The 144,179-nt window shown below is 34.4% G+C and overlaps 3 protein-coding genes across 5 annotated transcripts; 2 read left to right on the top strand and 1 right to left on the bottom strand.

Annotated features, from left to right (window-relative positions):
* The first annotated feature begins 1,077 nt into the window (after window positions 1–1,077).
* Window positions 1,078–16,523, top strand: LOC149939545 (cytochrome P450 4c3-like). Its single transcript, XM_090179157.1, has 9 exons — window positions 1,078–1,120; window positions 2,484–2,708; window positions 3,290–3,359; window positions 4,160–4,286; window positions 4,911–5,099; window positions 9,097–9,270; window positions 11,749–11,815; window positions 13,798–13,977; window positions 16,346–16,523. Exons 1-9 carry the CDS (start codon window positions 1,078–1,080, stop codon window positions 16,516–16,518), a joined length of 1,248 nt encoding a protein of 415 aa, XP_090035283.1. The 3' UTR covers window positions 16,519–16,523.
* Window positions 16,524–47,390: 30,867 nt separating this feature from the next.
* Window positions 47,391–102,444, top strand: Hgsnat (Heparan-alpha-glucosaminide N-acetyltransferase). 2 transcript variants are annotated; one of them, XM_090180076.1, is made up of 17 exons: window positions 47,391–47,557; window positions 51,317–51,446; window positions 52,590–52,714; window positions 56,388–56,509; window positions 62,785–62,854; window positions 63,192–63,237; window positions 64,391–64,500; window positions 78,983–79,090; window positions 81,318–81,466; window positions 82,078–82,190; window positions 82,731–82,852; window positions 83,154–83,280; window positions 98,114–98,200; window positions 98,830–98,904; window positions 98,975–99,045; window positions 99,555–99,667; window positions 102,199–102,444. In XM_090180076.1, the coding sequence occupies exons 2-17, from the start codon at window positions 51,333–51,335 to the stop codon at window positions 102,372–102,374; spliced, it is 1,728 nt and encodes a 575-aa protein (XP_090036202.1). In that variant the 5' UTR covers window positions 47,391–47,557; window positions 51,317–51,332; the 3' UTR covers window positions 102,375–102,444. The 2 variants fall into 2 exon arrangements, with proteins under 2 accessions (XP_090036202.1, XP_090036201.1); XM_090180075.1 differs by lacking the exon at window positions 78,983–79,090 and adding an exon at window positions 79,143–79,250.
* Window positions 102,445–103,902: 1,458 nt separating this feature from the next.
* Window positions 103,903–112,615, bottom strand: LOC149939547 (uncharacterized). Of its 2 annotated transcripts, none has more exons than XM_090178819.1 (9): window positions 112,294–112,615; window positions 110,378–110,551; window positions 110,156–110,293; window positions 108,206–108,397; window positions 107,982–108,149; window positions 105,869–106,063; window positions 105,353–105,799; window positions 105,064–105,281; window positions 103,903–104,120 (listed from the first exon to the last, which is right to left on the bottom strand). In XM_090178819.1, exons 1-9 carry the CDS (start codon window positions 112,379–112,381, stop codon window positions 104,016–104,018), a joined length of 1,725 nt encoding a protein of 574 aa, XP_090034945.1. In that variant the 5' UTR covers window positions 112,382–112,615; the 3' UTR covers window positions 103,903–104,015. The 2 variants fall into 2 exon arrangements, with proteins under 2 accessions (XP_090034945.1, XP_090034944.1); XM_090178818.1 differs by having other exon boundaries at window positions 105,064–105,284; window positions 112,294–112,605.
* Window positions 112,616–144,179: the final 31,564 nt, after the last annotated feature.

The following is a 144,179-nucleotide window of genomic DNA, read 5'->3' on the forward strand; positions in this document are numbered from 1 at the left end:
AACTTACACCACACCTCAACGCCTCAGTAGTAACACCTTGGGCTGTGTATATATACGAGCTATCAGCGTACAGTTTTTGAATTTGGCGAACGACACTCGGGACAAAGCCGAAGCCACGCAACGTTTTCCAACACTTATCATGATTGACACTGTCGTACGCCTTGTGAAGGTCAAGAAACGCAGAATATATAGAGAGCCCCTGCTTCTGATAGAGTTTAACCAGCTGAGAAAGCACAAAAATATTGTCGGAAATCCTTCTACCTCTTCGAAAACCTTACTGAGCTTCATCGAGCAAGCCGTTTAATTCCATATACCCGCTAATGCGTTCTTTCCAAAGAATGGCATACACTTTGTAGAAGACCGACGTTACTGCTATAGGACGATAGGAACTGAGTTCTTCCTCAGCCTTTCTCTTTCCTTTGAAAACCATAGTAACACGTGACTCTTTCCAGCTATCCGGAATATCATCTTGATGCATAATTTCGTTAAACAGAAACAAAATACAATCCTTTGCCGGTACAGCCAACTTCGATTTCGCGCGTAATCGAAGTTGGCTGTACCCAGGTAGCGCCCCGGTTCTTTTTATTTTAGGACTACACCACTGTGTAAAATACCTGAGAGGGGTCGATAAGGGCGTGAAATTTTAGTACAGCTCAAGTTACACCCAAGGAACACGGAAACTCTGTATAATTTTTTTTTGTTGCCTCACAGCCATTGCTCAGCAGTAAATTTGATATTGAAAAATCCGGTGCGTACAAACCAGCAGAAAAGTATCTTGGAGGAGGGCTCGTTTTAGGGTAAGTCAAATGGTTATTTTATAGGTGTGCAAAATATTTGGTTACAGCAAATAATTAGATCGAATACCAAATCAAATGTCCGCAAATATTAGTTTATCCTGATTATACAGTCGAATATACGAAAAGGCAAGTAAAAAATATTTCCTTTTTCTAAACTGGTCGGGGGTTTTAGGATTTGCAGGCCCTTCTCAGATGTTTTCTTAAAAATATACTTTGGCATAACGATACGTGGTGTGACCCTGAAATCATCCTGATTGGAAAAAGTATTCATTTCCTTTTTATGAGGAGCATCAAAGTAGACCTGTTCGTGTACTCAGTCCGCTGTTAGTCTCTTTTTTGGCTACATTATTGAGCCTTGAATTGATGTTATTGAGCCTCAAGTTGAGATTATTGAGTTTTGGAATTTTCCGAGCAGCAAAGTAAAAATTAAACTTTAAAACCGGTATTTGATCAGTTAACAGGGCCTGTTTTTTTGTTTTGTTTTTTTTTTTCATTCAAAATATTCGACCAAACTATTAGGCTTAGACGTTTTATATATTCGATTTGGTGTTTCACGTGGGTAAAAACCAAAATATTTGATATTCGAATCTATCTCAAAATTATATTTTACGGTTTTTAGCCTCTTCCTCTAGTATAAAGGTGGTGGTGGTGAAGGTGAATAATACAGTGTAAGCTAGGATACAGAACAGGCTATAACTCCGTATAGGACCCCGCGAAACGACGAATGCTCTTCAACGGCACTCGCAATAAATTTAATTCAGGCGTCATTCGATTGGTATTAGTTCTCTCTATCTATCTATCTACCTATGCCAGTGCTGAGCCGCGGTTTTTAATCAAAGGGGGATATTTCGCCCCCCGATTACGGCGTATAGGTCCCCGGGAATCGACGAATTATCTGCAACGGCACTCTATATAAATTTATTTAAGGCATCATTCAATTGGTATTAGTTATCTCTATCTACCATCTACATATGCCAGTGCTGAGCCGCGTTCTTTAATTAAAGGGGTAAATTTAAGAGTGCTCTTAGGAAGAGGCTATTATTGTGGCTGCGCCATCTTGTTATTAATTGTATTTATAAATAACCTAGTGCTTCTAGATTCTAAGTACGGACAGGGCTAGAAATAAAAACCTGGTCGTGATTTTTCAATCGGCAGTTTTATACTACTAATAGTAAAAACTTTTCGGTAGTTATCAGTGAGCTTTGAGTTGTTATTATTGCAATCAGAAATAAACTTAAAAATTAAATACCTTTTTATTTTAAACGTTAGTGCAATAAACAACTTTCTTACGTTACATATTATTATATTTTTAAGCTTAACCATAAGTCTATAATATTGTTAGATACGTTTGTCACTTTGAGGAATATTTTACTGAGAGCTAAAAACGGAGTGACGTCATCACAAGAAGAAAATCTCCCCCCAGCGATGCGCTGTCAAAGGCTACGCTCCACGCGTTAGCAAGCGAATGCAAAATCGCGACGAAGCCCGTAATGCAGTCTGTCTTGTGAATAGCTCTCAGTAAAACTTTTGCATGTGAAGAATAGGAAGTTTCACATTTATGTAATAATATTATACACTTATGGCCTAACAAAACCACACGGATAAACAGACGGTAGCTTAGAAACTGTGACGTTTCGGACTTTCGGTGACTTCTACCACCACATCGAACACCTATAATTTTTTTAGTTTTAAAAGAGCCTATTCCTGCTTATTGCTTCAGTAAAGGAGAACGCTGGAGGAAAAACCGGAAGCTTTTAACACCAGCGTTTCATTTCAACATCTTGGAGGACTTCATGCCCGTCATCAGTGTTCATTCAACGATTCTCATAGAAAAGCTGCGCGCTTGTGTGAATGAAGAACACATCAATATTACTCCGTTCATAGTTCTTTGCGCATTCGATATAATTTTAGGTAAGTCTCTACAATTATAAGAATTAGGCTTACATCGGAAGTGAAAATTTACGTCACTTATAGCGGTTCTATCACACATGACGCAAAACCCAAAACTTTAACGCCATTAGCAAAGTTTTTCCGGCAGCCAGGGAAATTCTACGGGAATGGAATATACGTTTATTAATCCATGCTTCCTTTAAGTGTCAATTCTGGTTTTGCATAAAAGCCATTCGCGACTGAAACGAGTCTAGTTAGCTTCTACGAGTGCCTATGATCTAGCGTCTGATACAGACAAATTAAAAAGTCATAAGAACGTTTTTTCTTAAAATAACTTATCAAAATATAAGCAAACGATGCGAAAATTATATAAAGATGCCAGTATCTTTATTTATGAAATCAAATTTACGAATAACGATGAGGAAAAACTAAAAGCATCTGCTTTAGCCGCTATCTATCTAGTTTCCAATGGGGAACCAAAGGGGGGCGTAGTGATAGTTTTCGGTCGCGTATAAACTGCCAAACCTTGAATAGCCTATATGAATTGATTTATTATTAAGTTTCTTAATTTTATATTAACGTAATACTTCACTTCAATACAGAAACAGCTCTCGGCACAAGGCTCTATGTTCAAAATAATCCATCTCACCCAATTCTTGTCTCTTCAAAAAGGTTCGTATTAATTGGTCCCTTTTTTATGTCGAGGCTGTGGTGCGTCAAGTAGCAACAATCCTTATGATTCCTGTGAATTAAAGTAATATAAGACGAATTAAAGTAATATAAGACGAATTAAAGTAATATAAGTCGAATTAAAGTAATATAAGACGAATTAAAGTAATATAAGACGAATTGAAGTAATATAAGACGAATTAAAGTAATATAAGATGAATTAAAGTAATATAAGATGAATTAAAGTAATATAAGATGAACTAAAGTTAGAAGAATAAATTAAATTTAACATTAATATAAAAATAATAACTTAAATATAAAAATAATAACTTAAATATAAAATTAATAACATTGATATAATATTAAAAATTGAGTTAGTTACGAAACGATCTCAAGGATAAAAACTTTTTAATAAAACAAAAAGTCGCTGCTAACTTTCAACCGTCCCCGAGGTCTACGTCAGGCACACTAATAACAATAACGCAGAAAACGTCCCGACAATACTTATTTTTTATTTTTTACAACCGACACTATTAGTTTTCGTTAATACTCCCCACAGTTTCGCCTCCCCATTCCCATCTTCTAAGTTTAACTCCCCTTCCCCCGTACTATTGATAAAAACACCTCCTATAAATTTTCGCCTAAAATAGTCAGGCTCCAGATAAACTTGTTCTGGATTTTCCCAATCTATTTTGTGTTTAAAGTCCCTAATGTTGTTTCATAAATGTAGATGGCGATTTAAGCGCTGGACTATATTCTGCCTTATTTCGTCTTGTTGTAACTACATAACTTTTTATAACTAGGCTTCTGGAAATATGGGTCAACAGAGCCTTTAGCAAGTTCCCAATCGAGGATTTTTTCTTCGAGTATACAAGCTATGGCAAGGAATTCGTTCATCATATGCTGGCTGTTAAAAAGCTCACAACAGGAGTAATTATACGATTCATAAATTTATATACCATGTCGCCACGGTTCTAGCGCAACATTTCCGCTTAATGTTTTTAAAATTTCCAAAAATAAAACTTCGCAGCGTGGCCAGATCGTTAAAATCTAATCCGATTAGGATCAGATAATAAAGCTTAAATCGAGTAACACCTTTTTAGTATCAAAATTAGGTGTTTGAAGTCCCACTTTAACCATCGTTTTCGATTCTTTCAGCGTCTTCTAGATTATGTTTCATATTAATTATTACAGTTTAAACACTTTTGAACCGGTAACAACTGTTATTTTTTTAATCAGTTTTTTTGAGATATGAATAAATTAAATAACGGATGTTTGGAAGCGTGCAGATTATTATAATAATAATAATATAATAATATAATACCCAAGGCACCACCACAGGCTTAAGTCATTTAACGACTTTTAATGCCTTTATTCCAGCAGGCAGGGTTACAATGCGTAGGAAGGTGGTGGTGAGCCCTTAATGCCAAGCAGCCCACTGGTCAGAGACTTATTATTTGACCCTTACTATACTGAATACAGCCAGATACTGGTGGTGGAAACGTTAATAAACATTCACAGTTCCCTCTCAACTGAAATGAATTTTTGTAATAGATTATAAAAGAAAGAAGGGCTAACCTGAAGCCTGTGTCAAATAACAACGTAGAAGGAGACAGAAACGGCATTAACGGGACACGAAAACGGCAGGCGTTTCTCGACCTGTTACTAACCCACCAAATGAATGATAGCTCTTCCTACACGGACAATGAGATCATCGCCGAAACGAACACTTTTGCGGGCGCTGTAAGTATACTTCACCTTTGTAGAATCTTTCTATCAATTTATTTGTGCAATAAAACTGCTTCTTCTTCAGCTAAACGTCATGCTAAAATTCTCAAGTTTTCGTCAATGTAAGCTAAGGCTTTAAATCGAAGGGGTTAAAGCCTTTGTGAGTTTTCGTTTCTTCCTCAAGTGAAATCTAATTTCATGACGTCACAAGTGGGCTGAATTAAAGATCGGATTTTTAATTTCTTAAAGGTTTTCGTTTTTTCCTCACGTCAAACTTTATTTTCGTGAAGTCACAAGTGGACTGAATTGCAGATTGATGAGAGAAAATGTTAATGTAAATCGAGGAGCCCCGCGTAGACCTGCAAAAATATTGAGCCTGGTAAAAGATTGACAGGGGAACAGGGCCGTAGCCAGGTCTTTGAGGTAGAGCAGGCAAGCCGTTTCATAGGACGGGCGAGTAGTAGAAACCCTCACACTTTCTTTTGAAACAAATGTTTCTTAGCTGGTTTTATTACATTTGCACATTGGTGTATTCGTTTAAAATTAGAGGCCGGCTTGCTTGAGTCCAGGGAATGTAGGGGCAGCTTCTCCTTTTTCGATATTTTAGAGAAGGTTCACGGCGGAACCTTCTAAGGTACCGGTTCGCGATTAGTCAGGAAAAGATTTGTACAGATTTGCGAGCCGTCTTTGGTTTGTATTTCTGTGGTGGGTATTGAAATAACAGAAAATTATAACTTAAATTTGCCCCAATTGCACAAAGATTTTGGCCCATCACGCCCTTCTTAAAGGCTGTACTAAATCTATTTATCTGATTTCATGCTTGCTCTCCACCGCTGAGTTTCCCAGGGACTTGAAACGTGCTGGTTTGTTCAACAACCCTGATGAGTAGCGTTAAATAATATATAAAAATTCCAAAACCTTGAAAATGTCACGATTTGGCTGATATTTACAAATAACAACTACCTTCCCCGATAGTATTTAACCTGAAAATAACACATTTCTAGGTAGTTTTTGAGCAAAATGCCTGAGGTGATCAAATTTAAACGCCCTGTATAAGATTTAACATAATATCGTTAACAGTTACAAATTAATAAACTTCATCATTATTATACATTGACTTAAATTAGTTAAAGAAAAATTAGGAGACCAAAGCTTGGATTCCAAAAGCTCTTTAAGTACGGAAATCCCGAACTTTTACGCCGTAGACGAATCTATTCAAACCGTTCAAGACAAGCTCTGAAACCATGTGGCTTAACTCGCCAAGGTTGATCGTGTTCCTAAAACTACTTCCACCTGGAAGCGCCTCAATAATGCTTCAGCGCCACGTTTTAATTTTTGCTTACAGGGAATAAAACCTCTAGTTCCAATATTGACCACTGCCTCCTACGGCTTTTTATATTTTCGGCACTGCTTAGTGGTTGGTTGTTTAGGTAATGCCTAATAAATCGTTGCAAAATTTGTTCAGAATTTTTCAATTTCAAATTAAAGGTATTGTATCAAGATTGTGATTGGGGGTGTTACATTAAGATGGGGACTCGGGGGCTAAGTCATCTGGCGACTTGTGCCGATTAAACGAGTTACAGTAAAAGTAAAAATATAAGTGACTCGAGGACATGATAACCAAACCAAAGATAAAAAGGTAGTGAAAATAAGATTGCTTATAAAAATTTAATTTGAAAGACATAACGAATAAATATTTCAATTCTTCGAATTCATTCCTAACTTAAAATAAAATCTTTTACTTTTGATTTAAATGTATTAAATCTGTTCAAATCTTTCAGTGTGATAATCTATTAAGTTAAAAAGCTTAATCCCCTTATAGAATAGTAATTTTTTTAGAAAAAGAACATTAAATTTGTGTAAAGAACCGTGATATGACAAATGGCAAAACATATTTGTGAAAATGTTTTCACTCTATAAAATGGAAGGATTAAAATTGGTATAAGTGAAAATTCTTTGAAGGTATGTTTATTAGGAAAAGAGGTATTTTAAATTTATACAGAGGCTCTTCGGAAGTAACTAATTGTGGTCTATTTAACGTTTAACCTTTGGTTTTAAATTTATTATATATTATATTTTTATAATTGAAAGAATTCTTTATTGTATTCCATTGGGAATTTGTTTGCTTTTATTTCACATTCTTTTCTGACTCATTTGTCTCACGCGACATAATTTAAAATCTAGTGCTTTTAAATTTATAATAGTAGTCTTAAAATAATGGATTGATAAAATTATTTATGTTATGAGAGTTTCTCCAGTTAAATTTTTATATTTATAATATACCATGGTAATTAATAAGTGTTATATTTATTTTACAGAAGGTACTTTTTTGTTATTTTTTGGCTAGTTTTAGTAGAACGCCTATTTGTTTCAAAGATTGTACGCAATTTTTAGTTAAAAGGAACCACCTATGGACTACATTGTAAAGGAATAGAAAATTAGCGAATAAGTAGATTAGTCTATTATGAAAAGGGATAATAAAGCTTAACCCTAAACAAATTTGAAGAAATTTAAAAACTTACTAATAGCTCGTACCGATAGGTCTTCGAGCGAACAAAAAGACGCGAAACTCGGACCAAATAGATTTTCGAGTGAAAAACTAAATTAAATTAAATAAAATAGCCAGAAATTCCACCGGTAGACTGGTTTCGTCCTATTTGGGACTCGTCAGTACCGTGCGGGAAATCTGGCTTGCGACTATAACACCGAATAGAGAAATTTTTAATATTAAGGCCGAGGGGTTGGTCACTCCGCGAACTCGGTGTACACTGTCGTACCTCTGACTGTGCTAATAAGAGTTCGTGAACTCTTAAAAATCCGTACCTTTAACAGTACTAAGTACGCGAACTCGGTATACAAGTCATCCGAGAGTGTCTTACCCCTCGATTTAGGCTTAGTTTCTCTTTTCGGTGTTATAGACGCAAGCCAGATTTCCCGCACGGTACTAACGAGTCCCAAATAGGACGAAACCGGTCTACTGTTGGAATTTCAGGCTATTTAATTTAATTTAATTTAGTTTTTCACTCGAAGATCTATTTGGTCCGAGTTTCGCGTCTTTTTGTTCGCTCGAAAACCTATCGGTACGAGCTATTAGTAAGTTTTTAAATTTATTCAAATTTGTTTAGGGTTTAGCTTTATTGTCCCTTTTCATAATGGACTAATCTACTTATTCGCTAATTTTATAATCCTTCAAAGATTGTACAACATTACAAAATGTTTTTGATTTATTTATAGCCAACTGTTAAAGAATTATAATTGAAAAGTTGATTAACATTGACATATTTATTATTTTTAAAATAATAAGAGGATGGGTCTGACATTGAATGTTAAAGTTTGAGCGGATGGCTCTCTTTTGAAGAATTTGAAGATTCGAAAGATTATATTTTGAGGCTTTATTACGTAGAATGTATTTATTTATTCGCGACCGAAAACTATCGCTACGCCACCTTTTTGTTCACCATTGAAACCTAGATGGGTAGCGCCTAAAGAAGACGCTATTAGTTTTTCCTCGTCGTTATTCGTAAATTTAACTTTATAAATAATGATAATTGCATTTTAAAATAATTTTTGCATCGTTTGCTTATATTTTGATAAGTTTATTTAAGAAAAAACGTTCTTATGACTTTTTAATTTGTCTGTTGCAGACGCTAGATCATAGGCGCAACCTAGACTCGTTTCGGTCGTGAATACTGTCGGGAGATTAAGTTGAGACAGCTCGCCGACATCAGGGTCCAGTTTTCCCCGGTATGAGACGGGGAAAAAGAAAAAGTCACTAACGTGCACTTCAATCTCGTTGGAAGTCGTCAGTTTTGGGGAACCAATGAGATACCGTGTTTATTTGATTATTTTAGTGGTAAGAAACACTAAAAATCGTCTCAACATAGTCGTTCTCCCGAAGTAGAAATAAATGAATTCTTGTTAATACTTTAAGCGTATTTGCAACGCTACGAGCAAGCACCGAATATGCGTACCAACACTACAAATCCAACTTAAAAACCAATATTTTTCTTAGGGCCATGACACGACATCAGTTGGAATTATATTCACCTTGTACCTTTTGGGACATCACCCGGATGTTCAACAGAAACTATACGAAGAAGTGACCAACATTTTGGAAGATGATCTCAAAAGGCCAATGACAGTGGATGACCTGAGAGAAATGAAATATTTGGATTGCGTACTAAAGGTAAGATGACTCAATTTCAAGTAATTACGGACACGGTCCAAGAAGCTGACATATTGTTAAATTTAAATCGGTGTTGCTTACGATCAAACAATAAAAATAAAAGGGTTAAGAAATCTGAAAAAAATCAGCCATCTACGGCAGTTTTTCTAAAGCTGATACTTTTTAAAATTTTAAAAGAAATAGGAACAACATTGAAAATTTATCTGCTAACACGCGACAAGATAATTTTTAAGGTAACTAGCGTCAATCACGTCTATCTTCAGTAAACACTTGTGGTTGAAATGTTAAATGCGTTGATCCATCTTAGATATCATACTCTATCTAGGAAACTGGAGAAAAGTAGGTTGAAAAAACTTTTCAGGGTTAAAAAGACATTGAAAAAAAATCATAAATGCAATTGGAATTGTGTTTCTATCCATAACGTTTAATGAGTTAACACTTATTTATGTCTTCATTTGCTATTGTCAGACCAATTGCACAGCGTAATAAAACTCACTCCCACCTCGAATTAAGGGTATCTATGAGCGTTCTACATTCATGATTTCACGCAAACGACATTTGCATTTTTAGTTCACTTTTGTGATTTGACTGGCTCCTTTAAAAAAGACCATATCGTTTTACACTAGAACATAGACCACCTAGCTCACTTAGCAGCTGGTTTTTTGTCTGTTAGCAGACGCTTTGTGTTTTCAAATGGCAAATCGTCTATTATCAAACATAAACCCAGCATCTAATACACTTATCTCACGTGGCTCTTGTAAACTGACGAGGCTAACTCAGGAGCTGTAGTCATATTACTATTTATCTTTATAAAAAATATGACACTTGGGTATGTTTTAGTACAACCTGTCAACCTTTCTTCACAGAAAAAACCCCCAAAAAATATATCGCATGAATTACATTTCCGGGCAGTGGCGGCGCACTAATTATTTTAGTCAAATAAGCTAAATATGTGTGGCCCTCAAATTGAATTTTTTTTAATAATAAAATAATAATAATCAGCTAGGCTAATACCCAAGGCACCACCTTAGGCCTAAGTCATAAAGCGACTTTTGAAGCCTTTAATTCAGGTGGCCGGGTTACAATGCGTAGGAGGGTGGTGGCAAGCCCTGCATGCCACGCGTACGAGCCAACAGCTCCCTATACACTAACTATTACCGTTAACCTCAACAAGTTTTTATTTCCCAAAGCTAGAAAAATATATTGATTTACCCTCAAAATTTAAATTTCTACGCTTCTTGTAATGAATCTTAGTATAGAATGTTAAAGAAGGTAAAATTTAACGCCGAAACGACTTCGCTAATTTTATTACTTGGGTCCTCTTGTTAGGATTTGGGCGATACTCGTTAAAATTTGCACGCGACACGACCTTTCTAATAGGAGGTATGGCAGGCTTATTAATCCGCTTTTATACCCTCACATGGCGGCGTATTTTCTAGGGCATGATGAATTTTAAGGTCCACCAATTTCTACAGTCCCTTCTATCTTGCGAAGATTCGCGTACCCTACGGCATGGCTTCGTCTTCCCTTAAAGGGCCGCAGAATCATTGGAATTTTAAGGGCAGGGCGTGTTTTGGGAAGCGAGAACGTATGCTTGAGCCGGAAGAGGAGGAGCTTCCTGAAACTCACCCCGAAATTTTCAAACGATCCTGTGAACGTTTAAGCTTGGTAGACTGCGAGATCAGACTACGAAACAGACGACGTTATGACGTCAGGTAAGTGATTCTTCACAAGATAGATCGGAATCGCCTAAATCAAAACCGTCCGTTACGTTGGCAAATAATAAATTTTTTATTCGACATTTACTATCGATTGCTTTAATTTGAGTTTGGCAGAGTAATAAGGAAGATAAACCAACAAAGACTAACACTTTCAGATTACACAGACGCTTTTGGGTTCTATATTAATTAATTAATATAAAAATATAAAATAATATATTATAATATAATATAATATAATATAATATAATATAATATAGTATAATATAAATGTATTAAAAATTTTCTTCATATTTATGAACTTCTGGTGTTGGCCACTACGTTGCTCTGTGGAAACCGAAAGGGGTAATTTATCAGTGGCAAAGAAAGGTGGTAATAAGGAAAAACTTAACCGCGCAATAAGTGTCATAGTTATAGTTATGAGACGGGTTAGGTCACCACTTGGAAACGCGTAGGGGAACTTTTAGGAGTGAAGATTGTAAAGTTATGTCTACACCTAGATTTGATTTCGGTCGGCGGCGACGTTTGGCGAAAATCACTCGGCGGCGGTAGCGGGACGGGGTAAAAATTTTATCCCCCTTTTGAAAATTTGGGGGGAAAAATTCCAAAACGTTTTTGAACAAAAAAAAATAAAGTTAAGTAGAAAAGCTCAAACAATTTCCGACGGCGGTATCAAAATTTCAACTTTCCCCTTTAACGTTTTCGACGCGGTGGATTAATTTGTCAAATATATTAATTATGTGGAAATCTATATTTACAGGAATCGCACAGACTCTATCCGCCGATTCCTTTGATCTCTCGAAAACTCACTAATGGCTTTAATATTGGTAAGATAATTCTTCAAATTCACTTACAGTCTCATCTGAGACTGCGCAAACTGCGCATAGAGCTTCCGTCGATTCTCACATAGGAGTTTATGGTAATGTTATTTCAGATATAAAATTATCTGTATTTACGTTAAAAAAACCGCAGATCAGTTGATATGGGTGAAAATGCAAACCAGATTATTCATACTCAAAACTAATCAGAATTGATCTTTAACTGGAAAACAGATGGTGAGCGGATTGCAATAGCCTCGCGGATATATAATTTCATATATATATATATATATCGCTGTTTAGTGGATTAAGTTGTTTTCGGGGACTTGTAAATAGATGTTTTAAAAAATTAAATGAATGAAATGTAGTCAGAGCTTGGTTAGTATAGTCTTTACGCTAAACATAGCCCGTGCTCGTAGACTTGTAAACGAGAGGCCAGCCTAAAAAAAAATTCTTTGAAGACTTATAAATCTTTAGAAATGTAAAAATTCAAAAATAATCGAAAATAATCTTAGAAAATCCTAAAAATCAGAAATGACTTATGAAAATCAGGAAATGTAAAAAACACGTATTGTATACCTTAAAAATCAGATTATTATAAAAATCATAAGTGAAATTTCTAGAAATCTGAGAAATTTCGCGTAAATAAAAATCCTGGAAATCATGACAAAAATTCGAGAAATCTTTCATGCAAATCTTAAAAATTCAAGATTATTTTAGAAAAAAAAATCCTAAATTATTTTCGAAATCATAAGATCCAAGGTTATTTTCAAAATCACAAAATAACTTTGTTTCGAACAATATCTTTAAAAAGCTACGGAAATCGTTGGCCAACAGAAATCTAATGTACAATATTTACTTTAATGGCTGGCACTCGTTTGTAAAAGTAAGAGCTACGTTTAAGATGAAGTCTTTTTCTTTAATAGGCGCTTAAATAAAAAATCTTCCCAGAAATTACCAAGAAATAATATTTCCGACAGCCAGGACTCATAAGTTACTATTTATATAGTGCTTGTTGAAATATTAGAAAGCTGGATACTTTTCTCGAACATAATATCGGCTCTTTGCTGAGCCTTAACCAGCCAAAAAAATACCTGGTTAAAAGGAAACACTTGTTGCATACCGTACTCCAATTGGCTTAAATATGACTTTTTGGCTAGCCATTCTAGGGGCTGTTCACAAATTACGTAACGCAGAAAAACCACTTTTTGGACTCCTCCCCTCCCCCTCGTAACAAAAAGTAACAAATGGAAAGACCCCTCTTCTCAAATTACGTAACAAATATCGACCCCCCCCCCCCTTATATAATTTTAGTACGTAACAACTAATATGCTGGCAATAAAGTACAATAAGATCAGGTACTACATTTTATTTGTAATTTACATTTGAAATTACAACTGTTTTTTTATGCAACACTTTAATACCCACGGGTTTTATTGTGGTGTCTTATGTGGGAACGCTTTTCCGTAAGCAGATATGAGGGACATAAATTGTTCATTTTTAACAACGAAAAATCAATCTAAACTGAGGAAAAAATTAAAAACTTTAAAATTTACGTGGTAGATCCGGACTAATCGTTCTCGCACCTTTGTCCATCCCTCTAGCGGGGGAAATAGGCGAAACTGTAGATCAAGGTCATATGAAATTCTTTTAAACGTGAGTAAGCCAATGAAAATGCTTATGTTTTTAAAAATTGCGACTGTTTCTGAAAGTTATGAAAATTTTATTCTACGATGTTAAAAATAAGACGTAACATTTTAGTCGACCCTCCCTCCCCCCACGTAACAATTCATAACGCTTGAACCAACCCCCCCTCCCCCCTACCGCGTTACGTAATTTGTGAACAGCCCCCTAATCGTTTAACCGACCGACCGGAAATAGTTCCTTCCCAGATGAATTTGGAGAGGAGAGTAAAAACCGAGTATCTTTTATTGAAGCGTCCATTAAAAATATATATTTGTATAAATATAATGGGGAAATTTATATTTTAGGGGACGTGAGCATCCCAAAGAGGACAATCGCCGTGGTGCTGATTTCCGAGCTTCATCGTGACCCCGAAGTGTTCCCAGACCCAGACACGTTCAACCCTGACCGCTTTCTGCCGGAGAATGCTCGAGGGCGACACCCGTACGCTTACACCCCTTTTTCGGCTGGGCCCAGAAACTGCATTGGTAAGTCATTAAAAGTAGCCTGTGAACCATGCTCAATCCTTTTTATATCCAAAAACTCCCGGATATAATGTATCAGGATTATTCCAAAAAACCAAATCAATTATTGTAAAATAAAGCTGCTAGCTTTACCGTTTTTGAGTCGTCCAAAGTAACAAAGGTTCTAAATTTTCATTGCTCAAAAATCATCAACCAAAAGACATTAGTATCCTAGTTTCACTTAAGCCTAAACCTAACCTAAGCCTAAGCCTAACCCTAACCTAAGCCTAAGCCTAACCCTAACTTTAACCTAAGCCTATATCTAAACCTAAGCCTAACCCAATCTACAGTTACCTAAATGAATTAAAATGACAGGAAAAACTAGGTCTAGCCCTCATTTCGCATATTTCATAGACCCGGATAAGAAACAAGATGACGTAATTCACAGCCAATGAAATTGGGCACCGTTGCTACGTTTAGTCGCTTCTTATTAATTCACCATTTGTCTGTAAAATAAAGTTATTAGTACCTTAGGACTCGCAAAGAACGTAATTAACTCTTAACTAAACTAAAAAGAAGCTCTCATCAAAATATCACAAATTGTACACCCAAGTTCATTTGAAAAATATTGATTTTAATATCAAGAGTTGATATCTTCGTGAATATTTGAGACAGAAGAAGACGTTTAATTCTTCGTTCTCAAATCTTGATAACCTGTGAACCCTAAGTGCGTAATACGTTCATGGATACTTTCCATTAAAGAAATGCACACGTTTCTTAAAGGGCAAAGCAAGTGGCCATGCAGGGGGGGGGGTCGGGATTGATTTGGTACTGTTTTCTTCTACAAGTCGTAAGTTGCTTTACCAAGGAGGATTTGATACTGCACGAAATTATAATTATCCTTGGTGTAACCACGTGGTGTAATTTCGATTATCTAATCTTACCTCACCGCCAACGAACCCAGGATTTTAGGCTAAGCTTAATTTACTTATTTCGTAGAAAAGAACTGAGCTAGAGCGTTCTATAAATCCGGTGTGGTGTGCTTTCCCCCTTTTGAGTTTGGAGGAGGTGAAGGTTTGGCCGGTTTTTCGAGTGAGTGAAAAATATTTATCTGACAAACCCGTAAGAAATTGAGAGCAGTCGAGTTTTGGGAGCTGAAATTTTCAAACTAAAGACCATCAACCACGATGAGGTTGTCTAACAAATTCCAGTACTCTAACAAGAGTACTTTTAAAGGTATCAGTTGAACATCGTCTTTAACACGTTATCAACTTAACGGCCTTCTTGATTTTGGCCTCAACTTCCTATTTCGCAAATCAGATCGAGTCAAAGCTAGTTAACCATAAAATGTGACGGGGAACAACTTTCTAATTGTAACCAACTTCGTAGCTCTTACGGTTCTCAAGTTAATTTTCGAATGACCTTGAAGACATGGTTCAAGGTCATTGACATTTTCATAGTTGGTTGACCCCCTGAGCGCTCTATAACAACCTACAATTTCAAAATCGTAGCTAAAACACATTTTGAGATATTCGCCCTGGTCCATTTTTTAGTTAACACCCTGTATTATAATATAATATTATAAATATATTATATTATATTATAATATTATAATTATAATATTTTCAATTATGAAACATTAAGCCTTTCACGCGGTGTTTCTCTGCCGCTAACCTCACACACTTGGCCGTTAATCCAGTTTCCCTTAACAATTTCCCAATCATTATACCCCGACAGAATATTTATCCTAAGACCATAGATTTATCTTTGTTTTATTTTGTTTCTTTTGAATAATTGGGCTACTTTTTTGTTTATAGCATCAAATTTGTCGGTGAGCTCGGAAACTTCACTTTCCTCGGCCATTTTCGAGACTAAAGAATGCATGGATTTGGCTATCGCTTAAGAACCGCTAGAGGCACATTTATATAAAATAAACGAGGCAAATGTGGTTGTGCTTTTTTAAAGAGGGAAAGGCTATGGCAGATAGTGCATGCGCAGTCATTCTTTTTATCTCTAAGATAATTTAACCCCTGCGTGGCCACTTGCGTTACCCATTAAGCGCCTGAGTATTTAATTTGCTTATGGTTCTAAAGAGTCAAGAAATACATTTCGGTACTTAGAAAATGTTGGGCGCAAGTTCAAGACATTAAGAAACACCAAGTTCAGGAGTTCCACTTTTTTCAGTTACAAATTCCCTGACTTGCACAGGTTGTCCTAGACCATTTCAGAGATTTCCCCTGACTCATTTTAAGCCAAATCACGGCCATTTTTAACCTAGATTTTAGTAAACGTTTATCATACGTATTTTTCTGTCATACGATAGTTATCGATTGTGGGTAAGATAAAGTTATCTTATCAGGCTTGTTGAGAAACTATTGATTTTGATTTCCAGGCCAGAGATTCGCCATCATGGAGGAGAAGATGCTGATCGCCGATATTATTAGGAACTTTGAATTGAAATCGCTGGATGACCGGGATAAAATCGTCGTAGTTCCGGAAGTGGTGGGCAAACCCAACAGAGAAATTCGAATGAAAATATCTTTGCGTCAAAAGAATGATATTTAATATTTACTACTGGATAGCAATAATGGCCATTAATAAAGAATTTTTTTCAATATCAATGTGATATTTTCTTAGCAAATTTGACCACCAATTTTGTATAAGTAATTAATCAGTACATCACAAAGCGAGAAATGGTAAAACCAAATGGAGAATGGCTCATATGTTGAGACGGTTTTTAACGTTTCTTCCAATCCACCTCATGGTCTGCCAGTATGCTCTAACCCAGCCACCTGTTTAAAGGCATTAAAAGTCGCTAGATGACTTGGTGCCTTGGGTATTTGCCTAGCTGATTTTTATTATTATTTCATTGGTCTTGGGGTATACTTTGTGGTTCAAGGGTTTAATAAGGGCAGAATCTTTGCGAAACCTTTATGGCCAAATGTTTTAGTAAGGTTGTTGTGATAGGATCTTTATGATTAATCAAGCTACGTAAATACGAAGGAACTTTATTGTCTGGCTACATAATACACAATGAGTCGTGCGCGTCTATTCCCATTTAGTTCTTTCACTTCCGATGAGTGATAGGGCCACCTATGGGCACGAGTTATTATGTTTATTCTATTCGGGTTAATATTACATCAACTTTCTTTTTTTTTGACGATTGTCCATACCGAATAGGAGGCTTCACGACTCTGTACGGTTTGCCTGTTATGTTGATAGGGCCTTGGATGTGATTCTGTGGTACCTGTGGGTGATAGTAGTTGTTCTGTCGATGGCTCTGGTTGAGTTACGTCTAGAGGTTGTGGTCGCAGGTGATATCGGGTGCGGCGTAATATTTTACCTACGGCGGTTTTGATGAGGTAGGAATGCGGTGGCTCTGCCAGTGCGGTAATGGTTGCTGGTATCCAGGTTCGGTGTCCTGCATAGTATAAAACTTGTTGACCGATTTGTAAGGTTTCTGGCGTGAGGTGACGACGATCTTGATTGTTATTGACCATCTGGTCCTGGCGAGCTTTTAATGTGCGGTCGATGTGATCCGTTGGAAAATGTGGGCGGAGTGACGCATCATTTGTTGTTAGCGGAGTCCTGATTCTGCGACCCATAAGCATTTCCGATGGAGATGGGAGATGGCCAATGGGTGTAGCATGGTACTCCATGAGTACGCATTGTAAATCCTTACCCTCTTGTTTTGCTTTAATCAACATATTCTTTATCGTTTGTACCGTGCGGTCGGTCATTCCATTCGAACGTGGGTAATGGGGGCTCGACGTGACATGTGTGACGCCCCACTGCTGAAGGAATTGTTGGAATTGATGCGAAGAAAAGGGTGGGCCGTTGTCAGAAACCAGTCTTTGCGGTGCTCCATGGCGAGAAAAATTAGGGTTTAGAAATTTAATTGTGGATGAGGCATCGGTGGTAGGCAACTCTGCTGCCTCAACGGAGTAGTAGTCTACTATCAGTATGAGATTCTGTCGTTGCACATGGAATAGGTCCACCCCGACAGTTTCCCACGGTAAAGTTGGTGTGGTGTGTGGAATCATCTGAAGCGGCAAGTTGGCAGGATCTCGGAAAGGACAGATGGAGCAGCGGCGAACAAATTCGGTGATGTCGGAGGTTATAGATGGCCAATATACGTTAATTTTCGCTTTAGCCAGGCAAGCATTCACTCCCTGATTCGCCACATGGATTTGGGTCATTGTGTCGTGACGAAGACAGTCAGGTACATACAAGCGATCACCTCTGTAGAGGAGTCCTTCAGACTCGTGTAGTTCTTCTTTTAGAGCCCAAAAAGGGCGAAGTGAAGGAGGGAGCTTGTTTAGACTATTTGGCCATCCGTTGCGGGTATATTGAAGAAGAGTTTGCAAGGTGTTCTCTTCTGCGATTGCTTGCCGAAAAGTGGATCGTTTGGAAGGAGAGAGTACCGTGAGCGAGTGAACAGCGGCACATGGTCCTTCTAGCTCATGTGTATCAATCATCATATGCGTTTGAGGGGCCCTTGAGAGTGTGTCCGCCACTGGAAGACGAGTTCCCGGAACGTACACCATCGTGAAGCTGTAGCGCATGAGACGGAGTACCAATCGTTGTAGGCGTGGAGACAAGAGACTGAGCGGTTTGTGGATTATGGCCGTCAAGGGATTGTGGTCCGTCGGTATTGTAAAGTTTGTACCCCGCAACATAATAATGAAAATGTTCGCAAGCGTGAACGATGCCTACCAACTCTTTTTCAATTTGTGCGTACCGCTGTTGAGTACTGTTAAAGGTGGTGGAAGTGTACTCAATCGGCTTGTTGTTTTGTAGTAAAACTGCTCCAACGCCAATAGGGCTGGCGTCCACAGAAATAGTGGTATGGGATTTGGCGTCATATAGCGCCAGAACTGGTGCGTTGGTGAGTAACGTCTTGACTCGTTGAAAGGCTACTTCGGCGTTGCTGTCCCAGTGGAATGTAGTGTCCTTTTTGAGGAGTGAACGGAGGGGGGGCAGTCTCTTGAGAGTGACCTGGTAAAAACTTGGTTAGGAAATTTACCATGCCCAGAAATCGTTGCAGGGCCTGTTTATCAATTGGAGATGGTAAGGCATCTATCGCCTTGGTCTTATTAGGATCAGCATGTATCCCAGTGGACGTGATGATATGTCCTAGGTATCTAACCGTGGACACCGCCAACTGCATTGATGAGCTGAACGTTAAGCCTGAGTGACGGGCTCGATCGAGAACACGACGCAAAAGTGGTGAGTGGTCTTGGGCCGTACGTGCGATCGGCAGAAAATCATCTGTCGAAATCTTGATGTCTGGAAAGAGGTGTGGTGGGTAGATGTCCTGCATCGCTTTCTGAAAGATTTCCTTAGCGGTGCAAATGCCGTACGGTAGCCGTAGAAAACGGTAGCGACCGAATGGTGTGGCGAAAGGAACATAAGTACGAGCTTGGTTCATCGAGCTTTATTTGCCAAAAAGCGCTCTTGGCATCTAACACCGTGAACAAAGCAGATCCATGCACAGAAGAAAAGATTTCCTGTGCCGTTGGAGAAGGATGGGTTTGTCTTTTTATAGCTTTGTTCAACTCACGGGGATCCAGACATAGGCGAAGTGAATCATTTGGTTTTGTGACTATTACTAGGCCATGAACCCAGTCAGTGGGTTCGGAGACCGGGGCGATGACGCCGTTTGATTCCATTCGTCGTAGTTCCTGAAGGACCCTGTCGTGATAGGCTTGAGGTACTTTCCGGGCTGCTGTGGCATAGGGAATGGCGTTGGGCTTCAGGTGAATGTGGTGGACACCAGGAAGTTTTCCAATCGTGTCAAAGCAATCCTGGTATTCCGCTATGATTTCCCGTGCTGTCAATTCCGTGGTCGCTGTTGTGTTGTCCACCCGTACGGTTGTTTTCATAGAAGTTGGGTGATGTACCAGTACCGGTGCCGTCACTGCGAGGGATGCAGGGTGATTCCGGATAATGAATCCAAGTGCCACGGTGGCAGCGGCACCGAGAATGGGAGATGTAGTGGTGAGGAACAGTGTATCGACAAAACTCCTAGAATTGGTACACTGTGTCCGGAGTAGGACGAGATACGATATTGAGGCGGAGTAAGTGCTGGTCGGAATGGTAACAAGTCGTAAACAGTTTTGGGTATAATGTTTACTTGTGATCCCGTGTCCAGCTTGAAAGAGTCTGGTAAGTTACCCAGAAGTACCGTATCATACCATTCTTCACCGTGGGTTTCTATGCAGACAGGTGGGATTTCCGCTGTGGTGTCGCAAAACAGAGTCATCGTGAGAGAGTGTAGGTAGAGGGTATGCATGTCAGGTGGTGTCGTGGGATGCAAGGCGATCACTAGAAATGGTAAGAGAGTCAGTTTGATAGTTGAGCTCTGGAAGACCTGAACAGTAGGAGCTCTGGTCGTCTTGTGGGTCCCATGATGTATAGGGAACAGTATGATCGGCTTGAGCAAAATATTGCGTATGGTATGGGGCGACAGATAGTTCATACGCAGACCGAGTAGAGCGGCATGAACTCGCCCAGTGACCCCGGCGTTGACAAGAGTAACAGGTAGAATTCGCAGCTGGGCAGTGACCCTGTAGGTGAGAGATTCCGCAGTTGCGACAAGACGGGGTAGCAGTGTTCGATGGAGGTGGACGACCTCGTGGTAGTTCAATCGGCCGTGTGGCATGTGCAACAGTAGGTCGCGAAAATCGTGTCGACGGTGGGAGACGTGGGGCCGACGAATAGTGATGAGGTGGACGGTAAGTCTGGGCAACCGTGTGAGAACGACCCCGAAAAGCATGACCACCACGATGAGCAGGTGTATACCGCAGATCATCCAACGAGACAGTGGTGGAGGGAATGCTGTGCGGAAATGACTTGGGTGGTGCAAGAGTCTTAGCATGGCGGGAGGAGGCCTCTTCCGATTGACATAACTCAACCACTTGGTGTAATATAATCGTACGTTTAGTTAGAATTTTCTTACGAAGAAGTAGTAGTAAACTAAATATGAACATGTAAAAATCCAAGATGGCCGCCAAGATGGCCACCAAAACAACCCCCCACCCCCCCAAAATATTTTCCAAAAATTTTTGTCCTTGGAAAAATTGAAAAACATATTTTTGTTTTCAATCTCAAATTTCACCTTGAAGATGATCTTTGACCTCGACGCCTGACACCTGTACACAACCACTAAGCCTCGGTCTATACTCCCAACAAGTTTGGTCACGATCGGACAAGGTCGAACCGAGATATGGATGGTAATATGTGACCCCACCAAATACTTATGTTAAATTACTTTTTATATCGTTTTTTTCGTTTTTTCGTTTTTTCGCCGTTTAAAATGCTAATTAGTTATTTGCGAGATGGGGAAACGAATTCGCGACCTTCGTTTTATACCCTTGGCAACTTTTGGCCCCACCCAAAATACTTTAATCAGCTAATAAACGTGTCTAAACTTGCAATAATAACTATTTCTATAAATAATAATTGTTTTTACATTTAAAAGTCAAAGGATATGTGTAAGCGTAAGACGTCTCAAAAATCGAGCTCTTTAAAGGTTAAAAAAATGAAGTTATTTATGGGGAAACCAGAAATTAAATGCAAATCGCCTAACGAGAATCCTTGTTATTATAATGAGCCATGTCGCAAACACGCTTTTAATTTCTTTGATAATTTAAACTTAAGTGTTAAATGCTGGATTTGTCAAGAACAATGTCTTGACAAGACAATTTTTAAGCAACACTTAATGGATCACTTATCGAGTAGTTATAAAAATCAAATTCGTATTGATGTTTGCGATTGTCTTCATTCAAAGAAACCAGAATATACAACCAAAGAAGAAATATTAGACGATCAAATTATTGATTATTTGAACGAGTTTAACGTAAAACATCAAGAATGGTTAAACGAGTTTGTTAATGGTACTGGAACTCCAAAGAAAATTCATCGTAAAAAAAAGACAACTGGTATTAAGAGTGAAGAAACTTTAAATTCAACAATGAAATCAAATGTTGTATTTCCACCGGACTTTGTCATGCCATCTGATGAGCAGATGGAAGCTATTATTTTTTTCAACAATATTGTAAAAATAATCAAATTTTAACTCTTAATCAAGTTGAAACACCCATCGAGGTTTTGGAAAATCTTGAACAAACTTGTCAAATGATTGAAAATATGTGAATAAAGCTGATTTTCTAATATATTGTGATTATTTTTCCTACGTAAAATAGATATTTTAACTCTTTCATGTTAAGGTTTAGCGTGGTAGATCGGTAGCGTTGCAGGACGCTATTCAAACAGTCTCAAGTTCAAATCCCAATCCTTTCGATCTATCACGCTAAATCTTTTATTAGTATAAAACGAGATGTCGCCCAACTGAAACTGTCATTATAAAGATGTCAAGTTTTGTAGTATTTCTACCTTCGAACGCATCACCCGATATTTACCCGGAAAATACGCCTTCTAACTTTAAAGTACAGTTATCAAAACCTTTAAATTTTAACAATGAAAAATGGTCTTGTGCATTAGCAGAAATAATTCTTCCTGAAACTTATTCGAATATAACAAATGAGTATTCGCATTTCCAAGTAGGGCACGTGTCAGATGTTATTTCACCCGAAGAAAATCAATGGGATTATATTAAAATTGAAATTCCACCCAAACGTTACGAGGGTGATCTAGATCGAAATAAGAATAATATTCCAACATCTCTTCAAAATAATATACTCAACGAGTTTGCTAAAACTATTGAGGCCAATCAAACACTTAAAGGAAAAATACATATGAATACGGTAAAAGTTGATGAAAACGAAGACAGTTCAAAATTAAAAATACAGTTACAAAAAGATGTGCAAGTAAGAATACCTCAAGCATCGCCCCTAGCGTCTGTTCTGGAATTTCGAGAAAATGATTTTGTCGACAGTGATTATCTTTCTAATTATCCTCTCTCGAATCACGCCAAAACTATTTCTTTAACTTACGCAATAAATTTTATCGAAGTACGAATTAAAAAAGCGTTAGTTGTGAATAAATATCAACAAAAATATTTACCACGACAAATTCCCGTGGAAGAAATACACTCACAACCCAGGAGAAAAAAACAGAAAATTAACAAGAAACCGAAACTAAAACCAGAAGTGAAACAAGAGGAAAAACCAAAACTTGAACCAAAAACAAATTTAGAAGAAAAGCCAAATTTGAAACCAGAAGAAAATCTAAACAACATTTTACCAACAGAACCTTTAATTCCAAATATTAATGAAGACGTCAACCAACCAAAAGTTTTAAATCCTTCCGAGGAAAATAATCTACCAAGTTCTCTCCCAATACCCATTAATCCACCATCTCAGCCTGTTATTAAACAAATACAATGGAATAATTACGCGATTGTTTTTGAGGCGGGCAGATATGAGGGAGAAAGACAATATAATAATGAAATTCAACCGTTCACATTACACTTAATTATACGCGATTTATTAGAACGATGTAAACCAAGACAGTTTGATGGATTAAAAACAGCAATATCTTCCGATGATGAAGATAATTTATATTTTAATTTAGAAATACCGGTAGGGATGGAAATTAAATTTCAAAATCCATTAGCAGATCTTTTTAAAATTCCAACAGACACTTATTTTACGGGTAATCAAAAATTTGGACCGTTAAATAATTTAAATAATATTACTTTTAATTCCCGTAACAATTTTATCGACATACCTATTGAGACTACAAAAATACCGCAATTTGAGCAGGAAGATTGGGCTTTCTATTCCGTATCAATTATCCAGCCTTTTTTATTTGAAGGTCAGAGAGATGATTTTGGAAATATTATCCCATTATCTTTGCATAGGCAATTAAAAAACGAGATTCAACAGGTGACTAACTTCCCCCCTTTGAATCGGTACGAAATTAGTTACGCAATAGAAGAAATAAATCGAGGTCATTACTTAAGAATTTCATTTCCTAAAGATCTACAGATGGCCTTCACGGGGAGATTAGCAAATATTTTTAATATAAACGCGCCAGAATTTCAAAATGGTGTAATTAGCAGTCAAAATCCTTTAAAAGTTTATGAGGAAAAATTTATGTCAGATGAGGAATCTGTTATAGATTTTAGGTACAATAAAAATATTCCAATCGAACACCCTAACTGGGAAAATGACAGTTATACGTTTGAACGAAACTATTACGAGTCTGATAAAGATTTAAGCGGGAATTTTAAACCGTTATCTGTTCATTTCAAAATTTTGAATGAACTTCAAAAATATTTTGATTCGCATATCTCACTTAAGGCTGGATTTTTTATTTTCAAAGAAAATGGAAATTATTATTTTCAAATTGAGTTAATGAGTGGGTTGAAAATTAAAATATTCGGTCCTCTAGCAGACCTCTTACAAATTGAGTACAAAGTAGATTATATATCCTCAGTTTATAAAAGCAAAGCATTAGACCCTCTTCAAATTAGATTAGAATTAGATAATACGGCTAATTTTATAATTTTTCGAAACGATTTAAACAGAGTTGAGAATAGTCGACGACAAAAACGTGATATTGATTTCCACAATTACGAACATGGTAAAAATAATAAACTAAATATTGTAGACAAATTCCATTGTCGAATTCCAACTGGTGTGTACCACACTATTGATGATATTTTATTAGCAATGAAACAATCATTGCCACATCAGAGTTGGGCTAAATTCGAGTTTAATTTTAATTCAGATTCGACAGTTTCAGTTAAAGGTTTGGGTGGAAACAGTTTTTTAACCTTTCCAATAGATAACCCCAAACTCGGGCGAATGTTAGGTTTTTCAAACAATCAAATTGAAAGGCCTCTTTTTAACGAAATAGGTATGTACCCCGCAGATCTCAACCACGGAATATCCGGAATTTATGTCTATACAAATATTATACAACCTGTAATTACAGGTCACACCAACACACCCCTGCTGAGAATTATCAAATTAAACGAAAATAAAAATCGAGCACAAGTTGAAAGATTTCATTTCTTAGATTATTTTCCAATACTCTATGATCAAATACAAACTATAGAAATTTCTTTAAGGTCGGATTACGGTGAACTCCTGCCATATAAGACAGGCAAGACTATTATTAAATTAATATTTAAAAGACTGGATGCTTAGTCTAAAGTACACTTAAAACAAGCTCATCATGGAAAGATATTATCATCATTATGTTCAAACAGGACGCGGATATAACATCTTTCGAGGAAGCCAATATCAGACTGGACGTGGATTTGGGTCAATTTTTAAAAGTTTAGCAAGATTCGTAACACCTCTTTTTCGACCCGTAGCTAAATCACTCGGTATTCAAGGGTTGGTTATGGGGAAAAGGATAATGGACGATGTCGTTGCGGGTCAAAATTTTAAGGAGTCGTTAAAAAAAAATACTAAAATTGCTGGAACAAATCTTTTAAATAGTCTCGGTGATACCATATTAAATACACAGAAAGGCTCTGGAGCTCGAAGAGTAAAGAAGCGCAAATCAAAATTACGCAATAAGCAAAGAAAACGCAAGAGAACAAAAACCGATTTTCTTGACTAAAGCATTATGCCTCAATTTGTATCTATGTGTTCAGAGTTAGAGCTTTTTAACGAACCCCTGATAAATGGTAATATTGAGGGGAATAAATTTGTAGACTATTTCCCTATAGCTCCCTTATCTAATGCTACACAGATTGATTTTTCTATCCCCGGGGGGGATTATTATATTGACATGTCAAACTTGATGCTTAAAATTCGAATTCGGGTTAAAAAAGAACAAAACGGTGTTTTAATAGATATTCCAACAGCCGAAAAAAAAGTATCATTATGTAATCTTCCATTGCATTCTATTTTTAGCCAAATAGACGTGTTTATGAATGAGACTTTAGTACAATCTAGCAACAACTGCTACCCATATTTAGCATATTTAGCAACAGTTTTAAATTTTGATAAGGGAGCCAAACAATCTTACAAAACCGCTGAGGGCTATTACGAAGACGGGTTTTGCGACCCAACGCTAGCGTTTAACGATGTTCATACAGATAAAAAAACAATGGAATTTTAAAAAGAAGTAAAGATATTGCGGGATCGAAACTTTGTGAATATATGGGTAGACTTCATGTAGACTCTTGTAAAATAGACAAATTTCTTTTAAACAAAGTGAATTTAAGAATTCGACTCTTGAAAAATTCCGAGGAATTTATAATTATTTCACAAGAAGATGTTAATATCAAATATAGATTGATTATCGAAGAAGCGGTTCTTAGTGCTAAACATATTCTCGTAAATCCAGATCTCCAGCTGGCACATAATGCGATATTGCACAAACAGAGGGCTTTGTACGATCTAACACAAACTGTTGTTAAAACTCTAACAATTTCAGCAGGCGCGAGCGACTTCGTGAAGTCAAATATTTTTTTAGGTAAAATTCCAAATCGTGTAATAATCGGAATGGTAAACAATTCAGCTTACAATGGATCTAGTAGAGAAAATCCCTTTCAATTTAACCATAATAATCTCTCGTTCTTACAACTTTCATAAGACGACCAGAATATACCAGAAACTGCTCTAACTCCAGATTTTAATAAAAACCTTTACACTAGGTCGTATTATTCACTATTCTCGGCAATGGATTTAATCGGAAATAACTCTGGTAATTGTATTGATTACGAAAATTATAAAAACGGTAATACATTATTCGCGTTTGATTTTTCTTACGATTCCTCGGCAAACTCTAACAACCTCTCAATTCAACGAAATGGTAGTTTACGGATGGTAATGAAGTTTTCTTCCCCCATAACTAATATTCAAAACATAATTATTATTGGAGAATACGAAAACCGATTTGTCATTAACCAAGAGCGTCAAGTTACGTATATTACGGAATAAAATCAATCAACGAGGGCAAAGATTGGTTAGTTGTTTCGCGAAATCGTAGTGGTAAAGATGTCTCGAACTCACAGTCTCTCACCCAAACAAGAAGTAACGGTGCTAGGTTATGTAAATCCATCCATCAAAATTTACCGACTAGACACTTGCGCCGAATTTGAACTGAATTTTGAAGCCTGGCAATCTCTATTCACATTCGAAAAGGAAATAACTGATTTTTTTGAAGACCAAGTTGCTAGTTTTCACACCTGGCTTCCTCTTGAAGGTTCAAAGATAAAAAGCGACTGTTTCAAGGGACAAAAGGAAAAACTCGTGGATGTACGAGCTTGCGCCAGAGGAAAAAACCATTTGTATCATCTTTTTTATTCAACAAATTATGGTTTTAATCTCAACCAAGCAGGGTGGAAAAGATTAAAACATTGTAAACATACAATCGATCAGGAAATTAATTTAATTTTGTCGGCAAAAAATATTATGCGTGACATAATTGTACATGAGCTCACTGTTAAAATGTTTGAAATTACCGAAAATTGTGAGAATCCGCATTGTAAATCTTCGATTGCTCACGATGTCTCTTGTAAACTATTATTTAGCACAAATTTTGAAGACCGAGTGGAAAATATGATATTAATAGCTATCCCCCAATTAAACTACGATCATATTGTTGTAAGATTCCAAAAGGAATTTGGTCTTGATCCCTTAATAGTAGAAAGTCAATTATATTTTGATATTGTACAAAATGTTTCAAACTTAAAATGTGATTTAATTTATTAAAATAAACACTTTTACTATAATCTGTTTTTATTATTTCTATTCACACATTTAAAGATGGTGTTGTCAAAAACAGACAAACAATTAAGTAAAGTTTATTACGATGTTGAAAGCCCATACAGTTATTCTGACAGTGTTACTTTAAGAAAAAAATTTCCCAAAATTTCGGAAAAAGAAATTAAAAATTTTCTCAGTAAACAACCAACCTACACACAACACAGAGCTAGGAGGTTAAATTTTAAACGTAACAAATTATATGTAACAACTATTGACGAGACATTTATGGCCGATTTATTAGACCTCCCTATTTTACAAACTTTTAATAAAAATTACCGCTATACGTTATTAGTGCAGGATATATTAAGCAAATTCGCTTTTATTCTGCCAATTAAAAATAAAACCTCGAGCGAGATTGTGAAGGCCTTAAGAGAGATTTTCAAAAAACGGGTACCCCTTAATTTATGTACCGACGCAGGGACAGAATTTCGAAACGCCCCATTTCGCGCTCTCTTAAAGCGTTATAACATCCACCATTACCTCACGTACTCCGAGAAAAAGGCTTCTATGGTTGAGAGATTTGTTCGCACGGTAAAATCTAAAATTTTTAAAATAATTACCAAGACCGGCGATTTACACTATCTTAATAAACTACCATTAATTGCAAAATCTTATAACGCTCGAAAACATTCAACAACGGGAATCGCCCCTAAAGATGTCAATAAAAACAATGAATCGGCAATTTGGGAAAAAAACTATGGCAATCTTAGTATGATTGGAAAGGCAAATTTAAAAATTGGGGATAAAGTTCGATTAGCCGTTGCAAAAACAACATTTGATAAAGCATACAAGGGAACGTTTACAGCCGAAATATTTGAAATTCATAGAGTAATTACGAGAGATCCCTGTATGTATATTGTGAAAGATTTGACCGGCAATATAATTAAAGGAGCTTTTTACGCTCAAGAAATAGTTAAAATTCAAGTGTAGAGCGCTAAAGTCTTTATTCAACATTTTGTTATCCATGGGTAGAGTACACATTCTCCTGGGTCTCGCGATTGTAATATTTGGCGTGAGCGCCACAATAGTGTCATCCGCGATGAAATTTAAAAAAAGAAGTCCCGAATACAGCTTAGATATTGGAGTTTGCGACAAAGCCTACGATTTAGGAAGAGACACGTACCTTGTAAAATGTAACGAAACTTTCGACGTGCGACATTTTAAAAAAGAAGACGGTAGTTTGAAACCATCTATCAGAGGAATCAACTTAACAAAAGATCAATATGAAAAATTATGCATTTTGACAGTGACGTGAAAGATGAACACTAATCAAATCCAATCTATACTTAAGTGTGACCCCCGCTCGAGAGATAAATTTATCGGAGTGTTTCCCGCTAATAGATTACCAAAAGTTCCAATTAAAAAAAAATCATATTGTTTCGTAATCAACACCGATCCTGATACGCTTCCAGGGTCTCATTGGACGGCTGTTTACAAATCGGGCGACACTCTGGACTTTTTTTGTTCTCTAGGAAGATCACATCGTGACTATGGATTTTTGCTAGAGCAATATAGCAAGCGTATTCAATTCAATACTCATAAATTTCAATCAAATAAAAGCCAAAACTGCGGACCTCATGTAATTTATTTTATAACCTCGAGATGTGTGGGGATTTCTTACAGTAAAATAATTAACGAATTGTATAATTTCGATTTAAAAAGAAATGATAGTTTAGCGTTGTTGAATATATGTATTCATTTGATGAAAGAGTGGAAACGAAATAAATCAATTTGTTTAAAATAAAAAAAATGTTTATTTATTTCACACATAATTATTTTTACACATTTTTATTATACTTGCCAACGAGAAGGAGGGCGGGTCTGTCTTTTAGGCCTTGGCGATTTTTTGGGGGATGGTAATTTTAATTTTTTTTGCGGCGATATTGAAACACCACCGACAGCACCCTCCTCCAAAGACAGCTCTCGATCCCAATCATCTTCCTCGCTTAATTGACTTCCAATATCGGTATTTTCTAAGTATTCTTCAAATATTTCATTTTCTCGATTTAATCGTTTATGCATTCTATCATCGGTAATTGTCTTTTGTTGCTTAACAATCGGCGTAGATGCTTTCCTCTTCCAAGATTCTACATTTTTTAAGAGACTCGGGAATTTTCTACTCTGCTCGTTTTCTCTCTCGCTGAGATATTCTTTCATTTTGCGTGTCATAGTATTTAAACGCAGCTCTGCAGCGTCGCCAGCGTTAACTCCCTCGGGCATTTTGAAAGGTGAATAAATTTGCGAGGCGAACGGGGAATTTAATGATCCAACAGGTCCGGGGGCTTGAAAGTTTGTAATTTCAACTTTAGGTACCGGTATCGCTTTTCTCATTTCCCGGGCCTCGCTCAGTATTTTTAGAAATTCTCGAAATTTAGAGCGGCTGTTTAAATTAGAAGTTAATATATTTTGCAACTCATTATCTAATAAGTTATAATACGTTTCCTGGGGAGAAACAAGCTGTTTATTTTCTTGAGATATTTGTCCGACACTCGAAGCTGGAACTAAAATCATTTTTTTCATTTTATCTTTTATTGAATAAATTGGCAATTAAAGGAACAATAGAGCCTAATAAAGCCGGTATGAAGAATCCCGTACCTTTCTGAATTATTAGAGCACGCTTCTTTTTTTGCGAAATTTTCGGACTGGCTAAGAACCGTATTGTTTTTTTATATTTAGATAATTGTTTTTTTTTTGGCTTTAGATAATATAATTCCACCCCCTTTCAAGTTTTTGCAAACGGTCTGTAAGGCTTTTAATTGCTTTGGAGAACTGTTAGCTAATAAATTTTTACGTATCCCTCCTTTAGATTTATACAATAAATTTAAATATGGATAGTGTGTTTTAAACCTGTCAGCGGGATTTGCAATAGGAGTAGTTTTTTTACGTACTGTCTTTTTTGGTGTCATTTTCTTTAATGAACTTGAAAATAATATAGTAAATTATTTATTATTGGAAAAAACTACCATTTGTGGTCCGATTTGATTAAATGTGTACGATCTTAATCGTAAGCTATCTGGAGTAGTGACAGATGTGTCTATAAATAGTGAATTGTAAGGTTCTCTAGTAGCCATATCGTAGGCCATTTTAATTATTTTTGTATTATTTGGAGATATTTGATTGGCCAGATATTGAATTTGACTTAGATCTCGAGGAGATTTAAACAGATTTAGATATGACATATTAAGAGAGATTAAACGAGATTGTTTGCCTCGAGGAAATAGGGTTTGTGAGATTAATACGACTGAAATTTCATAATGATGACTGTCTACGGTAACCAATTTCGCAATTTGATCATTTTTGTAAAGCTCTTCTGCTAAGTCATCAATAATAAGTAAAGAATTTCTATTTGATTCCCAGAACTCGCTGTCCATTGGAGGAAGTCCTTGAATAAACTCTATATCGGTTAAAAACTGAGATAAATCATGGTAACCTGATTGCCAAACCGAATAACAATAAATAATTTTAATTGGAGGTTTATCAATTAATTCATTCCTCCATCTAATTAGTGAGTTCGTCCATGCTGACTTGCCCGACATGGTAGGTCCTGACACCATCATTCGAAACGGTGAAAGAAATTTTATATAAGACATTACTGTTTAAACAAAGACAACATACTACGTATTTTGTTAGTAAATTGACTGTTTTATAGAATATATGAAAAAATAAACAAACACATTTTTAAATTTAAAAAAATTATTTTATTAAAGATTAATGTTTCTTATCAAAACAAAAATAACATTTTGAATAAAAAATAAAATCATAACATCTCCTTCACCAAAAAATTATTAATTCCCGTTTTTTAGTAAAAATTCAATTTTGGAAGTTAAAAGTTTAAATCTTAGGTTATTTAAAAATAAAGTATTTACTCGATTTTCGGAAGAGATTTCATTTACGATAACTATGTTGTTAAATGACACCTGTTTTGCAAGTTTTTTTGTTACATGTTTTTTAGATTTATAATTAAAAGACAACTTTATTTTACAATTCATCATTTTCACATTCTAAATAACCATAGGGGACACTAGAAATATTATCTTGTAGCACACGTTTACAAAAAGTCTTTTTGAAAGTTTTACTTAAGTTGCCAACACGTAAAAGCATTTTGTACTTATCTTTTATTACGTTAAAGGGAATTTTCACCTTAAACTCGGTATTTGGCACAAAAATCATTTGTTTGAAGGCGTCGAAATGTATGATTTCTGAATTTTCCCTGGTAAGAGTTATTCCTTTAATTTTTATAATTGTCCGATTATTTTCAAGTTTATAGCTGTAGCTTTTTGGTCCAGTTGATACGAATTTTGTGATATATGAATTCGGAGTCTCGCACGTAAGTTCACCTAAATTACCACCAAGGGGGTAGCCACTCGTGTGGTTTATGTGTAAATTTTATTCCGTCAGTGTCATAATAAATTACACGCTTTCCCAGCTTATTAATTAACTTATGCAGATGAATACGACCGTAACTGGTGACAAAGGAAGCCACAATAACATTACCTTTTGAAAATGTTGGGGCTAGCTCACTTTTTTTTATAGCTTACCATGGCAACATCGTTGTTGATTAAATGAAAGTCTGTTAATTTATTCGATGTGTCTGCTATAATCTCGGTTAATTGGGAGTATCTATGTATAATTTTAGTTGATGATTTATCCATTCTTAACGCCATTCTGCCATATAACGAATTTTGCGCCAATTTCGCGGAAGTTCTTAAGGATGGGTTATCAACAATTTCCTCAGGCTCTAACCTTACTCCATCAGCTTCGTATATCGCGTCTAAATACTCTTTTTGCTCTTGATATGTTTTAATATTGGGTGGAAATCCTGAATTTTTAACTTTTGCTTTAAAAAAATGTCTATATATGGTTTTAAAAAATTGGTTGTAATATTGTAATGGTATACTTCGAAAATTTCTAACAGTTTGTAGTTACATTCTTTTATTGAGTAGTAGATTTCCACCGAGGGTAAGACTACCGTTATAGCGCGTTCGTCAATACTGTGGGTACATTTTCCGTCATTATTTATTACACAACTTCTGCATAAAGGATAATAACGTTTTTTATTAAATCGGTATGGAAGAACGGGTAAGTAGAGGTCTCTGGGGGGGAGGATTCGACAACTAATTATTCCAAAATACGCGTCTGGGGCATAATCAAAATTGTGTGTGATAACTTTAACATTTTTACAACCGTACTCCATTTTTTGTAAACAATAGGCATACAGACTACAAAAATCAAAATATCTGATTTGTTCTCCAAGTAAGGGTTCAATTTCATGGTACAGCTTAATTGTTTCTACACGGCCACCTACTAGCGAATCTCTAGGGTTAATTTTAGGAATAATTTTAATTGTATTAAAAAATACTTTCGCCTCGGCATTTTTTCTCAACAGTTCTAATATTTCACATTCAAAAATTTGAATATATGTGTGGTTTGGTAAATTTTGTTCAATAAATTCTTTTCGATCTAATTCTCTTTCTCTAATTTCTTTGAATGTTTTTCCGACAATTGAATTAAAGCTCGAGCCAGAAAAATGTTTTGGACAACCGTGCCAGAAATCACCCATTACATCAATTACTATGGCCGGATTTTCACAGTAGCCATCTACAAAATACGGACCTACAGCCTGTTCCCCTGCCGCGGATCTGACAGTTTGCAAAATTAAATTATTTTCCTTCTCGTACCAAGATAAATATTTTAATGCAATCTCGCTTTGATTCTGTCTACTTGCCAAACCGATAGCAGGAATAGTACATAAGGTATATGGTTCTAAAAACTTGTCGATAAATACATTATTAAGTGCCCCAGAAAGAGAAATACCTCCATAATTACTGATATCAATTTCAATTAGTTCTTTATATAAGATGCGAAATTTCTGCATAGCTAAGCGTAATAAATTACAATCTAAAAGACAATACGCTCTGGATTCTGATTTAATACAATAGACCGGTTCGAGCTGTTTGTGTGAATACCAATTTTTAAATTCTCGGTATTCAAATTCTTTCATTTTATGGGGCTCAAAGTATTTTTCGTCCGGAATTTTACCTGAATAGTTCAAAGTGTCTTTCGTCCAAAAAATATAGGGAAAATATCCTTTAGATTGAGGCAAAGAAAACATTTTAGGAAAATGTCTTAAAGGAGCACTAACATAATTCAAAGAATCTACAAAACGAATGTCTACCCCTTTAATATAAATAGTAAGTATCTTGGCTCCATCGTAAATAACCTCGGGAATGACATGATTAATTAATTTAGAAATAATAAACATTCCGTCGAAAGATCTTAGATTATGGGCCATTACGATGAGGTTGGTAAATTTTGGCCTAATAGTTTTTCTCTTTCGTTTCCCATCAGTAAGTAAAATGGTTTCATGTTGAAACAAAAAATTGATAAAGTTGTTTACACAATATTGTCCTTCAAAAACCGTGGTTTCCACAGGCTGATTTAAAATTTCACTTTGGGCCACTAAGAGAATGGGTTTATGCACATTATTCTCGATTATAGTTTCAATATCGAAATATATATAGGATCGTGGTTCTTTTTTAAATGTCGACTGTTTAACATAATGCTGGTTTGGAGGATGATCGATTTTACAAGAGTTGCAAGCTGTTTCACATTTGTGAGTTTTTGAAGTTTCAAATTGAACACAGCATTTTTCGCATCTGTGGAAAAGCTTGCAAGTTTAATTTTTAAGGTGAAAACTATAACATTCCCCTTGTTTTAAATATCTATTACAAAGTTTACAACGAGTTAAAGGAATTTCTAAAATTTCGTGAAATTCTCGACCTAAACACCTTTTACATTTTATATTTGAAGCAGAAAAACAGTGGTGTTTGTTTCTATGTGTGGTGGAATAAAAAATTTTTTCACAATCTAAACACGAAGCTACACCGCCCCAAATGGAATGTAGATTTTTAGCTAAATGAACTTGCGTGCCAATTTTTACAAGTAGAATTTTATTTTCGGCAGGGGGAAAACCCTTGAAATAAATTTGAAAATTTTCCGTGGCGTTAAATATTATTATCTGATACTTTGGGGCTAAAAATGTCTGAAATTTAGCTATATCACCAATTTCTACAGCCCCTTGAGCAATTCCTACATCATAGTGCAATTTTTTAGCGGCTTTAGTTTGTAATTTACTACGAAAGAATGTTAAGGCTCTATATTCTTTAAGAACGGTTGTTAACGAAAGTTTTTTCTTTTTGTACTCGGCAATTTCACAAAGCTTTATTCCGACTGTAAGGGCTCTTGCTACGCATAAATTATCGATATTGTTGATATAGTAAAAATTGGTTTTAGTTTTCAAAAAAGCATCAAGATCGATAATATCTCTATTTTTTAGAGCTAAAAATTTTTTTCCCATTTTCTGTGGGGATTTCAATAGAATTATACTGAATTTAATTTCTCCATCTAGTAAGAAATCTTTTTTCGATTGAGCAACGCGAGCTATATGGTTAAATATTCGAGAAACAGTTAACTGATCAATTTTAATAAATTTAATGTTAATTGGATGTTCTAAATTTTCCGATTGAATTGCAAATCTGAGGAAATCGAAACCGGGTGCTTGTTGTCTTACGTATTTGATAATTTTGGACAAAATCTTTTCAAATACTGTAAAAAATAAATGTGTGGGGATTTCGTTTAAGTCTATAAGATCTAGGTCAATATCCAATTGTTTACATTTCCACTTTTTTGAATTTCTAGGGCTTAATTTTTTAATTTTATAAAACTTTTTATAATTAAAACTGTTTAACGATGAAAAGTCTAATTGAGAGTCCGAATCGTAATCACTGGAGTCATCCATGTTCTAATTTCGTTTCCAGGTCTAAAATGTTATTCTAATTACTATTACGAATAATTAATTAATGAGTTTAACTTGCCTTCGTGGGTGGAACAACAATTTTTCCTTCCGTCTGCTCAATTAATTTTTTCAGCCTGTTTGTTGAGTTTATGATTCGAATAACATCCATGGATAGGGTGTTAGCTAAGAATTTCACCCTTTTATAATCACCCTTCCATATCTCATCTTGGGGAAGATGTTTGATGTTTTTATATGAATATATCTGGATATCTAGATATACCCCCTTGTCGCTCGCTTTTTTTCTCGGAGTTTTAGTTTCTTGACTTTCACTGATTGTTCGATTCCAACTTCTTCGATGTTTGACATGCGACGAACCTCTTGAATATAGTCCCCATCTGATTCGTCCGACTCTAATAACATCTCCTGTTCGGGCCTATCAAAAACTGAAACTACCTGACTCGCGGAGATTTGACTATTACTTGTGGAAGCCATTTTAACCTGTTATGATTCAATAGAAAAATTTTGCCCTTTTATACCAAATGTATTTTTCATTAATTTTTTTCAAAATATAAAACCTTGAATATTAAAGTGATTAATACTACAAGGATAGAACTAGTTATAATTTATCAGTATGTAAACGGTATTTAAAATTGTTTGTGAATAACAATTTAAATATGTAGACATGTATAAAAATATAAAATTATTAATTATTTTTTTGAAGGACTTTATATTTAATTTCGTGACAAAAAAGACAACGCCCTAAGAGTTTTAATATTTTTTTGCTTTAAAAATCGATTATAGATGTAAGAATTTTGGTAATTACAGGGTTAGATGTTTTAAAATTCTATGGGAAGAAATATATTTCTGCGAGGTATAAAATTTAAACGAAGGGATAAAATTATATTTCTGCAGGGTGTATTTGATAAAAAATTGTCTTTTGACTTGATTTTAAAACAGGTTAAAATCAGGATGTAAAAATTAAATATTCTGAAATTTTTTCTTATAAAAGCATGATTTTCAACGTATTCCTTTCATAAACCATGGGCTCTCGCGAAGTTTTGACTGTTTCTGGTAAGATTTCTCATCCTCTCGCTATTAACCCTTTTTCACTAAAATATTTAGCTTTACGTAAAGTTAGGAATTATAACCTTTTTAAAATTAACGATATTTCAATTAGAGTTGAAAATTACTGTATGAGAACTGTCTTTCTTGAGTGTAAAGCATTAATAGAACCCTTTAAAAAAATTGTTTTTGCCTGTCCCTTTATAAAAAATTCTTTCAAATTATCGCCAGCTGTTTTCGCTTCGGTTTTTTCTAGAAGAATCATTAACAATTCTTGTCTATTTGACGTTCATTCTGTTAATTTTGTCTGTCCCCACGAGGCTTTTGAGTTTGACGGCTTATTGTTCCACACTCAATCCTCTCTTGAAGGCTGGTTTTCTTACGAAATTTTACGCCTAATTGGAAAACATATGCGCCTATATAAAAATTTTAATAAGATCCCATGGTTCCGTCAACACAAAAATCGTAGGAGCCTTCAACGTGACCTTTTGTTACTCTTTCAATTACAACAAGTTTCCTTTTTTCGAAAAAAACATTTATCAATTACAACTGACTTTCGCCTAACACGATATAACATCCGTTTAGAATTAGGCATGATCGTTCTATTTTTTATTAATGATTTGGATCGACAAGAAGTTAAAATAGTTACAACTTTAGAGTAAGGAATACTAATTTAAAAAAATAATTACAATAATTAAAATAAATATTTTTATTTAGTTGCAAATTATCTCGACCAAATCAAAATTTAAACGATCGTCGGCAACTTTTCCAACTGCGACTCAAGGTAATTACAATAATTTATTTATTTTTTTAAAAAACTAAAACTATTTATTTTTTGAAATAGGACTCAAACCTTATAAAATTTTAATTTTTTATTTAAAGACTTTTTTGTGTTTTTATTTTTTTATTTGTTTATTTTGGTGAAAGATTTTAATTTTTGAAAAATGTTTTATATTTTTTATTTTAAATGTTCTTATTTTAAAAAGTTTAAGTGTTTTTTAAATATGTTTTCCAAATCAACTAGCTTTATTAATTTAATTCAGGCGGTGGAGGTTGTTTTTAATATTTCATAATCTACTTTTTCTTTTTTAACTAGCTTTATTAATTTAATGATGGGATTGGTGTAAAGTTCTTTTTTCTATATATTAAAAATCCTTTGTTTTCATCTTTTTTATCCAACGCATTTTCAAGAAATTTTATTATTCTTATCTTTTTTGTTTCTTCATCTCTTGCGCTATCTTTTTTGTTTTCATCTCTTGCGCTATATACCCTTGAGCCTAACCGCAATCTTAAAAGTCTACCTGAGATTATTAACATTTCTTTTCTATAGCAAACATTCTTTGTTTTCATCTTTTTTATCCAATAAGTTTTCAAGAAATGATATTCTTATCTTTTTTGTCAGGTATCAAATTTTTTGGTTAAATTAATTGTCTGATATAAATATCTTTTTTGTTTTTTTATTAATATTAGTTTTTTTATATTTATTATTATTATTATTATTATTATTATAATGATTATTTAAAACATTTCTTGAAAATTTCTTGTTTAAAACCGATTTCAACAAAGTTCATCTGGGATACAATCTATCGCCTATATCAAACGAACCATTGATTATTTATTATTCTTTCTGATTTTTTTCATGTACTCTATGTACTTTTTTTAAACTAATATCGGTTAAACTTTAATGTTTTATGTTTTTTTTGGTAATTGATTAGTATATTAACTGAAAATTGTATAAGTACATTTTGTACTAGGTTGTTTTTTAAAAATTGAATATAATTGTTTTTATTAATTTATAAAAACATGTTTAAGAAGGATAGGAATAATTAGTTAACCTTAGTTGTATTAAAAATTAATAATTATTCCCAAAGACAATATTTTTAAATTTTAAAAATAAAGGTCGGGCTTAAACTATAAAATCTCAATGTAAAGGATTTTACCAGGAGAAATCTAGACTCAAGATGTCTGGTGAATTACATCTAAAGCCTGTACTTTCTTTGCCGCGATCTTTAAAAATTCTCTCTTTTCGAGTAGTAAGAATGTTTATTCTTTGTAATACTCGTCAAATTTCGCGATGGAATCACAAGAATTTAAAGTCTGAACTTCATATGTTAGATCAAATTCATCATGTTGGCATTGTACAACATTCGATCTGTTTTAATTCAGACATTCTCGAACTATATACTTCCGAAGCGATTAAGACCAAAACCAGTGTTTTTATTCGTGCGATGTTAGAGCAACAAAAAGAATTCTTGTGGTAAATATTTTTTAGATATATTCGTTTTTAATAGGTTAATTTATTTATATTTATAAATTCTAGCCTGAATTTCCAACCCGACATCTCGTTTTGTACCGAAGAGGAAAAATACCTTCTACGAATTGATGTAATTATAATTATTTTTATTATACGTTTAAAATATTTTTAACATTGTGTTTTTATATTTTTCAGTCTTCAAATTATTTATACAACCTTCTTTAATTCTTTATTATTAATTTAATTTGTTAGCTTTTAGTTTTATTGGTAGTGTTTCATATGTTGTTAAGTGTTTAAAAAATATATTGAAATATCATAGTTATTAAATATTACAATAACTAATTGTGTTTTTTTGATTACTTAAACTAGCATTGTTTTTAAAATAATAAAATATTTGCGAAAAATGAAAACTTATTTATATTAGTTTAATTATTTAAAGTATTTTGGGTGGGGCCAAAAGTTGCCAAGGGTATAAAACGAAGGTCGCGAATTCGTTTCCCCATCTCGCAAATAACTAATTAGCATTTTAAACGGCGAAAAAACAAAAAAACGAAAAAAACGATATCAAAAGTAATTTAACATAAGTATTTGGTGGGGTCACATATTACCAACCATATCTCGGTTCGACCTTGTCCAATCGTGACCAAACTTGTTGGGGGTATAGACCGAGGCTTAGTGGTTGTGTACAGGTGTCAGGCGTCGAGGTCAAAGATCATCTTCAAGGTGAAATTTGAGATTGAAAATATTTTCGATTTTTCCAAGGACAAAAATATTTGGAAAATATTTTGGGGGGGTGGGGGGTTGTTTTGGTGGCCATCTTGGCGGCCATCTTGGATTTTTACATGTTCATATTTAGTTTACTACTACTCGAAGATCGTCATTGAGAATTCCCATTGCGATGATAGTACAGAGAAGAGTGGGTTCGGCTGGTCCTAGCTCACAGCGACGTGCTTTGGTTTTAATTGCGGTAAGAAAGTCCGCAAAAGATTGATGTGGCTGTTGTCGAGTGGTCAGGAGGTGAAATTGAGCGGCAATCAAATTTGTATAAGGTGGGTAGTAATTGTCGAATTCAGTAAAAACTTGTTCCAAAGTGAGTTGTCCTCCATTGGGTACAGGTATAGTGAAAGTTTGATACAGGTCGTTGATATAGTCACCGGCAAAGTAAAGGAAGTTCGCAATTTGAATGTCATCGGTAGAGGTTGATAATTTTGTTGCCGTGGCATAAATTTTAAATTTGTGTTTATAGTCTGCCCATGGTTGCGCGGGATTATTGATGTCGGGTACAAAGGGCTCCGGCCCGGTAAACGCAGTAGTAGCGGCCATTAGGTCGGTTAGGCTTAGAGTGTAGGATGAGGGTTAGCGATTGTATATAAACTCAAAATAAAGCTGAGATAAAATCAATTAAAAGCTGCAAATTGCGATTAAACTTTAAAAAGAAAGAATTATCTAATCGAAAAATATATCTCACTTCTGACACCATGTTGTGATAGGTTCTTTATGATTAATCAAGCTACGTAAATACGAAGGAACTTTATTGTCTGGCTAAATACACCATAGCGCCACCTATGGGCACGTGTTATTATGTTTATTCTAATCGGGTTAATATTACATCAAAGGTCAAGGTCTTGGGGAAAAAATCACCATCTAACCAACCTACATCTGAATTCAGATTCTGACACCGGATCGCATCCGAAACATCTCAGAGTTCCTGATTCCAAAGTACATATGTTAGTTCGTTGCCAACGTAATTAAAGGCTCGTGCATTAATAATTCAGTTAATTTCGGGAATTTCAATTTGACAATCCTGGACACCAGTTTAACTTGAATTTGGGCCCCGTTATTGATTTGGCAATGACAAGGTTTAAACTTTCAAGAGTTTAAAAACGAACAAACAAATTAGCGTTGCAAAGTGCAAACTGTCAATTTATGAGGAATCTCGGGTAAACATTACTTACTTTAGCAGCTTCTCTAAAGCGGTTTACACTGTAATTTCCAGAATTTCAGAAAATAGAAGATGAAGAAACATTTTCCATTAATATAAAAGGTTTTTAATAAAAATTGGTGTTTTGTTTCAGTGGAAAAGCTTAAGCTTAATTTTCGAAAACCCCTTATAAGGTTCAGATCAGAGAGCTATTTATAAGGTGCCTATTTGCTGGACTAGCAATATTTCCTTGGCAAGTGGTTAAACATGTCCCGGAAGGACTGGGATTATATGGTCAGGCACCTTTACTTGACCTTGACATTCAGTGTTGCTTGATGTGTCCTGAATGTTTTCCACAGGACAGTTCTCTCTTGAAACAAAATTTTCCTAGCAGCTCAGGTAATATAGCACATTTGAAAAAAATTTCAGCCTTTGGAATGTTAAATTCCCAAATTCTACATCTGGATTAATCATCTCAATGTGGCAGTCCACTGTTGTCCACACGCAAAAATCAGCGTAGAGCGCAGCTGTAGTAAATATTTGTGTTTGTACCTGATAATAGTACGGATGGTTCTTTTTCAGTTTATATCCCTCATCTAATTTTTCTAGGCATGAATTAGAAGACTTGTCTTTGAATGACATATTTTTCATGCTGAAGGGAGCCTTGATTTCAAGGACTCCCTTACCGCAACAATCGCATGAAATGATCCCATCAGGAGACGCCCCTAAATAAGGGAACTCTTTTGTAAGAACGAGGCCCGAGGCTTCTACCACAAAATTTACATGGTTATCTTTTGTTAATTAAAGGCTTCAAAAGTCGCTTGATGACTTAGGCCTAAGGTGGTGCCTTGGGTATTAGCCTAGCTGATTATTATTATTTTATTATACTTTTCTAGCTCTGTCTTCGTTCTCCAGGCCCCATTTAGTAGCTTCCGTTGAAAAAGTGTGATTGGCTGGGTAGCAAATAACTTTTAACAATGACAAGGAAGGCATGGACGGATCGGAATTACATGCCCTTTTAAAATTGGATGCAGTAATCCTTCCTGCGCGTTGTCGCTGCCAAAGTTTGCTTTTTGATTGTAGCTTTTTTTCCATTTCGGCTCTACTAATTTGCTGATCTGTGAGAGAAATGTTTATATTTTCACAGGCAATCAAAACTTCATTAAATGGCAAAGCCACGTTTTTTTCAGAGTACAGGTCTAGTAAATAGGTTGGATATTTTTCATCAACACATTTGGGTTTGAAACTTTCGTAAAACTCAGGCAGGGTACGAAATACCGCAGCTCTGGGATCCTTTTCAAAAAGTCGATGATTTCTCACGTTGAATTCCTCTAGACTCATGGCAGGAATTTGTTTATGTTTCTTAATATTTGTTTTTATACTTGAGTGTTTTAAACTTGTACCAGCTTGGGCAGAGTCTATTGCCTCATCAAGAAGCTTTTGCTTAGCTCTGGCAGAAACTAATTCCAAATTAACTACTGGTCCATATGTCTTTCATCGTTGGAACTTTCTAGTACGCTTTTTTACCCGTCACTGTCACAATATCTCTGTATCGAACAGCATATTCCACATAAAATAATAGAGCTGCGATATGAGTGCAGCACTCATCCAAGCCTGCCATGCACGTGCAATGCCCTGATTTTATTACCCAAAACTCATTCGAAATTATCCAAATTTTCAGCGGAGTTTCTCTCAACCTTTGAGAATGTAACACCTACAGAAGATACAGTAATTATTATAGATAAATCTATACGTACCTATGAAAAAATAAGTCAACACTTACCCTACATTTTACTACAACATTCTTGGACTTTTCATTTACTTTAACTGCAACTTGTTGCACAAAACCGCAAACGAATTGATTATAGGCGTCCAAACCTTTATAAATTTTTAGTTGTTCGTAAGTGAACGGCGAAATCCCATAAATTAGATAATTATATATATCTGGATGAAAAATCGGTGGGAGATGCTCGAAATTCGTGTTTGTGCCTTGCTCTACGTTCTCCACAGTACAAATACATTCACTCTTTTTTTATTTATAAGGGTCTAAGCCATTTATATGAGAAATCTTCTCTAGATATCGTTTTTGCATAACGGGCGTTAATGAATCTAAATAGTTTTTACTAGACACTTTTCCAGAAGGCTTAATTTTTATTTTATTCACGTTTCCACGTTTAAAAGGAAAAAAAATATGACCATCATGGCCGCCGTGTTAGTTGATACAATTTCCGCTAGAGTACGCTTTAAAAATGATACGTATAACCTGACGTCACACCTGTGCGACCCCCGTACCTTTCCCCAGCTGCCAAGTCCCTATAGCTTCGAAATTTAATTACTAAAATTTTAATTCACATCTTTTTGTTTGAACGAAAATAGATAAGAATATTAATAATAAATTCCTTTATTTCTGATTATTAAATAATTTGGTTAAAGTACAGGTATTTTCTGAGAAACACCAGTCATTTTCTTCACCGGTTAAATCGTGCAATTCCTGAAATGTTTTGTGGATTGAGTCAACGACAAACGCCTGCCTCCTGATTGGTTGAAGTGATTACGTAAAGCGCAAAAAGGCAACACCCATCTGAGCCCAGCCCCCAGAGGGTAGAAATGGTAATGATATATAGTTCGATATTCATGGTTGAAAAGAATACATTCATGCCGTCGGTTTATCAGACGTAGAGCTAATTGTGCGACGACATAATCGGCATTTGAGATTCGATGACGTCAAATAAGACGGAGTATGGAACTATGGAACGTCGTTCCATAGTTTTGGCCGAAACGGCGTTCCATAACGGAGAGTACCGATGACGCAATATCTGTGAAACAAACCGTTAGTGAAGAAATAGAGCTAGTGGCATACTTATGAGTAATTATGTTACATATGGTATTAGGAAGGAGTCTCGCTATTTTAAGAAGAACATTGTTGCATTATTTTCTGTTTAGTTACAGGCATTATTAATTTTCAATACTTTTTTCTCAAATCACCTAAAATATTTCTATAAATAATGGGGGTTATTTATATTTCCGTAGAAAACATGGTGGCCTTACATTTTCGAGGTTAAATAATCTTTAAAGTGACATTGTTTACTAACCACGATAAAATATTAAATTGTCTCCCTTTAATATCCTTGTCTAGGTCCTGTGTCACGCACCAGCCATATTAAGCTCATTTAAAAAAAAACAGCGGCCGCACTATTTTTAAATAATATAATCATAAATAATTAAAAGTCATGTGATAGTTTTTTTTTAATTACCATAGTTACCTAATTTAATCCTCCTAGCAGTGCCTACAACCTTGGATTAATAATAAGACTACTGGATATGGCACTTGCGCTTTTAGGCGTCTCTCAAATCTCCCCACGTCTAGGTGGGACAAACTTTAGTTGGCGCTAGTGTTTGCTATATCCAGGAGTCTTATTATTAATCCAAGCTACAACGTTTCGTCTTTTTTTTAAAGGGCCTTGGAGTTTGGACACATTTGTACTTTTTTAATACATTTTTGATTTTGAAGTACAAAAATACATTTTGAGATTTTTAATACGTATTTAGTACATTTTGTAAATTTATGATACCAAATAGTCCAGGCAACGAAAAGGTATAGAGGGAAATTTTGGGAACACAACTTTTGACTTGGTAACTTTGTTTGGACTAGTTAGGAGGTGAACATATCAAAAGTCCCCGCCCATAGCCCTTGAGCCGGGGGTATTCCAGTAAGTCGGAGCTATGAGCGGAATTTCGCCATCTCTTCTGGTGGCTGAGGTGGGGAGAGAGGGTGGGATAGTAGGAGTTTACAATGGAAATTCGGAGATAAGCAGAAAATTTGTGATGGTTAAATTTAAAACAATCCCCCAAATTAAAAAATGTACTAAATATATGTCCAAAATATTAATTAAAATGTACTTTCGTTTCATATATTTTCAAAATGTACTAAATTACTTTTAGTCCAGTCAACGAATGCTCAAAAAAAGGTATAGAGGGAAATGTTGGGAACACAATTTTTGACTTGGGAACTTTGTTTGGACTAGTTAGATGGTGAACATATGAAAAGTCCCCGCCCGTAGCCCTTGAGCTGGGGGGGATGAGGGGGTTTAAAGGTCCCTTTTTCGGTTTTTCGCTTATATCTCTGAAATTATGCATCCTAGCGACATGGTCACTCTATACACAATGAAAGCTGATTAAATTTGCTACAGGTCTTACTCAGTCTTGGTCTTTGATATCTTGCATAGTTTTCGAGGTATCCGCTCTTGAAAGTCTGTAATTTTTGGAAAAAAAACATTTTTGCCTCACATTTTTTTGCTCTTTTTGACCGGATAACCCTTCCACGATGCACCCAAAAAATAAATTCCGGCCATAGGGTTGTAGAGCATTAAATTAACTTCAATAATATATATTACTTTACTATTTTAACTATTTTCCTTCCAATGTTAAAGCAATTTCAGTGTTGAGCGTGAAATCTGAAGTTTTGCGACAACTGCCGATTAATGAATCTTTCAATTTTTCACCATTCCCAGTCAACGTATTGGCCAAAATATGCACCATTATGTACATATAGTGAGTATTGGACGTCTAAATAGCACAGATACTCATTTTAGAATATATACTAGTGTGGCCGCTGACCAGGCGACCATCATCCTCACACTTAATTAAAGAAGACCTAGACCATTTTAATGGGAAAATATGTTGCTATGACCAACGTTGTGCATATATGAGTGTCTATAAGGCATTGGGATAGTGACGTGAAGTGAAGTCACATTAGCTAGTTGGCTGATTTTGCTATCACCCCTCTCTTTACTGGCTTTTTAAAGGGAAACTATCCCTTTTTCACCCACTTTAGAAACATCAGGACTCGATGCAGTCACTTCCTCATCACATACAAAACACTTGCTGGTCATTTTGACGACACAACACTCATGACATCGTTAAATGTGACACCAAAACATCCCACTGAAACAAACAAAACAAACTATGACAAAAACAAACAAATGATTGCCCAACTAGGTTATAACTAGCAGTTAAGCACAAAAACAGTTTATTTTTGTGTAAAAATAACCTAACCATGTCACCAAATGCTAGCCGAAACGCTAAAACTATGAGACGCATTATTCTAGCGATCGCCGTCTATTATTTAGGTTAGATACAATAAATCTTCAATAAAACAGCTAAAAATAACTTAAATTAATTAAAAATTAGATTATTTACCTTCCAATGATGTATTATTTTATTATTTACTAGCTTTAATACCCGGCCTCGCTTGGGGTCTTAGTTTTAATGAATTAGATCTGATTTGTACGTAAGAAAGGTAAACGCTGTAGCAAAAACGCAACACGCGTAGCAAAAACGGTAGCAAAAACGCAACACGTCCTGTAGTTAATGTGAGGCAAAATTACAGACTTTCAAGAGCGGATATCTCGAAAATTATGTAAGATATCAAAGACCAAGACGGAGTAAGACCTGTATCAAATTTAATCAGCTTTCATTGTGTATAGAGTGACCATGTCGCTAGGATGCATAGTTTCTGAGATCTAAGCGAAAAACCGAAAAATGGGACCTTCAAACCCCCTCCTCCCCCCCGGCTCAAGGGCTACGGGCGGGGACTTTTGATATGTTCACCTCCTAACTAGTCCAAACAAAGTTACCAAGTCAAAATTGTGTTCCCAACATTTCCCTCTATACCTTTTTTTGAGCATTCGTTGACTGGACTAAAAGTAAACTTTGAGATACGTATTTAGTACATTTTTAAAATATATGAAACGAAAGTACATTTTAATATTTTTGACATATATTTAGTACATTTTTTAATTTGGGGGATTGTTTTAAATTTAACCCTCACAAATTTTCTGCTTATCTCCGAATTTCCATTGTAAACCCCTACTATCCCACCCTCCCTCCCCACCTCAGCCACCAGTATAGATGGCGAAATTCCGCTCATAGCTCCGACTTACTGGAATACTGGTTTTCAAGGGCAGCTGCGTTTTAAAGGCAGTTAATATTGCGGACTTCATCTTTTGACCGTTCATCAGTATCAATAGGGGGGGGGGGTGTTCAAGTTTTTGAAAATATACAAATATACAAGTGGGGTGGCGGAGTGGTTAGCTCTTTCGCCTCGCAGCAAGAGGAGCCGGGTTCGATCCCAACTTGTGGCACTGGGTGAAGACTCGGAACTACTCCTTCTGCGTTGAGTTTGCAAGTTGTCTCCCCACTGGTTAAAGGGGTTTACCCCCGGGTTCTTCGGTTTCCCCTTCCCATAAAAACTTGTCGGGGATAACGGTAATCTGGTAATAGTTAGTGTAGGGAGCTGTTGGCTCGCGTGGCATGAAGGGCTTGCCACCACCCTCCCTCCTACGCATTGTAACCCGGCCGCCTGTTTAATGGAATTATAAGTCGCTAGGTGACTTGGGCCTAAGGTGGTGCCTTGGGTAATAGCCTAGCTGATAATTATTATTTATTATTAAAATTTTAAGTCCAAAATATTAAAATTTGGGCACATTTTTGTTTGCACTCATTTCTTGTATTTGCAATTTTCGCGTCCATCATCTAATTTTCTGTAATGTAACATCTGAGTTCTACCTAGGAACATCTGCGTTATTAAAGTTTGTTCTTTTATTATAGCAATAAAAAAAGTTTAAAAACTAGAAACATTTTGAAATTTCCCGCGCTTTTGGGTAATAAAACTCATAGATGGCACGCGCCGCTCAGCTTATAAACGAAAAGTACATTTTATCCTCCAAAAGTACATTTTGACCTAGGTGGAAAATACATTCCTAAATCACGCAGGAACATCACTGACACGAGTCCTTCCCAACACTGTATTTGTTTTCTAAGGAACCAGTTGATAAACATTTTTTTACTTACGTTTGTGTGTTCATTCCAGAGTGGTAAGTGATTCAAAGTTTGATTTTATGAGTTTTGACTCTGGAGATAGAGTAACTTTTATAGGACAAATTAAGTCACAGCTTGTGTGTCCTATTTAATGTTGTGCATTCAGTTATTTTTTTCTCTTATTACTATTATTACACAAAATAATAAAATTGAATAAATCCGTTGTACCCAACTCCTCTCAAACCAGTGAAAGATTGAGATTAAAAATAATACCTGTTAATAATATTTGATAAATTTGAAATTAATAGTCTTCTACAAAGATTTTGTTAAAATTACAAGTTCAAAAAAAAAGTATTTTACCCACAGAAAATTATTTAACATTATACTTTTAAATTGTGAAGTTTTATATCTCAATTGAATTCATTAAATATATCTTCTAGTCTAGATTGAATGAAAGAAGAATGCTAATATTATATATATAATATATGTACATAATATATATTATAATAATATATTTCTTAGCTTGAATAATAAATTCAATTTTATTGTTGTTTGTGTCTTAATTTGACTAAAAATATAAATGAAATGACTTTTCATTATGCTGAAAAATCTGGCATCGATGTGTTTGGCGAAAAAATTGCAAGTCGGCTTGAAAAGGCCAAAACTGTCCAGGGAACACGTCATCACTCTATTATTCCAGTTAGCAAAACCGAATTAAAAATATCTCGCCTCTCCGGTGACGAATATTTTTTTAGAGTTAAGGTCTCTGATGATAACCTAGCACCAGGCATACAATTCAATTTTACTTTTGGGCAGTATGTCGCCGCAACTTTGGGTAATAAACTATATTTTGGTGTTATTGTGGAATCAGATGAAGAATGTAGGGAATGGCTTATCAGTTTCGTTCATCCCCACGGAATTTCAAGTTCTTATAACTGGCCAAATAGAAAAGATGAACATTGGATTCCGGAAAGTGAAATACTTTGCGAGGTTACACGTCCAACAACGCATAGGGGGAGGCATTATTACTTTTCTGAAGAATGTATAAAAAAAGTCAAAGCACTGTTATTAAATAAGGATTAAACGTATTACATAAAATACATTTACGTTTTTAATATTATTTATTGACAAATTTTTTACAATACAAACTGAAAATATTTTGTAACCAACTCTTTTTGTAAATTAAATGTTTATTTCCATTTCAATAATGAACTCTTAATATTAAGTCTTATGAAAAAGTGAAAAAAATGGTAAATTTTAAAAATTCCGGTACAATAGAAATAATATTTCTCCAAAACGAAATTGAAGGGAGGCTTTTCTATCTCTCAGTCGATGCATAGCTTTAAATATGATTCAATTTCCAGTTTACACCTTTTATAAATAGAACGATAAGGTCTACCCCCTAAGGAGCTACTGTAAAAGAGTTTAATGCAAATGTGGAAAAATCGCAAATTTCAAAAAAATCGTTTAGATAGAAATAATTGTTTCTCCAGAACCAAATTTAAGGTAAATTGTTCTATCTATAAGGAGGTGTTAAGTTTTAAGTTTAATTAAATTTCAAGGTGGACCTCCTGGTAAATATAACGTTGAGTGCAACCCCCCCTCGAGCGTCTACATCGAAACCGTAGCCGATACAGCAAAATAGATTTCAAATTTGGAATCAGCGGACGTTTTTAGCCAGGATTGCTATTTTTCATATGTAAATAGTTATTTCCAGTTGTGATATTAAAACTAAATTAAAATAAGTCCGCAAAATTAAGCCCAAAAGCGGTAAATTTCAAAAAATCATAACTTATAAAATTTTTGAAATTACGCCGCCAAACTCCGGTAATCTTTATATTTTCGGTAGATAAACCACGAAATAAAGGTTGGTAGAAATCCGCCACTATCCAGCAACAACGTTGGTCGATTTCGTATGGAATGACTCAAATCTCACTTTTCAAAATTCATAATGTAAAAATTAAAATATCACTTTCACCAAAAGTGACATAATTACCAAAAGTGTGTCAATCGTACCTATTTCTTAATGTTACGAGCGAAATACAAGTTGGGAGGGGAGAAGGGGAAGTATGCCTTGGGGAGGGAAGGAAGTTAAAACCAAATAACGCCTTGTAGTGAGGAACGGAGGAACTAAGTAGCACTGATCAAAGCTAGTGTAACCTTTCATCGTTCTGTGGAGATGCTATCGCCATCTATCTACGATATAATACCATAGACTAAAAAAAGATCCAGAAAGATGACAATAAATGGTCTTTTATGTGGTCGGTCTCGAGTCGAGCATTCACTAAACCTTAAGCATACGAAAGTATAGGGATTGTCACACTTTTGGTAATTATGTCACTTTTGCTTTCACAAAGGAACTATTTTGAAATGCAACATTTCATGTTTCTCAGTGAGGAACTATATGGTATTTAAAACTATTTTTCAAATAGGGCCCCCTTTAAAATATCACTAAGTTTTTTTCACTAAAAGTGGCAAATAAAATTTAAAGTAAAAATTATTTAACTTGACTAGGTTTTCCTTTAAATATTCTTCATCCCTTTTAACCTCAATTAAAAGATAGCCTCTATTTCCACAAATTCCTTAAAGAAATCAGATTCTTCATTTGTCATCTCAAAATTCTGATTATCGTGGAGTCCTAAAAGGCTTAGTTTCAAAAGGTCCTCGAGGAAAGAATAGTCTTCTGAATTGGACGGTTTAATTTGCCTCCCTTCTGAACTGTCCGGTAAAATTTGTCTTTCTTCAGATGAATTGGACGGACCAATTTCATACATTGAGAGTTCAACTGTAATATAATATAAGTAGCATTTAGATTTATCATTTCCAAAAAGATATTTATTTTGAAATTTATACCTTTTAGAGACGTCATATTCTGTATATCAAATTCCTTCTATTTATATTTTACTGGTACACCACCAAGACTAACTATTCAATTAGACTTAAATCTTTGCAACACTGTCATTTAGAACTATATAATATACTACCCAAACATTTACCAAATTTCTATTTAATACTACGTTTAACTGGTATAATTAAACGTATTGAAACCCTATTTTAAGCCTTGTCAGCCATGCTGCCGATTTATTGTATCACCGAAGTATAGTTTGAAAGAGTGAGGATAGGTGGCGTTACTGTAGTTTTCTTTAGCGTATACACAACTATTGCTAAATTAAAACCTAAAATCACACAGTCTATTTTAATCCAGGGCAAATGCGTTTAAAGCAATGCTGTGAGCAAAGTGTTGAAGTGTAAAAAATTCTTATGGTTTAAGCCATTGTTATGGGGAACACATTTCGAATGTTCTTGAAGACAGGGTTGAATACACATTTTGAGTTATTAGCTCCATATCGTATTATATGGTCCCCTCCTCAATTCTGACAAAAGAATATGGCCCAAAAATGTCCAATTGATTTTTTTTCGGTACACTGCTAGAAAGCAGGTATTTACTAAATGTTGACTTTGAGTAGTTATATTTTGTAATATATAAGCAATATGTCTATGACATTTTTATGGTACTAGCTGAAATATTTGTAACAAAACTGAATATGGAACCCACCCTGGTTTGGCGTTTAAATTGTAAAAAGTTGCAGGGTAAAGATCTTAAAAATTAAATATTAAAAAGTGCACACCTGTTGCTATGATGTTGCATACTTTTCTTTTAAATTCTTTTAATATGTTTTATAAAATAGTGTGTGCTTTTAAGAACAATAGTCACAATAGTCTTCCTTATACATTGAAAGTGAATATATGTATAATTTCCTGCTATTACTATCACAATTTTACCAGTTCTCTTTACTCAGTCGGTTCTTTTTCAGGAGTTTTGTTGTAGCAATGGAGGGGAATGAAGGATGTAAATATTCCAAAGTGGACCAAGCGTGTTTGATGATTACATCTTTAATTAATGAAAAGCTTTCGTTCTTTTGGCAGTCAGATGAATGTGAAAATGTAAGAATAAATATTACTTTTTTAATAAAAATTTCTTTTCCTCAAATAAATTGTTTCAACTTTAACTATTTTAAATCCCTTTTTTATTATGTAAATGACTGAACCTGTCCAAGTCCTCCAACCTATAAGCCAAAGCTCCACATACCACGAGGGGATTTCGGAGCCCCCAGTTCCAAAAGCTATAGTACATAATATTAGCAGTATAGACACATGGATGGTCCTCTTTAAAAATTTTAAGTTATCTCATATATATTTCTGAACATTTGAGTGTCGCTCTGACTGTCTGTCTCGCTATAGACATCCACACCTTTGCCTTAAAGCAAGTGTTGGCTAGACGTGTACTAACTCTTTATTCAACAGATGTCGCTATATAATCAATTTAATTCGGTGGGGGACCATCAGGCTACCAAACTAGTATATTATATAAATATTGAAAAGTACATGGTTTTTGATATAATGAAGTACTTTTAAAGTGAAACACTTGGATTGTCACATTATAATTTATAAAAATCTGGAAGTAAGGTGCCTGGGTTGACGAGAGCCTTAGTCCACATAAGGCCTTTATATAATCATATTTATGGTGGTTGAAACTAGTTTATTGTAATATCAATTCCAAACATAAAGAAAATTATATATATTCGGAAATGAATTTAATAACATAAATAGCCGGTTGGATTGCCAATTATTTAATCTGATTCAGTCTCTGTGATGAATAATTTCTGCATGTTTTTAGTAAAAACATTTACAGTCCATCATTTACCAGTGAACTGATTATTGTCCAGTTTGGAAATTTTCACTATTTCCCATTCTATTTACTACCTGGGATTTTAACATGGCCATTGTAGGCTTAAGTGCCAACCTTGAAAACATTTTCAGGCAAGGGAGCTTAGTAATTTAAAATTATAAAAAGCTTTTCTGAAATATATTACAGGGAGCACAGAAATGGAAATTATTAAGATAAATCACCAAATTTCTCTAGATATCTTCTATGGGGTCCGAATAAAAAAACATTGTTGGCCCACTTACTTGGTTTACTTGAACATAAAATCCAGTGACACCACTGTCTACCTTTGGATAGTAATTTATTTGCAAACCGTTTAACACTGTTTATTCTCAACTTAAGCATTTTAATTATATATGTAGTGTGATGTTCTTCAACAAAATAAAAAACCAATAAAAGAATATGGTAATGCTAGCTTTAACTTGGACACACGATTTGGCTCTCAACTTCAAATTCAGGGCTTGGACTCAGAAAATCGAACTTGTCGGTGAGTTTCTTTCTCACAGGTATTTTAAGGTATTATATTAATTTCTTAAGGTGTGCAAGTCAACATTCCTAAAATTTAACAACAAGGACTCAACGAGTACCCCAATACTTGTATTTGAAAGACAATAAACTATTAAAGAACATTGCACTTTTTCTATGGGAAATGGCGCCTCCCCAACCCCATACAAAAAAAAGCGATGGGCCATCTATAACGCGACTAGAGGACAGTACCAAGCCTTACGCATAAAGTATTTAATTTTAAATTATCAACAACAACCAAAAACGTGAAAAGGCCCAAAAAAGTGCAAGCTTTTCAATTAAATTAAAACCTGAAATAAGCGTTTGTGGCCCAAAAATACAAAACACCTAGAAAATGAACAAACACTTTTAATTGATTTTATAAACTACCGGAATATCACGTGGAAATTATTAGGACACCGAAACTGTGGTGTCGGCGAACACACGATGGAAATAAATACAACAAAACACGTGAAAATGCACAACAATGTTAAATTTTTTAAATTAAATTAAAAAATTAAATAATAAAAATACCCTCGGCATCTTCGTGACAAGGTCTATCAGGCGCAACCAAAATGAATATAAAATTCAATTAGGCCGCTGTAGTTCAATTCACCCGAAATAAAAATACCCTCGGCATCTTCGTGACAAGGTCTATCAGGCACAACCAAAATGAATATAAAATTCAATGAGGCCGCTGTAGTTCAATTCACCCGAAATGTGGAAAATTTCCTGCATATTAGTTAAATTAGGTAAATTGGGGACCATGAAACACATTAAAATTTTGAAATTGGATAAATGGTTGAAATTTGGGTTCATGCAAGGAAAATTAAACAAATTCAAATAAATAACGAATATTCCTGGCATTTTGGATAAAATTAAGGAAAGTTGTTTAAGATCCATCAAGGTTTTGGAAAATTGGGTATACTCATACAGTTTTCCCTTACCAAAAAATAAGTTGGTTTTTAGTTGGTATTTAGTTGGTATTCACATTTAAGTTGGTTTTAAGTGGTCAGCATATTTCAGTAAACTAGTTAAGTTGGTGGGAAAATGCCTTTTTCATTAAGTTGGTAGTTAGTTGGTTTTTAGTGGTCAGAAAATTACATATTTTTAAGATGGTTTTAAGTTGGCTTTAAGTGGTCTTTATTAAGTAACATTTTAAGTAAGTTTTAAGTTGGCTTTAAGTGGTCTTTATTAAGTAACATTTTAAGTAAGTTTTTAGTTGGTTTTAAGTTGGTGTTAAGTTGTTTTTAAGTAGGTTTTTAGTTGGTATTTATTGGTATTTATCTCAAATACACCCTTACCAAAAATAAGTTGGTTTTTAGTTGGTATTTAGTTGGTTTTCACATTTAAGTTGGTTTTAAGTTGGTATTTAGTTGGTTTTCACATTTAAGTTGGTTTTAAGTTGGTATTTAGTTGGTTTTCACATTTAAGTTGGTTTTAAGTAGGTTCAAGTTGCCAGCATATTTTAATAAACTATTTAAAGAGGTAATAAGTTGTTTTTAAGTTGTTTTTAAGTTGGCTGGAAAATACTCATTTTTCAAGTTGGTTTTAAGTTGGTTTTTTAGTGGTCAGATAATTACTTATAATTTTTAAGTAGGTTATAAGTTGGCTTTAAGTGGTCTTTATTAAGAGGTCTTTTTAAGTAAGTTTTAAGTTGGTTTTAAGTGGTCTTTATTAAGAAAGCTTTTAGTTGGTTTTAAGTTGGTGTAAAGTTGTTTTTAAGTAGGTTTTTAGTTGGTATTTAGTTGGCATTTGTTCCAAATACCAACTTAAAACCAACTTAAAAAGTTACAAGACCACTTATTTTTTGGTAAGGGTAAACTTAAAACGAACTTAAATAGTTCTTAGACCACTTATTTTTTGGTAAGGGATTCCAATTGGCCTTTTCAGTTTACATAGAGCCACGTAGTGACAAATGGGAGAAGCTCATTAACTGCTGGATTTTCGTCTGTTAAGCAGACGATTTGTCAATAAAGCGTCTGCTTAGCAGACGAAAATCCAGCAGTTTATGAGCTTCTTGCACTTGCCACTACGTGGCTCTATGTAAACTGAAAAGGCTAATTATAGTAACAAGGATATAACAATATTGATAACGTATGCCTACATATTTGTGGTTCGAATATTGTCGTTTAACTTGATCGAATCTCTTAATCGATGCTATCACAATATATTTTAACTGATAATTGCAAGGCAACATATTCTACTGTTTAGAGGGCAAAGAAATTCTATTTCAAATAGAAGTTTGTTAAAAAATACTTCATATTGCATTTTGTTAGGTTGGATGTTTTGTGGGTTTAAAGGGCAAATGAATATTTGACAATTAGTTGCAATGGATTGTGTGCAAAGGCTGATTAATAAATAAATAATATGTCCACTGTAATTGTAAAATACCTAACAGCAGTAATTAACTTATCATTTACAAATGCCACGTTTCCAGAAAGTTTGAAGATTGCCAAAAGTAACTCCGGTCTATAAAAATGGTGATATAGAAGATCTTGAAGCAGTTGGAGCAATGTATACTAACCAATCAGGCTTTCGTGGTGGTTTCTCCATTGCCTTTTTCAAATTAAAAGAGCAAATTATACAACACCTGTCTAAAGGATCATATGTAATGATAATATTTGTAGATCTCTGAAAGACAAGTGGTACTGTTCAACATGACATATTGATAAAATCCCTTAAGAGAAATCGAATTTCTGGCAATGTCTTAGTATGGTTTCAATCATATCTCAGAGACATAACTCGAATGGTCACTAGTAATGACTGTACATTAGAACCTCGAAACATTAAACATGGCGTACCCCCAGTGTATTGTATTAGGTCCACTTTTTTTAAAATCTACACATCTGACCTGCATAACTATATAATGTATGGGACAGCAAATGAATATGGAGATGAAAATGGAATAGTAATAGCTTCACCAAACATAGTTGAATTAATTGATATTGCCAAGACCAACTTTATGATTTTCGCACCAAATTGAACTATGAGAATAGAAGCTGCAAGTATACAATTAATCGGTGATAATACAATAGGTAGAATTTCATCTTTCAAATACTTAAGAATCTGGATTTATGATAATCTTACTAAAAAGATACAATCAAGAATTTGGCTACTTACGTGTAGACCGCTACAAAATTATGTGACTCCTGATATCATAATATATGGCCTTAATTAAACCATATATTTGAATACAGGAGTCTCGTCTTCGGTAAAGCTATAGTAAACGACTCTTATTAAGTGAAATAATGTATTAAATACATTTGTAAAACTAATTGCAGAAAAACCCAAAATATTCATCCTTAACAAAACAAAAAGCCTGTTTAAAGAGTTTACAGTACAACTACCTATATAAATTACTGGTATTCATGTATAAAGTTAAACAGAAAAATGTCCCACAATACATGGTAAATATGGTTCCCTATCGTGATTTAGGGATAAAAGTGTAATTTATTTTATTATTATTCCGATCTCCAATAATATTGTTTATTATGTTGTTTCAACATTCCAATGAACATGTCCCACAAGCATGTGTTGCGTGCCTTAAATTTATTAATTAATAGTAGCTCTATCTTCAGCGTATAATAAAATTCTTCCTCAGTCATAGTAATATATTGTCAATAACACATTGTAATTCATAATTTCTGTTATAGGTTATCGTATCATTTTGTTGATACTGGAAACTATGTTTTAGCAGTCAGAGAAAATTCAACAGATAGCATTGTTTGCGAGATGTCTGGCATTGATGTGTCTTCAAGATTTCATACATACTTACGTATGTTTAATAGAAATATTTTGTTACCAATGGTTTTTTAAACTTCTTGTTTCATAATAGCACTTTTTTTTGGCTCAGTGTTAGTTGACAAGCTAAGCCATTTTAGCGATACAGCTCGGTACGAAAAAAATTGGGGTTAGAAAGAAAGGGGATAGTCGATCATAATATAAGATTGTAAATAAAATTATACAGAATGGTTATTTAAATTGAGCAATACTTGTAGCACCATTGTTTGAGTCAGGAAATGAGTTCCAAGAGACTGCAGTGCGATAATATGGCAATTTTCTTGGAATTACCACATTAACATAGTACTGAAAGAAGTTCTTGTTAGGAATGGTCAGGGTCTTGTATAGGTTGACTATGTCAAAATGGTTGACTAAAGAGGGCCATTTAAGGGAAGCAAGTCTGGCAAGATATAGATCCTGCACACTATTTAACTGAACCTTATCCTCTTCGAAATGGGGTTTCTAAACCATGCTAGCCTATTCTAGGGGAGGCCAAACATAACAGTTATACAGGGTGTCCACTAAAAAATGAACCAGGGCGAATACCTCAAAATCTGTTTTAGGTACGATTTTGAAATTTTCAAGTCGTATACTAGATGTCTGCTTCTTTAGAAGTTAAATCAAATGGAACGTCTCAGTGTCTTTGTGAAATTTGCAAAAATCCCACAAACCAACACCATTGTCAGATTTTTTGAAGTTTCATTTCATAGACAGAAAACCTTATTATATTTGTCCAGCTTGTGACCAATATACTTTTTTGTATAGTTTTCATAAGTTATTATGTCTACAGATATAAAATTCCAGTCAGCTGCTCACGTGTTATGTACTAATTTTTCGGGTGTCCCTGCTGCTCACATAACCCATCTATACAGGGTGTCACTAAAAAATGAACCAGGGCGAATATCTCAATCTGTTTTAGGCACGATTTTGAAATTTTCAAGTCGTATACAAGATGTAGGGGGAAACCTACCGCGAAAATGTCGATGACCTTGAACCATGTCTTCAAGGTCATCCAAAAGCAAACTCGAGAATCATAAGTGGTAGAAAGTTGGTTTCAATTAGAAGAGTGTTCCACGTGACTTTTTAAGTAAAAATAGCTTAAACCTGATCAGATTTGACCAATAAGAAGCCGAGAAATGCTAGATGAAAAACAAGAAGGTCGTTAAGTTGATAACGTGTCGAAAGCGAGGTTCGGGAGCTGATAACTGTAAGTGTTAGAAAGTTGGTTCCAATTTGAAAAGTGTTCCACGTCACATTGTAGGTCTAATTCGCGTGTGCTGCAGCGCGGATTGGCGTTGAAATAAGCTAAGATATCGACGTCAAGGTTGTTTTCACAATAATCTCCTTGAATTAATCTATTAACATCGCCTGTTAATCGAAATCGATTGACTACTCTGCAAAAACGTATTGTGCGTAAGTGTTAAACGAGGATGACCCTGCCAAAAAATTGCCGCTGCTAGGCGCGCATTTCTCCCATTTTCATAAAATAACCAAACCATTTCGCCCTTTTTTCGAATAGTATACATAACTTTATTATTTCTAAAGAAAAAATTAACTTTGTGGTTACAAAAATAAACTTCGAATGAATATTAAGCTTAGCGTAAGGGTCATTCCATACGATTTCGAGCACTCATGTCACCATGGGTCAATTTATTTTTTTAAATTTTAAACACAGATAGATCTGTCTAATAAACGGTGATATCCAAAGTTTTAGCTTAAAATATTGAGAAGTTTTAGAATAAACACAGTTTAACCGAAACCCCACATTTTTTGGTATATCGTACCTCGATTTCAGTACCCCTTCGCTTTAAGTTTACTAACTTTTTATAAATATATTTTATTTTAACAAAATAACACAATCTTACAAATTTTGGCAAGGCCAATTCAATGGTGGAGTTTATATAGTCCTAACTAGAATTGATACCAGGTTATTGGATGTCAAAATGTACATTTTTATTTTTGGGGGGGGGGTCTCATTCGAGGGGTTAAAGGGTCATGTTGGAGATTGAAAACATGAAATATAAATACACTATTAGATAGCTCTATAAAAGAGCTTTAAAATAAGCTCTTAAAAAAAGGGGTATTTTCCTTGTTTTTATTTGATAAATCAATAACCATTTTCTTGAAATTCAACGCTTGAAATTTTTTATTTTTTATATCATACAAAAAATGGTTTAAATCTCTTAGAAATTATTACTATGTATTTAACGATGTGTGATAAATAATGCTCGAATATTTTCTAAATCATAATCTTTAAGAATAAAGGATCTAGCCCTGGAAGAAGTCGCTGTAGGCGTTGATATTAGTCGCAAAATCAAGTTAAGAGGTACATGGCATTTATCGTCCCGCTTAGGCCATGACAGTCTGTTAAGTTATGTATATATTTTTCAACCCTTAATTTTGAGTAGTAAATTGATAAAATATTTAATTGAAAATAATTGCGTGTTAAATAGAGGCATTTAACTTTGTAGTATCACCTGTAATGTTTGTTGTAACTGAAAACTAAACCTAATCTATAAATAACTAGAAAAAACCTTATACCCTTCAGTATTGATGTTTTCTAATCCACCATTTTGGTTAGCTTGGAAAATACATTAAGAAACACATGGTACAATAAATGCTTCCGAATTTTATTTTTACCTTTTGTAATACCAAGCACCAGTTTAAAATGATTAACAATAAAGTCAACGTTAAAATAATTAATAAAAGCAGATATAAAAAGGTGAGTTTTACGAAGTGAGAAACATGAGCCGTTGAGTATTATTTTAACACAAATTTTGTTTTGTGATTGTATACCTAGTTACAAGTAATAATGTTTTAGGGTTAGTAATTGAAAATATTTTAAAGAACCACTCCTGACTATACATATAAATTATTATTTTTTCTTTAAATTGTGATTTCCGCCTAAGATTCAGTGAAAAATGAACTGGTCACAGCCGAGGCTGCCCCCTAAGAAGGTTAAATTGAACCTAGCTATCACACATTATAGATGATATAAAATGAATCTTTTGCTAGTGTTGATACTTATGGGAGCTTGGTATTACAAAAGGTAAAAATAAAATTCGGAAGCATTTATTGTATTTATTTAGGGTATAAGGTTTTTTCTAGTTATTTATAGATTGGGTTTAGTTTTCAGTTACAACCAGTGGCGTCGCTAGGGTGTTTTAGGCGGCGCTTGAGCCACCTGTAAAATTTCTGAAGCGCCACCTAAAATTTCCGAAAAGCGCTTCCTAAAATTCAGAATTTTTGTAATTAACTTGGCTAAAAGTTTCTTCGATCTTAAAAATGGGAATTAACAATTTCATTTTTCCTAGCCGGCCTCAATATTTTAACTTTACAAACTTTTTGGGAGAGCCCCTCTCCCTATATCACTCAATGGCGCTTTAGCCTAAGGCACGGTACAGGGCTGAATAGTACTTATGGCTTAAGCGCCACCAGTTTGGAATATCTGGTGACGCCACTGGTTACAACAAACATTACAGGCGATACTAAAAAGTTCAATGCCTCTATTTAACACGCAATTATTTTCAATTAAATATTTTATCAATTTACTACTCACAATTAAGGGTTGAAAATTATATACATAAGTTAACAGTGTGTCATGGCCTAAGCGGGATGACAAATGCCATGTACCTCTTAACTTGATTTTGCGACTAATATCAACGCCTACAGCGACTTCTTCCAGGGCTAGATCCTTTATTCTTAAAGATTATGATCGAATCAAAGCTAATTAGACTTACAATGTGACGTGGAACACTTTTCTAATTGGAACCAACTTTCTAACACTTACGGTTCTCGCGTTAGTTTTTGAATGACCTTGAAGACATGGTTCAAGGTCATTGAAATTGTTAAACTAAAGACCCTCAATCCCGATGAGGATGTGTAGCAAATTGCAGTACTTTAACACATCTATCTTTAGAGTTATCAGCTCCCAAACCTCGCTTTCGACACGTTATCAACTTAACGACCTTCTTGTTTTTCATCTAGCATTTCTCGGCTTCTTATTGGTCAAATCTGATCAGCTTTAAGCTATTTTTACTTAAAAAGTCACGTGGAACACTCTTCTAATTGAAACCAACTTTCTACCACTTATGGTTCTCGAGTTTGCTTTTGGATGACCTTGAAGACATGGTTCAAGGTCATCGACATTTTCGCGGTAGGTTTCCCCCTACATCTTGTATACGACTTGAAAATTTCAAAATCGTGCCTAAAACAGATTTTGAGATATTCGCCCTGGTTCATTTTTTAGTGACACCCTGTATAGATGGGTTATGTGAGCAGCAGGGACACCCGAAAAATTAGTACATAACACGTGAGCAGCTGACTGGAATTTTATATCTGTAGACATAATAACTTATGAAAACTATACAAAAAAGTATATTGGTCACAAGCTGGACAAATATAATAAGGTTTTCACAAAGACACTGAGACGTTCCATTTGATTTAACTTCTAAAGAAGCAGACAAGCTTTGGCGTACGATAATTAAAGCACCCACTTAAGTTTTAGAACAGTTAATTTAGGATATTTTTTATTGCTTTTTTAAAATAGCTGCTTTTGTCTGTTTAATTGCCATTTTAATGTACATTAAAATGGCAAAGGGGTCATTCCACGTGTAATCATCTAGTGATGCCACCAAGGGTCAACCGATTTTAATGAAATTTTACACAGGTGTTAACGGTCCTATTTTAACAACTTTCCCTTATTTTGAGCCAATTATATTGAGTAGTTGTGCTTTTACAGTACTGTGAAAAAACCTCTGATTTTTGGGATTTGTCTTGACCCTTTTTGGTAGAGTTTAGGAAAAATATGTTTCTGAAAGTTTGGCTTTAGCTAAGATTTTGCAATTTCGTGGGCTATTTGAAATATATCTTGCGCATAAAATGGCGGGTTTCCCACGAGTCTACGATACGTACCCGTCTCGCAATTAGCCCCGAAACACGAAGTTTAATATTTTGGGGGGTTTAACTCTGAGACCCCTAGGGAAAAAGGTCCAACTTCGATTTTTTTTTAAATTAGTATTTTCTTAAATAAAACAACCAGGGCTTTTAGAAAATACTTATTTTGATATGTATATATTTTTCCTAAGGTACGATCTCGAGATATTTATAAATTTTAGGAGGGGTGTCATTCATTGACTCATAGTAAATCAAATACAAAACCAATTTCTTAATACCAAGTATTTTTGGAAAGCTTACGTTTAGGGCTTTTAGAAAATAAGTAATTTTTTGAGGAAGGTATATTTTGCGAAATTGCCGCAATTTCAGAAATTCAGTTGGGGAGGGGGTGTAATATGTTGAACCCTAGAGAAAAAGGTGCAATTCAAAATTTTTAAATATTAACATGTTTGGATATCTTACGTCGAGGGCTTTCAGAAAATGAACATTTCCATATTTATATTTCAATTTAAACGAAATTTTTGTTAAAAGAAATCTGTTAGATCTTTTAAAAATATTTATGATTTTATTATTACGAAAAACAAATAAATTTCTGATAAAAAAGATTAATTATAGCTTCGAGTAAAGGTAATTAATTTTCTTTACATCGTTTGAGTGAATTTTAAAATATTTCTGTCTTTTGCCATCTATTGACAAAGGCTCTGCTACTTTTCATAAAATGCAGCTTAAAGGCACATAGCACTGATCTATCTTTCTTGGCCAATTCAATCTAGTGTTTTGGTCTTTCTTCATGAAGTTGATTTGACAATCCATTTGTTCTGGACATTTTTCGCTTATTACGCCGATGTACCAGTCTTTGTCATAGACTGCAGCAACATATTGTCGAGGTATTCTAGAGCGAGTGTTTCTTCCGCAATTTTTGTTACTTTTACTGTGGTTCTGAAATTATCAGCAGAAATAAGATACATTTTAAGTTCGTTTTTTGAAATGGGAACAAATCGGTGCATGGTGGCTACGCGTCCCGACAATTGTACTGGCATTTGACATTCTGACGTTTTGATCTACTTAAATTACGACCGTTTTGTTCCCTTTTCAAAAAGCGAACAAAATTAAAATTGGTTGACCCTTGGTGGCATCCACTAGATGATTACATGTGGAATGACCCAAAACATACAAAGCAGCTATAGGCTTACACAAAACAAAAATGGGAATTATGCTGCTTTCATGTTTGTTATAATATATATATGCCTAATGAATTAAATTCATTTTTAATTTGGTCTGGTACAAAATACAACTAATATTTTGATTATATATTTTTTAGTCTTGTACAGAAAATATTTATAAATTATTTAATTGTTTTACTTCTTTTCTTAGCTATTATTTATGCAGCTATTGGATATCTAGCTATTGCTCTTGGGTGGATTTTGTTCAGAACCTTTCAAAGGTAACATATTAATCTTAAAAAAAAACAATGGATTTTACAAAAGTTATTTTTAATCTATTAGGTTTTCTTTTTAAAATTAAAGAAAAATTTAACTGTGAAAATTTATTTTACATTGCATCTTTTATATCGTGAAATTGAAATATTGATAAATTTAAAGGGAGTTTAAAATAAAAATCAAAAATTAATTTGAGGTTTGATGCTAAAAATCCTGAAGAGTAGTCACTCAGGATTCTAACACAAATTCGAATTTGAATGATTGAAATTTATTTCATCAGTGTATCTTTTTGTGTTCTATCAATTTCGCGTATTACATTCTCACAAATGTTTTTTTTTACAGATATGGATATTTTTCAATTTTCTATACGCATAGGCGTGAAACTGAGGTTAGATTTGGCTTTTAAATTTTATTTTCATATAAATTATGGTTAGGGAGCATATCTTCAAAATTAAATATTAATTAATGAATTTTTTAAATGCAGTTTGAGATACAGATATGGTGTATTTTAATAAAAACACTTAGTAACGTACATTGGGCAATAGCAACTCTAGCCTCTGGATGGACTTATCAAATATGTTTGATAATTCGATGTCACAAGTCTTATTATCATTTTTTCCAACTATGCTCCCTAACTATTAAAATATTTATAGAAGTCAATGAACCAAAGGTTTTAGATAAATTGAAATTTTTAAGCAGCATTTCCCTACCCTTCACCCAACTTGCTAGTGGGACAGTTCCAATTCACATGCTTCTCTGCATGCACCAGCCAGCATTTGACTTTTGGGTCTTGTTGCACAAACAAGGAGAGTACCCGAGGTGTTTATTGCCGATTTAGTTCAAAGTCGTCCGTAATGTGGACCTATATGAGATATGAAATTTCCCAAAAGGAGACGTTGCACTACCCATTCGATTTGCCATGGCAACCGAAAATGTTTTTGACCACTTATAACCAAAATAATATTTTTCCCTTATTTTACCCAAAATTTGTTACAAATTTACCCTAAAAATTGCTCAATTCACCCAAACTTGATGAAATTTACCTAAATGTGGTCCAAATTACACATTTCATGATTTTCAAAAATCCCATGCTTTTTTAAATGGAGATTTCATTGTTTTAAGTGATCAAAAACATTTTTTGTTGCTATAGCAAATCGAATGGGTAGTGCAACGTCTCCTTTTGGGAAATTTCATATCTCATATAGGTCTACATTACGCCCGACTTTGAACAAAATCGGCAATAAACACCTCGGATACTCTCCTTGTAAGTACTGCAGCGTTTTAAAATCCCCTCTCTACTCTAGTGTGTCGAGATAAAATTTTCATAATTTAACTAGGTGTTGGAGTGTATGCCAATAATTAAATTATAGGGAAAATGCTCCCTACATACTAGGTGCTACCCAAACTGACCCTAAACCAAAAGGTCGGATCTGGTCTGGTTTAACCAACCATGTGGAAAGCCTTCAGCTATCCTATAACTTTGGATCATTACCTTCTGGTATTTATCTGAAATGGTAGTATAATTTATATTTTTAAGTAAGTCTGCCTTAGCACTTGATGATCATCAACAACCTGATGGAGGAATTGCATCATTAAATGCAGAGCCTCAGCCAATAAGGAAAAGGTTGAAATCATTGGACACTTTTAGAGGGTTTGTAAATAACTTATCTGATCATAGAAAAACTACTGCCCTATTTTGATTTTATCTTCAATGGTAATGTCTTGGGTAATGGTTATTCATTATAATTAAATGAAAATTATCCTTCATAATAATAATACTATCCAAACAAGAATGTATTTATTTATACCAAAAGTAGCATAAGACCCAAAAGTGTGTCAGAACAGTATAGTAGTTAATGAGAGTTTGTCGCAAAGTAAAAAAGGGAAACTAAGGGGTGTCGGAAAATACGTCATCAAAATCGAGGTACTCCAGCGCCGCTGAGTGAGGCGTTTTAGAACGTATGTCTATGGGCGAGTAAATCGAAGAGAGAAAATTGCGCCAGACTATAGACTATACATAATGTTGCTAGTACTATCAAAAGTAAATATTGTCTAATATAGTCTAATACTGCCTTCAGATTTTACCTTCCACCATGCTTGACATCCTTTTTAAAGAGCTATCGATCACGTGTTTTTTTCGACCAATAGAAAAGTACTATTCCACTATTCCGCTAAAAGTAGTGCATTCCGGAGAATTTTGGGATACATCGTTTCGGTCCTCTCTTTCGACGTTTAAAGATTTTATTTAAGTGATTTTTTTTATTATTATTTGTTTTTATTGATGTCTTATTATTTACAAAGATTTTCTATTTATATCGTACATCGTCCCAGTCCCACATAAGCAATATTGCTTGTGCGTGGGTGGGATTCTCTTACATAATACAAATATCATGCAAAGGAATAAATTAATTAAACAGTATCTCTGAAGACTCATATATAAATTACGATTCTAACATTTTACATAAATTTTCCATGCCAACATCAATTAACCATTGTACAATTTTAATTTTAAATACATTTAATGAGTACTCATTAACTAAACAACAATATAAAACTATGTAACGTTACATAGTTTTATATTGTTGTTTAGTTTATTATATATTTTTGGGCCTAAATATGTGACGTCTTTGACTAATGCCTTTATGAGTTCTTAATTGATTAACATTTCTCATTTCAACGTTTCTAGTATTATATGTATTTTGACATAATATCGGGTCTTTTATTTTATATGTAAATAATAAAATTTTATATATTTTTACGCAACTTTCCAAGTAGTGGGCTTTGAGACAGATACGTACAATTTTATTCTGCATAATTTCAAGGGGCTCAATGATTGAATTATACGTTCCTCCCAGCCTAACATACCATAACCTATTATTGATTGAATCAGTGCAAAATAAACAACTCTTAACCAATGGACAGTTAGGAAATTACGCATTGAGTAAAATTTGTATAGACACCCTCTAAGCTTGTTAATTATCATATTAATATGATCTTTCCATTTCAAAGAACTATCTAGAATAATACCCAGATATTTAATTTTAAATACTCTTTCTCCCTAGCAGCACAAAATCACTGGCCCAACGGTTTTGGTGAACAGTTGGCCCTTACAGTTGGCAAACCAGTGTTTTTCGCGTCTAAATGTCCAACCTGGCCAAATGCAGGTAAAGCGGTCGGTAAGTGTTTATGGCCTACTGTACGTTGGCCAACTCCAAAACCAACATTGATTTCAGTCGGCAAAGAGTTGGACATGCGTTGGGGAGGTTTCTATAATTGTACGTAAAACAGATGGCCAACTTATGGATATCAGTCGGCAATCCAATGGAATTTGGGGTAGATTTTTCTTATATAATGCCCCTTTTCAATATGCTTGAAATTAATTATAATTTAGACAGAGTTAAAAAAAGTTCCCTTTTTATTTATAAAACATTACAAAGTTTATCAGTGGCGTACGTTTCATTTTAACAACAATAATACTTTAGTGGAGATAATGTTAATTATGGGCATTTTATTTAGAAATAAGGTTAATCAGTAATATTTAATTTAATTTTTTTAACAACCTTATTCACTGGTGTCACTGGTCTTTAAGCAACCTTAATTAGTAGCGTTTTTTTAAAGTAACTAAATTAATCCTAGCGTTAATCTGTGGCTTTTTTTTATTTAAAAGAACGTTAATTAGTCAGAAGTTATTCTTAACGACATTAATTTCTAGCGTTTAAATTAAAAAAACGTAACATAGTGGGGTTTTTTTTTATAAAACATTTTACTCTGTAAGATAATGAAATAATTTGATGACCGATTTAAAAAAAAATTAGGGATATGCATTCGATCGACGGCCTCGTTTTTCTCTTCCTCCATGTCGATCAGGAGCGTACTTCACCCAGCTTTGAGTTATTTGTACTATTTGGCTTTCTTTGCTATCTACAATATTTCTTTGTACTGCTCCTAGAACCGTATAAATTTTTGTAACTATATATTATTCATAATGGTATAAAATTCATTGTGACCAAACCGTTTAAGTATCGCTAACAAACTGTTCAGTTTAACTGAACCAATATTAAGCTCTAAAGACCATGTCCTAAGAGAATCAGATAAATCGGTTACTATCAGTTGTAAAATATGCATCGAATTGATCTAATGATTCTAATCAATCCCAAAGCATAATTACTATTGCTTTCAATGTCCCTCTGCACTAATTCCCTATTAAGATTACATTCAGTTGCATTATCCCTTTTAGTTGGTAGTACAACTTTTATGGTCTTGTTATTTGAATTTTCTGCATCAGTCTCTTGCTTACCCGATACACGAATTAAAACATCATTAATGTAGTTTGGTCAACTTCTCTGTTCTTGTCTCTTACTTAAGCCGTTTACAATGTTTACAATGTCTTTGTCGTATGAAGATCCAATTTGGTTAGATTGGTTATTACAAGCCCTATCCATTATTAAAATATCTAGCTAGGACAACCTTTGACAGTAAATTACTAACATATTTTAAATCAGAAATCAATAAGGATATAAACAAAGAGTTAACTTCCAAAACACCTTAAATCGCATGCAGTTTAATTAAAGAAATAAGAAAACATTACTTTGTGTTCAAAGGAAAATTTCTTTCATATGAATCTAATCAACAACCAAGGCCTAAAATAAATGAAAAATTAACATCTAACAATTTCATGAAAAATGTAAAATTATAACAATATTTGATTATTACCTTAAATTTTGCCGTTCCTTTATTTAATTGATGGTTATTAAGATCATTATTTTCAAGAAATTAAACTCTAAACAACGGTATATGCTAAGCCTAACTTTTCTAAACAAAGAGATGAAGCACGAGTGCGGGCCGTGCGGCTTTCTTGCTTCCGAAGACCGAAGTTCGGTAGAACAACTGTGACTCTCCCCCAACTGTGCGACTCTATGCCAACTCAAAAACGGACTGCTTGTGCTACTAGGGCTAATGTTAAACAATCATTCGAGCAATTTGTACAATTTGTAGTTCTATCCACTAGGATTTTATGGTTAAGATTATTTTCAGCTCTAACTGAAAAACAGATATATTTAGTTTTATTAATGTTTAATGTTAAGAGGTTAATATTTAATAATTTATAGATCAGAGTCATGCTATTTTGTGCTTTATCGAAAGCTTCAAACCAAGAATTTCCTTCAAATAAAATGGTTGTGTCATCAGCGAAAGATATTAATACGCCTGGGAGGTTCGTATTACATAAGTCATTCATATATATAAAAAATAATATTGGACCAATCACAGTACCTTGAGGAATACCATAAATTAATGTTGTCGGGTCACTTAAAGTATCTAGAATTTTTACTGAGTAGGTTTTAAACCATTGTAGAGCGATACCTCTCACACCAGCTTTTTCCAATTTTTTTAAAAGAATAGAATGGGACACTGTATCGAAAGCTTTTTTCAAATCTAAAAAGATGCCGATTATTTTTTTTATTTTGGTCTAATGAGCTATATAATTTTTTGTTACTTCTAAAATAGCATCGTTTGTGCCTAATTTATTTCTAAAGCCATACTGATTTTTTGAAAAAAAGTTTGTCTTTTCAAGAAAATTAACTAATTGTTTTTTTATTATTTTTTCAAAGATTTTTGAGATATTACTTAGTAATGCTATGGGTCTATAATTTTCACAATTACTTCTAACACCTGCTTTAAATATTGGTACAATGATCGATTTTTTTAGAATATCAGGGAAAACCCCTTGTGTCAAGGATAAATTGATTATATGGGCAAGAGGTACAGCTATGCATTTTCTTAAAGTTTTCAGTGTTTTAATATTAATTTTGTCATGTCCCTTAGACGTTAGATTTTTTAAGCTAGAAATGCATTCTTCAATGTCTTTCGGAATAACTGGTTTGAAAAAAAGGCTCAACTCTTGGTCCCGAATATTCGCAATATAATTGTCTAAATCACCATTAACATTTCCTTCAAGAATATTTTTAGCCAAATTAGGACCAACAGATGCAAAATATTCATTAAACACATTAGCGACATTTTTTCAACTATCTTTCACAAATATATCTTCAACCCCGTTGTTTATTTTATCGATGTTTTCATATTTTTTATTCCTGTTCGTTACTTTGTTTATTGTATTCCAAATCAATTTGGGATCTTGGCTGTTTAATTTGTAACCGATATGGATTCAGTAGACCTGGGATTGAGCTTAAATATTAACTACGTACTAAGTAATGACTAAAAGACAAAAAAGACTAGAAAAAAAGGTGTTTACTGTTCATCGTTTAACATCGATACATTACAGCGTTCTAAGGCTTAAGCCTACTTAAATAATATAAGATTAAGAAATTAAGTACTAGTTTAAAGTAATATTTGTTGCTTTAATAATTAATAATTACGAGAAACCATAAGGGCAAAAGTTCACTCACCAATGCATTGAAAGCCATGGCGACTGACCGGCGAAACAGACCCTCTGTACGTCGAGATAACGACGGCAAAACAATACTGGTCGAACTAATCGCTAACCAAGGACTAACAAGAGGGTTGTTCAGTGGAAGAACAACTACATTGGCTGGACTGGACTCTTGCAGTGGAGACTCTTCTCTCCACAGCCCTCCTGTTTCTCTCTCCCTTCTGTATAGTTCTGACCTTCTCCTTCTGCCGCCGAGGTATTTATATCTCCGGACTGACGATAACGCCCTCTGTCCGGTGCGTGGAGAAACGCATATAAAAAATAGTGACTTTTGCCCTATGCCCCGCACTAGGAACATAACGACGTAAGTTAAACAACATTGAGTTAATTGATAACCGCGGTCTTCACAGTTATACAAAAAGATAATATAAGTAGGAAATAGGATGTGGCAGGTTGTCAAGTGGGTAACGCTATTACCACACTTACCTTAGGCCTAATACTGTTGTAAACTAAGGAAGCGCCAAAATCCGTCTGTTACAAATTTTATTTTATTTTCAAAATAATTATATTTTACGGTTCTAATTAGGCTTGCCAATTTGTTACGATATGTTTGATAATAATTTCTGAGGTAGGAATTAAATGGTTCACGTCTAACTTGTTTCGAAATACAGTCACGTTTGCGAATTGAGATCAACAATGCATTAGTAATCCATGGTTTAAGTTTTTGATTTTTATGGCAAAGTCTAATATTTTTTTTAGTTATCGCAGCGTTTATGTTCTTTTGTAGAATTTCAACGAACAATTTAGTTGCTGTGTTGCAGTCAATTCCACTAGTTATACTGGACCAGTCTTCGTTTTTAGTATTAGATAGTAAGAGGTCATAATTCAAGAAAGGAATTTGATCATATGTTTTCTTCATACTATTTGCATTATTAACAGTTCTTAGGTTAGGAATGTTATTAGTGGTCTGTTATATTTATTTTATGGGTTAGCGATGAAATATTTGTAGCGCTACCATTTTTTAAAAATATATGATCAATGCAGGTTTTTGTTGTCGACGTAACTCTTGTATGAGTATTAATACAAGAAAACAGTCCATATTGATATAATGTAGTTAAATATTCTGATACTGACGGTTCGTTGGAATTTAGAATATCAGTATTGATATCACCTATCCAAATAACATTAGGAAAGTTGAATAATACTGGCATCGTTAATTGAATTTCATTTATAAAATCATCAATATTAGGGGTAGGTGATCTGAAGCATGCTACGATACGATAGATTATATTTTTTGGAAATTTTATGTCTACTGTTTTTATTGTGCCATTTGCAAATTTTATATTATTTTCACTGACAATTAAATAATTTTTTATATACATTACTAGGATTCCGTCATTTCTATTTTTATATGTTTCGGAACAGAAAACGTTATAAACGGGTATACAAAAGTCGTTAATGTCATCAATTTTAAAGGTCTCAGTTAAGGGCCCGGTGCAGAGACGTTTTTTTAACTCTCGTAACTTTACAATCCTCTTAAATTTACGAAAAAGGGTCGTGACCAATGAACTTACGATTTTTTTCGCGAAAATGGTGTGCAGAGGCAATTGGCTCGTAATTTTACGAGTGACTTTCGCTCGTAAAGTTACAAGGGCTCTGGAGGTGTCGTAAAGGCTAAAACGGCGCGAAATATTGAAAACAACAATGGCGGAGTTTGTCGCTTTGCTCGCGATGCGAAGAGCTGAAGAAATTAATCGAGGAATAAACGTTGTTGAACCAGTAGAAAATGAAAGAATTTATCACGAGAGACCAGACCTTTTGGAGTTATCTGACAGAGAGTTTTTAGCAAATTATTGACTTCCAAAAAGGGTATTCATTAAACTTTTGGAAGAGCTAAGGCCCGACCTTGACCATGAAACATTGAGAGGCCGGCCAGTATCTGCAGCTTCCCAGGTAGGAAAATAATTTATTATCAATATGCAATTGTGTTTTACTACTATTATACGCTTTAACACTGATTATATGGCCAAACACTTAAGTTAATTTTTTATACAACCTTTTGGAATACATTTTTTACATCGTACTCTTTCATACTCAAAACTGATATTTTATCTAGGCATATTTTTGAGTGACGCAAAAAGCCATTGGTCGAAGAAAATATCTGGGAAGGAAGTGATTTTCCTAAGACTTAGGAAAAGCACTTACCTAACCTCACCCCTTTCCTGAGCTAGGGGGCAAGACCAAACCAGAGAAAATTTGTTGTATAGAGTCAGTTTTTGGGAGATGTTTCACCCTCTATGTACCGTCGGAATGAAAAATTTCCATATGACAAATAACAAAGTGAAAAACATTCTAAAATAATTTGGTCTTTCCAACATTTTCCCACCGTGTGTTGCACTATAATGTTCATAATTTATGTTGCCACTTCTAATCATTGTTATTTTATATAGATACTCATTTGCTTGCATTTTTACGCGACTGGAAGTATTCAGTGGGTGACGGCCAATGATCATCGCCACATGGTGGAGAGATCCACAGTATCAAGGATCATTGGTCGTGTTACAAATTCCATCAACCAGCGAATGCACCGATATGTCAAATTTCCATCTACCCAGGAAGAACTTAAAGAAACATCTCTTGGATTCTTCAAGAAGACCAAGCTTCCTGGGGTCATCGGATGCATCGACTGCACCCACATACCTATCCAGAAGCCATCTGGTCCCGGTGCCCACATTTACATGAACCGCAAAAAACGCTATTCAATCAACGTCCAGCTTATATGCGATGCCAACACCCGCATTCTGGACGTTGTAGCGGAGTGGCCCGGGAGCACTTATGATGCAAGCATTTGGGCTAACTGCGGCCTCAGGTCCCACCTCTCTTCCGCAAATTTGGAAGGGTCATGGCTCATAGGGGACAGTGGCTATCCCCTTGAGCCTTGGCTCATGAGACCCATACCACATCCAGAAGGTCAAGCTCAAGAGAGGTTCAACCATCGCCTCTGTAAGACTAGAAGCTGCATTGAAAGGTGCAATGGCCTATTTAAGTCTACTTGGCGTGCGTTGAGTGATTACGGAGGCAATTTGCTGTATGCCCCGGATAAGGTTTGTAAATTTGTATTAGCTTGTGCCATCTTGTACAATTTCTACCTTGACGAAGGTGTTGATATGCCCGAGCCAATGGTAGAAGAGGAAGATGGCCGAAGCGACCAGGATCCCCCTGAAACCACTTATGCCCAATTACAGGTTCGAGCGAATCAAATTTTAAATCAATTGGTAAAAAACTTGAATAGGCAAAGATATTTACATCAAGAATAATATCAGTTTTCTACAAATTGATTTGATTTGATTTTTTCGGCCTGTAATTTTTTTAATTGAAACTACTCTGGCCCATAATTAACTTTCACGTTGGGGCATACTTATAGAGCAAATTTGCCCGTGATGTAATCATGGGTCTGATGTTTCATGGTCAAGGAGTCTCTTTTTGGAAGTTAAGAATTTGCTAAAAACTCTTGTTTATCTAATAACTCCAATGATTTTGTTCTCTTGTGATATTATTCTTTGTTATTTTAATACTGGTTCAATAATATTTTATTCGTCGATTACTTTCAAATGTTTCAGTTGACAATGAAAAATAATTGCTCTTCGCTAATAAAAATTTTTAATTTAAAACCAAAAAAACTGCAATTAATTATAGAATAATGGATATTAAAATATTCTTAATTCAAAAAGGGCGCCAAGTTTTTTGAAGTTTGTTTTGTCTAATGTGCTACAAACCTTGGGTAGATGGAGGCTTCTTATTAGGTAAAAAAAACAGCTGATTGAGAGTTAAAAACACAATAGCTGATAAGAGGTACATGGTAATCAATTAAATAGTTTCCAAATGAGGAAATAAGTAGATTACAAATATGAAAATATGGGAAAATATTTGTCTGGTAATTTATAATTTGTATTAATGTTATTTTTCAAAACCAATGATTTTATTTTATGTTTCATAGTTAGAAATGGGAAGTTCAAAGTCTGTAGTGGGTACTGCTGTGATACCAGGAATAAGATATAAAGGAACAATCAGATTTTTAACAGGTAATAGAGCACAGTGAATGCCAATAAGAATTCTAATTGCATTATCCAAATGACTAAAAAAATTTAATGAGAAATTTGGCCTCTTGTTACCATTTCGTAAAGTATTAAACTGAAAGTTTAAATATACCCTTCATGATTATTCGCAACCAACTGGGCTGCCTGGTTTAAAATGTCTGTGGATGTTAGAGTCACTAGTGAAACCAGGGATTGGTTTCGGGGAGGGCACAGAAGGAAACAAATAAAACAAAAATAATTATTTGTACATGCAACCATACATTGGGGGGGCTGCATGTAACATCTATGCCACGCCCCCCTTGCTACACCACTGAGTAGGAGAAGGTTCCTGGTCCCTGGGAGTTAACCTTTTTTTGTAACTCCTTTTTAACTTGTCACGTGAACCTTTTGTAGGTATAGCAGTTATATGTAAATTTATCTATATTTTCAAATCAACATTCTAAGGTAACCATAATTACTATAATTCAATTCAGAGTTTTCTAGGCATTTGGTTAAAATCCCCTGGGCCCACGAGGGACTGGTTGGGGGCCCTCAGCTGTAGGAGTCCATTGAGGTGTCTAAAGGGACCCAACATGTGGAAACCCTCTGATTACTCTTGCAAAATATGAACTACAATACACAGTTTCTATTTGTGGTGAAACAAGTCTTTTTACCAAGTTCAGGACTCTTTTTGAAAGTTCATAATCAGCTAAAAACTAATAATTTATCTCTCGTGTTATAAAGAATATGAATGGTTCAATAATATCGTTGTTGTTCACCAAAAAAATAAAAATGCATTTAAAACAAAATTGTAATTTATTCTAATATATAAATAATTTAAAAAAAGGCGCCAATTTTGGAAAATAAAAATGTGGATAGATGGAGACGTCTTGTGAATAAAAAAAACCAAGAACAACATCAAACAGCCTGTAGCTGATGAGAACATGGATGAGAGTTAGGAGCAGTATTGAAAAGTTTATTTTAAATAATTTACAATGTTAAAAAATGAGAAAAATGATAAAATTAATAAAATAAGAGAAAACATCCAACTGAAAGCTAGAGAAAGGTATTAAGTAATTTGTAGTCATGATGTTTTTTGACATAAGACATACCTACAATATTGTTTTATTTCTAAGGGTTAGGAAATGGAACTTCAGTTGAAGTGGCAACTGGACTAGAGACAACATTATCTGTAGGAACAATTCTGCACTCAACAGGTACCAGAGCGTTGTGAATTCCAATAAGAATGTTATTTGTATTATTCAAATGGTTTGAAAATTCAACAGCGAGTTGGGAATTTTGAGACCGTTGGGCAACCATTTCAGTGTGTATTAAGGACAAAATTTGATTTAAACGTTCCTGATTATTAACAACTGACTGGGCTGCCTGATCAAATGTGTCAGCAGATGTTACAGTAGGAGTAGGTTCCGGCGCTCTGGGAGTTTGCCTTTTGTGACATCTTTTTGTTTTGTCATGTGAACCTTTTTTATGCATACCAGAATTAACCATAAGTAAATATTTTAATATTGTTCAGAGTTCTGTAGTGAGTAAATATCACAACACCCTCAAGGTTTCCACACTATATCCAATTCAAATGCTCCTGGCTACATTTAATAGGATATTTCCAGAATGTTTGAGTAAAATTTAAGTGAGTTTTAATTTTTATATAATGTTTTTTAATTTATTGGTTTTCTAAGGTTAATTTTTCAATTTATTTATCTGTGGAAACCCTATATTATCATTTAAAATATTATAACAAATACCACTTTTAGATTTTTTTTGGGGACTGGATGGTGCTTCCTCTATGGTTTCTAATTGCGGTGTTGGAATAGGTCTAGGAGGAAGTGGGTTTTCACTAACCGTCTCTCTCGCATCTGTTTATGAAAGTACAACTGAGGTAAATCTTTTAACGTATCTAACCTGACCTTATTCAAATATACCTATGTCCGCAACCAACTCTTGCAAACTTCTAAATTTCTTTCTTCCCACAGGTTTATCAACTGAGGGAGCTAAACAAGATTTTGTATAAAATATGAACTGACATTCTAATTCTAAACTCATTTTACCACGTCTACTCCACCTAGTCTAGGTGGTGACGGTGATGTGATAGATTTCTCTTTGAAGAGACGTGGTAAAATGAGTTTAGAATTAGAATGTCAGAAAACCCACTTCCTCCTAGACCTATTCCAACACCGCAATTAGAAACCATAGAGGAAGCACCATCCAGTCCCCAAAAAAAATCTAAAAGTGGTATTTGTTATAATATTTTAAATGATAATATAGGGTTTCCACAGATAAATAAATTGAAAAATTAACCTTAGAAAACCAATAAATTTAAAAAATTTATATAAAAATTAAAACTCACTTAAATTTTACTCAAACATTCTGGAAATATCCTATTAAATGTAGCCAGGAGCATTTGAATTGGATATAGTGTGGAAACCTTGAGGGTGTTGTGATATTTACTCACTACAGAACTCTGAACAATATTAAAATATTTACTTATGGTTAATTCTGGTATGCATAAAAAAGGTTCACATGACAAAACAAAAAGATGTCACAAAAAGCAAACTCTGCTCTCCTGCTTTTATTTTTCCCATAATTTTTGACAAAATAACAGACTTTCAAAAATTATCTACATGTAATTAAGTGTTAAACTTGGAACTACTAATCGAAAACTGCATTCACTTTCTAATGACAAAATGGAGGTGAAAACTGAATAGCTGATAATTTTTGCGTCAAATTCCGGCTTTTCTATTGGCTAGTAGGTGGGCGGAGCTTCAACAAAAACAAATTCCAAAATACCAGACTCTTCATTTACGAGCGCCCGAAATATTGTCTCTGCACCGCGATTTCGATTTACAAAATCGTAACTTTACAACATCGTAAATCCGCTCTCGTAACTTTACGAGGATTGTAAATTTTTAAAACGTCTCTGCACCGGGCCCTAAGACTATAACATCTAACGATACTTTTAATGATTCAAGTAAAACCATAAATTCATCGTAATGCTTTCTGAGGCTTCTAATATTTAAATGGTATATATTTACAGAATTGTGCGGACTTTGGTTAGTATAGAAAAAATCTGAATTTAAAGTTTCCAGTCTGGGGTTATTGAAAATATCGATATAAGTATCCAACATAAAGAAATATAACTTTAATCCCTATGTAAATGTCATCTCGTTAGACAATATTTTTAAGATCATCGAGTGATTTAATTTTGATAGCCCCAAGGCTATCGTCTTTTCTTATGAATATTTTTCCGTCACTCACCCATACATATTTATAGTTTATTAATTTAGTTAGTTGTTTAGTTTCAAACAATAACTTTTTATTGAGGGCGGTTAGCTGTTCGTTAACATATATTTTGTTTTTTTTTAATGCCTTATCTAGGTCACTTCCTAATACATTTCATTTAGATTTGAAATGTTTAATCCAGGTATCTCTGTATTTTTTATTAGAAAAAACTACTCTGATAATTGGAAGTTGTTTACTCCTCATAGGTAATCGATATAAATTAACTATTTCGTTGGCGTTATATATTACGCCTATTATTTTTGCTAGTGTTTCAATGGCTATTTCTAATTGTTCATTTCGGGTTTTTTCTATACCAACTATTTCTAAATTACACAATAAAGCATCTTGTCTAATTTCATTTATGGTAATTTCGTGCATTTGTAGTTTAGCTTCTAAGGCAATATTCGTTTTTTTAAGTTCATTAGTATCTTGATTTACGACTTTAAGGTTGTTATTTACGGCAGTTATAGATTGATTGAAATTGTCTATCTTATCGCAGCAAAATTTAACAGATTTTTCAAGGTCATCAATTTTTTTTAGCTTTTTTTCAATTAAAGGAATTTTAACGACGTTTGCTTCGATTTCGTCTAGTTTATTCATCTTTGTGTGAATTTGGCTTACTTTCATAAGTAGCGATTGTAACGTTGTTGGTGATATATTCGTATCCGTAGATTCTGATCCAGGTCCAGTGTCCGGTACATTTCCGTCTTGGTTGCTATTATCGACTTGGCCAGACTTACTGGTAGACCTAGGCATACAAAATTCACACTTCCAGGTTGGCTTGCGTGCTGTGCGGAACGATTCGTCGTTTTTTATGGTGGTACACGATATATGAAAATAGTCTTTACAAGTTGAGCGTTGGATGCAGTCTTTAGCATTATTTATATTTGCTACACATTTTCTACATAAAGACATGTTATACGTTAGGCTTAGGCCTTAGCTAGTACGTTATTGTTTAAATTCGCGGAATAAAAATGCCACGTAAGCAACCTTTGCCGCCGATTGCAGTTTTAAACGCCCCGAAAGTTCAATCTACACAGTGTAATTTTTATTTGAGGGATGAATTTGAAATGAGAGCAAAGGCTTCAGTCAGTAAACAAACCCAAACCTAAATTTTTAAGTGTTATGTTGTAAGGGACTAATTTAACTTAGGCAAATAATTTAACAAAATTATTATAAATCAAAACCCTTTCCTGGTCTGGGTGTTGTATAGGAGGCCTTCCTGAACCGGGGAACTTAGTCTGCTCTTCTGCATACCTTCCATCTCCCCTCAATCAGGCCGACTCTCTGCTATTTATAGCTAATGGGTGGCCGGCGATATCACGTCATATTAGGCTTTCTAAAAGCACTGATTTAAGTTACATGTGTATCTATTTTAAAAAGTCGTATTATTGTTTTTAAAATGTCGTATTTGTTGAAAATAGTAATTTCTTAATTGATTAATCATTCCGTGCTATGACCTCACAATCATTAACCCTAGGGTGGCGCCATCTAGTGGCGACATTATCACATTAAAGATGACTAATGTTTATTATTACTAATGAGTTAGTTGTCAAGGAGAACTTGAGCTGACAGGGTGTGATGAATTAGCTTCCCCAAATACATTAACTAGAACATAGGCCTTTGTGGTCTTGTAAATATGTATAGTAATTTTAACTTTAACCTTAACGAAATACAATAATAAATCAGTTTATGTAAATCAGGTGTGATTTATTCACCTACTTTCCAACAGTATTTTAGGTTCAATCATATATCTACTTTATATACTTTCTTTTGTAAAATAAATTATCAAATTATCGCAAGCGAAAGTTTAATATCTGTGTATTTTAAAGCGAACAATTTTTACCGCGGAGTACATCGATACACTTAATGTTCCTGAAAAGTGGCGAGGGGGAAGGCATCACCAAAGCCAAGAATTTTTTACCCCTCAAATAAGATGTCCCAGGTCGAGGTGATAGTATTAGACTTTATCTCAATATTTACTTTTGGTACTATTCCAACTAGTAAGTTATGTAGCCTATAGTGTGACTAGGTCTCACTAGAAATTTTACTAGGCGCGAAGGTACAGTTGGCACACTTTTGGGTCTTATACTACTTTTGTTTATACTTAATGAAAATGACTATCGACAATCCTTAAGAAAAATGGTTGAATGGGGAAGGAAAAACGCCACTGGCAGGCCCTTCATGTCAGAAGACATCAGTTTTAGGGAACAATGCAGGGATGATTCTATTTCTTTTAGGGGGAGGAGTTTACCTTTTGGTAATAAGGGGGGATTGGGAGAAATTGTACAAATCGGCTCAATATAGACATTTTCCCTAAAAATAAATAAATACATTCTCGCTATATTAGGACGTTTACTTTCTTTTAGAATTGCTATTGTCATTATGGTTTTTGTAAATTATGGTGGAGGGAAATATTGGTTTTTTCACCATGCCAAGTGGAATGGACTGACTGTTGGTGATTTAGTCTTTGCTTGGTTAGTATAATTAATATTTTCTTACTTTTTTTGCATGATATTGAAATATCAGTTTGTCCATTGTTGTGATGATATTCGTCAATTATGGAGGTGGAAAATACTACTTTTTTGATCACCTACCATGGAATGGTTTGTCTGTTGCTGATTTGGTTTTTCCATGGTCAGTTTCTTTTTATTTACTGATTTATAATTTATTGTTAAGTGTTCTATGATTTTATGTTGCGTGAATAAGGACTGTCTTATTTTGATCTTGGACAAATAAAGTTAAAAAGTTTAACAATTATCTTGGTAGAAGCGCAGAAGAAGAGTTTTTAGAATGCTTATGGGCAGTGCTATAACTAAGGGTTTTTAAAGGTGATGCAAGGCTATACACCACTGTACTTTGGGTCCATTAGGTTATTTGTCAAAGATTCAATAAAATTTTACTAACAGTAAAAATAGTAAGAGGAATAGAGTAAAGTTGAAAGATATAAACATCAGGGTTGGCAAAATCCTTGTTTTTTTTAAAAAGAACAAAAACAATGTTTTTTATTGTTTTAAACAAGATTCATTGTTTTAAACTGTTTTTAAAGCGAACAATAAAAAACACATAATAAACAATAAAAAACTATGTTTAAAACAGGTTTTAAACTAATAATTATACTTATGAATCACGAGTAAACTTATTTAAAGAAATATTACGTATCATTAAACGTATTATCATAAGTGGCATAATTACCCTAAGTGTGTCAATAAGATGAATTTTTCCATGATACCTTGTTTGACGTAAATGATGTCATTTTTTCCAGTGACGAAATTTACGTTATGTGTTTGCGAAGCGGCGTCTGCGGCGCAAGCATTAAAAATACCATATAGAGTACTTGAACGGAATTCGCGAGTCCTACGTTTCTTTGGTCTGTTTAGAACAAGCTCAAATTGAAGATTTTCTGTGGGAAAGGCTCCTATTGGCACACTTAGGGTAATTATGCCACTTATGGTATTATAAATAAACTCACAGGGAGAAGAACCAATGAGTACACGCTTATTTAAACGAGCCAAGAATTTCGCTAAGCGTTGTTGACCAACCATTGACGGCCTTAGGGTTTTCGATGCCTAATGCAAATACTACCTAACCCGTAGTAGGGTTTTTAATATAGCTATCATCCTGGAATTTTCGGTCGAATAGTACTAAGAAAAGGGAAAATAGCTAGTTATCCACACATGGTTTTTAGTTTTGGTTTATTGAAATGTGCACGTCTGCAGTCATAAATCATCACAAATAAACAATGTTACATAAAATAAAATTTTAGGTACCTCTATAATCTTAAAACTTCCATCGCGTCATAAAATTTCTAAAAAATCGAGAAAGGGGACCGAAATCCCTTGATTTTTATCTTGGAGTGCCGCCTAGTCGGTTTTAGCCCGATCTGTCCAGACCGGCCGTGTTTCTTGTTACTTAAAGCCCGGCACAACCCGACTAAACAGCAACCCTACTTTTATCTCGTGCATAGGTAGTGTCCCAAATAGATGTATATTGGCAGCTATATAAATTCTATTCAAACAAAAAGACAAAATTCAATGTGCTCGTAGGATTTTTGCACTGGTTGGAAATTTATGAAATCATATCGAGCCTTTTCAGTCGCTCTTTTCAGAGAATCTTAAAATCAAACTACCCGTTATAAATACAATTTACGTTTCTTAGAGCCTTGGAATGGTTTTTTCTACCTTTTCCCTCATATTGAATAACGAAAATCTTACAAAAAAACAATGAAAATTTACGTTATAAAAAACATGTTTAAAACAGATAGTTTAAAACGTTTAAAACAAATTGGTGTTTGTTTAAAATATTTGTTTTAAACGTGTTTTAAACACTTGTTTTAAACCTTTTATTTAAAACTTGCCAACCCTGATAAACATATCTTAATCTTACGTTAAGTTTCAAGATTTCATACTTCCCGTCCCATAATCCCAATGTTAAATTATCTTTTTTCTTGCTAGCTACAATTTCTAGGACATGTTTATTGCCAGAAAACTAGAGTTAATCATTATTTTTTAATAATGGCTCATTTAATTAACTCAAAAACTTCATTTAAACAGCAATTGATTATGATATAATTAAAATGATTTTTCTCATAAACACTGTCAGTAGTAGCTTAAGTTGATTAGTGACATTTTGTATTTAGTATTACTCTGAAAATGTAAATAACCAGATTGTAATTGAAACTATATATTGTTTTTTATTTTGTAGGTTTATTTGGATAATGGGGGTGTCTATGGCAATGTCTATGAGATCTTTGGTTAAAAGAGGAGTTCCACGTATGAAAATCTTTCAAAAGATAATAAAAAGAACATTTATTTTATTTGCTTTGGGGATTATTCTGAATACATCTTATGGTGGTAAGTATTGTCTTATTCTTATGATAGTGCAGATGTTTTAATTCAAAACATCAACCCCCTTTTGGGCTGATGTAAGGCTTCATGCCACTGTCCCACATTTGTGTTAATGTTGGGGGGGGGTTTTCAATTAAACCATAGATTATTTCAACTCAGCAGACATTGGTACTACTGCACCATCAGCAGGAGCAAAATGAAATTCATGGTCGTACCCAAGCCCAATTATTATATTATATTATATGTATAGCTATATTTAAAATATTTAATATGAAAAACATTTAAATGCATGCCAAATTGAAGCTAAGCTTTGTAAGCCTTGCAAATGATGGTGATCTTATGTGAAGTTGCATTTACATTCTCAGATCAGATTTCCTGTTTCATTAATTTTTAAAACATATTGAAGTATAATGAAAGTTAATGTAGAGTACTAGCTCACAGATTGCCACAAGCATTCCACGTAACACACTTTTTATAATTACTATTAATTAGTCAATATTTTATTTGGCTGTTCAGACTTAGAAAATTAGAAACCACTCCAGCATAGTGTTAATCTATATATTTTAACATTTTTATGCGACCTTAATGTATTATACAATGCTTTATTTTATTTTCAGCAAATGATCTACAAAAAATTAGAATTCCAGGAGTACTTCAGAGATTTGCTATTTCTTACTTTGTTGTGGCATTTGTACACATGTTCTGGGCCAAGTCTGTAGATAGTCATACTGTATGGAATATTTATGAGTTTGATATTTAACTTTGCATGAATTTGGTTCACAATAGAGTAGTAGCAGTGCAACTTTATCCATGCTTTTTCAATATAGAAACTTAGGGTGTGCCTACATTGGTAGCCATGGCCAAAGCTACATAGTGCTACTGCTCTATAGTCATTAACCTATTGAATATGTAATCTGAACCTAAAAGTACTTAATTAATGGCTTTAAAAGTCGCTCAATGACTTAGGCCTAAACTAGGTGGTGTATTGCTGATAATTTTTTTATTTTAAAGTACTTTACGCCAGTAATTAGGACTTAATAATTAATCCGCTTAAGTTCCTAATTTGTCATAGAAGGCCCTAGCCTTCCACAAATATCTTCCTTTCTGTTGAAAGATCTGGAAGTCTCTCCCCCAACGCATGTTATTTTTTAAATTCATTTTAAACATAAGTAAAAATTATCATCAACTAATGGAACTAAGCCAAATGCGTCATAACCAGCAAAAAAATTAAAACTTTCGTACCCCAACTTAGTATATTTAAAATTTTCAGGACTCAAGATTTTCAATGTTCCAAGATATTTTGATGTATTGGATGGAATGGGTCATTATGATAATTATCTTGATGTTACACGTGATTCTAACATTCACTGTTAGTGCACCTGGATGTCCCAAGTATGAATCAAGATTTTTTAATAGGATATGTATAAATAATAACAGAAGTTTATAATGTATCTCTTACGAGTGATGTATCCATCTACAAATTAAAAATGAAGCCTGTCCCTTCTCAGTTACACAATGAAAAATGTAAAAATTACCCCACTTTTAAATGTAAATCATATTTTACCTCTTAAATAGTTTAATTAAATCACTATTATGATTTTTATTTAACATGTACATGTTTCACGGAAGTAACATAAAACTAAGCAGAATTTTACTAGGAAAATTCTTCATTGTGAATTTTTCATTCAATTAGAGGTTACCTTGGCCCTGGAGGGCTCCATGATCATAAGAAGTATGAAAATTGCACTGGTGGGGCTTCTGGATATCTTGATAGGAGTATTTTTGGTAATGCTCACATTTACAACCACCCAACTTCTAAGGTAAGACCTGATGTTAGAATATACACTTGGCATTTTTATCAAAGATTATATTTTAGCATAAGTATAACATAGTGGTAAAATCTTAATTATAGAATGAAATGTTGTTTAAATCAAGCCAAAACTAATGAACAATTTTAAAATTAACATTTTCCACCGCAATTAGAACTTTGAATTATACCTGCGTACAAAATTCCATATAAATTGAACCAGTAGCATTGGCAAACCAAATGCTGTTTAGTTTTTTTTTTAGTAGAGCCCAAGAAAGCTTTGTTTAAATGTTTCATACTGAAGGGTCATTCCATGATAAATCAACCAGAGGTGTCCACCCTACCCTCTTAGATTTTTCTAAAATTTGGTTTATAGGGTAATTTTGAGCCAAAAAGCCGATTATCAAATTATTTTTAATGAACTATAAACGGTTTTGGAGATATTTGATAAAAAATTTGGCCAAAAATGGAAAAAAGTGACCATGGCCTAGATCTAATGTAAAAAATTCTTATCTTTTGATATAATAGTCCAATTTTAACCGAAATAAAGTTATTATAGAGACATTTTTGCGATAGTTTCAAATAAAAATCTAGAACATTCTATATTGAACCATTATTTATAAAAATTCAGATTGAATCATTTGACCATTGACCTTTACTTGTTACTCAATTTTTAAAAACATTTTAATCTTTTTTTTCGAATTCCCCATCCGTGATTTACGAAATAATGTTGAAACCCCAATATTTTATTTTTAGTTTTCGAGAAAAATTTTATTTTCTAATTGACCAAGTAAATGCCGAAGCTCTCGAATTACCGAATGTCTTTGGTGAAATATCTACTGGTGATTTTGTATCGTGTTTATGAAAACAATTACTATATAGCAGTAGTTGAGAAACTTTCGCATGAATTCAGCAATTTAAAGGTATCCTGCATATGTCCACCTGGTCATTCGGATTATTATTCCTGGCCTGTAATTAAGGATTAATTCTGGGTTCCATCTGACAATATGTTGTGCAAAATTGAACGCCCAGTTTTAGATAATATAACTAGGCTAAGGTCTAAACATACTACTAGCAAAGAAGACCAAAATGTATAAATTGTAAATAATTTTCAATGAATGTAAATAATAATTAAACACTATTGTAAACTATTAAAATAAAGGCTCTTGTGTTTGTAAAAATGTGATGTATTCCCGCTCTTGCCTCTGGATCTGTTTGAAGCAGGCAAATATACGAAGTGCTTAGAAAACGTATTTTTTCAAAAGGCCAAACCAATCCTAAAAGAAACTGCATTACTTGGTCAATTGGTGTTGTAGAAAATAATTTTTTTTCTCAAACTAAAAATAATACCTCAACATTATCTAGTAAATCACGGATGGGAAATTCGAAAAAATTTATTAAAATATTTTTTACAATTGAGTAACAAGTAAAGGTCAAAGGTCAAATGATTCAATCTGAATTTGGGTGAAGTGAACTACATCAGACTATTGTATTTATATACCCCGTGCACCGCCTAAGCATTACAGGCATTTTTCATAATTTGTCCCGGCCGAGCCGTCGACCTGTATACAAAATTAGGAATCACTTCCTAAAAGACGTACACAAAACAGATATACACCCGTATATTTGTACCACCTACGTTATAACGCATTACGCGTTCACGATCGTTGATCGTTTCGTTATCCAGATTTCGAAGCCCATCCATTTGGAGTGGTCTTCTTATCAAATGGTTCGTTTTGGGACAATTACGAACATAGTGCTCTGAGTCTGCTTCCAGAGCACCGCATATGCATTTGGGTGATGCAATATGCCCCAAGTTGAACAGGTAAAGTGGGAAATTACCATGTCCACTTAGGATTTGCGTCAAATAGTAGTTCGTATTGAAACTACTTTTGACTTGAGGAAAGTACTTCTTAGTTACCTTACCTTTCTCACTTACATTCCACGACTCCTGCCACCTTTGAATCGTCACTTCGTTGAGCCACCTTTTAATCACCAACTTAGTTGGCTTCATTTCCTTCTCCTCTGGAATATCAGTTGCTGACTTTGCAAGAAAGTCAGCCCTTTCATTCCCTGCACAACCCGTGTGCGACTTTATCCAAGTAAAAGTGACCTGCGTCACCATCCGTTTCAACACCTTACAGATTTTATGGCATAGGCCATGACTGTTTTTATGATTGCTTATTGCGTTTATAGCAAAAAGACAATCCGTAAAAACCGTTGCACCATCACCAGGACGCTGACCTTGCTCCTTAACCAGCAAATACTCTCATGTATTGCTAAAAGCTCAAGAGAAAACGCATCCACCTTACCATTAATGCGAGTGACCTCGTTATACACTTCTACACCATCCCTGTACACAGCAAATGCCCCCCCGGCACCTCTACTGGACAACGAACCGTCAGTAAACACCTCTACCCCATTGCCATTGGGTAGTTGCTCTGTGATGTTTATGATACCCCTGACCGCTGGGTGGTTCTCCCATGGGTCGCCTGGGTAGAGGTAGTTACCACGTCGTAACTCCACCTCACAGTGCTTGCTGTCTTCCCTGAAAACAGCAGCTTCCTGGTTCACCACCAAGGACCATCAGTGCATTGCTCGAGACAGTCCGGTAGGCACAAGTGATATGAAGGGCAGCAATTCTCTGTATTGAGCTCAACTTCCTCACCATAGCACTATTCTGCGTGCTCTTCCACCAAGCACCACAAGCGTAAGCCACTACTCTGACAATGCAGCCATTGTAGATAGTCCTTAATGCTTTATGGTCGAGGCCCCACTCGACCCTTGCAAAACAGGCAATATTTTGCACAAGCTTTGTCACCAAGACACTAACTTCCTCGAGGTGAGGAAGAAAGGTAAGCTTGTTGTCGATGGTGACACCGACAACTTTCAACTTGTCAATGTTTGCAATGTTGACGACTCCCATCTTATAGATTTGGAGTCTTTTCATAACGCTCTTTGCGGCGAAAGTTGCCGCCGACTTTTTTATGGAAAATCTCAGCTTATAGACTTGGCTCCACTTGGTCAATTTATCCACTATCACCTTACCCGTGGTTTCGAGAGCACGCCTGGACATGCCCCAAAATAATAACTGCAAGTCACCCGCGAAAGCTTGGATTTGAGAATCCTCTGGATACTCAATCCTCAGTGCGCTATCCATTACCACATTAAATAGCAGAGGTCCACTGCATGAACCCTGAGGGCAGCCGCGGGCAGTGCCCCCGCCAGCAGTAGGCACAAGTAGGCAAGTGCCTATGTTCAAAAATTTTAGGCCTATTTTAGGGGCCTCTAAAAGTTTAAAAAAATTGCCTTTTTCAAGGCTAATTAGCTATTCTAGCTTAATTATTCAAAAAGCCCTTTTCAAGGCTAATTAGCTATTCTAGCTAAATTATTCAAAAAGCCCTTTTCAAGGCTAATTAGCTATTCTAGCTAAATTATTCAAAAAGCCCTTTTCAAGGCTAATTAGCTATTCTAGCTAAATTATTCAAAAAGCCTTTTTCAAGGCTAATTAGCTATTCTAGCTAAATTATTCAAATAGCCTTTTTCAAGGCTAATTAGCTATTCTAGAAAAACTATTCAAACCGCTTTTTTCAGGGCTTTGATATAGCTGGTATTATTAAAAAGTCTGTTTGAAGACTACATAGCTTTAACTAAGCTTTATTTTCTTAAACCTTTTTAAGGTTATTTCGCTAATAGTATATAATAGTAGCATTTTCAAATATGAGTACCAGGAAATTTTTATCTGGGTCCCAAAAATGAGAAAAATGGAAAAGGGAAGATAGTTTCGCTAGTAATCAGAAAGGTGCAATGGCATGTTTTTTTAAATCTTCCGCGCAAAGTCATAACTATAGTTCTGAGAAAAACCTGGTCAAAGAATTGGGAAAGGGTTTAGAATCCGTGGAGACTGATAACAGTCACTGTTTTAGTAATACTGCTGAAGTTCTTCCAAACGTCAGTACTGATATGGAAATGGAACTGACTCATAAAGGAGAAATTGCAGAAGTAATTGCAAACCCCAACTCTAACCATGCACAAAATACATCAAACAACGTGTCCGATTCAAAAGAAATGGGCTTACACGCGTTGAATAACTTGGATATTAGTCTAGATAAAGATTGCCTTCCAGTTCATCCTAAACTAAATCCTTTTGCTAAAAGATTAATTGGCGGTAAAAATCGAGGTTTCAATTCTTCTTGGTATGACAAATATCAAATGATTGAATATTCAGTTGCAAAGGATGCAGTGTATTGTTTTTTTTTGCCATAATTTTTTAGGCAGTAGAAACACTGCATTTCTAAAGGGATTTTCGGATTGGAAAAACATGGGGACACAATTCGAAGAACACTTCACTTCCAACAAATCTTCTCACCAACTAGCCTACAAAATGTACTTAGACTACATGGAATCCAAATCCCGTGGATCAATAGTTTGCCAGGTTAACGACCACCATAGACTAGACGTTATTAGAAACAGAGAGGTTCTATCTACACACGTGGAAGTGATTATTTTATGTGCCCAACAAGATTTAGCACTTCAGGGGAACACTTACACATCCTCCGACAATATTGGGAATAGGGGAAACTTTATTGCAATATTAGATATTTAAAAAAAAATGTCATGATTTAAAAGCAAGTTTAGTGAGAAAAATTATTGTTCCAGAGGTCGACTACTATAGGGTAGTTTGGGCGCTTGCCCAATGTGTTTAGCTCCGGGGGTCCGAATTAAAACGTAATAATTAGATTACTTTGAAATTTAAAATTGTCAAAATTATTTTAAGCACTAAACAAGAGGCTGTTTTACACATCAATATTAATTTAATAAGTTAAAACACAACAATAAAACAGTTCAGCTTGAAATACCGCGAAACTAGACAATGGCCACTGTAGTCTTCCCCCTTAACAATGGGGGAGTCAAGCCTAAATAAGTAGTTGATGAATTTGGGTAAAGAGGTAATCGTAGGGTGGAATTCTTCGATTAAAAGTAAAGTTGGTAATATTTATTTGTAAATAATATACTTAATAATAAAAAATTTAATAATAATAAAACTTTTATTAATTTAATAATAATAAAATTTTTATTAATTTAATCATGATAAAATTTTTATTTATTTAATAATAATAAAATTTTTATTAATTAAATAATAAAAGTTTTATTAATTAAATAATAAAATTTTTATTAATTAAATAATAAAAATTTTATTGATTTAATAATAATAAAATTTTTAAATAATTATATACAATTTGGCTAGTTAAAGAACAACAAAAATTACAAAGGAGTTTTTTATGGGGCCTCTTAATCACGCAGTGCCTACTCGCGAAAAAATCCTGGCGGGGCTACTGGCCGCGGGTCAGTACTCTCCGTACACAGGTACTACCTGCCCTCACCACTGCCACCCTATCCTTCAGATAGTTAACATAAACCTCATAAATGTTTTTTGGACACTTAAAGTTCCTTAAACCGTGTTAGATTCCTGGAATCCACACATTGTCAAAAGCACCCTCGATATCTAAAGATATCAGACTGGTGTGACAATTATTTGCCTTGTTATCCCTGATTCGTGGAGCGACTATGTTTAAACCCATATTGCTTTTCGCTAAGCAATTTGTTGCTGTGTAGAAAGTAATACAACCTTCTTGACAACAGCTTATCAAGCACCTTCCCTACAACAGGAAGTAGCGAGATTGCCCTGTAGGCCTTAGCGTCCTGCCTGTCTCTGCCTTCTTTATAAAGAAAAACCTGCTTAGCAACCTTCCAAAGCTTTGGGAAGTATCCCATGCTGAGGCAAGTGTTGAAAAGCCTGACAAACAACGCTGGGCAAGCTAAGAAAACGATCTTGAAAAGCTCAATGGTAATACCATCCTCACCAGGAGCCTTGCCCTTCTTAAAAGAGTTGATAGTCTGCAAGACCTCATCACATCGTTCTGAGAAATAGACCTTAAGTGTTTTCTCTGTCTGTAGTTTTTTTTTTGTCTTCACTAAATTGTTTTTATCTTAAGAGGGTTTTTTTTTTTCAAACCGAACTAGAAACATATAGCTTATTCTTTTATTTGGTTTCATTTCTATTTCTTACCTGGTTGTTTTTGCAGTTATCAATTTTCCAATATGGGGTCTTCTAGTGCTAGAATTTGTTTCATAAGAATATCTATTTTGTTGAATACTTATGTTTTGTATATGATAATGTAAATATAAATACCTACAAAATGAAACCTGCTTATTTTTTTAAAATGAAATTGTTTTTTTAAATATCTAAATTTTGTGTGAGAGGGTTATTTTAAGTTAATAATCCAAGACTATTGGTGTTTAACGTAAGTTTTTTTTAGTTTGGTAGCAAAATGTATTTAAATTTGTTTTAATTTAGTATAAAATATTTAAAATATTGCTTTCTAAAACTTGGAATTATAATTTGCAATAAGTGTGTATTTCTTGTTCAGTAGCCACAGCTTTGGGGGGTTATAAGGTCATTGGTTTGGAAAATAGATTTTAGAACATCTTTCTCTAAAGTATCAGGATTCGTAAGACTTTTTTTCTGGACATGTTTTTTTCTTGTGCTGAAAAACCTATCTTGAGTCTTAATTTTTTTTTTTTGCGGGTTCATCCTTTGATAACTCCGTTTCTTCGAATTTCAGTTTCATCTTGCATTTTTCTTTAATAGCTTTGGCCACTGCCAAGGTATTTTTCAAGGAATTTACAATTTCACTCTTCTTACTTGGTGACAGCCCTTTAGCAATTTCCAAAATTTCAGAGCACATTTTCCCGACGTCTTCATCTGTACATTCCTTTGATACAGCTGGTTTTTTACATATTGGAAATGTAGTTCCATTTCATCAGAGACATTTTCATTTCTACCTATTTCTTGACGTTGTAGTTTTCCTTGAGTATGTTGGACCACATAATGGATGTGTTTGCAAATAGTGGCGTTTATTAAAAAAATCAGGACAACTGCAAGAATAAGTGTGAATGCAAATGTTGCAGAAACTACAAATTAGTGGGCAAACGAAAGATTCACATATTTTTTCAATAATGTACTCTGTGTTTTTTGTTTTCTCAGATTCCAATTTAAAACAACCTTCTCGTATTTTTTCAATTTTAGCATTCAAATTTTGGCTTTGAACGTGGGGACTTTTGATAGTGGATATTTTAGTTGTGGGGGATTAATGGCAATTAGTAAATAATCTAGACATCTTTAAATGAAATATAATTAAGTTTAATGAAGACCAAAAGTTAGAATATCAAAATATACATATCTCTCTCAAAAGAACATGACACAACAAGTAAAGTTTTAGTTTTGGTTTGCAGACGAAATTCGTCTGCTATATTGTCTGTTATGTTTAGCAGACAACATTAGTCTGCTAAAGTGTCTGCATTGACTTTGCAGACGACATTTACAATATCCTATGGGAAGTACAGCAAAGGCCTTACATTAGTTGTATTTTTACCTTTCTCCAATTTGATCAATCTTCGGAATGATTTATCCCTTACCAATCTAAGGAGAATATGAATACTTTTATCTAAACGTTTTATTTTTCACCCTCGCCGGTAAATGTGTTTTAAAACCTTATGTAGGCTTTCTAAAAACATGTTGGTGTTTATTCCAGCTCCTTTCCTATAGCAGTAGGCCCAAGTTTCAGATCGTTGCGCATTATGTTCAAGAAAATATTTTCAAAATTTTGAAGTGTCATTGTCATCCATTAACTGTTCCATTAATTCTGACAGCATAACTTTGAATTTATTTTCGTCTGGTTCTTCCAACAGAACTCGAATAGACTTATAGACTCAAAGTTGCTTTTCTTTACCTTTAATTTTAGAAAGGTTTTCACGCCACGCTCTATCGATGTGCGAAGTGCAAAACAACCTTTTGGGAACTACAGTCATTGTAGAAGCCCACGCTGAGTAAAACGTTTCTGTTATATCGCTCATAAATATCCGAGCATCTATAACCCCGGACTTCTGCTTCACGTGTTCAAAAAATATTGTCATTACAATAGTGTCTTCTCTGTTGCTGTACATAAATCCAACTGAAAATCCTTCTCCATAATCATCAATGACCATGAGAGACGTAAGTTGAAAATCATAACCATTCATTCCATGAGTTGAGTCTGACCAAACAGCTTCAGCATCTCAACTTGAATGGTGGTCATAATAATAAAACAAAAGTCATCTTTCTTCAGCCTTTTATCTTCTATTATTTCACCTTGCGCTTTATAGAAGAGAACAGGGTTTAATTCCTCTGTCATTTGACTCATTTCCCCAACCCAGGCAGCCACACTTAGGGCATCATTTTCATGATTTCTTATATCTTGTTTGAGAGCAAAGTTTCTTTCAATGTTGTGCAAGTCCTTAGTGGTCAAGAGGTGATAACGCTCTAGTGAATTCTCCTCTACGTTGCTTCTAACGCCATCCAAAATAGTTTCAAATGGAATACCTTGAGCAATTTTTCCGGCGAGAGTGGTTTTTTCTTGATAGCTTAAATCCAAGTGTTTCAATTCAACTTTATGGCCATAATGACATTTGTAGAATGAAACCGACACTTTTTCAGTTCCAGAAAGACCTTCAGTCAAATTTATAAAAGCCGTACAAGAACCATTTATTTTTTGGTTCCTTGCGATTTCAGAGCTCGACACCTTGGCTGCGTTTCCTTAAAGAAACCGTTCCGTGAGCATTCAAAGACTGTTTTCCTGGATTTGTTTTCCTTAACTTTAGTTGATCGAACCACAAACAAGGCCTTTTTTTCTCTCTCTAACTCTTCTTTCCATTGCAAAAATTCTAATTGAAAATAAATTTTAAATTAGATATTGAAGATAGCAAAAAGAAAAAAGGTTAAATCCTACATACCCAGTTTTGAAGAGAATTCTTTCTCAGCAACTATAAAATAATTTAACTCGTGTTTTATTCGGAGGTGTTTGATTAATTCATTCACAGTGCGTGCGCTAAATTGACATTTACCTTCCCTACAAAATTTAGTCCCAGAAACTAAAGGGTTGGAGTACGTCCCATGCACGGATTTCAAATGGTATGCTAAACTTGCCCGAACTTTATAGACTTTCGAACAAAATCCGCATTCTAGAGATTTCGAACTCATTGTATTTCAAAACATTAAAACATTAACTTACACCGTTTAAAAATAAAACTATCGCAAAGGACACGAATCCGGAGAAAATGCAAAGATATTACATTCTAAGCAGGCGACATAAAGCCAATGGGAAAAAACTAGGGTTGGCCGATATCGTAATTTAACCGATTCCGATTTCATGTTTCAACCGATACCGATACCGATTTTTGTACCGATATGGCAAATCGGTACCGATACCGATTTTTTACCGATTTCTTTTGGCCGATTGTACAATTCATTAGTCATTACAAATGACTCATTAGTAATGACTAATGAATTGTAAAACCCATTGACAATGGTCTAAATAAAATGAAGGGTGGGTTGTATTTTGAGAATAGCTGATCGAATTTAGTAAAAAATCAAAATAATTTAAATTTTTAAATTTTTAATTTTTAATATTTAGTTATTTACCTCACTTAGGTACATTTAAAATTGAAATTATACTTTCAATTTCAACTTGTAATTAAAAAGTTATTTTTCACTTTTCAGTGTTTTCACAGTTATCAGATACTTTCTTCAACAAATGTGCTTTCAACAAATTTAATTTCCAAAGTTTTCTTTAGAAACGTTATCATTTTTACCTTTTCAGGGGTAAGACGATTTTTTAGGGGAGTTACAATTCCTCCGCTTGCACTGAAGGTCCTCTCACTGTCTGTTGAAGTTGGTGGTATTGTTAAAATTTGTTTCGCAGCTTTGGCAAGATATGGAAATTTATATTGATTTTCTTTCCACCATAAAAATGGCGGAAGTGTTCTTGCACATCTAGGAAAATTCAAATATTCCCGTAGCTCATTTGCAACAACAGTTTTAAGACACATTGAACTGTTAGGCTCAACTGGATCATCAATTAGGTCATCCCATAGATTCATCGACCTTTTTGTAGATTGAGGAAATGTCTGTTCTTTTCCTTTATCCGAAGAGTTTGCAGTTTTAGTTTTTGAAGAAAACGTAAAACTCCCAACGATATAGTCAACTAGTTTCTCCTCAGCAACCTTTGAGTCAGTCATGTTTACAAAGCCTACACGTTTAAATCTGGGGTCTAGCAGACTTCCAAAAGAGAAAAAATTAGTTGACTTTAGATGACCAGTCCTGCTATCCAATGACTTTAACAATGCTTCTTTAACTTCCATCGTTGTTTCTTCGAGTGCCTCATCATAATCATCATCTTCTTCATCAAAACGATTTCTCAACAAATTAAGTCCCACTAATACAGATCGAATTGAAGCCGCCTCATGTTCAAAACTTTTACTAAGTTCCTCGATAGGCTTGAGTACATCTCTCAATTCCTTTAAAGCCTTGAAATCTTCTAGGGAAAGATCTTTCTTGAGAGGTGTTTGGGGCAAAACTAACGAAATGGCTTCTTGCTGTTCAACAATTCTCTCAATCATATAAAACGTTGAATTCCAACGAGTAACTACATCTTGTATTATATCATGCTGTGGAATATTCAATTGCTGCTGGGCATTCCTAAGATTTCCAATAGAAGAAACTGAGTGATGAAAATGTCCCGCAATGCTACGACACTTTTCAAGGATCTTTTCTAAACATTTAGATGCCTTCAAAGTATCCTTTACAACAAGTTGTAGGACATGGTCAATACATGAAATTGCTGGAACTTTTCCTACATTAAATGCTGCAACTATATTTGGACCGCTGTCTCTTGTAAAGCACAAGATATGCTTTTCGTCAATGTCCCAATCTGCCAATACTTCTCTTACTTTATAAATAATATTTATTGCTGTATGTCTTTCCGAAAATGGTACTACATCCAGTACGAAACTGTGTCTTTTAAATTTTTCATCAATTACATTAAGTGTAAAACTTAAATAGGCATCATGCGCTATTGAGGTCCATATATCCGAAGTGAAAGCTAAACATTTTTCTTCGGGCCTGATAACTTCTTTAAGGAACTGCTTCACTTCTGTCACTTTTTCCTCGTACAATTGTGGTATGACAACATTTGACAGGTGCTTTCTTGTGGGAATTACATAACGTGGCTCAGCAACATTAACAAAATTACGAAATCCTACATTTTCTACAATGTTAAATGGCTGGTCATCTTTTACAATCATAATGCCAAGAGCCCTAGTCAGAGCTTTGCTTCTCAAACTGTCCTTGGACAAAGATTTTAATTTATTATAAATATTGGTTTATCCTCCATACTTTGTTCTTGAGAGCTAGAAGGCCTAGAACCTTCGGTTTCAGTTGAATAATTGCTAAGAGTACTACTAAACCTTTCAAATTCTTCCTCAGAGTCTGATGAAACAACAAGGGTACTCTCACTGACATCTTTTAAGTTGTGTATCTTCAGTAGATGGTTTCTTAGATTTGTTGTGTTAAAAGAGCTACTCAGTTGCCCCCCTCTTTTAATTTCTTGAGAACAATAAGTGCAAATAGCTTTCGAAATATCCTCCTTCTTAATTGTGAAGTATTTCCAAATCTTAGCTTTCTTTCGTGGAGCCATTAAAACCTCTACTAACACTAACACTAACCGCGGGAAAAAATGACAATCTCCGGGAAAAACCGTGAGTCACCGACCACGCAACTGAAGTTTGAACTTCAAACGCCTAAGGTTAGCGGCGCCATCTATCACGACTTGACAGAAAATCGGTTTTAAATAATCGGTAAAAAATCGGGTAAAATCGGTATCAGAAGTTTTTTTTTAGAATCGGGTAAAATCTGTATTTTAGACGCGAACCGATTAATCGGGAAAATCGCGATATCGGTTTGGGCCCAACACTAGAAAAAACCATTAAAAAAAGAACACGTGACCACTTTAAACCAATAAAAACGACCATACACATTGTGGATTGAGACGCTCGTCTACATTCTCCGCCAAAAAAAAAACAAAAATACATGAGGCCGCTGTAGTTCAATTTTGCCCTGAATTTTCATAATTAACGGTTCAATGCATGCTATTAGTATGCTTAGACTTAAGCCTCGTTATATTATATAAAACTGGGCGTTCAATTTTGCACAACATACAGTACCGCCTTGAACAAAGTTCACTAAGTTAGGGCTCACTTAAGGCGGCGCTTATGGGGGGCAAACATGTGCAAGGGCTGTCGCAAGACCCCCGCTTCGCTTTAAGCGAGTGCTCGCTTAGTGAACTTTGTTCTAGGCGGTACTGTTTTGTCAGATGGAACCAAGAATTGACCCTTGATTACAGGCCAGGAATAACAATCCGAATGACCAGGGGGACAAATGCAGGATACTATGCGAAAGTTTCTCAACTACTGCTATGTAGTAATTGTTTTCATAAACACGATACAAAATCACCAGTAGATATTTCACCAAAGACATTCGGTAATTCGAGACTTGATTTTCCCCGAAGGTTTTCATATCTTTCATTGATGAAAGAGCTGCGGCATTTACTTGGTCAATTGGTGCTGTAGAAAATATTTTTTTCCTCTAAAACTAAAAATAATATATTGGATTTCAACATTATCTAGTAAATCACGGATGGGGAATTAGAAAAAATTGATTAAAATATTTTTAAAAATTGAGTAACAAGTAAAGGTCAAATGATTCAATCTGAATTTTCATAAATAACGGTTCAATGTAGAATGTTCTAGATTTTTATTTGAAAAGAACGAAAAAATGTCTCTATAATAATTTTATTTTGGTTAAAATCGGACTATTATATCAAAAAATATGAATTTTTGACTTTAGAGGCCATGGTCACTTTTTTCCATTTTTGGCCAAATTTGGTATCAAATATCTCCAAAACCGTTTATAGTTCATTAAAAATAATTTGTAAATCAGCTTTTTGGCCCAAAAATACCCTTAAAACCCAATTTTAGCGAAATCTAAGAGGGTAGGGTGGACAAATTAAAAAAAAATGGTTGATTTGTCATGGAATGACCCTGATTAAAAAACTGACATACTGCATGGCATTTTAAATACATTTTTAAGTGCTTTAAATGTACACGTTTCTTAGTTTTTAAAATTGAACACATTATTTCTTGTGATATGTCAATTTTTATATTTTATATTGAATCCTAAAAATAGGAAGAAATTAATTGTTTTCTAAAAAATATCCTCTATTTAGACGTATTACAAAAATTACACTATCATGCTAATAATTTTTTAATTTCCTACCTTTTGAAATATCTACTGAGAGCTAGTCTCACTATCAACTACAAATCCAACTAGGTGGCTGTGTATGGGAAGCGTTCTCTGTGATCCATGTACTAATTGGTCTTGGCACTATTTTATCTCTTCTCTTTAGTCGCGCATAGAGATGTTCTAAAAAGCCATACTTAGCAGCGCTGGAGTTGCAATTTTGATGACTGATAATTTATCTCCTCCTATATAATGATCTAGCACACTTTAGGGTCTTATGTCACTTTTGCTATAACTATCGTTAAAGCTGTTCTTTATTTCGCTCAGTACATAATTCAGTTACCATAAAGATTCGCACTTTAAATAGGGTTTCGCCGATATATCGTCCTATTTTTCTAATAACGGTATTGGCCAATATCGGCTTAAACTAAGCTGATAATGGGCCGATACTGGTATTAGAAAATTATTTGCAGGAAAAACATTTAAAAATAGTCGAATACTCGATTACCTTATGATAATATATTACTGCCACAACGTTACATTTCCCTTTAAAAAGGCAAGTTCTTCAACAAGGCTTGGTTTTAGTCTATTTCTTAATTTTTTAAGTAGCTTTCCGGTTGTACTAAACAGCCTTTCACTATCAACACTGGATGCCGGTGCCGATAGATATATTCTAGCAAGGCTGGCAAGAATTGGGAATCGTTCTTTATTGGCGCGCCACCATTTGAAAACATTGCTTGTCTTGGGGATTTAAGGTCTGAGAATTTTTCACCACTAAGCGCGTAAGGCCCAGGAACGTTTTTAAAAGGCCCAAAGAGTGATTGGTCCCGCCGCGTACGCCAGACTTCAGAACCTAGACCATTTTTTTAGACAGGGGGTTTTGAGTGTAAACAAATAAAATCAACAATATTCGATTTGTTATAGATAATATCATAAGTAACATAATAACAATAAGTATGACAATTAACAAGATTTAAAACCAAACTGATTTTCACTGTTATTGCGTAATCAAGATGTTTTATCAGCACAGAGCCCTCTAGTGTCTAAAATATGCGAGACTTCCTTTAAGCCGAAATATCTGGTTTCCGATAGATAGGCGGAATATTAGGCTAAAATAATAATAATAAGCCGAAATATCTGGTTTCCGATAGATAGGCGGAATATTAGGCTAAAATAATAATAATAAGCTCATTTTTTTTTTCACACATGATTCGCACGCGGGCTTCAAAACAAATCCAAAGCACCTCGTAACTCCAGCACGTGCTCTCCGATAAGGCTTAAATTTTTATCAAAAAGTAGTCATCCAAAACAGTAGGTCGTGAGTTCAAATCACAGCTTGAAGAGAGTATCAATGCCGAAAAAAGGTTCAGTTCAGTTAGAAAATTAGCATTAAAGCAATAGGAAGTGTCATACTTATTGTTATTATGTTACTTATGATAATATATATCAAGTAAAATGTAAAGAAACATTCATATATGCTCTTGCAAACTTCTTTTAATAAAAAATTAGAAAAAAATGGTATGACAGTGCACTAAACCGTCTTTCGATATTATCGGCGACGGATAGCTGATATATCGGCTGTACCCATATCCGTGCATCCCTACTTTAAAAATGTGTCTATTCTGTAGTTATTTTGTAATGTAAGCTAATTTTTTAATTTTTACTTTACTAGGAAATTTATCACACTAATCTGCCTTATGATCCTGAGGGTATTTTAGGATCACTGACATCAATTTTTTTGGTGTTTTTGGGATTGCAGGTACTTCAAATTTATTTTTTAATAACCTTTAAAACTAATATTTTAATTTTAATTTAATTTTGAATATCATGAATATAAAACTGCATTAATATCCTTACCACGGTAGGTGGTGCCTTATTATTTTATGCAATCACTTAAACCATACATGTAGTTATTTATACTTGGGGAGAAATTGACATGCTCCATGGGCATATTGGCATAGTTTTCCTCCAGCATGAGTAACTCCTGAGTGCTGCAATTGCATTGAATGAAGATGTAAGTTTTAGGAGATAAATAAGTACATTCATGCTTAGACCAATCAGGAAGTAAACCATGAAATGCATTGTTGCCATGAAAGTAATGATAAAATAAACTTTTTTCATTCAAAAAAGTTATTCTTTGGGTATAAAAATTGGAAAGTTGCCCAATAAGTGATTTTTAGTTATGTAGTATGTGAACAATGTCATAAGAACTAAGTATCACAAATTGAAAGGAGAGAGGTGAAACTAATTATGCAGTTGAATATTCATGGTGAAATAAAAACAGTCATGGTAAAATGAGATTTGTTCTGAACAAAATTAATATGCAATTTGTTTATTTTATAAGGATTAATAAGTTCTCAAATTATAATTTTGTTCATGTTACAAAAGGCTGGAAAAGTTCTTCTGACTTACAAAAGCCCTAAAGAGCGTTTAGTGAGATGGTTAATTTGGAGTTTAATAACAGTGAGTTTATATGTTTACTCTTATTTACAGTACCTTGCCATACTTATGATACACATTTATTTATTATTAGGGTCTTATTGCTGGTATACTGTGTAAATTTTCCAAAAATGATGGTTGGATTCCTGTCAACAAAAATCTTTGGTAAACATCTTTGGTAAACATCTAATCCACCAAATTTTCTAGATTTTGTTGGGTCACTAAAATGTTGCCTTTCCGTGAAACATTTAGTAAAATCATCTATAATATTGTTCTGTGATTTTATAAAATTCAGCTTTAATTTGGTATTTATATTGGAAAAATCGTACTTTTTCTCTCCCTTAAAATTTATGTTAGAGCTGGAACTATGTTGAGGTTTAATAAATTGGTTACACATCATTTTCAGTAGCTACAGGAACACATCTGGCAAAAATAATGAAAATGTTTTGTAGTTGAGGACCTTTAATTGTAATTACAATGAAAAAATGTTTACAAAGAAATAGGATGGAATTGGTAATAATTTAATGATAATTGAAATGGCATTTAGTGTGAAATGAAAGTTTAAGTAATGGGAATGCTTAATGCATGCTCAGTTATTAAAAACAGTACTTTAGTTTTATATCAGATTGTTCGTTGTTAACAACAAAAAACATTTTTATACTGGTAATTCCTAGGTCAGTATCATACATACTCACAACTGGAAGCATGGCCTTCTTTCTGCTCAGCTTTTGTTTTATTGTACAAGATGTGAAGACTTGGTGGAGTGGATCACCTTTCTTTTATCCTGGTAAATTTTCAGTTCTCTACAACTTTTGTACATTTTGTAGCTCTTTTATTGGTAGTCTCCAATTTTGGTGGTCAGGGTCTGAGTGAAAACGCAGCACAAACCAATTCCGCTATTTTCTAGAAATTTTTAGTAGGCAGAGCGTGGATGTGCAAGCTCGTTACATGAATTTAACAAGCTGTTTATTTTACGATCCTCACAATCGTGGTGAAGAGACGTTTTAGCGATTTCTGTTAAGTGGCGAATGTTATTTTGTAAATTTTTTATCCCAAAGTCACTGAGTGATAGGGGATTTTTGATGTGAATATATAGCCAAGTAAGGCAGCACATAAGTTTTTGGAGCATAAGAGGTTATCCAAAATATTATTTTAAAGCAATAAAATAGTGCATGAAAATTAGTTTCTTCTGATTAAATTAAATTTTTAACTCTTATTCTTAGATTTGTTGCATTTGTTATATAGTATAATGGTTTTGTTACTTTTTTTTTATAAAATATATAATTACATAAAGCAGCAGCACATAAATGTTTGGTGCATGAGAGGTTAACCAAAATATGGTTGTATAGCAAAAAAATAGCGAATGAAAAACTTCATTACTATTATAAAATAATTCTCAGTTAGAAAATGAACCATATTTTCTTTTTGGGAAAAAAATTATCAGAAATCTAAGCTGATAGCAATTAAAATAAATCAATAAATAAGTTGATAAGAGCAATTTCATGAGAGCTTAATTTTCTCTTGTCTAAAAGTAGTTTCTAGCTAGATCACACGTAGAACAATGGTCATGTGAGTACATCATTATCTATTTGATATAAGTTGTTCTTCTTCTACCTTATTAAGGCTCTGACATTTAGGTAAAATATGATGCAAGAGAGTACAAATGAAAACATTTTTAGGGTAATACATAAAATTGGCTCAGTAAACACTTGATGCATGTAGTGTTCGTACGGGGTCAAAATAAAGTCGGGGTCGGGGTGGGTCTAACCCCGCGAAAAACAAGTCGGGGTCGGGGATGGAAAATTCTTTGTATTTATTAAGAATAGAAAAATTATCAAAATACCCCAATTTTACTGGTTAAGATTAGATAGTGTATCTTGTGCAAGCCAGCCTCTGAGCCTAGGGACTATTAGTAATCGTCTTAGTCGATAGCTACGCCGCAAAATTTTTGTTTTGAAAACGAAAACATTGGAGAGAGTTGGCCTTTTTCGATCTATCAAAATCTGGCAGCCTTGCCTGCCTTCCGAAAATGGCCGACGATTACGCCGCTGAAAATATTTTACTAAACTGATCGGCGGCGTTTTTGACCGTTATTTTGAATTATCGACTAGGACTATAGTAAAAATAGATAAGATAGGTAGATTTTAAAATAGAGGTCTATAGCTTAGGCATTGTAATTGTTTAAATAAGTTGTTTTATAAATACACAAGTTATTTACAAACGTTGTAACTCCACACTCCTTAGCTGAGACTGAGAGAGTTCGAAACAACGGCAATTATGAAACTAAAACTTATAATCAAGCGTCAAGCGAGAGCTACGTCAGCGGCATAGCCGAAGGTCATTCGGATCATTCTATTGTCGCCCACGAAAAAAGGGGAGAGAAGGAACCTATCTATTTTATATTTTTAGGATTTTAGCGGGGTGCGTTGGCGCGAAAATTTAAAATTACACTACGAAAACATAACCCCGAAAAATGGAAAACCCCGACTTGATTTGCGACAGTCGGGGTCGGGGTCGGGGACAAAAGTCGGGGATCCCCGACTTTCGGGGTCGGGGTCGGGGTCCCCGTACGAACACTAGATGCATGCCAAATAGACTCTAATACTCCAGTATATGTTTTCACCTAACTCCTAGTCTACCTGTGGTATGGTTTATTCTGGGAAGATGGAAAGCGTTTGATCAGTATAAACTCGAACCAGTTAGCTATAGTAGCCCAGCTAATGATCTTTGATACACTGAACCAATTCTCCATGGTATTAGTCATAACCAACTGTATACTACTAGCAAATAAGGATCTATAAAAAAAACCAAGGCTGAGAATGCACCCTTTAGTACTAATGTATAAGATTCCCTATTATAATTTATTCTTACCTGTCATATTCCAGAGAGAGTTCAGTAAATTTTAATGTTTCGTCAATTGTGATCAAGATTGGGCCTGACAAGAGTTTGACAAAAACACTTTTTGGAAAGTTATAATTTAAAAGAATCTGACCTATCATGTTATATTATTTACCTTTTTAAATAAGGTTCAAAAGCGTTTACCTCTATTTATTTCGTGAGCTTTTAGCATGCTGCTATATTATTTGCAAGTTAACGACCACCCTAGACCACTCCCAAAATAAACAGTACGCAATCCTGTTATTTTGGGAATCGATATGTCTCTGCACACTGACTGGCCACCAAGTTAGCAATTTTTCTAAACCATGCCCTCTTTCTGTTAATTTAGCGAGGAATCGCTATTTTGCCATTCTGAAAAACGTCTCTGAACTTGGCTCTAAATTATTAATTTGAATATAACCGTTTCTATTCAAAATTTAGGGATGAATTCAATACTGTTGTATGTGGGTCACCAACTTACTGGAGATTTATTTCCATGGTCATGGAAAACTGAAGTTTCTCATTCAGCATATCTGGGTGTGAATCTTTGGGGCTGCTCATTTTGGGTTCTTATTTCTTATGCTCTTTATAAGAAAAAAATGTTTTTGTCATTATAAAGTTTTCCAAATATCTTCTATTGTAACATACCAATAAATACTACATGAATAAACTTACAAAAGATTTTCAGTATTGAGTGTTTTTCTTAAATTTTAAATTACTGATCTATTAGTTGTAATACGTTTAAAAGAATTACGAAAATTTACAGCTTCCACTTTTCCTCTGTATCCATTTTTAGCCACATACAATTCCCCTTCGGTGCCTAACGTTGTTTCTTTCCTTGAAGAACAGTAGTAAAAATCAAATTATTTTTATTTAAGATTATTTTAAGATATTAATTTGTACCTTTTCACACTTCTGGTACCAACAAGAATGTATTTACTTATAGTTAAAAATAATCATCTGGTAAATTTTCCCCCAGCAAGGAGCTTACTTTTCAGGCATGAGAGGGATTGGGAGCAGTGCCAAAAATCATCTCAACATAGTCATTCTTGTTGCCATAAACATTTTCATTACAGCTACTCCAATAATATAGGTTATATATGTATGGTTTTAAATATAGGATTTATTTTTATTATAAATAATATTAACTACAAGCCATTAACTATAAATTTCAAAACCTCACCTGATCATGTCTTTCAAACCAAAAAATTACATTTTAAAGTTTGTTATTGGTTGTTTTATTTATTTAAGGTAGCTTTTCCTTATATTTGATCATTTTAATATATTTATGTTATCGTTTTGTAATTGAATCCAAAAAGGCAAAGTTTTGTAATGTAAATTTTTTTTATAAATTATTCCCAAAAATGCAAAGGAATTTCAGATAATACAACATTTTGTTTTAAATACTGTGTTAAACTAGATATAGCATAAAGTTAGTTTCCTTAAAATTTTAATTTCCTACTTTAAGAGATCTTTACATTTGCAAACAAATCATGGGTAAAACTATTTCTCTACTCTGAAGATAAATTTTTTCTTCCTTAAGGGACATAAACTAATTGAGTAATGAAACATCATTAATGGAAATTAAAAATTTCTACTTACTGTTTAGGTTAAAGGTTATAAAATAAAGATAATTGGGGTCATAGGCAGCATTTTAAGTCAATTCCGTTGTCTTCGGTTAGATTTCCTTGATTTAAATTTGTTAGAAAATATTTTGGTATGCAAAGTGTCAAAAAAAACTGGCTTTTAATATAAAGTTGTCAAGTTTTTTACTTTCACTGTCCCTTGCTAAGAGGGGGTTTAAAGTTTTACTTTAGTGAGGATGTAGTAGGTGGAGTTGCGTTGTCATGTTCATTGTAGTTCCAGCATTCAGATGGCATTGTATTTTGAACATTTGAGACTTCGCACAAAATTATGGTGCGTTTCTTCATTTACTAAGATACAATTTAAATTGCCTTGCACATTTAGGGTTTTCTTTTAAATTACGGCCTGACAAATTAGATCACTTTTAAAGAGTATTAAGCATGGTTCATAAGGTTTTGTTTCTGCCTGTTTAGCATGGTTCCTATTTTTGTTTGGAAATTTTGTACAACCCAAATTCTTTTATCAAAAATACATTAATTAAATATTGCATACAAACAAATATTAATTTTACTAACAAAAGTTTTATTTACACACTAATAATAAATACAATAGTCAATATACTTCCTTCCCAATATTGGCTGGGCAATTGTTTAAGGACTTATAACAACTGAGTTTTAAAATATCTGGGAAAACTTCGCTCCCTCATTTTCAAGACGTTTGTACACATGTGATCTCCTTCTAGCTCTGCCAGTTCTACCTTCCACAATCAAGCCTAGGATCTAAGGGAAGATTAAGTGCGTATAAGTAAGAGAGTTGAGCTATTTTTTTCATACCATTATTTGAATAATATATATTAATAAAATGGTTTTTAATGGTTAAATAAATTGCCAATAGAAAAATACTAAACCTATCCAGTTAATTGGATAAAGATATCTAAAGCCATCACAAATTACAGATTCCACCAAAAGCCTATCAAAAATACTTTAGTTTCCCTCAAGATTATTATCAAGTGGCTAAACACTTCCCTAATATCTACACAGATTACAGGTGTATAAAACTGCTTATGGGAAATCTGAATCTGTTTTGTAATCACTTTAGTACAAATAAAGCTAGAGGCTTTTAAACTTATTACAGCCCTTTGATTTTTGTACCTGAAAATAAAAGGAACACATTTTGGCTTTTTGAGGAAATTTAAACCTATGAACCAGTGAGAAAAAATCTTGCAGACTAAATGCAGGAGTCGTTCAAGATTTTTACCTAACTAGCTATTCTCAAGCATTCAAAATAAATTCATTATTTTGGTGCTGCAATGCAATTATTGAACTTTGTAATGGTGCCAGTTTGGGATAATTCAACCCAAAATAAAAAAACATTTTCAATTATGAAATTTCATCTCATCTCTCTGACAGAAACAGATTTTTTCCCAATTCTATAATTCCCCAGTTGTAAGAATGTTTGTCTTCACAACAACACAGTTATTGCATGTAACTTTAATGAAAATTTAAGTTCACGATTAAAATGATTCACATGCATAGATTATTGATTACTGTGCCAAGAAAAAATTAATAAAATTAGTTGAGTTCCAATTTGAATTTTAAATTTCTACTGTCTTACTTTTGTATACGAGTTGACTTGTAAATTTTTATTAACACCTAAATACTTTTTGGACGATATGTATCTATATTTACCATAAATGAAAGAGTTGGTTAGATTTCTAATTACCTTTTGTTTGTTATGTACAACCAAATATCCTATGGCAAAAACCAGTATTCCGGTTACAAAATAGGCAAAAAAATGACTATCTTTCTCCTCTGGAAATACTTCAGGCGTTTTTGAAATTTGTTCTTTAGAAGGAATTTGAAGAGGTTCATCTCCGGTTTTCTCTTCCTCAATAAGTGCAGCATCTGGATTTGTATCAGAAATCTGTTGGTCTTCGTCTCCTGCTATTATAATGACAAGAACCAATAATTTAGTAATTAAGAGAAAAACCACTTCATAAGTTTGTATTCACTATGGTTTTCATCCTCAAGCAACTCGTCTGTACCAATAGCTTTTCCGGATAGTAAACCAATATTATCCATGTTAGAAAGTGGAGATGTAGATGTAGTTGTACTAGCAGCCAGAGAACTACTTGGCGCAATATTGCTAACAGAACTGGATTTAGCTACATCAAATTGCTTTTTGTTCTTTGAATTTTGTGTAATTTTGACTCCTTCTTCAGAAGCAGCAGATTTATTGTTAGAAAATTGGTTCAAGGTTCCAGTTTCAGTTATATCGGTTTCAACTTTTGTACTAGCATTCTCTTTGATTTCAGGATTACCATCTCCAGTTTTCTTACTGTCAGTATTGTTGGGGCCATTTAAATTTTCAGATACTTGTTTCTCAGTTTTAGATGGATTACCAGCATCTGCAGTTGTGTTTTGACTATCAGACAAGCTTTTCTCACTGGTAGCTTTACCTATATTTTCATAATTATCATTTTAAGACTGTGCCTTTCTTTACAATAACTTTAAATATGGAAATTTACCTGATGAGGTATCCAATGGTTCATTGGCTGATTTGTTGCTCTTTATCGGTTCTCTGCTTGAGTTCATCTCATTTATAGAAGTTATATTCTTATTTTTATTGACATCAGCATCTGAAATTGCTTTGGCCACATCAGAACTTGCAACTCCTTGAGAATTACCATTGTCAACTTTATCCTGAATAGACATTCCAATACCTATTTTAAATATTTTTCATTAATATTTATTAAATAAATTGCTAGTTTTGTAAGCGACCAAACACAATGGGATTATAGGGTTCCACTAGCCACTTAAGTCAATAATTATGTGGCCTTTCTGACAACAAAACTAAAAGTGCTTTCCCAATAAATTTCATTATTTTTCCACTTTTCCTAGTATAAATTTTAAAAGTTTTTCATACTACCCTTTCCTAGCTCCTTTCACTGTTTTTTCACATACATTTGAGTTTAAATTTATATCTTTTTAACCTTATCCTAAAATCTTTTACCACCTAGAAGGCAAATTTCGCATAGTACCGCAATTTCAGTTTTAATGCAAGAACACTTATTTTCTCACTGAACAAAAATTGAACCTTGTGCTACAGATAGCAAGCATTCCATGTTGGACAGTGCGCACTACCTTAATCTGAAACACTTCTTTTTTGAAAAATTTTGCATTATTTATTATAAAATATGTTTTTATAGCATGCACTTCTGCTTTAACATTAATAAAAAATGAGCATTAGAAATTTTATCAGTAATTTTTATGACTTTTCAGCTTTAAAGGATAGATGTGCAACTCTATGTAATATTGGCCTGTTAATGTAGCTTAGAAACAGTAGTAAGCAAAATTTAAGTCTAAAAAACCTTTTTGCAATTAAGCCTAAATGTAGAACCCAATTTCCTACATTTCAGACAATTTGAAAATGATTGTCTAAATATTTCATAACTATTTCTAAATAAATTGTAATCAAGGCGGCTTAAAATGACGTTGACCTATAATTTGTTTTATTGCTGAAGTATTAACTTATAAACATGGTTTGGGGGTGGTCTGTGGTTCAAATCTGAAAAATTATTCAGACATTTTTGGTAAGCTCAAGGTCAGTGCTTGACAAGATTTTACTTGGAAGTTTAAAAAATCTTGAAAAATTACCATTGCCTTTTTTCATTAAATACAGTATGGAATTTAATATGCATATTGTTTAAGTGTAAATCATAACATCTTTGTTTTGGCTTGAATACCCAATTACACTTACCAAGTTATAATTGATCAAAAACTGTCCAAAAGCTATTCAAAAACATTATTCTAAATTGAAACCGACCAATACAGACCTCATAAAACCTGTATTTCAAATTTAAAACTTTAATAACAGAAAACAATGTATTATATCAACATCATAATTAAGCGGCCCCAATTACATTACATGCAATAAAATCATTCATCTTGAAAATAAATTTTAATAGTTTTGTAACATTAAGGCAATTTGTACGAATTTCTCAAATTTGAAAAAGATTTTTTTGTACTATTCCAAAAAATCTTGTGGTTCAATAAAACCACCAACCTATGGATTATACCGTCCAAACCCCACTACCATAAGACCACAAATGAGCGGGCCTCAGACATCCAATGCAATTTTCTCAATAATATCTAAGAGACCTAACATTTTACATACTACCTTTTCTAAGCCACACTAGATCGCTCTGCAAATTTTATTCAAATAAATTTTTCATGTTGGCATAGCTAGCTGATATCACACAGAACACCCAAAGTGTTATTGCATTGTAAAAACTTGTAAATTTCATTTCTCGTTTAACTTTGCATTTTCCTTGACTTACACGTGCATTTTCTTATCTAGTACATTAACTTTGCTACACATTACCATTTTATTTTGTTACCATGTGAATGTGTATATAATGCAGTTTATGTTGGCCAAACAAAACTAGGCACACCAAAAAAAATGCTGTTGATAGAATAAATTGTGTTCATAGAAATCACCATTGTAGAAAATATATACATCGGCCTTAACTTCACACAATTGAATTGGGGAAAATTTATAGAACATCCACAATTACTTTTAAACTATTGATTTATATTAAATTTCTGAAATTTGTCAATGTGTGGATTAAATTCCTTTACTTTTATGTTTTGTATCTTCAGGTAGTGTTTTATTATCTTCAGATTTCTTGTCAGGTTTGCTATTGGTACCATCTAAATTCCCAGTTTTTCCAGGAGTTGAAGTTGAAAGCACAGCATCTGAAGTTCTGTTTGGACTATCAGGCAAGCCTTTTGCACTTGAAGCTTTACCTTTATTTTGTATAGTTATTATTTACCTTTTATTGAACTTTGAACCTGGAAATTACCTGATAAATCTATTGGTTCATTAGTTGGTTTGCTGTTCTTGATCTGATCACTGCTTGAGCTCATCTCATTTCTATAATTTGAACTCCAACCATTATGGCTATTGGCATTGGAAATTGCTTTGGCTACAGCAGTACTTTTAACTTCTTCAAAATTAGTATTTTTTTCTTTATCCTGAGCAGACATTTCATTACCTATTTTAAGTATTTTTCTTTAAATTTTAAAAGATTTGTGAAATTATGCTAAACCAAATGCATTAAATCACTGACTAACTATTGCATTTATTTAGGCAGTCACCACATTTCTAAAGGCAATTAAAGTTAATGGGATTTAAATAATTTTAGTCATGAATGGACCGGCCTGGTAAGTGATCCATTTTTTGAAATGTTAAAAATGTAAAAACTGTAAAACACTGCTACAAAATCCACTAAATCTGTACACCAATCCAAGAAAATCACATTCAAAAACACTTTCTCAACCATTTTTCAAAATTAAAGGACCATCCTATTTTCTTTCAAACAGAACATTAATTGTTGCGAAACTCCCTTAACAGCAGTTTTTTCTACCTCTCAATTTACCATGCTCCTTTCTTCAAACAGTGTTTATTTCATTGTTTCATCAGAATATATATTATCAAACTGTTAATGAAAGATTTGTGAAGTATTTTTTCCCATTTCAGTGAATCTAACTGCAATTGCCATCAAGTTAAATCTTGAGCAAAGTTTTGATTCAACAATCTCGTGCCGCAGTGCATGCAGGCCTAGACAATGATGAAAACTACTATTGGTAAAACAGTCTAAAAGGGCTAGTTTTCTATCTATTACTAAAAACCCTGAGCTCCATCTAGGTTTACTTCCAAGGGTTTTTTTTTAAGGTTAAGGACTATAGCGATGTTTGAAAAATCCGAGTGAAAATGAAGTAGCCTCTGCCCTTCCATACCTCTTGTGAGCAAATTCAATTAAATGTCTAGGTTTTCTTCTTCCGGTCACCCTTGAAGTTATCTTACCCTCGACGTTTCCTTTGCTATTATTCTACCCGCAAGACAAATTTTGGGAGAAGGTTGAGAGGCTTGCCTGCTTTGTGATCGGGGCATTTTCTGACTGCCTTTTGGCACCCCTTGAATTTTCGAAGTAGGATGCCCGCTCACCTATTCTTTGAACCGGTCCACTCTTCACCGAAAAATTAACCATCGTAGTACTACCGCCTTCACATTTAAGTCAAGTCTAAATAACTACAGTATTGATATTACATTCACTAACTCATGGGGCAAAATACCAACACATCAATCAACATATGATACTGAACATTTCTCTGGCAAAATTATTAAGCGGAATGAAAATTCGGATATGCGATGGACTTATAAGAAATAAATATGCAATAAAAGTAAAGCATTGTCCAAATTTTATTCGCGGAAATGATTAATCTAGCGCGTAAATAAAATGTTAGTAAAATTTTTACATGGCCACCCTCCTGCAAAATTTTGCTTAACTGCCTGTGTGCCCTATGCAAATTTTGTTAAAGCACCTATCTCCAAATACAAGACGAGCGTAAAAAGTATTGTGGAAAAAAAACAAAAAATAATCATAAAGTAACAAGGTAAGTGTCGCCACCTGACAGCACCACCAACCCCATTCTTGCTAATTACGATGGACCGTCTAGCATCGCAACCTAGAGGATATATTACCAAGAAAAAATAGAAAATACTTTGTCACCACCCCTGGCCCACCCCATTCTTGCTAATCACTGACCTGAGTAAGTATTTGGGAAAGTGGTTAACTAGTATCACTTAGGGCTTGAAGTAGAATGACTAGTGCAATGAGTTAGCGAATGAAATATCAATACTGTAGTCATTTAGACTTGACTTACACACAAAGAAATTAGTTAAATAAATCTAATGCAATATTTGGTTGGAATTATTTAAATTTTTTTCTCCAAAGATTTGGTGATCTTACTTTTAATTCCATCAGTTTCACTATTGACAGGGCCCTTTATATTATAAATTGGTTGTTCTTCTACTTTCTGCGGACTTGTATTGGAAATACCAGAAGTTCTGTTTTGATAAAGTCCTTTGATGTCAATTGGAACTTCACCTACATTTTGATAATTATATTCATTAACATGTTTATTTTTAAATAGTGCTTCTTTTTTTTTAACTGTGAAATTTGTTAATTTACCATTTGATAAATTGAGTGGGCCATTGTTGGTATCACTTTTGGATTCACCGTTTAAATCATCTCTAGAATTTGTATTTAGATTTTCTAATTGGTTCAAGTTATCTGAAATAGTGTTGGGTACATTGACACCCGAAACTCCTTCAACATCTTTATCTTGACCAAATGTTCCATCATCTATTTAAAATAATATTAGTTTAGCGCTACAAAACCAAATCAATTAAAATAAGGGCCTTGCTGTGTCATGGAAGAATTAGCAAATGAGTAAACCCTTAGTTTGGGATCATAATGTGGTTTTTTAATATGTGTATTATATCAACAATTTCATTTAAGGTGTGCGCCCCTTTTTTAATCTAAAAGCAACTTATGTTTTGCAGCCCCCCCCCCCCTCCCTGAGACTTTGAGAGATGCTATGTTTTGAAACCCCTCATTTGAACCTCCGAAAAACCCTCGTATATATTCCCTTGATTACATTTCTATCATATCTGACCTAGTATTAGTATTCGTATTGAGAGGGGAAGAAGCTAGGCTACTACAACCCAATACTCTAATACAAAGGAGAGGGGTTATTGGAAAGGTTCTTAATAACTAATTTAATAAATTTAATAACTTTAAAGCTTATTTTTTTCGGCTAGCTTTGAGTATTTGTTAACTAATTTAGGGGTGTGGAGAGTCTTTCTAATTGTTACTATTCATTACAAGGAGAAAGAGCTGTTGAAAAGTAATTTTTTTTGCATTACATACTTTGTGAACACCCCCTTGAGAGCAGGTTTCACTATTGGCTTTGAATTAATTTAAAACATTTTATCATTTAACTACTAATTTTTACTTAATATTTTTATTTTTATTGAAAATATGGTAAGGTTATTCAAATAATCTAATAAGTCAACTAAGTAAATAAATCAGGCTTTTAAATTGCCATTTCAATTACTATATGCTTCAATGCTTAGCAATTGGGTGCTTGCTCGTAACGTCGTCTGCATACGTCATAACTAAGCCCCGCCTTGAAACAGCCGCCATGATATTTCATTAACGTACAGATCACTTGACAAAACGCCACACTATCCTGCGAAATAATAACGTGACTGCCATGGGTGTCGTAATGTCATGGCTCACCTATACGCGTTACCATCGCAAAGAACAAATGCCACACCGACGAGCAAGCTATGAATAGGTTCCTACTGTTCACTAATAGGACAATCTATAGTCTAAGGTGCGCTGAAAGTGTGTGTGGTTCGTTCTGTTTTGATTGTGAGTAAGAAAATACTTCCAACACCTGTATCTGCACAATAACTTTCAGTGAACTGAGTCAAATTAAATGTAAGGGGCCAATTTTTGACGAAATTAAATTTAGAAAACAGGGATTTAGGGTGAAAACATCTAGATACGAGGATTTTTCAGCTCAATAGCTGTCCACTAGCTAGGCTTAACCATTGCAAGTTTGAGAAATGGATTAAGAAGCGCTGAACGTAGCAAAGTTTAGTTTATTTGAATGAATACTAAGGTCTTTTGCTTAAAAAATTACTTCATACTATGAGAGGATTTTTGACTAACTAAAATTGGAAACCATTACAACATTTAATCACAAGTAGTCCAATAATAATAATGTAATAATAATGTGTAACTAAATGGATATTACTAATATTGAATTTCACCCAGTCACCAGTAATTGGCTTCACAAGTTACTAGGTAACTTAGGTTTGTGTAGTTCCTTGGGTAATTATTATTATTAATTTGAAAATTATAAAATTATTAGATGCAATATGTGTGGTCACCTAGCCTCCCAGGGCATCGCAAAATACTATTAACTTTTACTGAAAATTCAGCTTCTACAGAACAACTAGCTATTGCATAAGTCTAAAAATGTGATATCTAATGCATGTGCCTGTGAAGACATGTGATAATGAAAATATACTTACTAGGGAAAGGATGATTATAAATTTCTGCTGTAGCAAGCAATATTAAGAGGAACTTAATAATCAAGTCTTTTAGAGGATTCAAAGACATTTCTGAAGTATTAAAAACACATGCAATATCTTTTCAGGGCTGATTCTTTCAAAGTCAAGTATATTGTCTACAGGCTAGGTAAATTTAATTTTTATCATTTTAAGTATATGACACATTCCGAATAAAAGGGTTCGTATTATAAGTATAGGGAAATTATAAGCCGTTAATTAATTGATTGATTACTTAAAGTATACCCTCGACATTTTTGCATGATGAAATCTTGAAATATGACAATAATTATTACAAGGAAAACAAGGAACCAACGATGAGCGGTCGAAGGAAACGATGATGCATAAAACCGATATTTTGGTGGGGTGTTCCTTGTTAAGCGCCATCTAAGTTCTAACAGTGTCTAAAATGAAAGCGCGGGACTTGGTATTTTTATAAATCAATATTATCTAATTTCATCGCTAAGTGTCGCCTTAAACGTAACTCCCCAGAAAATTAGTGATTTGTTACTCGTTGTCGCTACTCGCTAGAGTTTTTAGATAATTCTACCGGTTTTATCTATCGTTCATTCGTTTGAAAATAAAAAGGAGAGGATAAAATTATAATAATATGTTTTACAATAAGTATATGGTTTTACTAATAAAAGACTAAAAAGTTAAAGGTTATGTTTAAAACAGGAAAAATTTCAAATGGACAAAACTTTGCCTAGGAACGGCCAACATTGATTTCACCATGGAGAAATAGTAACAGGAGGACTTTTGTCTCATGATTCTGGGCCCCCATCCGTAACAAGTTACTCCCACAAACGGGAGAGTAAGGGGGGTATAAAAAAAGGGCTTATCCTGGTACCGGATTGTCACGCGGGTTGTTCGTAACGCGACTTCGCGCCATCTCTCCACAACTAAAAGAAGTGATCCACGAAAATAAATAACGCGTTGTTTGAAAACGTGTAACGGTTTCTCAGAAGTTTTAAATTTTATTATATTTCAAGAAATTTAGTTACAGTAGTTATCGAACTGAGCGATCATAATTATCACAAACTGAAAATTTCAAAAAGACCTACCAAGGTGCAGCAAAGAATAATTGAAAAAGGTAAGACTATTTAATTACTAATGCATAATTTAAATTTATTAGTAATTTAAGTTTTTTTCTTTCCCGGTATTTCTTTTAATCTAGATGGCGCCAGCTAAAGGGGACTGCTTGGTAAGAAGATTTTCCCAGGATGCGCTCCCCACGTTTTCAACCCACCCCACTCTCCCACTCAAATCACGGGTCAAATCAGAGCTTCCCTCGACAAAAATTCTCCTGTTACTATTCCTCCATGATTTCACGATGCCCTTAATAAGAGCGCGACAATCAGTCTTGGAAATAAGGATTTTTTTAAAACTAGTCCTTAGGATTAGTGACCCCTATTGTCTACAAAAATAAACTGGTCCTTAGGGCCAGTGACCCTTACCATGATTTTTTTTCTATTGGTCCCATTGTAAATATTTTTTTATGGAATGTGAAATGTGGATAGGTCTAGACTCTAGAAACCATATAAATGTTTAAAATTCAAGAAGGCGCGAATCGTGAATCGCGCCGCGTGGTGTTTTACTTCATTATTCATTGTAACTTAATACCACTACTAAAGGTTGCTGCAAACTTCGTAAGCTCTTCATCTAGTGTGACGTTTATTGGGTTAGAAAGAAAAAAATCGGAGTTGAAATTTGAAGAAATAAATTAAAACCACAACACCCACTTCTTGTACAATAAATTTTTTTAATTTAAAAAACGACGACTAGTTTCGTTGCCCCTACGGGAACATCATGATGTACAAGTGTCTCTATCAATTGTAATTTGAAGAAAGCTTGAATTTTTAAACTGGTCCCGCCTCAATGCACATAAAAAAAGTGAATTATTAAAATGGTCCTACGGACCATTGACCCCCAGTATTTTAATTAAAAAACTGGTCCAAGCCATAATAAACTGGTTTTGGACCAGTGGACGTGTGTTATTTCCAAGACTGGCGACAATACATTATTGAAACTGGCCGTCACCACGGTCGCCTAGCCATGTACTGTCCTATAATTCAGAAAAAATATAGAATCGCGAATACCGAAAACTACCGCTATGCCCCCTTTGGTTGAATTGAAACCTAGATTGGTAGCGGCTAAAGCAGATGCTATTAGTTTTTCCTCATCGTTAATCGTAGATCTGACTTACTAGGTGGTTTCTTTTAGCCTGTTCTCGGACTAAAAGTGTACTCTTTTTCCCCTGAAACGCTTTATTCGCCTGTTCCTGGGATGATAATTACTACGCCCCATAAACTATTCGCTTGTTCCGGAGTATTAGGGTTACTCTTTTTACTCCTGTTAAGCCGCGTTCACAAAGACGTTTTGTTGAGGATAATTCTAAAGTAAAAGCATCAGTACCCCCTTGGAATAGATAAACATGGAGGGGAAAATTCCGTATCTCTAACGTTGAGTGTCTTCCCCCATCATTACTACCAAAGGACTACCATAATTCCTAGCAGTTTTGGTAGGGTCCTACGTTTCGGCGACACCTATATTCGAAAAAACGTATACTTATCGTCTGCTCGTATTCAAACTTGACAACAATAAAAGTTTGCTGCTTGAATCAAATTTTATGAATTATTATAGTTTTAATGAATTGCTGCTATTATAACAAAAGTTAGTTGTCTTTGCAATGAAAAAATACTGTGGTTTTCAAAACTGTAAAAGTGATTCAAGCTATTTTTCTCAGGTAATCCATATTTTCACGAAAAAAAGTACCCTTTGAAGGCTTTAATGCTCCTTTTATTTGTTTAGATAAAATACTATACGTATGATCTCCAAAGCTAAATCTTTTAAACGACATTTTAAAAAACAATCGCGAAAAAAATTCTATTATCACAGGCTTAACAGCTGATACTCATCCGTGCTACTCCAAGGCGACACGTACGCGCCCCTACCAAAACCGCAAGGGCTTCTGGGTACCGTACAGCCGTATAGATGACGCGCTCTAATTTCCTCTCCATGTTTAGCTACTCCAAGGTACCCCCACCAGGAATTTTTAACACACAGGCCCGGTCTGATTTAAAGAGCCCCCCCCCTATCTATATATTTTAATTTTGAAATGTCCGATTTTAAAGAATTTTCTTGACTATAGTTAAAATTTTAAAATTATGACACTAATATGTTCATTTAAACGTTTTCTTAGGAAAGATAAAATTTTCTGCCCTCGCAATTTAATCAAAAAATGATACTCTTCGATTAGAGCTTTTACCAAATTCGTCAACCACTAAATTGGGGTTTTCTTTTAAACAAATCGACAAATCCCGATTAATGGACAACGTAGCCAGATTTGATTTGAAAGTCTAAATTATCCCATAGTTGTTCGAAGATGTGTTTCTATTCTTTTCAGGGAACTGTAACTTCTTTCTGAGATGGTGTTTGCGACAGGAATGCATTGAACAACCTTGTAGTACTTAACAAGGTCAGGGAAGCCATCTTCCATGGGCATTAAATAGTGGAAGCAGTCGCTTACGCTGTTAAATTTTTTGGGGATAATTAGATTTCTCGCAATTTTAATTTGACTTTTTAAGGAATCAAGGTCGAAATGAAACCTAGCGTATGTGTTACAATGTGTTAGGATATCGATTTCGTTTAGGAAGTTCTCAGAGTTAGGGTCAGACGCCATGATACCATTATATAGACCAGAGTTTTCTAATAGCTGGATTTTCATTTCAGAAATAAATTTGTCTATTAATTCGAAATAGGTGGACCTCATCTGGTCTATTAGGGTTTTTGCTTCAGTTACCCTGGTCCCCGTTGTAATTGTTACCACATTATGTTTTAATCTCCTGTTAGGGATAATTTTACGTTTACGTAAAGCTAATGGCTCGCTGCTACGGTCAGGTACTGCAATAAAAGCCGATTCCGCGATTTTAGTAGCTTCTTCCCAAATAGAATCAAAGCGTTCAGAGTTTCTACAATCTTCTAAGGTCTTGACAGTAGCTTGGCAAATGACAACGGCTTCCGTAAAAATAACTTTGGAACTTTGTAAATATTCCGACAGGGAATTTGTTACGCCTAATACTTCGTCTAATGCAACGACTAATATTAAGTTGTTAAAGTTATGTAATTGGGATATATACCCACGACACTCAGCAGCCTCGTCGGATTTTCCGTTTTCAAATAGATTCTCTAAAGTTAAAACTACGGAATCGAGTCTATTTATATAGCGACATAATCATTCTTCCTAATATAAATAATTACATTCTTGGTAATACCAGAAATAAATAATGTTATTGTAAAACAAGATGGCACAGCCAAAATAGTAGCCAAATTTTACCACTAGCGTTATTTAAAATAACATTTATTCGAATATCAAAATAGCAATGATAGCTATTAAAATCCGCGGCTCAGCACTTGCATAGATAGATAGAGATAACTATTAACTAATACCTGTCAAATGACGGCTGAAAAGGACCCCGAGAGCGACCCCGAGCCTCGGATTAACCTGAGGAAATAACATTAATTATAAATTACTGAGTTTACAGCACACATTGCTGCGATCGGACGATTCCTTCGCTCGACTTACGCTCTCAGTTTCTTTGAAAGAAAACAATGAGAAAAAGCCTCGGAAAAAGCGCTAACCGAGGAATTAACGCGAGCGAACTGTCGGAGTGAACTACCGTCGGGAACAAACCCATTCCCATTTCTAATTTTTCCATAAAATGAGGGATGATGGGTTGTTGTCTCAGTTGTTGTCGGAACTTGTTGTACCCAGGCATAAACAACGTCATACCATCGGCTCGACCGGCGGTGATTTTCCCGCTCGGGCTATGCGAGTAAACGTCGTCTTCCCCCCCCCCCCGCACCATTCCCTCTTAACTTTCGCTTGGAATTCCACCTTCGCCCTTGCCTCAGAGCTCCACTCGTTCCCTTCTATGTTCCCTCTGTCTTTCCTAAATCGAATTTGAAAAATATTTTCCCCTATATTTACAATATTATATAAAATCATTTGGTAATACATGAGTTTAAAATATTATGCAATAATGCACTGTACTATACATGTATAATACTACATCTTAATAGACAACGCGCAATATTACTTGCTATTACGCGATATTACACAGTATTACACGGTACTACAAGGTAATTCATCGTATTACACAATAATTCACCATATTACAATACTACGCTGTATTACAAAGTAATTTGTAGTATTTATTCGTAATACAAATAGAAGTGTACACCTACTACAGGAAGTGGTTACCCCCTCGGGTAGACCTAGGCTTAGTAACTGAATATCCAAAATCTGTGGAAGAGAAAAAAACGAACAGTGAAATATTCGGATTTATAATTCCTTTTAGTAAATGGGATGAATTAAGTAGGTTTACGTCTTCAGCATAATTGTTAATAATAACATCCATAACTCTCCGAGAATTTTCCATAATTATAACACAAAACTAAAACATGATTTTGGTAAACACGTGCGCGCGGAGACTACGAACTTAGCTGCTAGCTATTTCGCGGAGAGCGACGTTTTTAAAACCAGTTTTCGCATGTACCTCGTGCAATGCCCTAAATTGTAACGGTCCGCGAAGGGGGTCGGCACCGCCGAAAGGGGTTAAAGTAGTTTCTCAGATTATATGGCGCGAACTTTGCCTCCAATGCGAGACTTTCTGTTTATGTCTATTTATTTTTGCTTTTACCTGTCCACTCATTACACTAACTCCATCATAAGTCCGTGCAACACAATTCTCCAGTTTGAAACCACCCTCTTTAAAAAGATTTATAATAAGTTAAGTCTTTGTATTCGATATACTAAAGCAGAAATAGGTGTCGTAGAACGATTTATAGGGTTCACAGATTTACACAAGTTTGATTCTGAGAGTATCAGCTTGGCAATTATAAATCTTTTAAAAGAGGGTGGTTTCAAACTGGAGAATTGTGTTGCACAGACTTATGATGGAGCTAGTGTAATGAGTGGACAGGTAAAAGCAAAAATAAATAGACATAAGTCTCGCATTGGAGGCAAAGTTCGCGCCATGTAATCTGAGAAACTACTTTAACCCCTTTCGGCGGTGCCGACCCCCTTCGCGGACCGTTACAAATTTAGGGCATTGCACGAGGTACATGCGAAAACTGGTTTTAAAAACGTCGCTCTCCGCGAAATAGCTAGCAGCTAAGTTCGTAGTCTCCGCGCGCACGTGTTTACCAAAATCATGTTTTAGTTTTGTGTTATAATTATGGAAAATTCTCGGAGAGTTATGGATGTTATTATTAACAATTATGCTGAAGATGTAAACCTATTTAATTCATCCCATTTACTTAAAGGAATTATAAATCCGAATATTTCAGTGTTCGTTTTTTTCTCTTCCACAGATTTTGGATATTCAGTTATTAAGCCTAGGTCTACCCTCGGGTCTACCTTGCTTTTTTTAAAAATATCTTCATTGTTTTCAATTTCAACGAGTTAAGTTTGGACTCCAGTCGTATGCAACTCTTTTATGTAAAAATTACATTGACTTGCCTGGTTTTTAGAATTTTTAGGCATATTGAGCTGGGGTTTTTTGTCAAGTCATCTATAACTGAAAATTAAGCGGACGATCGAAAGAGCTTATAGGAAACCCCGCCACGGTATCTGGTGGACGGTCGGACCGCATTTGTCCCCCCCGTCCCACTCACGCCTCAAAATCTTCGTACCAGTCACTACTTTGAATAGAGAGCGTCCTGGGGATTAGGGTTTTTTCTTTTTTACTCCTTGTCCCTTTTGCGAAATCACGTGATATCAGTGACCACTGATCGTAGAGAAAGGACCTTGACCTTCGGTGGTCGGACTTGTCCCAGATAACGCGCGTTTCTTCATTTCGTTTTCTGCTCCTGAACAAACAGGTAGTTCTCAATTTCGATTCTCTCCCAGTCAATTTTTTTCTAAGTCTCTTCCGAGACTAACTTTGCCAATACAGCCTTTTTAAAGGCTATTTAGCTGTTTTAAGCTAATTTTTAAACAGCCTTTTTCAAGGCTAATTAGATATTCTAGCTAAATTATTCAAAAAGCCCTTTTCAAGGCTAATTAGCTATTCTAGCTAAATTATTCAAAAAGCCTTTTTCAAGGCTAATTAGCTATTCTAGTGGGGTGGCGGAGCGGTTAGCACTTTCGCCTCGCAGCAAGAGGAGCCGGGTTCGATCCCAGCTTGTGGCACTGGCTGAAAACTCGGAACAACTCCTGCGTTGAGTTTGCAAGTTCTCTCCGCACTGGTTTAAGGGGTTTTCCCTCGAGTTCTTCGGTTTCCCCTTCCATTAAAACTTGTCTAGGTTAACGGTAATAGTTAGTGTAGGGAGCTGTTGGTTCGATCTCGTGGCATGCAGGGCTTGCCACCACCCTCCTACGCATTGTAACCCGGCCACCTGAATTAAGGGCTTCAAAAGTCGCATGATGACTTAGGCCTAAGGTGGTGCCTTGAGTATTAGCCTAGCTGATTATTATTATTATTATTATTATTCAAAAAGCCTTTTTCAAGGCTAATTAGCTATCCTAGAAAAAATATTCAAACCGCTTTTTTCAGGGCTTTGATATAGCTGGTATTATTAAAAAGTCTGTTTGAAGACTACATAGCTTTAACTAAGCTTTATTTTCTTAAACCTTTTTAAGGTTATTTCGCTATTAGTATATAATAGTAACATTTTCAAATATGAGTACCAGAAAATTTTTATCTGGGTCCCAAAAATGAGAAAAATGGAAAAGGGAAGATAGTTTCGTTAGTAATCAGAAAGGTGCAATGGCACGTTTTTTGAAATCGTCGGCGCAAAGCCATAACTATAGTTCTGAGAAAAACCTAGTCAAAGAATTGGGAAAGGGTTTAGAATCCTTGGAGACTGATAACAGTCACTGTTTTAGTAATACTGCTGAAGTTCTTCCAAACGTCAGTACTGATATGGAAATGGAACTGACTCATGAAGGAGAAATTGCAGAAGTATTTGCAAACCCCAACTCTAACCATGCACAAAATACATCAAACAACGTGTCCAATTCAAAATAAATGGGCTTACAAGTAGAGGGAAAGTAAGGGCGAGACGCCACTCCCGGGGTCGGGGTCGGGTTCGGGATCGGGGTCCGGGATTTAAGGGGTGAAATGGGGGTAAAATCGTCGAAAAGTCAATGTATTTATGATATTTCTCGCGACGATTTGTTTTTTCGTATATCAACCAGAGATGGGCAAAAAATCATTTGGCGAATAACGAATAAATTACTAAATAACAAAATATCTGATCATATTTATTCGTCGATTGACAGGGCTAAATATTTTAGGTATAGTTATTTGGCAATTAAACAAATATTTTGTCGTGGTCTTATTTGGTAAATAATTTAAAAAATAATATTTTCGACTATTATCTGGAAAATAATATTTTACGAATATTTCATGGACATTCATTTGGTAAATTGTTTTATTACAAAATATTTTCAGTCATTTATTTCGCAAAATAAAAAAAATTAAATATTTTCTTTAATTTAAATAACGAATAAGGATTAAGGAGACCTTTGTACTTTTTGTTTTAGTTAATCGAGTAAACGCAAGGTTCGTAAAAAATGCTTATCGCACTATATGGAGTAAACTGTTGCGGGATATTTTACTTCTTGATAATGGCAACATTTAACGCTAATGCCACCGACAAACACCTCCAGTTAGAAGCTTTGGACGCAGTGGCGTAATGACAAATTTCGAGCCCCCCGCAGGATATCAAAAGGCCCCTTTTTAAAAAAAAATTTATTTGTTATTAAGTATTAGTAGTGTCATTGTAAATAGAATGCAATATATAATATGTCTCTTTAATTTAAAAATCGCGAATATCATTTATTAAAATTTGAAAATTAATATATTATATTCCAAAGCTACCTTTAGATATTTTTTTACGATTTCTAACGTAGGATATTGAGTGAGATTGAATTTTAGTATTGTTTAAAGCCTGTTCGTCCCGTAACTCATTTTTCTCCATTTTTACAAGATTTTGTTGTAAAAATACTTAAAACGACAGGCCCCCTAGTTTGTGAAAATGAAAAGCCCCCCGCGTTCCCGGGGTCTGCGGGTCCTTAGTTACGCCACTGTTTGGACGATGCTACGTAAATTATGGGATCGGCAGTATTAGATAATGTTTTTATTAATTTACTGCCCATCCGTACTTTTTGCCTTGGGTAAATGCTACCCCTAGCTACCCTGGCACCCGGGGCGGTCAGTCCTCCCAATTATTCCGCCAAGTGCTGCTACAATCCTTTTCTAGTGATCTACGAATTTCAATCTTGGAATGTCATATTATCGCGTGAAAACCAAATTCACGTATCTTCATAAAGTTTGTGTATATAGTAAAGGTAAATGATGCTTTCAAGTAAAAATTAGTAGCATTAATTAAATAATTAATAGCTACAGTGGTGTAGCTATATTTCCGGCGCTAGAACAGGCGAGCGAGGCGAGCGTCTAGGGCCTCGCACTTAGCGACACGTTTTGGGGTCCCCACACCTAAGGGTACTTTTAGGGGTCCCCTTACTTAGCGGCACTTATTGAGGTCCAGCACATTTTGGGGTTCCCGTACTTTGCGGCACTTATTCGGGCCCCTCATTTATTCCTTCACAAAACATGTGTGTTGTGAGTAGGGGCCTCGCTCACATGTCGCTGCCTCCCCTCCGACAGGTCTGCTGTACCTTCGCTGTGCCATTAAATAGTGACCACCATTGCTGGGTAATATTGATACTCTTTGTTAAAATAAAAATAGTGTCGAAAATTGTATTTCGTCTCTGACACCAGAATTAAATTTAAGTATTAGGAATTTGTATTGTATTTTCTTACACATTGGACATATATTCAGTTATTTTCCTTGAGTTATCTACTAAATAAAAAATAAACGGAAGCTAGTTTTGACTATCTATTTGTAAACTACGCCAACCCGAAATATCTGATGACAAAATATTTCAGTCTTCTTTATTTGCAAAATGCATTTATTTCAAATAATTTAATAAAACAGATATTTGACCTTTTTATTTATAAACTTATTTTATTAAAAAATATTTTCCTACATTTATTTAGAATATTTTTCTCTAAATAAATTAATTGTAACGTTATTTATAAGTAACAACTGACACGAAAAAAAATTATTCGTTATTCGCCAAATGATTTTTTTCCCATCTCTGATATCAACATGTTGTGTTAAGGCCCAACTTGTTTATTTATCTCCGCTTATCTCGAAAGACACTTGAACGTATATCTTATCAAGTTTTATCGTACGTAATAAGATAAAATGATGTAAAAATTTATAACCTAGGCGGCGCGCGCGCGGATTACCCGGGGGACGCGGTTAATTTGAATTTAAGAGTGTTTTGACGTCATGGAATATTCGTTGTTAAAGTAGAATGGAAAAATTTTTTAACTTCATTTTAATATCATTGTAGTACGCTTGGCACTTGAACCTATCTCACGAGTATTTCACTGGGTGAGAGATAACGCGCGCGTGCGTGGATTACCCGGGAGGCGCGGAGCACGCGTGCTCGGTTAATTTGAATTTAAAACACGGATTTGAGTGTTTTGACGTCATGGAATATTAGTTGTTAAAATGACGTAGAATGGAAATATTTTTAAACTTCATTTTAATATTATTAGCACGTAAGTTTTAAATTTGATTATCATATTTTTATACCTATATTTACATATTTAAATTGTTACGCATACATGGTTCCCATTTAATATTGGGATATATATAGTAATAAATACATAGAAAAATACTATAAAAGTTCAAAACGTATAAGGAGTCCATCAAAGTACTTTAAAAGGATTTTATTTACGAACTAAATCCATATTTTTTTTTCAAACTAAGAAGTTAGTTTGTATGAAATACTTTCTAATACCTGAAAAATGGACTTTAGAGTGGATAATTAAGTATTTTTTCCATCCTTATACCTATATTTACATATTTTAATTGTTACAAAAGGTTCTTTTAAACGTAACTTAGTACATTAATTTATTTTGGAAGTTCAAAACGTATTAAGAGCCCTTCAGAGTACTATAAAAGGATTTCATTTACAAACTAAATTAATATTTTCTTCAAACTTTCAATTCGTTATAATTTGAATTTAAATGAAAACATCATGGTTTATAGGTGCGTAATCTACTATTAGACCGAACGGATTAAAAAATACTTAAAGTAAGTGGTTTTACTGATAAACTCTAAAGGAATTTAACTTTAAAGGGTATCTTACTTTAAAGGGTATCTTAGATTATTGTTTTTAATTTTATTCAAGTTCAAAACGTATAAAGAGTCCTTCAAAGTACTTTAAAAGGATTTTATTAACGAACTAAATCCATATTTTAGAAGTTAGTTTGTATGAAATACTTACTAATACCTGAAAAATGGACTTTAGAGTTGATAAGATTTGTAAATATCATTTGAAACTAATAATTTTCACGCTTTATTTAAGTCAATCAATTACATTTTTAAAAATGAAAGAAGTTAAACAATATAAAAATTTGTAAATATTGTAAATATTTTTAGGTAATAAAGAAATTAAGAAATGTTTTAATTGAAATATCTTTCATTTTCTACTACATTTTTAAAAATGAAAGAAGTTTAACAATATAATTATTCTAATATAATTTCACATTCAGGTATTATTTAAAGTAGAAATGCATAATTTAGTGAAGCAATTCTTATTTAAATACTTTTATTTAATTAATTTGTGTATCTGAAATGTATTTATTGAAAAATAAGTGGTTTTTACTATTTATCAAGGTTTTTTTATAAATATATTGGAATTGTTACAAAAGGTTCTTTTAAACGTAACTTAGTACATTAATTTATTTTGCAAGTTCAAAACGTACTAAGAGCCCTTCAGAGTACTATAAAAGGATTTCATTTACAAACTAAATTAATATTTTCTTCAAACTTTCAATTCGTTATAATTTGAATTTAAATGAAAACATCATGTATTATAGGTGCGTAATCTACTATTAGACCGAACGGATTAAAAAAATACTTAAAGTAAGTGGTTTTACTGATAAACTCTAAAGGAATTTTGGAATTTTCTAGAATAGCAAAGTAAAACTAAAACGTAAACCAAGTTTAAAACGAAACTAATAACTGGGAGAAAGGTTGAAGTAAGTAATTTTTTTGATTTTTCGTTTTTTAATTTTTGAGTTCCCTATATTATTATAAACTGAATTAAATATAATTTTTGAAAATTTGTGATAAAAGATCTGCTCCTTCGTGTTTTACATATATTTAAAAACTCGAGATTTTAATGAATTGTTTTCAAAGCATGAAAAATATAGCAGATCCTTTGATTTTAATTGTAGTTAGTAGTTACTTAAAAAAAGAAAAGTCGCTAGCTGACTTGGAGCTGGTGTAGTTAAATTTTAAAAATGTGTATTTTAAATTTTGTTAGTAAAAGTTTTTTTGAAAAAGTTTAGTATTATAGTTTAAATTTATTAAATAAAATAAAATATAAATTATACATTTGGTTTAGTATTTTACTATTGCAAGTAAAAGTAACAGTAATTTCAATTACTTTTTTAGTTTTTTTTGACAAATATGCAAACTATTTAGTTATTTCAAAAACAAATACGTCGAATTATTTGGTATTCAAAATACTATTGGTTAGTTATTATATTTTTAATTTTATTTTTAGAACAATTTCTCTTTGTCTAGCTTCTTCTAACTTTAATTTAGATGGCCTTAAAGCCAAGTATTTAACAAATTTTGTAACCAAGTAGATGGACCTTTAAACAATTTTTCAGTCATGTAGTCAAGGAAATGTTCAAATTTACGTGTATTTGGTCATTTTGATGGTCAAATAGCCCAGTATGGAACTGCCAGATGATAGTCAGACGTTGAGACGCGGGTTGCGCCCGTGCCCCAGCGTCCGCGCCAGCCCCGTCGGTGCCCCATTTCACATTTCAGACGTCGACGGGGGCTCGGGGCACCATCAGGGCGAGGGCGCGGACGCTGGGGCACGGGCGCCACCCGCGTCTCAACGTCTGACTATTAAAGATATAAAAACTAACCAATAGTATTTCGAATACCAAATAATTCGACGTATTTGTTTTTGAAATAACTAAATAGTTTGCATATTTGCCAAAAAAAACTAAAAAAGTAATTGAAATTACTGTTACTTTTACTTGCAATAGTAAAATACTAAACCAAATGTATAATTTATATTTAATTTTTTTTAATAAATTTAAACTATAATACTAAACTTTTTCAAAAAAAACTTTTACAAACAAAATTTAAAATACACATTTTTAAAATTTAACTACACCAGCTCCAAGTCAGCTAGCGACTTTTTTTTAAGTAACTACTAACTACAATTAAAATCAAAGGATCTGCTATATTTTTCATGCTTTGAAAACAATTCATTAAAATCTCGAGTTTTTAAATATATGTAAAACACGAAGGAGCAGATCTTTTATCACAAATTTTCAAAAATTATATTTAATTCAGTTTATAATAATATAGGGAACTCAAAAATTAAAAAACGAAAAATCAAAAAAATTACTTACTTCAACCTTTCTCCCAGTTATTAGTTTCGTTTTAAACTTGGTTTACGTTTTAGTTTTACTTTGCTATTCTAGAAAATTCCAAAATTCCTTTATTGTTTATCAGTAAAACCACTTACTTTAAGTATTTTTAATCCGTTCGGTCTAATAGTAGATTACGCACCTATAATACATGATGTTTTCATTTAAATTCAAATTATAACGAATTGAAAGTTTGAAGAAAATATTAATTTAGTTTGTAAATGAAATCCTTTTATAGTACTCTGAAGGGCTCTTAGTACGTTTTGAACTTGCAAAATAAATTAATGTACTAAGTTACGTTTAAAAGAACCTTTTGTAACAATTCCAATATGTAAATATAGGTAAAAGGATTGAAAAAATACTTAATTATCAACTCTAAAGTCCATTTTTCAGGTATTAGAAAGTATTTCATACAAACTAACTTCTAAGTTTGAAAAAAAATATGGATTTAGTTCGTAAATAAAATCCTTTTAAAGTACTTTGATGGACTCTTTATACGTTTTGAACTTTTATAGTATTTTTCTATGTATTTATTACTATATATATACCAATATTAAATGGGAACCATGTATGCGTAACAATTTCAATATGTAAATATAGGTATAAAAATATGATAATCAAATTTAAAATGAAGTTTAAAAATATTAAAATGAAGTTTAAAAATATTAAAATGAAGTTTAAAAATATTAAAATGAAGTTTAAAAATATTAAAATGAAGTTTAAAAATATTAAAATGAAGTTTAAAAATATTAAAATGAAGTTTAAAAATATTAAAATGAAGTTTAAAAATATTAAAATGAAGTTTAAAAATATTAAAATGAAGTTTAAAAATATTAAAATGAAGTTTAAAAATATTAAAATGAAGTTTAAAAATATTAAAATGAAGTTTAAAAATATTAAAATGAAGTTTAAAAATATTAAAATGAAGTTTAAAAATATTAAAATGAAGTTTAAAAATATTAAAATGAAGTTTAAAAATATTAAAATGAAGTTTAAAAATATTAAAATGAAGTTTAAAAATATTAAAATGAAGTTTAAAAATATTAAAATGAAGTTTAAAAATATTAAAATGAAGTTTAAAAATATTTCCATTCTACGTCATTTTAACAACGAATATTCCATGACGTCAAAACACTCAAATCCCGGGTAATCCACGCACGCGCGCGTTATCTCTCACCCAGTGAAATACTCGTGAGATAGGTTCAAGTGCCAAGCGTACTACAATGATATTAAAATAAAGTTAAAATTTTTTTCCATTCTACTTTAACAACGAATATTCCATGACGTCAAAACACTCTTAAATTCAAATTAACCGCGTCCCCCGGGTAATCCACGCGCGCGCCGCCTAGGTTATCAATTTTTACATCAATTTATGTTATTACGTACGATAAAGCTTGAATAGATATACGTTGAAGTGTCTTTCAAAATAAGCGGAGATTAATAAACAAATTGGGCCTGAACACAACATGTTGATATACGAAAAAACAAATCGTCGCGAGAAATATCATAAATACATTGACTTTTCGACGATTTTACCCCCATTTCACCCCTTAAATCCCGGACCCCGATCCCGAACCCGACCCCGACCCCGGGAGTGGTGTCTCGCCCTTACTTTCCTTCTACTCTTACACGCGTTGAATAACTTGGATATTAGTCTAGATAAAGATTGCTTTCCAGTTCAGCCTAAACTAAATCCTTTTCCTAAAAGATTAATTGGCGGTAAAAATCGAGGTTTCAATTCTTCTTGGTATGACAAATATCAAATGATTGAATATTCAGTTGCAAAGGATGCAGTGTATTGTTTTTGTTGCCGTCATTTTTTAGGCAGTAGAAACACTGCATTTCTAAAGGGATTTTCGGATTGGAAAAACATGGTGACATAATTCGAATTACACTTCACTTCCAACAAATCTTCTCACCAACTAGCCTACAAAATGTACTTAGACTACATGGAATCCAAATCCCGTGGATCAATAGTTTGTCAGGTTAACGACCACCATAGACTAGACGTTATTAGAAACAGAGAGGTTCTATCTACACATGTGGAAGTGATTATTTATGTGCCCAACAAGATTTAGCACTTCAGGGGAACACTTACACATCCGTCGACAATATTGGGAATAGGGGAAACTTTATTGCAATATTAGATATTTAAAAAAAATGTCATGATTTAAAAGCAAGTGGTAGTTTGGGCGCTTGCCCAACGTGTTTAGCTCCGGGGGTCCAAATTAAAACGTAATAATTAATTACTTTGAAATTTAAAATTGTCAAAATTATTTTAAGCACTAAACAAGAGGCTGTTTTACACATCAATATTAATTTATTAAGTTAAAACACAACAATAAAACCGTTCAGCTTGAAATACCGCGAAACTAGACAATGGCCACTGTAGTCTTCCCCCTTAACAATGGGGGAGACAAGCCTAAATAAGTAGTTCATGAATTTGGGTAAAGAGGTAATCGTAATGTGGAATTCTTTGATTAAAAGTAAATCTGGTAATATTTATTTGTAAATAATATACTTAATAATAAAAAATTTATTAATTTAATAATAATAAAACTTTTATTAATTTAATAATAATAACATTTTTATTGATTTAATAATAATAAAATTTTTAAATAATTATATACAATTTGGCTAGTTAAAGAACAACAAATTACAAAGGAGTTTTTTATGGGGGCCTCTTAATCACGCAGTGCCTACTCGCGAAAAAATCCTGGCGGGGCTACTGGAACCAGTCCCAGTGTGGTCAATGCATGGGTGCCCAGTATTGGGAGCGTGTTAGTAGCAGTTACATAGAATGTGAGTCTTTGGCTACTTACGAATGAGGCACATAAAAAGTCCGCCATACCCAAGACTGGGACATCATGCCCAGTATAGGCTAGTATACGGCGAGACGGTGGTCGTACAGAGGGTCGGTTCAGAAAACGGACATATGTGGATTGTGGCAGTATGTTGACTTGCGAGCCGGAGTCTAATTTAAAGCAAACAGGCATATTATCTAGGTATATAGATTCATACCATTCGTCCTCGGTTGGCAAGTGATCAGGCTCAGACAACTCATCACATACAGCAGTCAGAGTATGGATAGTAAAGTCCAGGGCATCATCTTGGTGAAAACTTGTGGAGTCGAGAAAGTAGGTCTGGGGTTGTTGTAGAACATCGGACGGGTTTAAGAGTTCTTCAGAGTATGACCCTTGCGTGTAGTCACCAGAGGAATAATGCTGCAGTGTCATGTCAGGATCCAGTTGACGAGAATTTGAAGGCGACAGCTCGTCCAGGGAGGAGTAGCCAGGAAAGCCAGTGGCATCCGGTGTATTAGGAGCTGCTACGAGAGAACGAACCGTGCCAGATCTACTAAGACTCGCCCAGTGTCCTCTACGGCGGCAGTTGTGACAGATAGATGCGGCTGCCGGACACCGAACATGGCGAAGATGCTGAAGACCGCAGTTCGTGCAAGCAGGAGAAATAGATGACAAGTGAGAAGACCGTTGGTGAAGCTGTGGCCGTGGAGGAAACGAAGTCCTCTGTAAGGTGCAGACTGAGGATGGTTGGGAAAATATGACCGGTGTCGTGGCGCACGATAGATCTCTGAAGAACGGGAGGAAGTATAACCACCCGGACGGACTTGAGAAGAAGACTGGTGAGAAGCAGGGCGTAATCGCTGTGCATGGTTGTACAAGGCATCGATACCAGCAGGTATGGGTGGTTGAGGAACCAGTTGTAACGCAGCATGATTAGTTGAAGATTCATCAGCTTCACAGATCCGTAATAGCTTGGGTAAGAGTCAGATTGTTATGGGAAAATAACGTCTTGCGAAGCTCAGGTTTGTGAATACCAGATAATATCTGGTAGCGGATCAACGAGTCTTGCAGTTGCCCAAAATCACAGTGTCGTGCCTGCGAACGAAGCTCAGTCAAGAATTCATCAAATGGTTGGTGTTGTTTCTGAGACATATGAAAAACACATATCGATGTGAGTCTGGATTATTGTATGGTTGGTAATATGCATCAAAAGCAGCGTAGATTTCCGCTAATGTGGGGTCTTGTCGACCAGCAGGAAGAGGAATGACCAGATTATCATATATTTGCGGACCGGCAGGGCCTAGAGTATACAAAAAGGTAGCAACTTGAATACTTGCAGTTTCATTTAAAAGTTTCGAAACCGTAGCAAAAATCTTAAAGTTGTCTCTATAAGGGGCCCATGCCGCGGCGGGATTAATGCATCCCGGGTCGAAATGATCGGGCCCACGAAAAGCAGAAGACATCTCAGGAACAAGTAGTTGAAGAGGCGGTAAGGACGGAGCAGGGTGGCTTCACATTACAGCATAGAGAATCCATAGAGCTGGGTTAAACTTCTGACACCATGAAGTAAGTTTATACACAGTAAACTTATTAGAGCAATGTAACATTTATATATATATATATATATATATAGGAAAGACCTTTACTCTGACGTCACAGAGTTATCAAGGTTCATAGTTATCAAAGTTCAAGAGTAGTTTTTTAGTACGTACAACACCTTTAACTACTCCCTTCTTACTCCAAATCGTTTTTTTCGTCAAGACAGAATTCAAGTAAAATGACGTCATATTTCTACACCATAGATATAATAAAAGTATATATAGGTCTAGATAAATTTCGGGGCGTCTAAGCCTAACATAAAATACGGAATTGACACCTAGCAGACACCGAGGAAGGCACGTGACCAAGAGCGCGAGCTCTCTAAGCATTTTAGTACAAAGTGCTTGACCTTTCCGCAGGCCGTAGTCTTTAGACACCATCTGTTGGTGACTTTTAGTATCATTTTTAAGCAGGAGACAATGGCTCTCGTGACGATAGCTTTCTTACCGATAGATAGTGCCTTATAAGGATAGCCTGCAGAAATTACGCGATTCTGCTAGCTGTCACCTCCGTATTCACTCCCTTTCAAATATTTTATCTAGACCTTTATATACGTTTCCTATATCTATCTTCAACCTGCTCAAAAAACCCCGAACAAGCGGGGGAAAAAACCACCTTATGCCGTCGGCCAACTTTGATTGTCACTCGTTATCGCGCCATAGCGGCCATCCCAATCGCCTAAATTTTGCAAGTATTCATTTTTCCCGCCAGGGGATATTTTGTCGTGCCTTACGAACTAACATTTTTCTTTACTATCGTTGTGATCTGTGGAAAGTAGGCCTAGCTGTATATATTAAATGTAAGTTTGTTTTTCTTTAAAAAAAATTATTACTTTTAATGAATGAAAAGTTAAATTTTTAAAACAAATTCATTTTTTTAAATTTCACTCTAGAGTTAAATTCTTAAATGAGATATGACAACTGAAAATGGGTAACTAATTTGTTTCTCAGCTAACTTTAATTAAAGTTTGTAGACTTTTCTAGTTATTTGCTTGCTTACAATCTCTCTAACCTTTTCATGTTTTGCAGAAATTGTGGGGGTTAAATTATCAATATCAGCAGGAATTAATTTTGGACACACTTTTTTTTTGCCATGAGTTTGGCATGGTTTGGATTGCGACAAACAAATACCTGGCAAAGTTCAAGTTTTGGTAAAACACATTCCTCAATTTTAGAGAAAACCTTTGGAGAGTCACAAATGAAGGAATATGCGCATCGCATGAAATTTACAATTGTGGAAATCACAGACACAAATGGTTGACTTGGATACTTTAAATTACCTCTGTCTTGGGCTTTAATCAAATCGAGGTGAGTTTTTACAAAGCTGGGTTAGGTTTTCAATACAGTCATTTCAAAACTCTTTCTTTTCCAATTGTTTCAAAACATATCCAGCTACATATGCTCTACTTGCTAGGTTCATTGTAGCCCTCTGAGTTTCAGAATGTATGGCACGCCAAACAAGTCAAAATTCGTGTTTGCTCTATCTTATTTTACGAAAATACCTTTCTCTCTGACATCGTTAGCACTCTCTCTATCTTAGATTACAAACACACTTCGCGACTTTAATTGTCACTGAAGTCAATTCAGTCGTTTTTCACGTCTATTACGATTGATCTCAATTAATAATTTGTATTTGAATTTAAAGAATTCAAGTTATAGGTAAATTTACAGTTAAACAACCATTTTGTCTAGTTTTATACCCAAAATATAATGGTCAGTTTACTTAGATGGCGCCACGTGCTCTACGAAGAATCATGATTTAGATATTTGTTACTCGGCTACAGTTAAAAATTGGTCTCTGCGCATGCTCCAATACCAACCAATCCGGTGTTCCCTTCCTGGCTAGTGTCAAGTTTCCTTTTTTTTTAGAAGCTCGTTATGAGCGATTGTAACGGGTGGGACAATTCAGTCCGCTCGTTCATTTGATTAATCAGGTGCGAGATATGTGTTACGGCCACGCCAACGGGGGGATACTTGGGGATAGGGTTGGGACACCCGTGGCGGAAGTATGACAACCACCCGTTGGGGGATTAGTGGTCGTCCTCACACGGCCATCCACAAACTCTGCCTCCCGGACGCCTGGGATTACAGGAGTGAGCCACTACTCCCGGCCTAGTGTCCAGTTTTTAAGTGGCAATGACGGTTTAAAATTCCACCCCCATTTATTTTACCGTCTATACTAAGCATCTTGACACCATTAGGTTGAAAGATGGGAGTTTTTCCACGTCCGGTAAAGATACTCTAACACATATGTTAGATATACACTTTCCGGACTCTAAGGTCACCAGTAATCGTTTTGGATCGAAACTATTGATTTTGATAAATTTTTTAGTGTTATTAACATTTTTCAATTTTGGAAAAAAAATATTTCAAACAATTTTGAGATAGTTGATCGAATTTAGTTTATTTTTATATAATTTTTACAAATCTTTAAAATTGGGCTAATATAGATCTATTATTTTCCAATTTTGGTCAAGTTTGATCAAATTAACCAAAATAAATACTTGGTTTTTCAAAAAATCGCAATTTATCTATACATTATTCAAATTTTACACAACTTATAAATTTCCGTCAATTCCTATAAATTTTGATCGAAACTACTGTTTTTGATCAATATTTTTTCAATTTTATATATTTTTTTCAATTTTGAAAAAAATTATTTTAATCAATTTTTAAATATTTTTTCAATGTTTGTATTTTTTATTTTTTCTCACATTTTTTTCCAATTTTAGCCATATCGGTTCATTTTCACCAATTTGGTTCAACGATGGGGATATCTTTACGACCATTAACAACAATTTCGGTTAAACGTGTGGGAGGGTCCGGAGATGGGGTCATGGCTCATTTTTATCTGCCAAACCGTCTAAATGGGCATAGTTAATTATATTTGTAACAGAATGAAGTCGCGGGCGCATAAGAAGACACTCCTCTGGCCAACTACGGACGACTCTGGTACCAACATGACGGTGCGACTCCACATCAACCGCGAGCTGTAGTAGGCCACCTTTACTCTGAATTAAAACAATGATGAATAGGATGAAACTGAGCAATCCAAAGGCCTCCAAGGTCACCTGACCTCACACCGACGTACTTCTTTATGTGGGGTTTCATCAACGATCATGTCTATGCGACGCCTGTTACAAGCCTGGTCGAATTAAGTTAGCGTATCATCGATGCTTTTCAATTGGTCACTCCCGACATGATCCAGCGTGCATTCCAAAGTATGATTCATCGTGCAAAAACATGCATCGCGGCAGACGGAGCAATCATCGAACCATACCGTTAATGTCGCAACCCTTTCGTTACTGGCCCTAAATGGGTTAGAGTGTGCAATAACTGGGGCATAACCGGGGAGTTGGGGTCCAGCTCTTGTAACCCATAAGGGCGATGGTGCACTGGGAGATGTTGGCTCTGCTCAAATGGTCCTATCTCCACCTCCAACTTGGGTCAGGTTTGGGCTGGAAACTGAGCTTCGGTACAGGCTAACGGAGAGGGTCCAGGCAAACTGGCCGCCTCGGAGGATTGGGTAGCCTGCTGTGGGGCAGCGGGTCTCCGTATGAGGCGCAGTGGTCCCGTTTCCCGGTCTTTTGGAGTCCACCAGGATCTCCGGTGCCAGCTGTGCCGGATTATGCGGACCGCTGTGTGCCTGTCGTTCCCTATGTAGGTAGGGTGTCGGCTGGAGTTACTAGAGCCTCCGTTCTTATTCCCACTTCTGTGTGCGAAGTGAGGGGTTGGTCGTCCCATTGTTGCACCTTCTGCAGGGTTGAGTGGCTTCCGTCTAAGGTGACACCATCAGTAGTACCCTAGTAGCACAAAATCACCTGGTGAAATATTGTCGGCCAGCACTGATGGCACGGCAGCGTTACGCCGCTGGCAGTCTCCTACCTGGCCAACAAATGGATAGGTGTTGGGCGTGCCAGTAGCATTCCAACCACCAAGCCTACATTTATTTACCCATTGTACCTACATTTACCCAACTATTGCAACTGCATTTGGCCGTTTACCGAGCCTACATTCAGCCTAAATTCTTAACAATGTTGGGGCTTCATTTTCCCATCAAATGATTCAATATCAATATATCTATTGGGCCTACATTTATAACTCTATTGGATCTAACTTTATTACTATATTTTGCCTACATTTCTCCGTCTACTCTGCCAGCATTTATTTATTTATTTACCCAACATTTATCTGTCTACTGCATCTGCATTTATCCGACACTTGAGCTTACATTTTGCAAACTGTTGGCCCTTCAATTCGCCAACTATTTCGCCAACATTTATACATATACGGAACCTGTATTTATTCGATTATTTGGCCTACATTTAATCGCCCAGTTGGCCTACATACCTCCGACTACTGCACCTGCATTTATCCGACACGTGAGCCTACATTTTGCAAACTGTTGGCTCTTCATTTGGACAGCTCTTGCGGAACCTATATTTATTAGATTATTTGGCCTACATTCAATCGTTTAATTAATAGTGAGAGCGCATGGTGATAAATTGTTCGAAATTGGTATACAGCTCTGAAAATTAATATACACGTGCCTTGAACTATACTCTCGACTACCTAAATTTTATTTTTCAAAAAAACCGACTGGAACAACTTTTATAAGCAAAAAACGCCCTTGTTGCCGAGGACGCGTGCATCTTAGGTTATGTTTGTTTTTAAAATTAGATGTTCTAAGATGCACCGCATCTCCGCACAATTAGGAATAAAAAATGGTAAATCGCGTGTATCTCGCGTGGTAAAGGTGGTAAAGTTATGCATTTTTTTTATGGTAATACGTGTCACAGTGCTTCTTAAAACCTGATATGGAACCACATCGAGGTATTTTGTTTTCTTGACGTTTTGTACCATTTTTCATTTTTCTCCATAGGGAAAAATGGTAAATCGCGTGTATCTCGGGTGGTAAAGGTGGAAAAGTTATGAAATTTTTTATGGTGATACGTGTCATAGTACTACTTAAAACCTGATATGCCTTTCATTTTCTGGGTTTTTTTTCGTCTCTTCGACTCCGTCCACCTTGCCTATCCGGAGCTCCTCTAATAATTTTTTTTTACCGAAGCCTCCACAGTAAACTCTTTAACGCCCTTAAAGTTCATCTGAATTGCCCCTGTGTAAAAAAAGTATTTATTAATAAATCGCTGAATTTAGATTTGCGATTTTCAAACATTTTTTATTTGTTATTACCTACTAACACGTCTTTGAGTTTTAGCTCAGAGAACGGATATTTGTCCCTCAAACCAACCCAGTTGAACTGCAGCACGACTTCGTGGATAATTACTTTGTTGAATAAGCGTTTGCAACAGTCCGATAACTTCTTACCTCCATAACAGGAGAAAACTTTAATCTGTTAAATAAATGGTTTTAAGACGAAATAGGGGTTAAAAACATTATTGGGACTTACAGCTTGCTTTTTTAATTCGTCATTTTCAAGCATTTTCTCAGCATCTCTAAGTTCGGAAAGCCTTCGATTTCTGGTATTTCCGAAGCCATTCCTCCAAACGTTTATTTTCTGTTTTGTACTAGTACCAAGTCCATTTTCGTGTTAAGGTCGGTTAACATGTGAATTATAGTCTTTTGGAATTCTTCGACGCTATCTTCTAAAATTTTAAATAGCTTTGACTCATTTCAGTTTAATATGGGCCTAATTTACTACATTTAATATATACTTTACTACCTTTTGAAAGAACCGTTTTGCTAGACGAAGAAATCAGCCTATCAATTTCATCATGTGAATAATTTTTTAAACTTTTGCGCTGTGTTGAGTTGTTTTGCTTTGATGGAGAGATCATCCTTGGACTCTTATCTTTGAAACTTTTCACTTTTCTCACTTTTGTTGGCGAAAATGACTGGATATTTCGTTTCACCAAACATTTCTTGGCACTAGTGGTTTTCAAAAACTGGTCTTTGTTTGAGGAATTTGATTTTGTATTTTTGGTAATAGACTCTCGATTAGCTTTGACGTTTCTAAAGGAATCTCTTCCTCTTTTTGGTATAGTTGAAGAAAAACTTCTACTAGTATTCTGACAATGTAAAGAGCTAGAAGTGTTTTCCGAGTCAGAAGTTTTAATTGGTTCTTCAGATTCAGAAGAAGAAGAAATTTCTTCATATAGCTTAGTTGATGATTCACCTCCTTGTCCACTATAGAATTCTTAAAGAACACACAATCTTGATCCTTGGATTTGGTCGATAACTCGCATCCCTTTTCATTAAACAGCAAATTGGGCCCTTGTTCATCACAATTCACGGCCGTATTATATCTTTATTAGACAATGAAGATTCTCCCGGTTGAATACTTTCTGAAGGCAAAACCAGTTTTTCATTTGCACCCTCAAAACTTCCAGCAGCTTTAGAGTTAGAAACTTCTCCGGAATCTTCAGAAGGCATGATAACCGAATTGTTTTTTGAGACAGCAGTTTCCACAGCGGAAGTAGAAGATCTTTCGTCTGACAGTGAACGAAAAGTAGCTTTGTGTGGATTATTTTTTTTGAACCCTTAGTGTTTTTTCCATCTGTGAAAAACAATTAGACTTATTCCAGTGTTAAATGCTTACTTTCTAGAAAGCTTTGGGAAGCCAAATTAGAATCAGTGTTTTGCAAACAGTTTTCAGTTTCTATTAGATAAATAAAGGCAATTAATTGAAAGAAATGCTAATTGACTATAATTAACTCGATGTTAATGCCCCTTTTAAGGTCAAGCTTTTTAAAAGCAAAACAGTTCTAAACAGACAACGCACTAGTTCTTCTTAAGATGTAAAGTATAATTATAAGGCTAAATAGACTTAACGTGCTAGGATAGCAAATAAATCATACCGTTATCTGAAGGCATTGGATTGGGCTTTGGTAGAGGCGCAATTATAAGTTGCTTTCTTTTTCCACTTTTAGGTTTTTTTAGACAAAAATGGTTCATCTATGTTAGATATTTAAAAATGAAATTAATAAACTTTGAAAGAACATTTCACAAAAAAAAGAGTTAAACAAACCGTCAGAGCTTTCTCTTGGATAAATGTAGTTTGGACGAGTAAGCTTCCGTCGCTTGCGTTTAATTTGCTCGTTATCTGTTGTATTCAAATCTGAAGTAATCTCCGATTGGTTCAGTTTTTCTCGGGCTCGATTATAATCATCTAATAAAAAGTAAAATTAAAATGTAAAATAAATTTTCGGTGATGGTTGGTTTATTATCATATGGAGTGAAAGCTAGCGAAAAGGAAAAGGTCGTCCAAAATAATTAGTATATTCTCTCAGTGGTGGACTGGCCTAAAATTTGCTAAATTTCACGCTGATTAGCGTAACGAGTCTAACGACATAAAACGCTAAAAGTGAAGTGACTAACAATTTGCAGAAAAGAGCTTTACTTTAACGTTTGGTATACTTTTTATTACCCTCCAGATTTGGCGTAAAGATACATTTGAAATATGTTGTGTAGTTCGTAATAATTTAAAAACCAAAGCTTTTTTCAATTAATTTATTATGATAGCCTTTTAGTTGTCTCCTGGCAGCCCGAAATGTTAGACACACTGTATCCTCTCTTTCTCAGTACGTTTCACTCCATGGCTTTTCCAGCCAAAATTAAATTTAAACAATTTAAAGTTAAAAAAACATACGGGTTTTGTACAGAATTTTGTCCTCGTACAAAATCCAGTCATTGTCGGGTTTGGCGCAGTCGCTAATTAATTTTCCCACTTTACTTAGCGGCCTTTGCGGTGGATAAAAGCATGATTGTTCACTTTTACACCAGCTTAAAGGCACTGCTTCTACGGCATTTCCTTCTTTAAAGTTGAATATTACAAACATCTGAAAGAAAAAACAAACGAACGAGACAAATAGAAGTAAAAAGTAAAAATCCCAAGAAAAGTTTTCTTGAATTATAAAAGAATTGTATTTGCCTAATAATAAAATATGAAGAAATTAGATAAAACAGTGTTATTGTGTACCGTACTAATATAAATAATAGAACAACTATAATATTAGCTAATTTTAGACCAAATTCAGGGTATAATAATGATACATTCAATAGTTAAAACTAAACCAAAACTTTAGTGGATAATTTTTCACTTTATTATTGTCCATAAATAACATCAAAGTCTGGGAAAGATTAATATTCTTAAGCCATTCAAATAATGTAAAAAAATAATTTCAGGTTTTTAATGTAAACTAAACGTTGTGAAGAACTGGAATAATCGTAGATAGAGAATCATCCCGGTTTAAATATAGGAAACATTTCCTTTCAAATGCACTTAAAGGGTCTTTGAAATTCTTGCAAGAAACATACCTAATTTATGCGATTCTAAAGGATATGTAAAAACGTTTTTAGTCGGTTTAATGGTCTGCATAAGCTTCCAGCTATCAAAATTTCCTCTTCTCTTGTCTGATAGATATGTCTAACTAGAATTACGTCCCCAGTAGTTAATTTAATGCAACCATCGGCCGAACGAGTAGTTATAAAAATGAGGTGTTTCTATTTTTTAAAATGACTGAGCACCATCTGGAATGTTTGCACTTCTAACTTTACATGGCTGTTTTAAAACAATTCCAGAGTTCTTAGTTTTTTTAGCACAAAGTCTTTGACCTTCATTTACCCGCTTGCACAATTGTTGAAGTGGTTTATTTGGTGATCGCATTTTTTTTTTAAAATTTGTAAATGATTTTCAAATGGGAATGCGCTAAATGCATCTAAAGGGCCGAAACGTTTCACGTCTGCGGCTAAATGCGTTAAAGCATGTACATTTAAACTAACAAATTTATGGCCGTAGTAGTTTGGACAAGATGAAACATATAAATTTAGCAAATGAGCAGCATGGTCCAACGGGGGCGCATCTCTGATACTCGGTTTTGGAGAGAAAGTCGAAACGCAGAGAGAGAGGTAGCGAGGCATCTGACCAGTGACGTCACTGGCTAGATTTTCAAGAGAGCGATTTATAGGGTGGCTACGTTTGTCTCTATCTTCGTCTGTCTCTTAAGTCGCGTTTCATTCTGGAATGCGAAGTATTATTTATTTTGTAGATATTTAGAAAATCGATATAATTTGTGGAGTTAAAAAATTTCCCTTTAAAATAGTATATAAGCAAAAAGGTGTTTTACAAAACCTCAATTCATAATATTAAATTTGACAATTCATTCTTATTTAATGGTTTTGCTTTTGATTTATTTAGTTATCTTTTTGCCTACCTCCTGTTTTGAGAGTCGGAAATAAACTTGACATTTAAATACTTCATTCGTACAATAGTTCGCATTTTGACATACGCGAGTATAATTTCTCTGGAGTATTTGGTTATTTTTTCAGAAATTATTTTTGTTAAATTTTTACAAATATATCTTTCATTGCTCAAAGAAATGTCTTTGGAATTTTTGACTTCGTGAAATTTTATAAATCCCAATTCCATTAATTTTGTATCTTTTAAGAAGTTTTCGGAAGGAAAAGCGATACCACCATAACTCAGGTGTTCCACCCATGATGGCACCATATAATTTTGGTCGTTGCTTTCAATTGATTTTAAATTGAATTCTGGGTTCTTATCATGAAACGTTTTGGCTACCCATCCCGTGAGGTACTCCATTCCACCTTCTTCATAACTCGTCAGGATTAACCCATTTTCTTTATTAAGCGTAGAACTCGTAGAAGGCAAACTTAAAGGTAATTCATTTAAATTGAGAGGTTGAGACTCGGGTTGAGAACCTGCTATTTTACTGATTATTACCAGAGGTGGTCTACGGATAACTTTCGAATATTTTTTTACAGGGGATTGTGTCGGACTTTTTAAAGTAATAGTGCCCTGTTTCTCGGTAGTAAATTGACAGTGCCCCCGCCAGCAGTAGGCACAAGTAGGCACGTGCCAAAAATTTTAGGCCTATTTTAGGGGCCTCTAAAAGTTTAAAAAAATTGCCTCTGGGGCCTCCAAATGTGATTTTTAAATTTTATTTATTTTTAAAAATTGGTCATCTAGCCCCCTAAAAAAAGAACTCCTATTCAATTCCAATTTCCAAGAGTCCTAAATGGCCCTAACAAAACGTTCCCTTTTGAACCACCTATACTCGAAATCAATATTACTTGAGTACACAAACAAAATCAGCGAACTCTGTGGTTTCTGCTTTTGGTAGTGTACTCTGTTAACATTGATATAGAGTTTATGACAAAAGACTGGCCCGGGACGGGAAAGTCCGTCGTGCAAGGAAAGCAGCAAAAAAACCACCTGTTCGCCTCAGTGATAACTTAGCTCCAACCAACACAATATTCTACAAAAGGGGGCATAAAGTGAGAAACTGGATTTCTTTAATACGACTTAAACCGTTGCAACGCATAAACGAAGGGAAATCCCAGCGGAGCTGAAGTCGAAGCGTAAAGCATCGTACCAGTCACTACTAATTTGAATAGAGAGCGTCCTGGGGATTAGGGTTTTTTCTGTTTTACTCCTTGTCCCTTTTGCGAAATCACGTGATATCAGTGACCACTGATCGTAGACAAAAGGACCTAGACCTTCGGTGGTCGGACTTGTCCCAGATAACGCGCGTTTCTTCATTTCGTTTTCTGCTCCTGAACAAACAGGTAGTTCTCAATTTCGATTCTCTCCCAGTCAAATTTTTTCTAAGTCTCTTCGAGACTAACTTTGCCAATACAGCCTTTTTAAAGGCTATTTAGCTGTTTTAAGCTAATTTTTAAACAGCCTTTTTCAAGGCTAATAAGCTATTCTAGCTAAATTATTCAAAAAGCCCTTTTCAAGGCTAATTAGCTATTCTAGCTAAATTATTCAAAAAACCTTTTTCAAGGCTAATTAGCTATTCTAGCTAAATTATTCAAAAAGCCTTTTTCAAGGCTAATTAGCTATTCTAGAAAAAATATTCAAACCGCTTTTTTCAGGGCTTTGATATAGCTGGTATTATTAAAAAGTCTGTTTGAAGACTACATAGCTTTAACTAAGCTTTATTTTCTGAAACCTTTTTAAGGTTATTTCGCTATTAGTATATAATAGTAGCATTTTCAAATATGAATACCAGAAAATTTTTATCTGGGTCCCAAAAATGAGAAAAATGGAAAAGGGAAGATAGTTTCGTTAGTAATCAGAAAGGTGCAATGGCACGTTTTTTGAAATCATCGGCGCAAAGCCATAACTATAGTTCTGAGAAAAACCTAGTCAAAGAATTGGGAAAGGGTTTAGAATCCTTGGAGACTGATAACAGTCACTGTTTTAGTAATACTGCTGAAGTTCTTCCAAACGTCAGTACTGACATGGAAATGGAACTGACTCATGAAGGAGAAATTGCAGAAGTAATTGCAAACCGCAACTCTAACCATGCACAAAATACATCAAACAACGTGTCCAATTCAAAATAAATGGGCTTACACGCGTTGAATAACTTGGATATTAGTCTAGATAAAGATTGCCTTCCAGTTCAGCCTAAACTAAATCCTTTTCCTAAAAGATTAATTATCGGTAAAAATCGAGGTGTCAATTCTTTTTGGTATGACAAATATCAAATGATTGAATATTCAGTTGCAAAGGATGCAGTGTATTGTTTTTGTTGCCGTCATTTTTTAGGCAGTAGAAACACTGCATTTCTAAAAGGATTTTCGGACTGGAAAAACATGAGGACACAATTCGAAAAACACTTCACTTCCAACAAATCTTCTCACCAACTTGCCTACAAAATGTACTTAGACTACATGGAATCCAAATCCCGTGGATCAATAGTTTGTCAGGTTAACGACCACCATAGACTAGACGTTATTAGAAACAGAGAGGTCCTATCTACACACGAGGAAGTGATTATTTATGTGCCCAACAAGATTTAGCACTTCAGGGGAACACTTACACATCCGCCGACAATATTGGGAATAGGGGAATCTTTATTGCAATATTAGATATTTAAAAAAAAATATCATGATTTAAAAACAAGTTTAGTGAGAAAAATTATTGTTCAAGAGGTCAACTACTATAGGGTAGTTTGGGCGCTTGCCCAACGTGTTTAGCTCCGGGGGTCCGAATTAAAACGTAATAATTAGATTACTTTGAAATTTAAAATTGTCAAAATTATTTTAAGCACTAAACAAGAGGCTGTTTTACACATCAATATTAATTTAATAAGTTAAAACACAACAATAAAACAGTTCAGCTTGAAATAGCGCGAAACTAGACAATGGCCACTGTAGTCTTCCCCCTTAACAATGGGGGAGTCAAGCCTAAATAAGTAGTTGATGAATTTGGGTAAAGAGGTAATCGTAGGGTGGAATTCTTCGATTAAAAGTAAAGTTGGTAATATTTATTTGTAAATAATATACTTAATAATGAAAAATTTATTAATTTAATAATAATAACATTTTTATTAATTTAATAATGATAACATTTTTAATAATTTAATAATAATAAAATTTTTATTAATTTAATAATAATAAAAATGTTATTGATTTAATAATAATAAAATCTTTAAATAATTATATACAATTTGGCTAGTTAAAGAACAACAAAAATTACAAAGGAGTTTTTTATGGGGGCCTCTTAATCACTCAGTGCCTACTCGCGAAAAAATCCTGGCGGGGCTACTGTAAATTGATCTAAGAACCCCAAACAATCTAATTCTCCATTTGAATCTTGGGAGAAGAGGAAGTGTCATACTTATTGCTATTATGTTACTATTTAATTATAATGCTCTTATAAAAAGCAAATGGTGTATATAAAAATTAAAGTCAATATGCGAATGCAGTATTTAGCAGTGGCGTTGCCAAAAATCGGAGATCGGCAATGTTAAAAGGCTAGATTGGATTAAAATTTAGTACAGTCAAAAACGTACATAAACTTATATACATAATTTTAAGTATATTTTACCAACATTCTAAGTATTAAATCTTATGAATTGAGCTAGTTTAAGAATACGGCCTAATATACAGCTTTGATATGAAAATATAAACGTTTTGGAAAAAAAGTAGTGTACTGAAAATTAATTGTAAATTAAAAAATTACTTACAAAATATACAATTTTAACAGGAAACGAGGCCACGTGTTTGCTATATAATCATAAACGAAACGAACAGATTTATCTCGGATAATAACCATGAACCAGGCCCAAAGCCTTTTTTGATAAATACCGCCAAAGAAAATGAAATAAATTAAAACAAAAGTTTCGCTCTACTACCTTAAATTAATCTGTTTAAAAAAAACCAGATTGATATAGGCATTTTTCGAAAATACGAACAACAAACAAAATAGTGCTGTTAAATACAAGCCGCTGTTATAACGTAAATAACAATTCAATGTTTTGTTGTATATAGCCAAATTGGACTACTATAACGATAAGTTGAAAGATCTGTAGCTGGAATTTTCCCTTCTTCTCTTTGGCGCCTGCGCAGTGTTGCTATAACCAATATCATTTCCCGCGGAGTCTTGTTTGGTTTTATTCTGACCAACGACGTCACCAGACTAGGGGAAACCCACCCTCCCGCGCGGTTGCCGAAAACTAGTTTCCCGCCACTTTTATATACGCCAACCTATATGTGCCGCTTGTAAGAACCAAAGACTATATAATAGCTTCGCTATATAGACAGGCGTGTTGTACGGAGCCCTTTGCATACAAGACTTTAGCGCCTTCGGGTGGCCGGTCAGAGAAGCTGTAGCAAGGTCGCGCTTTCTGATTGGAAGATCGTAGAATTTAAATTTGGAAATTATATTTTCAACAAAATGGTGGATTTATTGTTAACAAAGATGAGTGTTAAATTTCTGTAAGAATATAATACACTAATTTAAAAAAAAATGCTGTTATTACAACAACGTTTTAATTACCTTAGATGAAAAATTAATTGGAAAAAGACAACTATATCTTACATCACCATCATGTAAGTGTTACTTTAAAATGTGAATGTGCTGCATATTAAATTTTTAAAAGAGGTGTAGGTGGGTTTTG

This window comes from Leiobunum rupestre, chromosome 6, assembly GCF_980474605.1.
Source record: "Leiobunum rupestre chromosome 6, qqLeiRupe1.1.hap1, whole genome shotgun sequence".
Taxonomy (NCBI): domain Eukaryota; kingdom Metazoa; phylum Arthropoda; class Arachnida; order Opiliones; family Sclerosomatidae; genus Leiobunum; species Leiobunum rupestre.

What these genes read in the sequence shown, in the direction of transcription:
- LOC149939545 (XM_090179157.1), top strand. Translation starts at nt 1,078, where the DNA reads ATGAGGAGCATCAAAGTAGACCTGTTCGTGTACTCAGTCCGCT. An exon ending in ATTCTTGTCTCTTCAAAAAG is followed by an intron (nt 3,360 to 4,159) that starts GTTCGTATTAAT and finishes TTTTATAACTAG; the next exon opens with GCTTCTGGAAATATGGGTCA. An exon ending in TTAAAAAGCTCACAACAGGA is followed by an intron (nt 4,287 to 4,910) that starts GTAATTATACGA and finishes TTTTTGTAATAG; the next exon opens with ATTATAAAAGAAAGAAGGGC.
- Hgsnat (XM_090180076.1), top strand. Translation starts at nt 51,333, where the DNA reads ATGGAGGGGAATGAAGGATGTAAATATTCCAAAGTGGACCAAGCGTGT. An exon ending in TTGTTCAGAACCTTTCAAAG is followed by an intron (nt 62,855 to 63,191) that starts GTAACATATTAA and finishes TTTTTTTTACAG; the next exon opens with ATATGGATATTTTTCAATTT. An exon ending in TAATTTGGAGTTTAATAACA is followed by an intron (nt 98,905 to 98,974) that starts GTGAGTTTATAT and finishes ATTTATTATTAG; the next exon opens with GGTCTTATTGCTGGTATACT.
- LOC149939547 (XM_090178818.1), bottom strand. Translation starts at nt 112,381, where the DNA reads ATGTCTTTGAATCCTCTAAAAGACTTGATTATTAAGTTCCTCTTAATA. An exon ending in CCCACTCAATTTATCAAATG is followed by an intron (nt 110,294 to 110,377) that starts GTAAATTAACAA and finishes ATCAAAATGTAG; the next exon opens with GTGAAGTTCCAATTGACATC. An exon ending in TTGTACATAACAAACAAAAG is followed by an intron (nt 104,121 to 105,063) that starts GTAATTAGAAAT and finishes ATCTTCCCTTAG; the next exon opens with ATCCTAGGCTTGATTGTGGA.